This window comes from Equus asinus, chromosome 5 (assembly GCF_041296235.1).
Source record: "Equus asinus isolate D_3611 breed Donkey chromosome 5, EquAss-T2T_v2, whole genome shotgun sequence".
Classification (NCBI taxonomy): Eukaryota; Metazoa; Chordata; class Mammalia; order Perissodactyla; family Equidae; genus Equus; species Equus asinus.
Window position 1 is genome coordinate 6,878,989 of NC_091794.1, and position 144,179 is coordinate 7,023,167.

The window sequence follows — 144,179 nt, forward strand, 5'->3', positions numbered from 1 at the left end:
TAGATTGGCCTGGTCTGAAATACAGTGCTGAGGTTAGAGTCACAGTGTCACGGGCCAGGTGACTTAGCTAATCTGTCACTTTTGACTCTTTACTCAGAGACTTTAGTGAGCCCTGTCTTATTTCAGGACAGGAAACCGTGGGGAAACATGAACTTTGCTCTTATTCCCTGGAACCCTCTGGGCAAATGAAGACTCTCTCCTGCTTCTAGAGATGAGTCTGACAAGGAGAGCGTGGGAATCCTGCTGCCACATTCCTTTGGAGGCAAAGGGCAGCCTCCGTTCTTTGGCTGCAAAGTGCAGCTTCTGCCCAATGCTAGGGCTGTGGGGTCGGAGATGCAGAGTGCTATAGGATAACAAGCACAGGCTTTGGACCAGTCGTGGGTGATTCAGATCATGTCATGCCTCCCTACCCAAATGGCAGTCACTGAAATGGAAGATGTGGACAGAGTGGTTCAAGGAGACCGTCTCTACATCAGACTGCCTGGACTTAAATCTCTGCATACAGTGATCCACCATCCACATTTTTTTGGGATGGAGCAATTTCCTGAAATACAGAACTTTCAATGCTAAAAATGGGACAGTATTTAGCGAACCATTGTAGTTAGTAACCCTCATCCACCAGCTGTGTGACCTTGGCAGGTTACTGAGTCTTTTATGCCTCGGTTTCCCCTTCTATAAAATGTGATGTAATATCACTCACTTCTTAAGTTTGTTGCACAATGCTTTTTAATAGAGCCCAGCATATAGTTAAGCTAGGTGTATGTGTTAGTTTTCTACAGGCGCTCTAACAAATTACCACAAACTCGGTGGCTTAAAACAATCGAAATGTATTCACTCACAGTTCTGGAGGCCAGCAGTCCAAAATCAGTTTTATTTGCCTGAACTCAAGGTGTTGGCATTGATGCACTCCCTCTGGACGCTTCAAGGGAGAATGTGTTCCTTGCCTCTTCCAGCTTCTAGTGGCTGCTGGCATTCCTTGACTTGTGGCCACATCACTCCCGTCTCTGCCTCCACCTACATATCACCTTCTCCTCTCCTGCCTGTGTTGTAACCTCCCTCCACCTCTTTCTCATAGGGACACTAGTGATGCATTTAGGGCCCACCGAGATAATCCAAGATCTTCTCCCCATCTCAAGATTCTTAATTCCACGTGCAAAGGAACTTTTTCCAGATAAGGTAACATTTACAGATTCCTGGGATCAGGGCCTGATACTTTTCTGGGCCAATATTCAGCATACAACAGTATATTATTAACTTTCTGAACTTTGTCCTTTCCTCATTTGTGAAATAGGCACAAATATCTGCCTCTAGTCTTGTTGCAGCATCGAATGAAAACACGAGCTGGGAACATGGTAGGTGCTCACTGTAGACCGAGCTTTTCCCCTTATTCCTTTCTCTTTCTCCAACACGGGGACACACATGCTCATATGCTGTGTGTTGAGAGGGAGCAGAGCTGGGGCTTGTATGCAATAGCTCCTCCAAGTTAAGGTTTCTCCATGATATGGGTTGTTTGCACTGCTTGCTGAGACCATCGGGATATGTGCAATGGTTTCCAAAACAAATTCTTTCAAGGCCCCGTGGTCGTTTACCTCTGTGCTGAGGCGTTATTCCTCACTCCACGTCATAAACCTGCATATTTCTTCCTTTACAATCTTGTCTTTTATTTTCTTGAATGTCTCTTAGAGAAGGAGGGACTCCATATGATTTACTGAGTTTTCAACGACCCTGAGCTCAAGAGGCGTTACACAGGAGTGGCGAGTGCAGTACGCAACTAGTTGTGAGACTCCACACAGTTCGCAGTGTCTACTGGGTGATTTAACTTCCAGGAGCCCTCATTTACTTTTTGGAAGATGCTCAGGGAAACTTTTTGTTGCTCCCTGGCACCCGGCTCCTCTCTACCGTCTGCGGCAGTGGCGTGTTAGATTCCTAGGGCTGCAGTAACAAGGTACCCCAGCTGGAGGGCCTGAAACAACAGGGCTGGATGGTCTCACAGCTCTGGAGCCTAGAAGTCTGAAATGAGAGTGTCTGCAGGGCCATGCTTCCTTTGAAACCTGTGGGGAGAATCCTCTTTTGCGTCTTCCAGCTTCTGGTGTTTGCTGGCAATCCTCGGTGTTGCCTGGCTTGCAGATGCGTCACTACAGTCTCCGCCTGTGTCTTCAGATGGCCGTCTTCTCTCTGCGTCTGTGTCCAGATTTCCCTCTTGTTACGAAAACATGAATCTTCTTGCCTTAGGGTCCACCCTGATGACCTCATTTTAACTTGATTGCATCTATAAAGAGCCCATTTCCATTTAAGGTCACATTCACAGGGACCAGGGTTTAGAGCTTCAAAATATCTTTTTTTGGGTGAAACAGTTCGACCCTTAACAAACGGCTTGATTTTTTTTCTTTTTTGAAGGGGAGAATCCTCATACTCTCAATTCTCAGGCATAAGTTTTGAATAGGATTGAACTGACCAACTCTCAGTTCCAAGGAAGGGTTATGACTGGTGTAGTCGGAGAATCCTGCCCCATCTCCCTGGCCCCTCTGCTTGGTTCTGGGTGTGTATGTATTTCAGTCAAAACTGTTGAGACACGGGAGACATTTGCTAGCATTCTTGGAAAAAAAGAGGCTTTTTATTTATTTATTTTACTTGGAGACCAAGTATGGTATAAGGATTTGAAGTTTGGGTCTGCTGAAGCCATCTCACTACCATCAGGGGCATCAGAAAATGGACAAAGCCAACACACAGAAGAAAGTATACCAAGAGGCAAGGAGAGCTGTACCCTGATGACATTGTGTCCTGGCCAGTCAGTACCTGAGACCATCCCATTACTAGATTTTTCTATTACCTGAGACAAAAAGAAAAAATCTTTCTGTTTGTGTTCATTCAAGCCAGTGTGTTGGAGTTTCTATTCCTGCAATATAAGTATCCTAACTCTATTCTGCTGGTGTTGGAGACAGAGCCCTCACATCTACCCCAGGCGTCTGAGAAATAATAGATAAAATTTACTGAATGATTACTATATGCCCAGCATGGTACTTTGTATGGATTAGGTAATTTAATATCTACAACAACCCTAGGAACTATTATTATCTCTATTTTATAAATGAGATAGCTGAGGCACAAAGATGTTAATTTCCCTATTTGAGTTCAGACTGTAATTAAGTGGCAGAATAGTAATTCAAACTTTACAGCTTGACTCCAGGGCCCCTTCTCTTAGCCACTGTGCAATACTGCTTCATCCTTTGCTATCAGGGCCTGTGCAAAGGCAGTTTTGAAAAACACCAAATATTTTATATACATAAAACAGGATAGTCATTAATACTGTTCAAGATCCCCACCGTACCTCCTCCCCCACACCCTGTATTAGTTTGCTATTACTGTGTGGCAAGTTAACACAAACTTAGCAACTTAAAACAATATCCATTTATTATGTCTTGTGAATCAGGAGTCCTGACTGAGTTCTCTGCTCAGGGTCTCACAAGGTTAAAACCAAGGTGTTGGCTGGGGTTGAGATTCTCTTTCTGGAGCTTGAGATTCTCTTCCAAATTCATGTGGTTTTTGTCAGAATTTATGTCCTTGCAATTGTAGGACTGAGGCCCTCAACTCCTAGAGACAGTGCCCAGTTCCCTGCCATGTAGGCCTCTCTACAACATCAGCTTGTTTCTTCAAGGCTAGCAGGAGTGACTATCCCATCGCCTTTGCCAAGTAACACAGCTTATTCAAGGGAGAAGCTATGCCATCGTATTCACAGATCTCACTCATATTCTAGCAGAAAGAATTGCACAGGGCATGTGCACATTGGGGTGGGAATCTTGGGAGCCATCTTAGAATTCAGGCTTTCACATCCCGTCCCCCCATCTATAATGGGCATGGGTTTCCATGGAGGAAGCATGTCATGGAAGGCACCGCATATGCTTCCTGCTTAGACTTCTCAATGACTTCCCAAAGAGAACAAAACACAGATCTGCTCTTCTTCATTGAGATGTTGTGGGAAAACATGACCACCCACATAGAGCATTATGAGATTGAAAGACCTGTAAGATTATTGACAGTTTCTAAAAAGAAAAAAGACTTCAAAGTCACCCCTTCCTAAAAATATTACCTCCACGGATGTGGTTAAATTGGGCAGAAACCACCTTGCAAAATGGTTATTACAGTTAGTTACAGTTCATTAGACTGTTTTGTGAGTAACTCTATTAGTGTTTCTGAATCTCCATTGCTTGTGGGGTCAGTCCCACTACATCTGGCCTGCTGCAACAAATCTTTTCTAAAAATCTATTCGGAGTACAAGTACTTAGAATCAACCTAATTTGTTAGCCTGAATTCAAAGAGGACTCAATTTTAAATCTGTTTAAAATGAGTATTAGTTAAAATAGGTTTATTTTTCATTGAAAGAGCATTTCCATGAAAGGCTAACCTTAAATTACCTTTTGTATTTAGCTAAAATCTGCCTAGGAGAATGGGAGGTAAATAAGCACACTGTGTTATTGAGCGGTTTTTATCTTTTGTTTACATTAACTAGGCACAGAAAGGTTATCATTATTGCGAAGAAAATTGCATTATTCTATTGCTGACTTTCAAGCATTGAAATAGAAACTAATGTAAGCTTTTAAGCTATGATATTCAAACATACATTTCCAAAGAAAATTGATTGGTCATTTAGGGGTTTTTCAATCATGAACCGTGGTCATTTTTTTCTGTTTTAATTTTATTTTATACTGTTCCGTGTGGAAAGGAGCCTCTGAGAGTTGTACGAGGTTGATCTTATGAAGAAGCCTTAAAGTTACTATTGATCATTTTCAGTGGACTTAATCCATTTAAATGTAATTTCAGATATCCAGTTATCTTATATGCATATTATGCTGACATTCATTCTTGATGCTGATTACATTGCCATAGATTGAAAGCTCTGTGCCTACCTCCCTCATCCTGCCATCCTCATTTCCGGTTTACCGCTCCCAAGGTTCTGGCTCTCTCTGCCATTTGAGCGGACTGCATAGTTTGCACTGAGGACCCTGTTTGTAGCTTCTCCACACCTCCCTGGCTGCTCCTAGAAGGCAGTCATCAGCATACTAGTGATTTGTGCGCCAGGAATCATTGAGAGGAGAAGGGTTGTGATGAAGGAAATAGCCTTTTGATTTTCTTCCCCATCCACCCTCGTGAACACACTGTTAGGAGAGTCACCAAAGCCCATGACTTTTTGTGGCAGACACCTAGAATTCTCACTTGTTGCTGACCTATTTTTGCCCCAACACATCCCTAACAATATTCTTGCTTCTGCAATTCAAACCTGAAACCTGTTTCTGGCCTTTTTTGACTCAGTAATTGCTTTTGCTCAGCTCTCCTTAAAGACTGAGTTTGCTTCACTCCTTAGAGTCGTAAGAAGCTGGCTGCTTCCTGTAGGAACCTAAGCATTAGTTTGATTCCATGGACCCCACCCATTGCAACAGGCAAGAGCAGCTACAGTCCCTGAAAGAAGGGAGAACAGAGATCAGAAACAGGAGAGATGGTTTGGGACATCATACTAGTTCAACACAAGTTTCCACCCACCTAGTCCCTGAAGGAACTTAACACAATTATCTTAGAGACTCTAGTCATTTTTAGGGGGCACCCAGTAAAAAGAGCTCTGACGCTGGATGGGAGAAAGTGTCTCTTCTGTCCTCAGTGGTAGCTGCACTAATGGCTATAGCAATTCTTTTCATGAGACTTTATAGGAGGATTTGATTTTTATAGTCGTGGTCTAATTTTTTGCTGAGTTTTGGGATTTAGCTATATTCTACTAGCTCAGGTCTAGGCTGACCCCAGTCACGGCATGACTTAGACTGGATTCCCTGGAAACAGTCTTGGTGACTGAGAATTTCATGCAGAAGATTTACTGGGGGTTGCTCTCAAGAGATACACCTGTAAGATTGGGCAGAGGGAGAAACTGACTCATAACGACATAGCTAATGAAGTATTAGGCATCCATGGCAAGCTCTGGGGTTGGGATGGCCCTCAGATTTATCCCAAATCGAGGCAAAGGGCAAAGACTTTTTCTCTCTGCTTACTCTAGTCATTTACATCTTTGTGTAGGGTTCCACGGTATCCACCACAGTACATTGTTACTTAAAGAAACAGTGCACAGATGACTGTAATAGCAATATTTGACCTATAATAAAGCAACATGCTAAAACATGTTAAACATCACCTATCATTGACTATTGCTAAGTGCTTATGCCATTAGGACTTATGGCCAGTGTCTTGGAAAAAAGACAAAATTCTCCTCAGATGGTTCAAATGATGAGGTTTCTATTAAAGTAGCACTTCAAAGATATAGATAGCTCACGGGATAAATATAGGGATAATGAGGCACCAGAGACTAGCAACAGAAGGATTCAATTAACTCCCCTGGGGTAGAAAGGACAAGAAATGTAAAGAGAAATACGGAGGCCCAATGAGAGATGGAGTCATGGAGGAAGATCGCCATGAGGAGAAGCTGCAGTCCTGGAGATGCACAGCTACTGACAGAGAGGTGGTGCCATAGCCCTTGATTACATGCTGGTGCCATTGGCCAACCCAACTGGAAGCTCACTAACAAGTGAGTCTGGGAGATGCAATGCACATGGGCTAGTCTCCTGGGGCAAAGAGTAGGATGAGAAGAGAAAGAATGGATAAGAACTGGCGAATGTAGAATAATCAGCACGGTTCCAAAACAAAACTCTTCTATCCAAAAAGCAAGCCATTTTCTCTAACATATCTGACAAATAATCCCTAACTAAAACACTTGGCAAAATGACTCCCGCAACTGAGATCCCTAGATCTCAAGACAGGAGAACTTCATCTACTCGTTTTATTTTTTCCTCTTTAGAATAAGCCCTCAGTAATGAAATGTTGAAAGAAAAAAAAAATCTCTAATTGCTAATTCTATGTTGTAACCATCAGTCCATTTTACTTGCTGGGCAGGTGCCATACAAAGAATGCTGTTTTTGAGAACATGGCAATTACAGATACTAGAGAAGCCACCAGGAGAATAACTAAAAGAAATAATTATTACTGAATGTTCAATGTGGTGTGTGTGGTTTCTGCAATACAAGACCCATTAAGTGATAGTCACATGATTAAACCTTATACACATTTTTCCAAATTTACCCCCTAAGGGGCAAATTACTAGCAGAGTTCTGAATAACGTTATTGTAGCTGTTAGTCTTTGTGTGTATAATTCCCCATCCATGATGTTTACAATTTTCTCCTTAGTGTTTCTTTGAAAAGCAGCACAATTACAATATTTTCATTATACTATGGCTTACATAGATAATTAAGCAAATAAATATTCTCTTACACAATTCATTTTAAATGTTCCCAATCTTTATAAAACTCCCTCATTTTGGAAGTATAGAGACATTCAGGATACCTGCAATTGTTATTTCTTTTTTACAAAGGCATCACCTAGAAGATTAATAGAACTCATCAACTTAAGGCATAACCTTAATAATCTTTTGCCAATCAGAGCTTAAACTAGTGTGACATACTAACAACCTTACAGCTTTTACATGGGCATGGTAAGAACAGTACATTTTCATTTTGGAGAGATTAAAAATGTATTTCTCACAACTCATTGAACACTATATCATTGAGGTAGTAGCTGAGTTAATTTTAAGTGTTTGGTACATTTACTAACATGATTAAAAATCTCAAAATCTAGGGGTTTTAACATATACCACTTTTTGAAGGTGCTGAATCTAGCAAAGACTGGTACTTAGCTACTTTAAGCAAACTTCCAAAAAAAGCTAGATTTTACTTTCAAAGTAACAGAATTTTGGAGTAATCTTGAAAAATAGGTTTATTTTGCCAATAAAGAAGCCAAGTGTCAGAATTATCACATGACTTTCCGAGGTCTCACAGCTGGTTACAGCCAGAGGTGGAACTACCACGTGGTCTCCTCAGTACCGCCACTGTGTCCTTTCTCCTACTCAGTGTGCCTCTATGTGAGGTGCTGGGGACAGGCAGATGAGCAAGGCGTGTTCTCAGCTCTTACAGAGGCTCATGCTTTAGTTAGGGAGACAGTTAAGTAGATGAGTAATTGTCATTTATGAGGCACTGCAATATACGTTTTGAGAACACAGAGGAGGGTATGCTTAGCTCTCTGTTAACCGAGCTTGGCTTTGGGGTTTGATTTCTTGTCTTCAACTAATACCATCACTGAGGGCTTCCAACACACCAGTCCCTCTCCTTAGCAGGCCTGGTCCTGGGTTCTTTTACACGATTCCTGTTGGCCTGTGTTTCTGCTGCCTCCACCATTCCTTCTTTCTGCTCTGTTGCCTCATGCAGTAGATGCTAGTATTTCTGAGTTTAAAACCATCTGCAGCTCCAGAAGTGGGAGCTGCTCTTTTGTAGAAGAGAGTACTCTTCTCACGACAGTTACTGCTTCTTTATTATGCTCCTCAAAGGATTGCCTTGTTCTCATGTTCCCTCCCGTCCCCCAACACTAACCCTCCCTACCCCCCAAAACTGGAGGATGGACTTGCAATGACCCATCTGAGACTACACCCTAACTAACTCAATGTACTGACTGGTGACTTTCATAAGCATGACATAGCCCTGTGGGTGAACTAAGGATTATGTACCCCAAACACATAAGGCAAAGCTTCTTTTTTTTACACTTTCATAGCAAAACCCATAGGAAGAAAAGGAATGAGAGTGTTACAAAAGTAAGAAAGACCTCATAACCTGTTTACATAAGGTTATGGAGTCAACTGTGAATAAAACCACTGCTCTAAAGCCTGCTTCCTCGACAGTAATCAGCTAGTATCCAGGATCATGTCCAGGGCACCTGAATGCTGTCCTCCTCAATGAGGTTTCTTCTACCATCTCAGGAATATCCGCCCACTTACATCCAACAAGAGATTCCAAAGTGACTTCATTTCTGTTCTCTGTCTTTGGTAAGTTTCTTATCCAAGGGCTGATCTGGAGAGGTCATATCATCTTCCTAGCTTTGCCAGGAAATCCCCCACATCCTCATTCGCTTGGGATTGCAAGGTAAACACAGAGAGTAAGCTAGTCATGGTATCCTGGCATAAAGAGCTCCTTTGCAACCTCTGCACTATGTGGCCAGAGCATTAGACTAGATCCTACCCTCCCTTCTTCCGCAGCAGGCAGATGCTATCCTTGAACAAGAATCCATCAACTCCATAGCCCCAGACTAGTTGGGATGTAGTCCAAATAAAGCTCGAATTGCCTACTTTTACCAACCAACTACTTTCTGGTCAAATCCTAGTATGTGATTAGCATTTGTCCCCTAAGTTAACACTGATGCCTCCGGAAAACTTTAAACTTTACTTCTTTCCATTAGTTATGGTTATGTACACTTTTCTGTAGTGGAATTTGCTGACAGCCATTGAAAAAGCTATCATGTAATTTTGTGTCTTATTCACTAGATGTATGTTGAACAGGTGTGTGCATCTTTCTGCAGAAAGGTGGAATTCTTGTTTGTGTTCTATGTAATTGAAAAAGGTTGTGGAATACATACTTTAGAAGATTTAGTATAAATAATTTCAACTCTAATTTTAAGCCTAAGAGACAATGCTGTACCTTTGAAATGGCAGGCACTAGGGCTTACCTGAGGAAGTCCCTGTCTCCTACTGCTGTAGGGACATGTGACAGAAATTCTAAAATCTGGCGTGCAAGTTCAATGTTCTCTTCATTGAGGAGTGGATGTAAATCTGTGCTAAATAGGGGCTCCATGGCTTCTCATGTCTCAAAACCCTTTTCCAATGAGGATGAGTATCTTCGAAGGAGTCCTGTCTGTGTCCTGACTTCATTAATACCATCTACAATCTCTACCAGCGAGCTGCTCCTCCCACAGTCCTGTTGGCTTGCTTAAGGAGAAAGTGGTGGCTCTTCTGGACATGCATGTACACCCTGTGAAGACAATAGGATTCACATGTGTATACAGAAGGATGAAACAACGTTTTATTTAACTGTTACATTGTGTTTTTTTTCCCTGAAATAAAATTCTATGATCATTTCCCTCCAGTTCTGTGGTTTTGCTATGTTGGCTGAATTTAACGATCTTTGCTTTTTGACTGAGGTCCCTTATGATGCTTAAATGCAAAATCAATGTTTGATGACAGATACTTTGTGTTGGTTTAATATGTGAATTATATTCCTCTTTGCCTGTTTAATAGATGAGCTGTTTGCCATCCGGAGTATCTTCATTTCTAGTTTCACCCACTAGTATTCTCATTTCTTCCTTCGTTGGCCTCTTGCTTTCCTGACAGTAGAAATACTTTGCAAAGTTGCATTTAGCATTACTTTGTATTTTTAATATCTTCCTCTGCCATTAGTTAGTATTTTAGTTGTTCTTCTGAATATATCTATTTACTTAAAAGTTTTTTAAAATTTAACAAAGTTTCAAATTTGTTTTCTTTTCAATTTCATGTTTCTCCTTTGTTTTTCTTCCATTATCAGCTTCTACTATACATATTAGAAAATTTAAATGTAAGTGCAATTCTATAATTATTCCCTTTGGCATCTGAACCTATTCAATTTTAAATTTTTGTTTTAAGGCAGAGTGGGAAAGCAGATATGCTTGACTTTTTAAAAAATGACCAATTCTCAAGTTATACTTAAGTGGCCTCATGCAGGAGGAAGACACTGGGGGTCCAGAGACCTGCACTCGAATCCTGGTTTTGCTGCTAACAAGCCTGTGTCTTGGGCAGGTTGCTTATGCTCTCTGAGTCTATCTTCTTTTTGGAGTGAATTGGATTTTGGTTCTTTTCCACTTTATAGTTCTATATGAGAAAAGACTCCTTTGGTTTTACTCTAATGTGTCAGTAGAGGATAAGACAGAGGAGAGAAAAAGGAAAGGATTTTTTTGGATAGAACACTAAATTGCAAGTCATGCGAATGTTTTGATCAAGATGCCACCTCCCTGAGTGTTGTGTTTGGAGTGAAGACGGAGAAGAAACCTCCATGAGCTCTACCTCTTTTCTCTTTCATGTCATTCTTTGTTTCCAATATGAATAAAAAATCCATTATATCATTAGAGAAGTTCAGGGGGGAAAACAATTAGCAAAAGTCCTTTGCTGCATATTAGGAATCAGGGGAAACTAAATAATGGTGTATTTCTCCCATTAAAATTGCCCCCATAACCTTCACCAGAAATAGCATTTGAGACTAGAAGAGAATTAATGTTCAGTAATTTTTGGATCCTTATTTAAATGTGACTTTCAAATATCTTTCCCAAGAGGAGCACTTAAAAAGATCCATCAAAGCAATCGTGCTAATAATCTGCCCTGGGACCTGGGCAGTAGGTTAAGAGACGCACCTCCCATCAATTAGGTGAAGGACTCACAAAACGTTAGGAGTGCACCAGAGCCCAGTATTCATTTTCAGGAGAGTGATCTATCCATGAGAGAAATGATATTGGAATTATCAGGCATCTAGTCAAAGGGAGAAGGGAGCAAAAAAAAAAAAAATATCTATCTATCTATCTATCTATCTGAAAGTCATACATTTGAAGATAGTGAAATTGTTCTCTGTTTAAATAGTTAAAAAGGGTATTTACAATGGAATCATTTTGGCATTCACTAGAGAGCATACAATGTCTGTGTGTGTATATGTCTCAGAAGTGGAAATCCAAGTGGATATTAGGGATCAATGTCTGAGGGAACACTTGGTCCCAGTAGCAGGTCTGGATTCATGTTTCTGAGCCCCAGCTACCACTTCACCTTTTGTCCACAACACCAGTGAGTCACCAATAAAGTCTCCCATAATCCCCTTGCCTGGGTGGTCCTGCAAGTACTTCAGGGAGGTGCCGGGGGCATTTTAGCCTATGGCACCTGTTGATTCATCCAGTCACTTGGGGTGTGGGTTTGAAGAGACAGAGGGGGAGATGCAGCGAGGAGAGCAGCTGACAACAGCAGCACTCCTGTTCTCGCACTGAGGAAGTCAGGCCCTATCTTTTCAGGATCAAAAGTATTTGCCAGAAACATGATCATCTTTAGCGGTGAGCTGGAACAAAACGATTTACCTATCATCACAAAACCTAAGAACTTCTTTTTCTTTGTTTTTGGCTATTCCATTACCACCAGATGTATGGAAAAGTAAATTCTGATTTTGCAGAAATTATCATTCATAGACTCTGAAAAACACATAGGATAAAGCTCAGGGCTCAGTTCAACAACACTATTTTGAAAGATATTTGTAAACGTCTTCTATAAAACTTTGATCATTAAAGATAAGATGTGTCATGAAGGCTGAGTGAAATAAGAAATCAAGCGACCTCATTTGCATCTCTTCTCCACCCTAAGAACTGCGCTGCTTTGTCTGAGCCTCCGCTCTCCTTCCTGAATCCCCCAGTTGCTTTGTCATCTCCAGTGACATGAGACTCTTGAAGTCCACAAAAGGCCTTTATTTTAGCAGGAAGGCGGGAAGGAATCTGTAAGGTCAATTGGGTACGTTTAATGTTCCTTCTGTCCGTGGAGAGATCAGATCAGTGTGAAACTAGAGCATAAGAGTAACACAAGTGACACAGTAACCACAACAAATAACCTCAATTATCTACCGAGGCAGTGTGGCCACGGTGATTGCGGTGTCTCTGGGTGAGAAGTCAGAGGGTCTGCAGAGGTGGTTTCCTGTGTCTATTTAACCTGGCTTGTATTCATGCAAAATCAATTCACACTTCTCCAGAGGAACCAACCTTTGTGGTGGTCTGTGATCTTAATTAGCAATCACAGGGCCCTGTCTACTCTTTGTCAAATACGTTTAAAATAAGATTGTACTAACTTTAAAGATTTTAAAGTTATTAAGACAGCTTGGGGAACACTTCATTTCTTTTATATTCCTACAACCAGACTTTTGCCTGTTAACATTTCTAGACCAAGGCAGAAATGAGTTGAGAATATACAAGAGGTTCATAATCTTGCTTGTAGAAGATAAGAAATCTCACCCTTGCAAACCCTGCAAGTCTCTTCTGTGTCAGGCCCTCACTAGAGACTGGGAATCCAAGGTGAGCAAGTCTTGTATCCATAAAATGTCTTTACATAGACGACCACAATGTTGAATTTTCCCTGAGCCCTGTGCTTCTGGTAAACAGTGAAATTGAAAGGAACCCCCTCACCCTTATCTGTTCTGGAAAAACCTCTTACTGTAAAGAACTACCCTTCCCTGGGTGACTTAGATGAGCTTAGATAAGGCTCTGGAATGCCTCCTTTCTTCACCCGTGACAAGGCCAGACGCAGACCCTCCAACTTCCCTCTCTTTGCCTCATAAATAACAAGCTGAACTGCTTGTCCCCACTAATTGATTGGAACAAAGTACTTGTCAACCCAATTTTGGTTAGGATTCTCTTCTTCTCCCACGTGCCTAACTCTGGCTGCCCTCAGCCTGACCAGTAGGCCCTCCCATAAGGGCCCCTCCTGGGAAATAGGCAAACAGGCTGGCTTCAGGGTGAAACTTTCTCTTATCTGCTACCTGATCCCACCACTCTTTCACCCCCTCCCCGGCATCCTGTGCTCTGTCTAGCCTTGTTAACTCCTCTCGACGAAAGAAAAGTCCTTTTTGCCGAACTCTTGAGACTGTTAAAGATTTATGGTCACAGCGTTCTTCCTGTTGCAACAATTCCCTCTTCTTATTCCAGTAGCTACGCTCCCCCTCAAATTATCCTTTTGAATAAGGTTGCTCCTTAATTAGTCCAGAAATGTTTTTATTTGGCAAGTTTGCTCCAAAAATAGTTTTTTAAAACTTTTATTTGTGGTTTGTAAGGAAGACTACTTTTCTTCACATTCCATGTGCAGTTTAAATCCCTATTTTCTATACCAACGAACTCTGTTGGTGTTGAGAGAAGAGACTCCCGTGTTGGTCTCTCTGGGGTTTACCTGTTTCCTGTAATAGGAACTGCCTCTGAAGGAAACTGGACACATACTATTAAATGCCTCTCTAAAAGATTTCAGAGCTTTGGAAAACCAGACAAAAGCCTAGCGAGAGGTGGCTGGACTGCTCCATATATTTTAAACCTTTTGAATATCCAGAATTTACCTAGCTTGGGAGATGATCCATGATTATATTCCTGGATATGGGATACTATTCACTCTTAAAGAAAGAGGAAGAAAACGACATTACTTATTTGAGTCATTCAGAACCATGGATTCCGATGAGAGAAAATGACACTCAAACGTACTTCCTGAGACAGATGCTAAGTTCTGGTAATTTTACAACAGCAAGGAGGCTTCATTTACAACTGTTTTCATTAAACAGCAAGAGCCTTTGAGTCATGGCTTGGGGTAATTCTAAGATAGACTTAAGAGAACATGCTATGTAAATGCCAAGTGGGTTGGCTCATTGACTCAATCACTATATAAACCAAGTAGCTTTTGTGTTGTTTAGCACAATTCCCGACTAGAAAAACCAGCACTCCCGCCAAGCTGCTGTCTTTGAGTTTTTAGTCAACATGTTAAATCCTAACACTTGGCTGTTTTTGCTATTGGCCTCCCTACTGAGTCCCCAGAGAAGCGTGGGTTCTACCCAGCTATGCCTGGGGCAAGACGTTGATTACCACACAGTCAGAAGCAAAATCAACTATCAGCAGATCCGTCAAAGAACAGAAAGATTGGCTTTGGAACAATGGAGAAAAATTGCAATTAGGATTTTTCTCCCCCCTTTTCAAAGCTCGACTTGCCCTGCATTATTTATTTTGTATCTTCGTCTACTGGTCTTTTGGCCTATCACAATGCTTTCTACATTTTGACAGAGTGGTAAGACAAGGGCAGACTTACTTATTACTTTTGTCTCTTGATTGAATGTCAGTCATTTTCCATTCTAAAAGAAATGGCTTTCTTTGTAATTGAGAACTTCACTGAACTATTCCTATTCTGCTCTGATATTTTAGTACATACATTTCCTTTTATTTTACTATTTATAAAGTCAGTATAAATCAAACCAATTGTAGCATAACAGGAAATGGTTGACATTTTCTGTCTCAAAGACTCGTTCATAATTTCCTAGTTACATGTAGTTTAAAGACATTGCCTCCAATCTGCAGTCTTTGAAACGGTGCCAACTTCCATCTGCTTTCCTGCACGTCGCTGCTGTCATTGCTGAGCATGACGTGAGAGAGGGCTTCTGAGAACTCTGACTTGAACACAAACCTCTCTCAATAGAACCTTACTGACAATCTGGCCATTTCTGTTCAATAACCTTCTCTTACCTAAATGCACAGTTTTATTGATTTCCATATCCGGCTGCTGAATGACCTCCACTAGCCGCTTATCAGCATTTCTTTTCCCTTCACCCCAGAAGGAGCTGATAGCTCTTCCAACACTGCCTCAGATTCATAAAAGGTAGATTCTGATGGAATGCGAACAAAATTGCCATATGTAAAGGCTGGCAGAACACTTGATCTTTCTGATGCAATTCTTAGGTTCCATATCAAAATTCTACTCAGAAGTTTCAATAATTTGAGGAACACTTTGAGAGGGTAAATTCAAAATTTTTCTACCTACAGTTTCGCCAGCAAACTATCTTTATGATTTCAGCTTTTCTTTAAGGTTCCTTGTTTTCTCTTCTGCTGATATCATGGATTTGCCAGAGTACTTGTTGTGTAAGACATAATGTATGCTTGAAACTTTAAAAATAGGCACCTTGAGTTGACTTTGAGTTGACACAATTGAACATTCCTTTGGAAAATTATAAATACCCTAGTGCTAAAATCTGCTATCCCACAGACCCACCAGGCAGCTAAAACAAATGGAAAAAAATCTTGTCCTTTATGCATTAGGCTAAAGTCATAATAGATTTTTATTGCATAATCTCCAACACTCCAATTCTATGTTGGATTCACAGCAAAAGCTCTGTCATTCCTTGAAAAATAGACATGTGGTTGCCTGCAGAAGTACCCAGGTATTTTCTTATTCGCTTAAAAAATTTTATTTCATAGCTGATTCTTATTAAAATGCTAAGGGAGATGTTAAATATTGATAGCCCATACTTCCTATGTGATTACTCCCGTTTTTTAGATGAACTCTCAAATGTTGGCCCCTTCAGCTGGATTTCTGCTATCCTTCTCCTTGGATCAATATCGTCGTGTTTTCTCAAGTTGTTTGGACTTGCCAGAACAATTTCTGTCTCTCATTTCTCTAGCAATATCAAGCTCCCCCACGTCCCTCCACTGCAGTGCTTTCTGTTGCCGATGGAGACTGTCTGTCCATCTGCGTCAGGAACAATTTTTAAATATGATGTGAAAATCTCATGGAGTCTTCTATACTGGTGAGAGGAGTTGCACGGTAACAGTTTTTTATTTCTTAGCTAGTTGGGTATAGATTTAAACTAGGTATAGACCTCAGGTCAGAAACTTAGATTTGCAAGAAATACTGTATTTTCCTATTGTCCATGACAACATTATTTTGATTCTAAGCCTTTGTCCTGCAGGCTGCTAAGATATTCAAGCTTTGTTGCACTTTGGGCTTCCCTCCACCTGCAGAGATGGCAGGGTTTGAGGCATGCCACTGATTCTTGATGGAGTGGGAGGGGGCACCCTCTAGCAATGGTTGTGTGACCACACAAATAACTACCAGTGTGTCCTCTGTGCTCATCTGCACAGCCCACTCAGATCCGGCTCTTCTCCCAGCAGAATTATTTCATGAGGCTGGGTACTCTGATGTCCATGTTCCCTCTTTTTAGAAATACCACATGGATTCTTCTCTTGCTGTCTTCCTAGAATTCTGCCAAAAAGCAGGGCCAGCTCCCTGCTGATCTAGGGTCCACAGCACTCTTCTTTGCCATCTTGAAACACTAACCTCCACCAGGTGGGGAAGATTTGGCAATCTTAAGTCTGGAAGTTCTGTTGGCTACTTCTGCTTGCCACCGGCCAGAACCTCCCCTGCTGGCACAGAGAGAGAGTAGAGGAGGTGGGAGAGGATCTGTGTCCCAAAAACACATCCAAGCCCACATTAAATCATATCCACTGCTTGTCCTTCTAGAGTGAATGCTGCGCTGTAAGTCAGATCTGCCTACAGCGCTGAAAGACGTCTCCCACATGCTGGGATTGCTCCCTCCACATAGTCCTCAACCATCTAGTCTTTGTAGGAATTTGCCTTGGCTGAAGAGACCCGTATCGCCCAAAGTCACACCCCTTCCCAGGGGCAGTCTCAAATCCAGCCCCCTTGCTCTGACTCAGGGCAACATTGAAGGGCTAGGCCCCTTTAGAGCTCCTGTGGGGGTGGTTGAGCCCTTTCTGTGACCGCATAGGGCCCTCCATCTTCCTCTGCTCAGTCCTCCTTCCTTCCACTTCACATGGATATTGATCTTAAAAACATCCTGCAGGCCGATCTCCTATCAGTCTGCTTTCTAGGGAACCTGCTCTGAAACAACGTGACCATTTGCTGGGTCAGTAGGTCTGCCTGCCATTTAAAGGTATAGGATATCAAAACACAACACACTTGAGAGAGTGATTGCAGGGAATCCAAACATTTATTCCTCACTTAGACATAGGCAAGATAAGGGAAGATCCTGACCAACGGGGTCCACAGCAAAAGGGTTCTCTGAAATCTGGGCAGTGAGAGACACAGAGATAGACGGGGAGAGAGGAGGAAGGTGGTAGAGGGAAGGAGGGAGAAAGAGAAGGAGAAAGAAAGAGAGCAGGAGAACACAGGCCTTGTCTTGGGGATAGATATATAGTATAGATATATCCATATAGGTATAGAGGACGTAGCTATACACACAGACATCTATCAACCTATGTATATCAATCTATATAAAATAGAGGAAGCTATTGGCAGAATCTTAAAAAAAATTACAATGGGCAAACAAATTTTGAGTGGCTAGTCCTGGTGATGGGAATCCAAGGGCAGGACAGATCGTCTTGCATGCAGGGGTTTACGGGGCATAGCAGAAGTGAGCAGAGCAGGCCACTGATGGTTTCTGTCACGGCAGGGGTTAAAACGGTTCAACTAAATACATTTGGTGGGAGTGACTTGCAGCCGACTTCATTTCTCAGTACAACTTCTCATTCTTTCTCATTGCAGATTTCTCATGATCTTATTATTTGGGCCCTTCTGCTAAGAAATGTCTAAGCTTGGGCTGCCATAACAAAACACCATAAACAAGGTAGTTTATCAACAATAGAAATTTATTTCTCACAGTTCTGGGGGCTGTAAGTCCCAGGTCACAGTGCCAGCATGGTGGGGTTCTGATGAGGCCCCTCTTCCAGTTTGCAGACGGCTCCTCGTATTGAGCTAGCTCTCTGGTCTCTGCCTATAAAGGCCTCCACCTGTTCACGAGGCTCCACCTTCATGACCTGATTACCTCCCAAAGGCCCTGCCTCCAAATACCATGACATTGGGGATTGGATTTCAGTATATGAATTTGGGGGAGAAACAAAGATTCAGTCCAAAACATACAAATGTCTCTATTCCTGAATCCATTTAGAAGTCTCTCTAATTATTTCTGAAAACCAGAACTCTCTTTTGCTTCTCCTCCATGCATTTTACTTATTCTCGAGTCACCATGCCTTACATGCTTATTTAATGGTTATCTATCCCCAAGTAGCCTTCTCCTGCTCCTGGGCTCTCCTGTGGAGCACTTTTCCAGGGGTCCACATGTCTGGCCAGCCATGGAGCAGATGGAAAGGAGGGACTCAGTCTTGTGGGGTTAGGCTTGCTGTTGAATTGGATGATAGACATACACCTAGGAAGACAAGGTGTGCGCCAGAATCCCAGGCACCTGGAAATGGGCTTCCTAAGACAAAAAAAATATGAAACAAAACAGAAACCACGTCAGGAAATTTAGGTGGAAAAGAAAAGGACGAAGTCAGATTCTCAAAGCCTCTGGGCATCACTGAAACCCACTGACCAGGTGCCTGATTAGAAGTCACAGGGCCACATCAGAGTCCTTTTGAGGGTAAGGAAGTCTTGGAGTAGAAGCACACACTATATTTAAAGTTGTGCTGACTGGGTAGTTTGAGAGTGTCTACCCAAGCCGGCCTGGGAGTTGGGACATGACTAGTTTTCAGGAAGGAGGTTATAGATCACATTCTCATGGTTACCTCCTGGTAGAGTAAACACTCCAAACCTTCTCTGTAAAGAAGAATGTGGTTCATATAAAGTCTGCCACCAAATTCTTGGATTTCTTCCCATCTTCTGTTTGCGTCAAGGAATAGATTAGAGCTGACTCCTTTATGATGATTACCATATTGGGAGGCCAGTTGCCTAGAACAAAACATAATGTTACAAAATCACAGACTTGCCGTAAATTCCTCTCAAATTCAAATCCTCCAGCCCCGCTTACTTCCCTTCAGTCAAGAAGTTTTCCACTAACACATTCCCATTCCTCCTTCGCTTTAGATCTTTGCATGTGTGCCAACATCTTGAGCGGCACTGCGATGCCCTTTGCTAGCTGTTTTAATTGGGATGATATTAGTTCTTCTTTCTGGGCGAAGTTTCCTTCTAGCTCTTTAATATCAGTTCTACTTCTTTCTGAACGCTGACATCCTCCTCCAGTGGATTCATAGGATTCTTCTTCTAAATCAATTCCAACTGTTTAAGACAGTTAGCAATTTTATACCAAAGGTAAAATTTCTGTAAGACCTGGACTTTTCCATTCTGGGAAAAGAATTTGAATATTCTTTTGGGTGGGGTGGGGTTTCTTTTGATAGAAGCAGAAGGTCCAGGGACTTTGTAATAGCCTTTGCAGGCTATTAACTTATAGGAGACAAAAAATACTAGAAAGACAAAGTGAGCATCGTGAAAACGGAAAGTAGGGGATTTAGCAAAGAGAAGGAGATTTAGAGCACCAGAAGGAAGTAGGACTTGAGGGGGTTCTGCTTAAAATATTCCTAAGGAATAATGACAGAGTCCGAGGAATGGATCTCGATTAGTCAAATTTCAAGGTATTTTGGGGAGGAAACATGTAGATGTGGGGCTTTCTAACATCATCTAAATCAAATTCTACTCCACGTGTGCCTGGGGCTGACTCTGACAAGCTGTTAGAACTACTGTAGCTGAAAAACATGTCTTCCTATCCGATCCAGTGCCTCCTGTTCCTCTTTAATATTGGTAAGGTGCTTACCTCAATACCTGACTTGGCACACAGTGTGAACACACTAACTGATAGCTATCACGTCACCTTTCCATTCTCCTGGATGAATTTTAAAATAAATTGATCAAGTTTGAAAAAAGCTCGTTGCTGATACATTTAAAGTAACTGCTGATTCAGCACATAAAGCAAGGTAAGTCTTGCCAGCAAGCATGATAGAGAAAGGAGAGAAGCAACTATGAAATAACTAGATTGAAAACAATGTAGAAAATAGAGATAAACAATATACTAAATGTAGAAAACATTGTTTTTTGAGGAAATCAATATTGTATCATGTAGTTCTCCTCACACTAGAAAGTCTCAAAGAGGCATGTACAGATTCTGCATGACCACGTTTTGAATGCTGTCCATCTCACCTGTTTGTTCCTTCAACCTTTAGTTCTGTGGGCTTATGGCAGGATTGTGGGGTGTTGCTGAGATGTAGGGGAGAGATTTTGAGAAGCACGGTATACTGTTAACTTTTCTTTTCAGAATGCCTTTGATGAATTTACTTTCACAGATCAGTTGACTCACAGGGACAAAGCGCACTGGCTTTCTGATTCAAACGGAACAGAGGTGAATGCCTCAGGCTGGGAGGGGGCATGCAGACATTGTATAACTGTCCATGGGTGCCAGCTCCTCTGTTTTTCTCCTTTACTTCTGATCCAACATAATCCATTAGACGGTCACAATTCACACATACCTGTTATTTACTTAGTGAGCTCTGTTGAGTCCTTGAAGACTCGTGGGCAAAGCTCCTTGACTTGAAAGACTGTGTTGCTAAGGACAGAGGTGCTAATATAGATTTTGGCCCCTCCATCAAGAAAGCATTTAAAAAGAGGCAGCTACTAAATGATTCAACTAGGGTAACCTCTCACCTGCCCTTTTCAAGAAAAGAGGCTCCTCTGCCGCAGTGGTAGCCCAAGACAATCCCCTTTGTCTACACTCTGCACAAAGTGGAGCTGTTTTTCCAAGTTGAAAGCTTTTGTAGAACAGACCTAAAGATATAAGAAAGAAGAAAGCATTGCTAATGATCTGAGGCCAAGGCTCCATGCAATTACTTGAACCATTGTACCATCCGATGCTGCACAACAAGGTTATAAACTGTTAAAAACAACAAATACAACAAAACTAGCACGGCGTATCAGTGATCTGACAGCTTTCATGATATGAACTGGGTTGAATAACAAATTGTGGATTCCTAGCCCTTTACACTGCACAGTAATTTCCAGGCAGTTTAAAACCACTTCTGGCCTCCCTGTCTCCTTGAATCTACTGCTGCGTCTAAAAGCCTTCTTGATTTCCCCGTGTTTACTACAGATTCTTTTTCCATTTGAAGGATCAATACTAAATGCAGGCATAGACAGATGCATGTTATACTTGGTATTTGGAACAATGGGAGGTTGTCATTTATCAGTACTCGTTCAGGAGCCAGAAAATTATAAGACAAAAAAAATTTGTAGATTAAACAATTTTTTCAGTTATGGAGATTATGGCACATCAGCTTCTAACTAGACATACACACTTAGGTAGACACAGAGAGCCTTGATAAAAGTGTAAAGACTCTTCAAAATGAACGAGCACTTTAGTACTGTAAAACTTAGCAAAATATTTTGTCTGCTTACTTCAAAACTTTTAAGGAAATGTAGAAGCAAGAGATGCTTGAAAAATAACACTATAGGATGACATCTCTGAAATTTCTTGTTGAAAAGAAGAGTGGGCATAGTGATTTAGCTTCTTTTAAACTTTTATATTTGGGGCACACTTTGAGAAGTTCACTAGTTCATACTGAATGTGAGACACCGATAAGCTAATAAAATGTTTCCATTTTTATACGCTCAATTCAAACAATATTTATCTATGCTTTCCATAACCTGTCACTCTGCAAGGCCCTGGGGACAAAAATGGTCTCATTAAAATACTCCTTTCAAAATGTTTTCCCTGAATAAACATTGGGAGAGGTTTCCAGATAAACTGAATAAAGGATAAAGGGACAGAGTAATAAAACATTGAACTTAAATGACTTCTTGTAGTTTTAATTTTGGATTTAATGTATCCATCAGATGTCACTCAAATCTGCTTTCTGTGTGTTTCCTAATCGTGTCTACATATTAATTATATCCTAAATGAGAAGTTTTGCTTTACAAAATAATCATCCAGCTCCTGTTCTTGCACCCATATAGAGATAAATTTGAGACTGGAAAGAATCTGAAACTGTATGTCTTGCTCTGTTACATGCTGCTGTGTTGTTTCCTCTGAAACAGGTTCCAAAAACAGTTACAGGTTTAAGAAAGGGGAGAGGGCAGCTAGCATTTTGTAAACTCATCTGTGAAGTCTTTTCGCTATTTTGTGTCTCTTAAATCTTCTTACACCCATGGTGGGAAGAAGAGGTTGTGCCCTCATTTGGTGCACGAGGACCCGGGCGAGGGCTCAGAGTCCTTGGGGAACCGGCTCCGGGTCCCACGCCCAGGAGACGGAGCCGACAGGCAAAGCCAGAACTTTGGTACTCAATACTTTGGATCCAAAATGCATTTTCGAGAAACAACTTGTGATATGTCCATTATGTGATGGCCAGCCAGGAGGATAAAGCATCCTTTGTTCAGAAGGTACACTTTTATTTATATTACAAGTTATTTCATAACAGAACTTAGAAAAAAATAGTGCTCACCTAATAAGTGCCCTGATGTTGCTAGAGGATCACCCTGACCCATTCTCTCAACGTGATCACTCGTCTGTTTCCTTTACCTTTGACCTTTTAAGGCTCTCTAGACAACTTGGATGACACTTTGCAAGGATTTACCTTCTTTTGTTTGTTTCCCAAATTGCTCTTGTGGGTTAAAAAGAAAAGTATTCTCACTGAGGACGACAGACAACATCTTAGCAGACGACATCTTAGCAGAAGATTTACCTCACAGGAGTCCCAAATGCTGCCCAGCGTGCCCAGTCAGCTCCGGAATTGCTGACCTGAGCTAAACTCCACAAACTTCTATTCCTAAAAGCCCAGGAAACTGATATTCTCTCCCACACCATGTGAATAATTTCTCTCAGCTTAAGCTTATATCTCATAACTAAATAAGGTGGAAACCGTTTTACTTTAGCCATATACTGGGCATTAAAAGATCAGAATGCCTAATGTTATAAACCAATGTTCCCTCACAAAAAATCTCAATGTGGAGAGAAGCAGTACTTTTACTATTACTCTTTCTAGTACTGCTACTAATAATGGCTAATCCACCATCACTACCACTGACTACTACTATCAGTCTGAGCACACAACAGACAGTGTTCAAAGGAGTCTACCTGCCTTGTCTCCTGCGTCCTCACACTTCTGCGGAGGATGCTGTGAGGACCCTCGTTGCACAGGGCATAAATGGCTCGAAGCCTCAGAGGGCTTGGAAAGCGTGCCCCAAGTGAAAGAGGCACAGCTGCCTACCTGTCTACACGAGCCCTCCCTGGAGAACGTGAGCTGGGAGCCTTGCTCATGACAGCTGCTCTCAGCTCTGCGCGGACCCTCTGGGGCTGGAGCTCTCCCGCCACTGTGGCCTCTCTGTGGCCCGTTTAAATGTCAGACATAATTCCCACTGCCAGGCCTCTCTTGGCTGTACTAATTTTACACAAAATCTGAGCAAAACCTGTACTTAGATTTCAATTACCCTTGAGGAGTGACCTTGACAGTAATTTTTGTGGCAGTTATACTAAAATATTATTTTTATTTAAATAAGAGAAATGTAATATAACCACATTTTTATTATCTCAGAAAGTAGAAAAATGAGAAAGTTATCTATAATTTATGCATTTCCACCCTATGTTTCTCTCTGTTTTAGTTGCGTCATAATGAATCTTTAATTTTGCCTTTGGCTCTTTCACTTAATATTATGTCAAAAAGTCCAATTCCTTAGCAAGTACTCCCTGCTTCCTCTCCTGAACATCTCCTGTCTTGGTCATTTCTCTCCATCTTTCCCCCACCACTCTCATCCCAGCTACCAGTTTCTCTTTCCTGAGCTTCTGCAGTATCTTCCAACAGTTCCACATTTTGGTCCACCTCCATTCTGCAGTTAGAATATTCTTCTGAAAAATGTGAATCTAATCATATTTTCATTCTTAAAACCTTTCAAGATTTTGTTTGGTCTTGATATGAAAGCAAATCTTCTTCAGAGGGGCTGTTACCTGCTTCGTCTTGGCCCGAATTCTACACTCCACTCTCGACTTCAGTCATGCTGGTTGTATTAATCTGCTTGGGCTGCCACCATGCAATGCCTCAGACTGCGTGGCTTCAATACGAGAAATCTACTTTCTCATAGCTCTGGAGGCTGGGAAGAGTGAGATGAAGGTTTGGTAGGGTACACTGGTTTCTGGTGAGAGCTCTCACAACCGCACAAGTGAGCATACTCTGGTATCTTTTCTTATAAGGACACAAATAAATCTTATTGAATTAGATGCCCACCCTATGACCTCATAAAATCTTAATTACTATCTAAAGGCCCTACCTCCAAATGCAATCACACTGGGGATTGGGGTTTCAACATGTGAATTTTGAGGGGGATACAGTTCAGGCTGTAGCACTGGCTTTCTTTGAACCTTTCACACTTGTCATACTTGTTCCAGCCATAGGACCTTTGCACAAGCTTTTTCTCTGCTGAAATATTCTACCTTCCCATTTTCACCAAGTTAGCACGTTATCCTTCATAACTTAGGTCGATCTTTATTTTCTCAGGTAAGTCTTCCTTTGTTTTTCTTTTCCGTCAAATTCCTTTCATAAGCTTTCATAGCACACGCACTTCTCCTCTAATGCATACTCCAGACTCGCAGCATTTACATTTATTCATGGGATTGTTTGGTTAATGGTCTTCTCCACTAGATGATGAGCTCCATGAGGGCAAGAATGGTGTCACTTTTATTCGTCATTGTATTCCCCATGCCTAGTACACTTCCTGATACATATTATGTGGTCCAAACATCTATTGAAGGAATAATTGATAAATTTATATTTTGCATTATTTATATAGCTATCTTTGTTAATGACTACATAATTTTCCAGACGGTTTGATCATAACTTTTTCCTATTTTAGTATAAAGTGTTTCATTCCCCTCCCTCCCTCCATCTGCCCCTTCCTTCCTTCCCGGCTGTTATAAATTATATGTAGTAAACATTTTAATGTATGCACACACTTTTTCATACTGTATATTATTTCCTTAGAAAAGAGTCTCAAAAATTAACTAAATTAATTTTTCCTCGTTTTGCTAATTGTGATATTTTTATTTTTTGAACTCTTGGAATCTCAGGGTTGAACTCAATAATACGTATATACTCTCTTTGTAGAATAAATACTTTGACCCTGCGTAGATATTTTTTCAGGTACTTAGTCTGTTTAGGGAGGGACATTTTTAAAACCTAAATAAATTTTACATTTGTATGTAGTCTAATCAATTGATCTTTTAATTTGTGACTACTTTTACTGCTTCTAAACTTAAGACATTATCTTCACTTTCAAAGAGTTTTACTAAATATTCAATGTTGTCTTTTTAAGTTTTTATTTTGAAAATTTATTAAACTTTAGAAGGAGTAGAGAGAATAGTACAATAAAATCCCATTTACCCATTTATTGAATCAGCCAGATTCAATAATTGTCAAGATTTTTTCGACTGCTTAAATTATATTTTTTAATTTTTTCCTTTACAAAATATTTTAAAGAAAATCCTAAATATCTTGTCAACTTACTCAATATAACTTTTTTCCTGCAATTCTAAAACACTTGGACATTTTATTATATAACTACCATGCCATTACCAACATAACTCAGTGGCTTAAAATAACAGAAATTTATACTTTCCCAGTTCTGAAGGCCGGAAGTACAAAATTTTGGTATTTGCAGGACCGTGCTCCCTCTGAAGGTTCGAGGGGACAATCTTTCCGTGACTCTTACGGCTCCTGGAGACTCTTGACATTTCTTGGTTTGTGGCATCATAACGCCCGTCTCTGCCTCTGTTTCCACAGGCCTTCTTCTCTGTATGGCTCTGCGTTCTCTCCTCTTATAAGGACAGTATCATTGGATTTAGGTCCCATCCCAAATCCAGGATAATTGATTTCATCTGAACATCCTTAACTAATTGTATCTGCAAAGATGCTATCTCCAAGTCTTCCATTTTGAGGTTCCAGGTGGATGTGACTTTTTTGGTGATTCTGTTCAATTCACTTTGAATATATCACCACCTTATCCTACATCAAATCTCTGTGTATCATGATAATGCATAAGGCTTCCTTGAAAAATATTTTAATATCCAATAGAATTAGCCTCCTCATGTTATCTTTTTTTTCCCCCCCTGGGGCTTTCTCACCATTTCACTTGGGTTATTTTTCCATATTAACTTTAAAATGATTTGTCTATCTCTAGAAAATAATACTGTTGGTATTTTTGTGGAAATAATTTTAGATGTATAAATTTGCTTAGGGGCAATTAGACATCCTTATGCTTTTGCTATGAATTTATCCATTTATCGATATTTAAATATATTTACATATTTTATACAAAATAATCTCTTGCTTTTAAATTTTCCTCTGCTTTAATTGCTATTTCTTTGTTGCGGTTTTCTGTTGTGTATATATGTACTTTCTCCTCATCTTTTCTTCTCAATTTTTTTTAATCATGGTTTATTTTTATTTTATTTTTATTTTTTTAAAGATTGACACCTGAGCTAACATCTGTTGCCAATCTTCCTTTTTTTTGGTTTTCTTCTTTCTGAAGCCCCCAGTACACAGCTGTATATTCTAGTTGTGGGTCCTTCTGGTTGTGCTATGTAGGACGCTGCCTCAGCATGGCCTGAAGAGCTGTGCCATGTCCGCACCCAGGATCTCAACTGGCAAAACTCCGGGCCACTGAAGCAGGATGTGCAAACTTAACTGCTCAGCCATGAGGCTGGCCCCATCTCCCTATCATTATTTTACTGTTTTTTGTATATTTGTGCTTCCACTCCAAACTTTATTTTTACTAGGTTGGCTATTGGTTTGCCTTTTTTTTCTGAGATAGATGAGCCCTGGGCTAACATCTGTGCCAGTCTTTCTCCACTTTATGTGTGGGTCACCACAGCATGGCTGATGAGTGGTGTAGGTCTGTGCCTGGGATCTGACCCTGTGAACCCAGGGCACTGAAGAGGAGCACAATGAACTTAATCACTACTCCACGAGCTGGTCCCTGGTTTGTCTTTTTGAAAGAATCACTTATTTATTTATTAGCTTTTTAATTCATTATTTTATTATTAGTTCTTTTGTTTTGCTTTTATTTTATGAACTTTATTGATCCTTTGCTAAATTCAGAAATTCAGTGTTTATTTTATTGATTTTTAAAATCATTTTATTGATATAAGTATACAATTTTACTGTTATAAGTGGTAAAAGATAATTTTCTTTTAAAGTCACAACTGTCATAGAGGTATAATAAATAAACATATGTTAAAGATTTTATTCTACTCATTAATCAATGAGGGAACCAGACTGATGTTATAATGGTTCAAAGGAAAAGTAAAACCTGTGCACATTTATATGGAGTAATGAAATATTGAGATAAATTACAAACGGAGTCAAAACTTTTTTCATAGTGGGGAAGGAATTTAATCAAAGCTCTGCCTTACAAGATAGAATTAGCATATTCATTAATTACCTGCAATTTACAAAGATGTGCAAAGCATCTCAAAATACCTCAAGGACAGTTAGCTAGAATCAGACTGACCCAGATGGTGTGCTTTTGACAACGCATAGATTTTCACTGATGTGCAGAATTCTTTTACATAAAAATATCAATAACTTTTAGACTTGGATTTTTAGTTGATTTACTTTCTCTATTTATTTTTATTGCTATAAATACATAATTTTACCAATATAAGTAAATCATTAGATTTAAAAATCATATTATTAATTTATTTTTCATTTTTATTGGTAGTATTTTATTGATAATATGTAATGCTATAAATTTTTCTCTGCACACTGCTTTAGCTATATCCCATAGATTCTCATATATCATGTTTTCTTACTGTATTTACTTAGGTCTTCTATATCCTTGATAATGTTTTTGTCCTTTAGGTCTGTCTAGATCTGAGAGGTGTGTTAAAAACTCCTATTAGTGAATAGTGTACATCTCTGTTACTTCTTTAATTTCCTGTAGTTTTTACTTTATGAAAGTTGTTGCTGTAAATTTGGTACAGAGATATTAACAGCATTATGAAGTGTCTTTCTTTCTTTTATTTAATGATTTTGGTCCTGAATTTTACCTTGTTTGACATTAAGACTGAATTTTGTTAGGATAGTTGTTTGCATTTGCAAGGTATATTTTGACCAATTCTTTTAATATTTGCCTTGTGAGTAAATTTGGTTTAAATGTGCCTCTTATAAACAGCTTAGAGTTGCATTTTGCTTTCTGAACCAATATGAACAATCTTTATTTTGTCAGTAGGGTAATCCCTTTTCCACTTTTTAACATAAATTATACATTTGGTTTCAGTTGTTTCATGTTTTTCTATGTTATATTTACTGAATTTTTTACCACGTGAACTGTTTTATTACTGTTTTTCTTTGTTTTGTTTTCAGAATTTAGGCAGGTTTGTATTTCTTTGTAGTGGTGTAATTCTTTTACCATCTCCTCTTTCTTTAGAATCTTTGGTTTCACCTTGAGCAATAAAAGAATCTGTTTCTTTACCCCATCATTTCCCCACCTTACAATTTTACATTATTGTTATTATTTCTTGTTTAATGTGTGTGATGTTAAGTGTACTTAAGCTTATTCCACTTGTTTGTTAGCTTCAAGTGATCAACTTTTACTCTAAGATAATACCTATAAATCAGTCAGCATACTTTATTGCCTACAGATTTTATTTCTCTTTCCTCCTCCCATTTTTTCTTATATTATTTCTGCAAGATTAGATCATGTATTTCTTAATATTATGTCACACTTATTGACATTTTCTCATATTGGTTTAATACCTGAACACGTTTAATGCTAACCTGCAAATCTTAGGTTGATACTTCTGGAATTATTCTGTAGCTGTCTACAGCTTATTTTCTATTATATTTCTCAGGTAAGGCTCCTGGAATCAGCATTCTTAAGATCTTACATGTTAAAAACTGTTTATGGTCTTTATTCTTGAAGGACAGTTTGACTGGATATAAAATCTTATTTTTCTTTGAGGAAGATTAGCCCTGAGCTAACATCTGCCACCAATCCTCCTGTTTTTGCTGAGGAAGACTGACTCTGAGCTAACATCTGTACCCATCTTCCTCTACATTATACGTGGGACGCCTGCTACAGCATGGCTTAACAAGCAGTGCATAGGTCCACACCTGGGATCCAAACCGCCAAACCTAGGGCCACTGAAGTGGAAAGTGTGAAATTAACCACTGCACCACTGGGCCAGCCCCTGGTTATAAAATTTTTGACTCATATTTTCTTTCCCTAAGAATAGTTTCATTGAGCCAGCCCTGATGGCCTAGCAGTTAAAGTTCAGCATGCTCTGCTTTGGCGGCCTGGGTTCGGTTCCCGGGCATGGAACCACACCACTCATCCACCTGTCTGTCAGCAGCTATGTTGTGGTGATGGCTCACATATAAGAACTAGAAGAACTTACAACTAGAATATTCAACTATGTGCTGGGACTTTGGGGAGGAAAAAAGAGAGGATGATTGGCAATGGATGTTGGCTCAGGGCCAATCTTTCCCAGCCCCCCTCACCCCCCAAAAAAAACGTAGTTTTGTTGAGAACTCTAATAGAAATTCAATTTTCTTTTTGTTATTAGTAACTTAATTTTTTTTCTGTGTGTTTAAAGAACTTCTTTCCTTACTTTAAAGTCTGACAATTTTACTAACTTTGGTCTTAAAGTTGCTCATTTGGGTCTATTTTCACACACACACACGGTGTGCCCCTTTCTGCATATAGTCTTCTTTTATTTCAAGATTTATTGCTTCAGCAACTCTTTTCAAAACTGAACACGCACTTGCGTGATTACCTGATGACATAAGATACATGGAAAAAACACAAATGGCATACCATTTAAAAAAAAAATATCAGCTCATTTTCTATTCATTCCACAAAGCTAGTTATAGTAACATTAAGATGAGCCCATTAGACAGTATCACGTAGTATCGAAGTGCACAGATACTGGAGTTAAACTGCCTGAATTTCAATACTAGCCCTGCTGCTTTATTGGCTGTGCAATCTTGGGCAAGTGTCTTAGCCCCTCCCTGCTTCAATTTTATCATCTATACAATGAAGATAGTAGTACATACCTCCTAACATTTTTGTGAAGTTAAATGAGAGAATCCACACACAGCGCTTAAACACTGATAAGCCTGATACCAAAGCGCTTAAAGGGACACAAGTGTTCGTTTTCAGGCCAGCATTTAATGAACTCTGTAGACTACAGTCATCGGATAATCTCAGTCTTCCAATTTTTGTGTAATCACAAAATCCCTTTGTATAACAGATTTAGCGTCAACTGGTGGGAAATAGATGGGTCGCAATGGAGCAAACCTGACTTGCAGTCCTGGAGTGACTGAGTGTTGGAATCCATCTCTCGACAATTTTAAGATGAGCGCAGTGTTTGCACAGAGCTCTCTTATGCTTCACCCTTCCCAGAAGCCTGTCTTATTCTCTTTGCCTGTCTCCCTTGTTCTTGATTCTTACCTCCTTCACTGGGTGAGACCCTCCGAGTGTGCACTGGGGGCTCCCAGAAAACCTGCACTAACATCTAATTTGATTCTCATTATATTCTCTGACGATTTTCTGGTTACGTGGCTGTTTCCTTTAGGAGCAACTTAAGGGTAGGGAATATGTTTTTAAACTAAGTTTCTATGATGCCTGATGTTTTGTGGTTGAACAATATATTTTTGTTAAACTTACGCTCTCTGAAGAATGATTATGAGTGTAAAATGGAAAAAATATAAGCAAAGTTTTCCTGGAAACGTATTAAGTGTAAAATGTTTAACAACTGTAAACAATGCAACCCAGCTTTAGAGATTTGAATTGAAGGAATTGTGACATTCGAAACCTACATAGAGGCACCACTGTGAACAGCGGACTCAAGGACATCCACTTCATTTTAATATGCCTTTCCAAGCCAAACCACATTACCGGTGTACTAAATAGCTTTCAAAGGCCTGAGTTACCTTCTTCAGAGGCAGGCACATTGCTAAGTGTTGGTTTATTGTGTTTTCACTTGTTTGAAGAGCAAACAATGCACTGTGCATTTTTCCCTCCTCTGTGATATGCATACCACCCCAGAGAGCCTATAGCTTATCTCCGAGCTCCTCAGGGCTGTGCAATTGTAAATGCAGTTGTAAATGTCTCTGCTCTGTTAACAAAAATGCGGCACCACATTTTCTCCTCTTAATGTAGAGAATAAACTTTCCATTAGTAATCTTATGCTTAAGGTAAAAAGAGAAAAACATGAAAGCATTGTTGTGGATAAAGGTTAAAAGCTATACAGATGGAAAGCATTTGGAAAATATTAGTGTCAATAATATGAAAGTAGTCATTAGCCTCTTCCACATCTCATTTGAGTATCTTGCCCGTCTCCAACATATCTATAATCATCATTATAGCAATGTTCTAGCAGATTAGATAGATGAGTCTTAGAGAATAATTAGGAGATTGTAATAGTATAAATTGCATTAGCTTCCACAATGGCTCCCTATTCCTTAATAAAGACAGTCTAGCTTCTTTAACAATGCAAAGATTATTTGCTACTTTGAAAATTTTTCTACTATACTATCTCTGCAAGATTGTGCTCTCAGACTCTAATACCTCTTAAATGTTTACCCATTCTTTGAGACAAAGCTCCATGATTCTTCCCCTTCACTTCTGACTTATAATTTTCTATTTCATAGTTATTTCTGCATTGTCTCCTGTGTGACAATTGTTATTCATTAATTCGTTTATGAAACCCATATTTATTAGGGCTCCTACATGATGCACAGTGCTTGGCACTGAGGCCTCAACTGGCAAGTAGAGACTCATGGTCCCTGACAATCATAGTGTTCTCGGGAAACAAGGTACACTCAGTAGAAGTGAGGTTTTCCTCCATTTCTGGCATTATACCAGACATGCAAACAGCTTTACTCTTCTCTCCTCCCTGTCTCCGTACTACCTACTTAAAGAATCTGCGTTTGTCCTCTTTTCAGAAAATCTACATCCAGAACAACTGCTAAGAAGGCAGTGGAGCAGGTAACCTCATAATGCAGCCACTGGACCAGAGATATAATCATGTTCCAAGTTCAAACAATACATTTCCCTTTCTGAGATCTTGATATTTTAACTCTGAATTGAATTAGTCTTTGTTGGCTTTTAAATTATAAGATGATAAAAAACAGGAAAGCTAGGAAGCTGGTCTCTGCGTGTTAATTGAAGAATCAGAAGAAAAGTCATTGTTGCAAAAGAGGGAAGGCTGACAGAGGCTTGCAGAGAGAAATAGAGAATTGAAGAAAGTAATTTTGCTTCCCAGCTGATTCCACTCTTTGGGAGGCTTGACTGCATTTCTGGTATTCTTCTGCTCCATTCTCCAATTTGCTGAAGTTAAGTGAGTTTGTGTGCCTTGCTACCAAATGGGAACTTGACAGAAATTTATCCAACAGGGGGAAAGAATGTGGAACAATAAGGACAGTGAAAATTCCTTCATTTGAAGCAGCGGAATGGTGTTACTTCTGGATAGTGAAACACTTAATAAACTGTTTCCTGTGTTTTCTTGGCCCACACTAAGACTGAGTCTTACAGGAAAGGCAGCTTGTCAACCCGAAGAAGAAGGGGATAGCCTTGTAAATATGAAAATCTCTTATGAAAATCGTTATCTGCCTGTAAACTGTCTTAAATTCTGAAATTGCTGAAATCCAGAACAAGAAATCAGTTAAATGCTATGTTGAATTGCAGCTGTTGAATTCTCAGCCCTGTTGCCCATCTGTAGGCAAACTACGCAGTTAAGCAAAAAAGCAGGATTCTGATTTTTAGAATGATATGAAGGAGAAGCTGCAGGTGATGGAAAACCTCAATTTTAACAGGTTATTCCATGTTTTTCTTGTGGGCATCTCATATTGAATAAGCTTGATTTGGTTTCCCAATGTAAAGTGTCTTCAATAAATGGGCTATAACTCAGTACGAGCTTTGGGTGAACTGGCATTCCTCACCAGCTATGGGAACAAACTGTAGAAAAGCTCATTGTTTTCCTGCTTCTGTTCACTATATCATCCATTCATTTATTCATTGATCTCCTCATTCATCAATATCTGTTAGAGCTTTTTTGTGGCTTCTTGGCACTCTTCTGAGCAAAGAGGATGCAACAGTGAATAAAACAAACTTTCTCTTCATAGAGCTTACATTCTAATGGGGGAGAGAGTTCAGACACTATGAAGAAAATAAAGTAATGGAATGGAAAGTGATTGTGGGGGTGGAGGAGATATAGCATTATCTAGGGTGGCCAGGGAAATTGTCTCTTACAATGGGATAACTGAGCTGAGACCCAAATAATATGAAAAGACCAACTATGCAAAGATTTGGGCAAAGAGTATTCTAAGGAGAAGAAACAGCAAGTGTGAAGATGGTGAGAAAGGAACATACTTGTGCGTTCTAGGGACAGAAAGAAGATTCAGAGTAGCTGGAGCCCAGCAAAAGATGATGAACACCGTGAAAGAGCAGATCAGAGATTTTACCAAAGTCAGATAATATACAGACTTACAGGCCATAGTAAGGCAGTTGGATTTTATTTCAATTGTGATCGCAAAGATATTAAAGAGTTGTAAGTGAGGAGCAATATGAACTTTAAAAAGGACACTCTATATACTTTGAGCAAGAGAAGCTGAAGTGGGGCAAAGGAGGAAGTAGGCTTTGCAATATTCTGGAAGACATGAGAGTGGCTTGGGCTACAGTGGAGATGCTGAAAAGTGACGAGGAGAACACATTGCATGTGGGGGTGAAGTAGAAGGAAGGGACTAATGACCTTTAGGTCTGTAGCCTGAGCATCTGGGTAGATATGATGCCATAATTAAGATTGGAAAGGATGAAAGAGGAGGGATAGATGTTAAGAATTGGGTTTTAGTTGTGCAAGGTTTGGAATGCCTATTAGCAATCTAAGTATAAAGGTTGAGGAGGCAACTGGATTTGTGGGTTTGGAGTTATGGACACATTTTGAGTCCAGGAATAAATTTTGGAGTCATCTGTATTTAGATAACATTTAAAGCCGAGAGCATGAATGGATGAGTGAGTGAGTGAAGATAGATCAGGGTGTCTAGGATTGCGCACTTGATCACTGAAGTGTTTTTAGTCAGAAGAAAGGGAGGAGTCAGCAAAGGACACTGGGGAGTATTACACGGTCAGAGGAGATTAGGGGAAAACATATTTCAAGGACTGAGTGCTGGACCATGTCACGTATTGCTAAGAAGCTGAATAAGAAGATAAAATTGAATCAACTGTATGATTCATCCAGATAGATGCCATAAGTGACCTGAATAAAGAGACCTAAGCCTTACTTTAGTGGTCTTTAGGAGAGAATAAGAGGAGAGGAATGGAGACAATAATGATAGACAAAGAAATATTTTGAGGAATTCTGTGTTGAAGAGTTACAGAGGAATGTGGAGAAAAATCAAAGGAGTTTCTTATTTTAAAAACAAAAATAAAAAAGTAAATTTGTCTGCTGATGAGAATGACCTAGGAGTGAGAGGGAAACTGATGTTGCTGGAAATAGGGGGCAATAATGGCAGAGGTGGAACCCTTGGGTAGGCAAGAAGGGATAGGATGCAGAGCAGCACTGTCCAATAGATATATGATAAGAGCCACATGTGTAATTTAAAATTTTCTAGTGGCCACATTAAAGGCATAAAAAGAAATGGATAAAATTAATTTTAACAGTATATTATATTTAACCCAATATATCAAAATATTGTTATTTCAACATGTATTAATATAAAATTATTGAGATATTTTTCATTCTTTGTATCATATTGTCTGAAATTTGATGCGCATTTTATACTTACAGCACACATCAATTTGCATTAGTCACATATTAAGCGCTCAGTAGCCACGTAAAACTAGTGGCCACTGAACTAGACAGTGCAGATACAGAGCATAGCTAGAGGGATTGGCCGCAGATAAATGTATGGAAATTTCATCAAGTGTAAAATGAAGAAAGGTAGAAATATATACAAGCAAATAGCTACGTTCAGTGGTGGGAATTTGAGGCAGTTCCTGTCGGACTGTTTATGTTTTTAAATAATGTGGGAAGAAGTATTAGACATTCGAAGAGAAGAGGACGAGGAGGGATTGTGAAATGGCTGTCTTGGAGAGTGGAAAGTTGAGTCTATTAGGCTCCTTAGCTCTTGAACACTGGAAACAAGTAAAGTCCTAGTTCCCGTTTTTGCTTAGCCACGGAAACCTAGTAGTGGCCAGATTTGACTGTCTGCTTTACAGGGGTGGCATGTCATGGAGCAGTAGAACCTGATAAGATTTCTAGCATTTGCTTGTCACCAGAGGAGACCTCTGAGCAAAATTTACTGTCACAGAAAAACAAAATCCAACTGTGATGAATAGCGGCCAGTGCTTGAACTCAAGTCACCAAGCCTCTCTATTTACCCCCTGGGTCTAGCATGAGGCATAATAGAACCAACTGGAAGAGGGTGGCAATTTTCCACTATGTGCACAGAAAAGTGGAAGAATCTTCTTTGCAGAAAAAGTGAATGAAGCATGTATAGAAAGAGTCAGAGATGAGAGATTTGGGAGAATAACCTTGGTTCCAGTCACTGGTTCCAATCCCTTTTCAAGTCTATTGATTTTCTTGGTTTTGGGTTCCAAGACACAGCTCCTATCCTGCTACTAAATAAATCACTCCCCTTTTTTTATCCTAGGTCGGTGACTTCTATGATTCACAGTCCTGCCTCCTCCATATGTAGGGATGATGCGGTCCTGAGTTTAATGTGGATGTAGCGGGTTGGTCGTAAAGAATTGCATCCCAAAGGGCTGACTGGGGAGAAAGGCCTGATGTGTGGTCATGGGACAGATAGAACTCATGATGCCTACCATTTCATCTTATTTTAAAACATATTTATTTATTGACCCCATTTATATATCACCATTTTAGAAAAAAGAGGCAAAATAAGAAAAAAAAAACCTACCTATAACTCTAATAAACAGAACTGACTCCTGTTTTTGGTGTATCATTCACTGAATTGGATGCAAATATATCTCTGGTCTTCATGTAGCTTCTTATTTGCAAATATCAGAGAAGAAAGTGTTTCGAGTATCATAGAAGCGCATGCCTGTTAAGAACTCTCCCCATTCTCCTTGCCTCCCTATTTCATTCTGACCTCTTTCTTTATTTCATTTCCATAGAGAATTGCTATTTAGTTTTCATCCCCTGAACTTTTGCGGCTCTTCACAATACGTTGGAAATGCAAGTGTGCCCCTGGAATGTCAGTGAGAAATTCCACTCGGGATCTTGTTGGATTCTGCACAGAGGTAGGGCTGCTGCTGTCCAGGAGACTCTAGACGAGCAGCATTCTTAATTTCTTTAGTGTTGCGCTTCCTTGGGAGCTCCTCTAATGTCTCAGCTTAGACAGCCTCTGGAACTGGAGGGAGCTCAACAGAGTTGTCACTGTAATAGTAACAACCTAAACAGAATCTTGGAAAGGAAGGAAGAAAGAAAGCTTTCCAGCATTTACATAGGGTTTAGTCTGGGGCATTACCTGTCGACAAACAGCATCCCAAGGAGCTGGAGTTAAATATCAGAGACTTCTGAAAACAGAAGGAAGACGATGCTCAATCTCAAGACCTCTGCTCCTGGCAGCTCCTGAAGCTGTGTGGCGAGAGAAGTGTTCCCTAGACTTAGCACCACGAGAAGCCTGGACTGGGAGCTCCTTTTTGGAGTCAGTCAATTTTCTACTACTACAATGAGCTAAATAATGCAACCTATTCACCAGCCCAGAGAGGCATTCAATTTTGTTTTTATTATACTGAAAACTCTCTCGATACTCACAGTGCGTCTGCAGGGGAGCAGTAACACAACATGTATCTGCTTCTTCAATTTAGGAAATCTTGTTGAATGTGTAATGCGGTAGCTGGGATGGGTTTTACGGAAGCCACATACATACGTATAAATCCAGGCAAGTTTCTCTCATCTACCTTCTTCACCAGTTAACTTTTTTACTCTGACAAACTTATCTATACATATGTCAAAATAATACAGGTTGAGCCAAATCATCCACGTTTGTCTTCCATTGTCTTTAGTAAAGACCCACGTACATGCAGGTGATGGTTTATGGTGCATAAGGGGATTTTCTTTCTTATTACCCTGAGTGCACTTCTTATTCCTCTAACAAATGAAATACCAGCTGCAATTTACTGATTGTCTACTAGGAAATTTACTCTTCATTATATCATCTACCAGAATGTTTCACGAGGTCAGGGATGATCTCTGCTTGTTCACTCCTGAACCACCAATACTTGTGACAGTAATTGGCCCATACTGTCACATCAACAATACAAAAGTGTCTGTTGAATGAACAAATTATTTGTATTCACATGTTAAAACACCCTTATGTACATAGATATTGCTGTCTTCATTTTGTAACAAAGAAACAAAGACTTAGATAAGTAGCCACTCAAAAGTCACACAACAACTGCCTAAGGAAAGAGCTGGATTCACCTGGGTTGTTCTGTCTATCACCTTCCACCCTACCCCACCATGCTTCCTCAAATACGGCTTCGATGGGCAATTCAACCCTTTTTCTGACAGGCTCAATGTTACTTCCATCTTTATTGCCTTTAGGGGAGCCAAGCACAAGGTTTCTCTGCAGTTCAAAATTTAGAGAGAGTGAGATATTTGCTGAGTTTTCTTGGTTTACTCCAACATGCAAAGGCAGTTTTACGTTAATGTGTTAACTCTGTTGTTTAGGTTCCAGTTTGCTTTGAAGCTGAGTCACATAGCCCTTTCCCCATGCTTCTCCCATGGGCCTGCCCTGCTGCTGTACCCACACACCCTGCTCTGTAGACCCACTTTCTAGGTGGCTGTCAGGATGGGAAACCTCCAGTGTTTCCATAATGGTAGCGGGATTTAGTCCACTGTCTCTTAGAGAAGATAATCTGAAAACTCCCATCTTTTAATAAGCAAAAGTTGGCATGATTAAAGTTCTTTATTCACTTTAGTTTCATGAAATCCTTGCCATGAAAAGTCACAGTAAAATATACCAAGACATCTAGATATCAGAGCCCTCACTTCCATCTAGTTACTACATTCATTTTTCTCTGTCGAATTCCTACATTGCTTGAACTTTTTATTCTGTTTCACTCCAGGCTATTTGAATTTCTCCAATACCACTTATTTGTGTCCTCCTTTCTTGGTCCCACTCAATTCCACATTAGTTAGTTTGTGATTTGTCCCTTTTTGCTACCCCCCCCCCCCCTTGCTCCTATGAAAGGCACATTCGATTCTCTTTTCTTCTATATATATTTAATTTGCTGCTTGGAGAATATCTTTAGCAGGAAGGAAAGGCTGCTGGCTATTTCTCCACTAACACCAAAAAATAACACCACCAACTACTCTAGCAAAACACACACATACACACACAGGAGTTTCACAAGGAAAAGATATGCAGACATATATGTACGGTTGATTTCTTAGGTGCTTTGTTTTTCTTCTCTTCATATTCCCATTTTTGGCTACTACCTCACTTATGATCATATCATTCTTTTATAATACTTTCATCTCTCTCATTCATTCCTCCCATGACACCTTAGACTGTCCAAAGTGAATAGATCATGTTAAAAGCATTAGGAGTCTGCTGCATTTTACTTCCCCAGGAGCCAGGAAGAAAACTGCTTGCTGTTCTGGTATTTTCATTAAGGTGAACACACCAAACTGGGAGACAAATATTAATATTGGTAGTCTGGTTTCTGTGTACACGATGACATGTTCTGATCTTTATCTCACTTCTCCGCATATCGCCTTTTTTGGCAGAGAGGATATGAGGGCGCTGAGATTCTGAGGACTGGGAAAATGACAATTAATTTGCTCATTTCACGAGTGGCATGAATATCAGTGCTTCTCACATTTGGCACTGTGAATATTTTTGAATACCAATCCAAACACGTTCAGCTGTTGGGTATTAGCTATGTCTGCTCAGGAATATTGCCAGCTGCAGGTTGGAGCAAAAACCTTGAACTTGGAGTGCATCATGTTATTCTGATGGAAAACTCACTAGACAGGGATTGAAATAGTCATTAACAGGGATCCAAAGCGCTACTGAGAAGAAATTTAAGACGTCTGGTGATTCCCAGGTCTTTTCTTCAACTTGCCCTGTGTCCCAGTACAAAGAAACAGTTCCATCAATTGAGTTCAGGTAGACTTTACTCTTTTTACCTCTCACTAGGCACTTGTCATATATCGCTTTATATTCTTTACACATATATGCATTGTGGGACGTAAATGTCTTGTCTTTGAAATAAAACAAGTTCCTGGAGAAATAAAATGTAGCAGAATCCTAATGCTTTTAACATGATCTATCCACTTTGGACAGTCTAAGGTGTCATGGGAGAAATGAATGAGAGAGATGAAAGTATTATTTAAAAAAATGACATAACGATAAATGATGCAGTAGCCAGTACAATTCTTTAATTATCTCTATCCAGGGTCTTACACATAATTCATCCTCAATTGTAATTTTTAGTGATGATGGCCACTCAATTCTCTCTTATTTTAAATTTGAGCTTCAGCTGTGTTTTGTCTTCTTACCTCTAGCTTGTAAACTTTTTCCTAATTTTTCATCACTGTTTTTCTTTGTTTAAATTTTTGGAAAGTGTGAGTTTTAAATTTGGTTTTCAGGAGTTCCAGGGAAATAGATTGCAACCTGAAGATAGTAGCTAACTGCAGGGCAATCTAGGGAATAATTTGGGAAAGAAATGACAAAGAACGTGAAGCTGAGGGGTGGAGCATGATGGGTAATAAAAGTTAGATGGCTACGAGGAGACAACTGACGAAGGCAGGAAACTAGAAATTGTTCCTGCTTCTTCATAACATTATTCCCATCACTTTTGATGACCGGTCAAGTTTACTTCTAAACATCTCTTGAATCTGTCTGGATGATCTTTATGTCCACCACCTCTACTCTTATCAAGGCCCCCGCATTTCCTTTGCAGAATCCTATAATAGTATCCTAAATGTTCCTCACTCCTTTATTCATTCACTTATCATTTCATTCAAAAATTGTTGCATACCTGCATTAGGAAGACAGTAATGCATGAGAAAGATGTTTTGTCTGCTTTAATGAAGTCTGTAGTTTAGTGGAAGGAATAACCTTTAAACAAACAAGCTGAGACATAGAAAACACCTGGGCTGGCCTTTTTTAGCTAGCAGTTCTCTTTATCACATCCAGGGCATTCTCTTAAAATGCAAATACACGTTATTCCTGTGATGAAAAAGGCTCAACACTGCCCTTCAGACGAACGCAGAGCTCTTTAACATCGCCTCAGCGCCCTCCGGCTTCTGGCCTCTGCTATCCTCTTCTCATCTCTCCACACTTCTCTCTCAGGTTTCCTCTCTTACTACACCATTTCTCACCTCAGCGCCTTTTCAAATGCTCTCCTCTCTTCCTGCAAATCTCCCCTCCATCCTCTTTACCCCTTCCCTTCTTAGGTCTCAGTTTCGATTTTATCTCCTGTGGAAAACATTCCCTAATCTCCTGTCTAGGTTTGGAGACCCTGTGCTCTGCTGCCATAGCAACACATATTACCCCATCGGAGCACTGACGTCCGACTGTAAAGGCTTGCTTAATGTTCTGTCTCACCTGTTAGGCCATGAGGTCTGTCTGTTCAAATTAGTTGTATCCCTAGGGACTGGTAAAGTGCCTAGGTAAATTGCAGAAGAAATAAATAACTCCATTTCATTTAATGTCATCGTTATGTGTCTGTTTTTCCTCCTGAGTCTTTCAAATTAATCCCTTCTTTCACCCTCTTCCACCTCTTTAGTTCAGGCTTCCACCACAACAAGACCCCCCAAACCACTCATGTTACCTTTAACTCATGTCACTCAGTATGTTTCAGACAGGGTGATTTCACCAATGGGAATAAGGTCATACTACTCCATTGCTTTAAGAAAGCATTTGGCGCTTCTTGCTGCCTAGGACATAAACTCCAAATTACTGAATGGCATAATAGGCCCTTTAATTTTCCCTTGGGGTTCTCTGAACTTTCTGTCCCATGCCTCCCTCTTTTGTTCCTGTCACTCTACTCAATTGTCTGTTTGAGAAACTTTTGCTCATCTCAAAGAACTTTCTCAACTATATATCCTTGCATTCTGAGACCCTCCCCCAGTGCTAAGGAAAGTTGGTCTTTCCTTCCTTTGTGCCACTAGTGTGCATTGCACAGAGCTCTGTTAAAGAGCTTCGTACATGCTCTCTAAATATTCCTACAGCTTTTTCTTCTCTACCAGTAGACCATTCTTTTATTCTTAGTGTTAAAAATAAGCCAATAGGCACAAAATGGAGTTGCTTCTACTAAACCCCATGCCAACAAACCGAGACTTAATCACAGTTTCGGCTCTCCCAGAAGTAGAATCTCGACCCAGTCCCTCAGGAATCTCCTGATCAGCACTAGTTAGGTAATCCGCCTGATAGACCCCTCGCTGTCTCCTAAAGGAAAGTGACTTTGCAGTAACCAACCCGCCATTTTGTCTAGTATAACTTCCTTGTTCCTGTTCCCTTCTGCCTATAAAAATCTTTCATTTCGTACAGCTCCTCAGAGCTCCTTTCTATCTGCTAGATTGAATGCTGCCGATTTAGGAATCATTGAATAAAGCCAATGAGATCTTTAAAATTTACTTAGTTGAATTTTGCTTTTTAACATTAGTATCCGGTGCTTTTATTGAATGGAAAAAAAAAAGGGAAATACAGAGCAAATTGCTGTAACAGCTCTGATAGAATTAGAAATAAAGAATGTTATAGCTGCATTGTCTACCACACATGGCAAAAGGCAATTCTTCCAGTTAAAGTTACTGGTACAGGAGAAATCTGTAGGCTGGCACATTGTCAGTCTGTCATCTATGACTAGATGATGTTCTTGACACAATTTTCACTGCCCACTTATGAGGTGGACGTAAGCCAGTAGGCTCACAACTCTGGTAAGTTCCCTCTTTGTGTATCTTTACAGATACACTTCTGGCAATGCAGTGGGTCTGGGGGCAACTTCTATAGCTTCTCCCTCGCTAGAGGGCACGACAATAACAACTCTTATCAGTAAGATTTTACCTAGATACTTTGGTAACCATAATTTTGGGGCAATATGGCTCAAAATTAATGCTAACTATACATGATTCTTGATACTAAAAACAAACAAAATAAGCAACACAATCAAAAAAGCATGTGAAAAGCACGTACCTTGTCTGCAGTCAGTGTCAGGATGGGCATAAGTTTTAATTCTCTTAATCATATGATCAACGTACCATCTGCAGGTGTTCACTAACATCCTGCCGTGAGGAAGGACCAAACAAAAGACAATCTATCACTTTTATCCTCAGTAATACTTGCATAGGATTAATCACATTTCAATGGGACTCCTATCCTCTGATTTATGAATTTTCATAGATCCTATAATCCCCAAGGACTGGAGGAAAATTTATAGCAAAAGAGGCACTAAAAAACCTATCAACAGGTAGAAAATACACAGCAGAAGGTGGATTGCTAGCGTAATCTCTGAGAAACTTTAATGGACGTAGCTTTCTTTTCATTCCTAGGAAAGGGCAGTCTAAGTAATTTATGAAGCACTAGCCAGAAATTAACTATGCAACAGCTTCCACTGTCAGAGGCTCTGCCTAAAATGAAACACAGCGTGAAATATGTTTCCCAAATTGAAGTCAAGGTCAAAACATATTTTTGAGATGTATATGGCTTACAAAGAGCTTATAAAGGAAGCTTTGATTGCAAAGAAATATGCTTTGTTGAAAAGAGGGTTCTGATAGGGTTAGGGTTAAAATAATTCTGCCAAACATGCCAGCAGCCAGGCAGATTTTGAAATTGTTAGCCTGAGTCATTTTCTTTCTATCACCTTTAAAAGTTCAAAAGGTCTGACTTAGTTCAAAAACTACTGAGGAAATGTCAAATTGCCCCTTGGTGTAGCTCAACAATCACTAAACCTTCTAGTCTTAGAAAGAAATTTCCATTTCAAAAACACTTCTCTGATTTCTCTTGAAAAGAAACATAGAGATCATATATTTAAAAATCTCATTTTCAGATGAGCTTGGAGAGATGCAGAGAATTTTAAAACTGGTTAGGTACATGGCCACAACTAAAAATATATATGGAACAAGATTCTCTGAATGGAGCTGTTTCTTCTGTTCCTTAGACATGTTCCCATCAGAAAAACAGATCATTAGTTAAGGTTAAGGGATTTTAAATAACTTAGAGAGAGACTGAACTGTTCTTCAACTTGTTTGGCAGATCCTTTCTTTATAGATAGAGAAGTCCGTAGTTTTTATTTACTAATTTTGGCTGAATATTCCAAATCCTTAAAGAAAAAAATCTTGACATGAATTCTAGAACTCGCCAGTAATTGTTTTCCATATAGACGAATTATTTTATTTCATTTTTTCTCTAATAAAAAATGTTAGTGTTATAGCTTGCAGTTATTATACTCTAAGAATAAAATTAACGTTATTAGACTATTAATAAATTCTTACCTCATGATTCTTTTTTCCTAATTGGAAATATTTCATTGTATTCTACATTCATAAAAATCTCTTGTACCCAAGGATTTCCAAGTACTTTATAAGCTTTGGTCTCACTACGGTTTAGTTAAAAAAAACAGCATGGTGTACTCAAATTTAGTACTTCCTTAGTGCTCAAATTTGTGCTTCCTCCTCCCAGTGCCATCCTCTATGAACATGAACTTCTCACTCCCTATCAAATTTTAGCCTATAAAATTGCATTTGGGGAACATGTTTATGTAGAGCCTCACATACAGTTTCTCAGGAGGACACAAGATTTTATAACAGAGTCCCTTCCCCATGGAGCTAACAATCTTTAAAGAAGATAAATTGTGAATTAAAATTTAAAAATCTATGAGGCCAGCCTGGTGGCATAGCAGTTAAGTTCATGCGCTCCACTTTGGTGGCTCAGGGTTTGCCGGTTTGAATCCTGGGCGAGGACCTACACACTGCTTATCAAGCCATGCTGTGGCAGGCATCCCTCATATGAAGTAGAGGAACATGGGCACGGATGTCAGCTCAGGGCCAGTCTTCCTCAGCAAAAAGAGGAGGATTGGCAGCAGATGTTAGCTCAGGGCTAATCCTCCTCAAAAAAAAGCCCAAAAAACAAACAACCAAAAAGGAATTTAGAGGAGTATCTATTCACCTATTCTTTTTTGCAAATATTTATCTCATGCCTACTACATGCCACTTTCTGGTTGTAAAGTAGTGTGTTTCACTCACAGGGTTTCCTGAGAGAATGATTTTCATCTTTTTCTCCTAAATTCAGCTATTTTCCTCCTGACTGTGGAAACTAGGGATCAGGTGCTATTGTCCTAGTCAATAAGCTAGCAATATGGTAATAACAATGCTAAAGTTGTTGAGTACTTACTGTGTGCCAAGCAATAGACTAAGCACTTTGCAGATATCCACTTATTGTATGTCAGGGTCTAGTCAGGAAACAATAGCCACAATAGGTATTCTAGTAGGTGCAATTTCACAAAGGGAATCCCTTATACAGGTGTGGGAGCTGAAGAAGGAAACACTCAGAGATGACAACCATATGAAGCAGCTGCATGTACTCTACTCCCAAATAGCCAGGAGAACAACAGAGGTTGGCTTTATTAGAATCTGGCAGATCACAGGAGGATGCTCAGACTTTTGATGAGAGGGTGTCTTGCCTGCAGTTGACATCTCCTGAGCTTGAGAAATAGCCCCATGGAGCCCATGCTTCATTCTCTGAAACAAAGGCATGGAAAAGTTATTGCTAATATCTCTAAGAGGGCAGCTGTATTAAAATAAGCTGGAGGCTTGAACAAACTGCCATGAATGATGCTGACAAAAATAGCAAGAAACAGGAGGTGGTCCTTTCTTCATCCTCCTACCTTCCAGTCTACATCTTGTGCCTCCTATTGGTAGAAGCCAACAAGATGTCCACTGGCAAAGGGATCTGAGAAATGTAGTTTGCAGAGTTCCTTCTTTTTGTTTTTTAAATCTTTATTATTTTTTTTGTTGGGATAGATTCGCCCTGAGCTAACATCTGTTGCCAATCACTCTCTCTCTTTTTTTCCTCCCCAAAGCCCCAGGACACAGTTGTATATTCTAGTTGTAGGTTCCTCTAGTTCTTGTATGTGAGGCATCACCACAGCATGGCTACTGACAGACGAGTGGTGTGACTCCACATCCAGGAACCGAACCTCAGCTGCAAAGTGGAGCACACCCAACTTTAACCACTAGATCATCAGGGATGGCTCTGCAGAGTTCCTTCTTAGCATCAGAGATCAGAGGATAGAAGCATAGATTTTAGCCAAGAGACAGTACACAAATAGTAAGCACAATCATTTAACCTCATACAATCCTATGAGGTAGGTGCTGTTATTATCCCTATTTTCAAATGAATAAACCAAGGGCCAAAGATGTTAACTTTTAAGTGACAGAAGTGGCTATGAACCAGGGAAGTCTGACTCTGGAGTGCCCCCCCACCCCCCACCCTCTTGCCCTCTATGCTGTACTGTCCCTTTGTTAAACTGGGTAGGAGGTCAGCTGAAGAGATTAGCTGGTAAACATCATGTATTTACACAGACATCACCTTTTCTCTAGTTTTATGATTCTTGTCAAAAGTTTTAATTTTGAAGTTAAAATATTTTTAAATTATTCTAGAACATTTAAAGGATTCTGCCATTATTCTCTCTATAAAAAAGAGAAGAAAATAGGAAGAGAAGCTGTATATTTTTGATGTACGTAAAGCTTTATATTTCTGATGAAGCTTTACCTTTCTGTTTAACATATCTTAACATGTTTAATTAATTGCACATGTATGAGGCTGGAGTGGTATTGGGTGACGGGACATGGTGTTAGTAGGGTTTATTCATTCATTTATTTAACATATATTTATTGATCCATTCATTTATGTCACATATTATAGACGATGTTGACATAGCAATGAAAAAGACAGACAGTCCCAGATTTTATGGAGCTTACATTTTATTTGTTCAACATAGTAGACCAGTGAGTTAGTGAAAGCCAATATGGCGAATATCAATGTATTAGTGGCCTTATTATTCATTTATTTATTTAAGTGAGTAATTGGACCAAGCACAAAGGCTGCTTTAAGATGTAGACTTAATTCTTTCTATCTTTGCGTTCCAACCAAGAGCAAGGAAGTAGGGTAATGTTCAGACTGGAAGTAATACTTTCTTTAGGACTTCAGAAGATAAGAACACATAGAGGTAGAGAAAGGACTAGCAAATGGCCTCATGGGAATGTGCTCCAAAAATAATTAGAAAAATTCAACTGGAAATAAAGCTAAAGGCTATTTAGTAATTCTTTTCTTGCCCAATGAAAACAAATAACTCTCAGCAATATAATTTTAAGATCAAAAAGTGAAGAGTTGAGAAATTTATGTTCCATCACTAACTTTAGAAATTTTCAACTGGAGCCTAGAAATATTGGCACCTGTCTTAATTTATGGTAATCAAACATATTTAATCACCAAGACAGAAAATGGATTTGGTTAAATAGACTCTTGATTCTTGCCTACAGTGGATTTTTGCCATGTTTCTAGTTATGATGGGGAAATCTGAGGTTGTATGTATGAAATATTGGTATTTCTGGAACAATATTTTTATGGGCAATTAAGAGAATTTTTGCCATGAAAAATACATTGTAAGTCCAGTATGATATCACTGTCCTTCTTATAATGCTAATTATATCACAACTAGCTTGACTCTTAACTCCAAAAACTTTTGTAGGTATGTTGAGGCAGAAGGTTGGAATAGAGACAAAAACATACAAGAATACACATTAATAAAGCTGAGATCTAGGCTGAGCTAATAAATTGAAGACATTTCCGCCAGTCCCCCTACCATAAGATAAGAAAGTGAAAGAAAGGACTTAAATTCAGGAATCTGTAAAACAAAGAGCTGGAGTAGATTGGAAGTGCTGCCGGTGCTGCCTACTGTAGATTGGTTTGAGCAGACATGAGGACCTGTGAAGCCCATTACCAGGATAAGTCACCATTCTCACTTCCATCTCAACGTTCAAAGCGTTTTCATCTGCAAAACCCTCTTTTTATTATCCACTTGTTTCTTTCAGACATTTTTAAATTGTTCCCATTGTCTGGTTCACCCTTTGCCCGCCTCTACTCTTCAACTTTAAGGAATGCTTGATGATTTTCCTGGAAATTGACCTTTAACTCTATTTCCTGATTTTGGTTTTATATCTTTCCATTAGCATGGTGCCTCTAAGAATTAGTTCTTGGTGAGAGTTATTTGGCTCAGCTCTTCGGCTTCCCATGCATATGCGTTGCCCTTATAGCCAGCCCAATAGGTGCCTTGGACTCTTATTGAGATAGTTGCCTAGGTCTGCTGGCCTGCACTTGCCCACATGCAAAGAATGCCTGGTGTTGGTGGCCAGTAGAATAAGATTTGTCTATAACAGACATGTATCCTTTTAAGCTCTCAAACTTTCTTTAACATTTTAAACTAGTTTTGATTTTAAAAAAAATCCAAAAACGTTCCCCAAACTTTCTTGCTTTTATCAGCAGAGTATGATGAGCAAAATTTAAGTATTTCTTGATGACTCATTTTAATTTTGAAAATTAACTACTATACCACAAAATAAAAGAGAGGGAAGGCACTCCACTAAATGGTCCCAGACAGCTATACATTTTGCATCCTTATGTCATAATTATTTTCTGTTTCTTTTCCAGTTGTTAAGCTATCAAATAAGCTCTTCTCCAAGATCTCTGACTGTTTCATTATATGTTATTTGGAATTGGAAAACTAGATAGTCAAACTGATTAAAATGATGTCTCTCATAAAGTAGGCGGTCTCAGAGTGATGGCTGATGGACTTCCTTCTAGGAAAATGCAAGTTATCGAATTCCCGAACATTGACAGTTACTGGGGCTGTTTAGAGGCCTTTTAAATTTACCTTTTGGTTCTCATTTGGATGCTGGAAACCTTAAGTCCCCAAACCCTCAGAAAGTGGTGAAACTTACGAATGTTTTTATGTTATAAATCACCAAGGAGTCAGCTTATTGTAATGAGGCCAGGTAGACATGGGTTTGAATCTCGTTTTAGTCATCTGCAGAGCAGTCATAATGATGGTGGTCATGACGTGTCAAGGGTCTTGTGAGGTATAAACCAGATGCTCTATGTGAAATGCTCGCTGCATAGTAGGGGCTCAAAACTTGTTAGTTACTTGAATGACTATAGGGAGACTGGCTGCTCTTTCTTATATGAGGCCAAAACCCAGCTCTGCGACATATCTCAAAGAAAAAGACTGCAAGAGCACCAGCAAGGAATGGAGGGGTTCAGAGAGTCTATCTTTGCAAAATCAAACCGCATTGCTTACCATATGCAAAGCTATATATGGAAGTCGCCTTTTTTCAGTTTCAGCTATCTTTATTATTAGAATTCTTATAATGGAAATCTCTGTCCACTTTTTAGACCATTACGCTAGTGATGACCAGATGATCAGGAGCCCAGAATCGACCTCTTGTTTCCATGTCCTCCTCCCTGCCAGGTGACTACCCTTTCAAGAAGACACGCTCAGTGAGGCAAAGCCTGTCAAAGGCCAATGAGAATAATTTAATCAAATCCAGTAGGCTGGACAGGCAGCCCAGAGTTAAGACTGCGAACCTGAGTGGTACTGGTTTACAAGGCAACATTAAGTCCTTGGCTGACGGAGCAATCACTTAGGTGGTACCTTGGAATATGTTTCTAGGACTGCCAAAGCAGCCAAAGCCTGTGGATATCCCTTTGGGGCAGCTCTTAGAGACTAAGAGCCTTGTTCTCTCAACTGGATTCACAATTACACCCCTAGCCTGCCCCAGGGCTCTCTTCCCCAGCCTCGGAAAGTTATTTATTCTCTTTTACTTAAGAACAGAGGTCAGTAAACACAGCCCGTGGGCCACATCTGGGTTTGTATGTCCTGCAAGGTAACGATGGCTGTTGCATTTTTAACCAGTTGAAAAAAAATCAAGAGAAGAAGAATATTTTATAACGTGTCAAAAGTGTTTAAAATTCAAATGTTTGTGCCCATAAATAAGTTTATTGGAACACTGCCACACTCGTTCATTTACGTATTACCTGTGACTGCTTTCTCACTGCAGAGTCCAGTAGTTGGGAGAGAGACTACTCTCAGGTAAAGCCTAACATGTTTATTATCTGTCTTTTACAAAAAGTCTTGCTGACCCCTGCCCAGGAGGACTGCCCGAACCTGTCCCTTTACCCCAGCAACATCCGCCTGCTTCCCCTCTTATTGTACATAAGACCTTTTGTAGCAACCACAGCAACTACGTAACATTTATATGCTTTAAAATGGTACATTTAATGAAGGGTATTTAACCATTTTGCAGATATGACTGTAATGTCCAGCGTGATTTTCATCGCAGAGTGTTGAATGCCCTCATTTTGAATGACAGCCCTGAGTTTAATCACGAATCAGAATTAGTTCTCACGGACATTGCCCCTGACTCTATCACAACTCTGAAAGCCACATAGTGGATTTATTTAGTCTCCACTCCTTTGGGAATGCTTAGTAATATACCTGGGCTAATATTTGATATGGCTCAAGTCATTTTCTCTTTTTTATCCTGGGGAGAGGGAATGGCAATGAGAAGGCACACTCTGCTCCCACACTGTGAGACTGCCGGGAAAGGAGAAAAACTATAATCATTCACTTGTCTTATATGAGGCAGGAGTGAAGAAATAGCGGAGAAACAAATTTATCAAGGGCCCCTCTGTGCAGAGTGCCCCATGCTTAATTTCACTAACTTTGCATATACATAAAAGACACGTCCATTATTCTGTAGAAGCCTAAATCTAAAAGGAGAATATGAAGGTCAGACTGGGGTGTATTTCTGACCACAGAATGAAGCCCTCAGGCCTATTGCTCTGTGTGGTCCTGTCGGCTCAGTCCCTCCCTCTACCCTGTCTCTGCTTCCATGTTGTGCTGGTGCTGGAGCACTAGACGGGGCTCTCATGGCGTCATTCTTGTCTCTGGACCTTTGCGCCCTGTGGACGTTTCTGGGAATACCATATCTGTTCCATCCCTCTTAAATTCTAAGAAGACTCAAGAACTCAGAAAAATTTCTGCTTAAAAAAAAAGTCTGCTTAGAGTTTTCCAAAGATTCTTTTTCTAATTTCTTATTAGCATTTCAACCACTGAGTATAGTCTCCTTATATATTCAGCTTATATTTTCTTTAAGTATGTTATTGTGCTAGTCCTCATTCTTCAATTAAATGTAAACTCTGGAGGTCAGCTAAAGGTTGCATCTTCATTTCTAACTGAAAAGTTTTAGCATTTACACACACACATGGAGCTTATTCTAATCATTTGGAGATTTTGTATTTGCAAATTCACTCACTTGCTAAAATGTATTTGTAACTCCAAAGTCAATACTTATGATGCTTTCATGGCCATCTGTGGACATGCACAGAGTCCCCCAAAAATGTGAGCTGCCCTATGTGTATGATTTTCTCTCATGCTATTAACAAGTCTCCTTTTCGTGGTCTAATTGGTGCCATGGTTTTGGCTTTTTTGGTGATTTCATTTTTTAAAATATCCCCACGTGTCTTACAGAAGTACTATCTAATGTTCCTAAGGGCAAGAAGGCTGTGGTGTGCATTATGGAGAAAACACATGTGAGATAAGCTAGGTTCAGGCATGACCTACAGTCCTGTTGGGCATGAGCTCAACATTAGTGAATCACAACAGATAGTAAATAAGATGTCTTTAAACAGAAACACATGCATAAAATAAGGTTATTTATTGATCAGTTGACGAAAATGTCACCAGAGGCTCACAGGAACCTAACCCTGTATTTCCCCTGGGAGCACTGCTTCAGTATTTGCTAATTCAGTGTTTACAGTGACTTGATAGAACATAACTACTGCAAATAATGAGGATCTTTAAATATATGTGTGTGTATATCTACATATATTTTTTCCTTCCTAAGAAAGCCAGGTTTAGTGGGGGCTTCTCAGGCATTTGTCTGTACACCCTGTGGACCCATGAGCTTGCAATGCCCGAGTCTTCAGTGGCTCAGTTTCCCATCTCATGCTTCCTGTCCCCCTCAGCACCAGAGACATGCTGCTGACATTGGGTTAATCGGTAGACAAACAACAGAGATCAAAAGTAGCATGCTGTGTCGGATGTTGTGAAATGGCTTGATGCTACCTGTCTGCTGTCAAACCCTAGTTTTCTCACTGTTTCAGCATGAATCGACATGCTGTTTTTACCTCAATATCAGCTGCTACACTAAAAGGAAAAATAGGCTTTAATTCAGAGATGACAAATATATGGTCCACTTGCCACTTGTCCCTTCTCCTTGTTCATGGCCCATGTTTAATAGCTCGTGGTGTTCCTGCTGCACCCTGTGGTGATTATAAAACCATTCTCAGCACAGTGCTCTAGGAGGCCACCAATAACAGATTGGGGTGAGGATGCTGATTGAACTGTTCCCCCAACAGTAAGCATAATATGTTCTCATCTGCTTTGATAGACTAAATTGTATGCACAGTGTGGATTTTGTGATGCTCAATAAAAAGCTTCTAGGAAACAGTCCTGAATGGGCTGTATATTACCAAGTCATCATGCGTAATACAGGATTGTAGTATAAACTTGCATTGGCTCCTGCTGTGGTTTGACAACCTTCACAGTGTGTACAGGGAGGGTGCTCACAATAACCAACACCACCAGTCAACACTTCCAGGAACGGAAGTTCACCCCGCTGTGTTTCATTGCAAAGAAGAGTGAAGCTGGATGAGAGCAAAAACTTAATTACCATGCCCTATTTGTTCCCTTCCATTTCTCTCTCCCAAAGCTGATTTCCATAATTGCTATATGGTATCTCATTTATAAGAAAGCTCAAAATGCAAACAGTCATGCATTTCTTTTAATATATTGTAAACTCTATAATTTGCTATAAAATCTGGTGGACAGAGCTGGAAGTTGTAGGGATATGCTGAATAAATGCATAAGGGATGTTTTGAATAAATGCGATGCATAGAGCAGTCTTTGATCGGACATGTTTATTTTGCCAGTTTTTAAAAATGGCTTTGATTTAAGCAATGCACTCAGAAAAGAGTTTTCTTTTCTTTACTGCTGGCTTTAACAAATTATGTTGAATCTCCATTCCCCATATGTTGAGGATATCTTGGCCAATGACGTAACGTTCCTGGTACTAGGACACCATGCTTTTAATACAGTAGTAGTCCAGTTCTGTCTAAAAAGATAAATAAACAAATTCTGTCCCCTATGCAGTTGAGAGTACTGCCTCTGCCTGGTCAGGCCTGACCAGAGACTCTGCAGACCAGTGCAGGGCGAGGGCAGCTTGGATTCTTTCATTTCTTTCTTTGCTTCAACTCCTCCCCTATTTGCTCTTCTGCTTCAGGCTCCTCTGGGTACAAGCAGAGCGATGTTAGAGGAAGAGGTAAAAATATCACATGCTTGGCTCTATTTGTAATTCTCAACTCTTCATTTCATGGTCTCTGTCATGCAGCACCCTCTCACAGACGACTTCTGTGGGTTCTTATGAAACACTCTCCACTCTCAGTCTCTTGCATCGTGAGGGAGACCTGCATCCTGGAACTTAGAGCTCTCCCTCAATTCTACCCAGGGATTTCCTCTGGGGTCCTCTCAGTCAAGCAGGAAGCTCTTGAAAGCAGGGTCCTCTCATGAAAGGTCTAGCCTAGTTCTCTTCTGTGGTGTCTACTTGGCTTATAAGGAAACTCAGACATCTTTGTTCTTCCAAACTCTGGGAACGTGTGCCATTCACACAGCTCTCCAGTCTCCTTGCTTTCAGGCAAGAGTCACACACTGGTCTTCACGCTTCCCAAATTCCAAGGGGCATATGCCAAATTTTCCAAAGACCTCTTTCACTGCATACAGGCATGGCCCTATGGTGCTGTCTTAGTCCCTTCAGTCTGCCATGACAAAATACTGTAGACTGGATGGCATATAAGCAACAGATATTTATTCCTCACAGTTCTGGAGACAGGGAATTCCAAGGTCAAGGTGCTGGCACATTGGGTATCTGGCGAGGGCCCACTTCTTAGTTCATAGGCAGCTGTCTTCTTGCTGTGTCCGCATGTGGTGGAAATGGCAAGGGACCTCTCTGGGGTCTCTTTTCTAAGGGCGCCACTCTCATTTATGAGGGCACCACTCTTATGGCCTAATAGCTCCCAAAGGCCCCATCTCCTAATACCATCATATGGAGGGTTAGGATTTCAAATAGGAATTTTGGAGGGACACAGACATTCAGTCTACAGCAGGTGGCATCCAACCCACAGTCCCAAAGACTTAAAAATATTAGGCCTGGAGGTCAATCTCCCTTCCTTATGATTGATCCTGTTTCTTTTCCAGAGGGTGGCTTGCTGTCCATCTCACTTAGAATTAGAGAGAAGACATATCCTCCTCCCTTCCATTGTAGGAAGGGAAGAAAAATGCCACAGTACTCTTTATTTCTATTGATCCCCTTCCATATCTTTTCCTTCCTGATCAATCTCTCTTGAATTTCTTACCCTTCCTTACATAGGGCAGAGGTGGAGCACAGGCTAAGGGCTGCAGGGACAATTTTGTCCACCTCTTAGAATATCCTGTGGGGAAACTGTTTGCATGTGTGATCATTGTCCTCAGCTTTGGGGCCTCACCAGAAAACCAGAAACCTAACATAACATACACAATTGTTATGGACTGAACGTGTTCCCCCCCAATTCATATGTTGAAAACCTACCCCACAATGTGATGGTATTATGGTATTAGGAAGCGGGACCTTTGGGAGATAATTAGGATTAGATGAGGTCACGAGGGTGGAACACTATGAATGGGATTGGTGTCCTCATAAGCGTCATGAGAGAGCCTGCTTCCTCTCTGTCCTGTTCACCATGTGGATACAAAGAAAAGTTGACAGTCTGCAACTGGGAAGCGGGTTCTCACCAGAACCAGACCGTGGCTGCACCCTGATCTTGGACTCCCAGCTCCCAGAACTGTGAGAAATGAATTTGAGTTGTTTATAAGCCACTCAGTCTATGGTGTTCCTGCAGCAGCCTGAACTGACTAAGGCAGCAGTGTACTTGTCAAGCAAACTAAGCCCACCACTATTCCGGCTGGCTTTACATTGCTTTTTATAGACTCCCAGGAGAGAGAAGATCATAGATGTCCGTTAATCCACCCTCACGATGGTTAAACTTCCGCTGCAACATCTGTGTCAGTAATTCACTCAGTCTCAACACCTCCAGACATGGAGACAATTCATTGCATTTAACAACAGCTCTACTTATGAGTCTGGCTACATCTCAAGCGAAAGTCTGCTTCACCTTAATTTCTCCCCAACGTTCCTCCTTATTTTTTTCTTTGAAGGGAAACAGAGCAAGCCATTCTCCCTTTTTAACGTGAGAATCTTTAAATATCTAAGGAGAACACAGATGTTTTTCTTCTTTTCTTCCTTGAAGACTCAGCATTCCCATTGATTTCAATTGTCCCATAAAGAGAGGGTTTCAAATCCAGTCACTACAGAGGTTTCCTCTGGACACAACTCATTTTTCCAGGTAGAGTCTGACTTATGCCACATAGAATGGAGGGCTCGTCACCCTTATTTTTGGGTACTTTACTTCTAAAATCCACTCCTCCCACCCCTGAGCCTCGTTTTTTCTAGTAGAATCCTATTCATTCTGTAGAGTTTAGACAACTCCCTTATGTCTCTCTTCTCCTCCTACCTCTGTTCTTACATATCACTTTATACATATATAGAGAGAGACCTTTATTTTGGCATATATCACATTGAACGGAGATTTAATTAATTCATTAGTTATTTTACATCTGTTTTTCCCAGTAAACGCTGAGCTTCTTGAGACAAGGACAATATGGCATTCATCACTGGATTCCCCTTAAGACTGACAACAAGCCAGAGACTTGAAAAACGATGCTGAGTGAACGGATAAGTGACTGCTGCCTAAGACTCCCTCAGCCTTTTTAGCATCTCACATATGTCTGTGTCCTGTGGTTGAACCATGGTGACCCCCTTACCAACTTACATTTCTCAGACTTTTTCACTTTGCTCAGCTAAACCAGGTTTTCTGCCTTACACTTACACCCTACATATGTATATGTGTTTTAGGTATTTTAAACCTATGTATATATATTTTAACCCTACTTATGTATTGAAAAGTTAAGATCTGAAAAGCATATTTTCATTAAAAATGCTTCAAAACTGTTTTAAGCTATTTAATAATCCAGAGTAGATCTTATAGTAACTCATGGTACAACAGGTCCTTGAAAACAATGAAATTTTATTTCTTTTCACACCTTCAGATACCCTCCTCCAGGGAGATTTTATTAGCTGTTTGTATAAAACTTTCTGAAATGCTGGCCATCAAGAACCCAAGGATCCAAAAAGATGACAAAATAGAGCAGGCTTTTTGGCTTCACTTTTGTCCTGCTTGGACAGCAGCGTGCAGAGGACTATGGAGGAGAAGGAGCCTGTTGCTCCTCTTCCCCAGCCCCGGATTGGGACAATGTGATGCTTTGCTGCTTCATGGCTGCAGCACATCAAATAGGTTCCTTTCCTGAACGCCTGTGTCTTTTCTTCCCTGAGGCTCAGACCAACTTGTTCGTTTCTGAAAGCAATCATTTGGCACAAAGGGCTACAAAATGATGTCTGAGCTACCAAAGTATGTTCTCAAGTCATAGACTACTGGACAGACACAGGAGGAGCTCACTTCCCCATCTGGCATTTTCTGTTCCTTTGAACTGCTCTTTATTCCCCCTTAACTCTTCAGGTGATTGTGTAAAAAAAAAAGCAAATAAAAGTAATCCTGACTAATTCCATTCATAATTTCTGTTGTACATTGACTAGGTGTATAGATTTATTATGGCATGTCATATTTTAAAGTGTGTGGTATGGAAGCTGTGGTCGAAAAAACAACTTACGATTCTATTTTAACTATTTATCATAAAATTTTTAATTTTCCATGAACATGGGATTATTTACTATATGCTCAAGTGTGCTTGTTTCTCTTCTGGATCCCCTCATGCCCAGAAAGGTTTCTAGTTATAGAATGGAGCTCCATCAAAACCTCAGGTCAGGTTATAGTAAACTTACTGGACTATTTAAAATTTGTCATCGTGAATGCCCGAGAACACAAGGCAGAATGAGAAATGAGCGTGAAGAATCAAGTATGGATTAGTGGAATGTCTTGGAATGAGTCTGAAACAGCTTTGTCTGTGGTCTAAACTATCGCTTTCACATTTTTAGAGCATTTGTTTAAGGGTCCTTTTCACAACCAAAGGCAATTTTTCAGACCCTTTGATGATTATGTTCACTAGAATCAGAAGTGTGTTCCAGTAATAGTCTGATTTCTATTTATATCTCTTTAACATTTTATGTCGTTTTCCTCTATTTCTTAGTCCCTGTAAACTCCCTAAATTCAAATTCTGCATTCTAACATTTAGCACATCGTTGGTGCTCAATAAATGTTTAACAATTGGGATACTTATGTGTGACAGCTGCAACAGTGAATCCAAGGACAGCTGCGTTTTCATGGGGTGTGAAGTGATTTATATGTGAGCTGCTAAACTCATCAGCAAGGCACTTAGCACTTTAGGCTCCTCTGGGACGAAAGGTGATAGATTAAGGTAAAACGGTATTATCATTTAATTCCGAAAGAGGTAAATTACACTGGTAAAATGCTGTTTGATGTTGCTGGCAAACCGCTGTGGTCTAATGCCTCGCTGCCATCAGGAAACATGGCCCAGCGGTTGGAGCTGTGGTGTAGGAGGCAGGAGTCCTGGGTACTATTTCTGGTTAGTTCACTGACTTGCTGGGTGACCTTGAGCAACTCACTTAACCTCCGCACGCCTCAGTCTCCCTCCCGAAGAGTTGAGAAGGGCAAAGCTTTTCAAGATTCTGCTCTGAAGGGACATTTTAAGAGTAAAACTTTGAAATGCTTCATATGTCAATAGCATTTTTGCAGTGATGGGTGATTTGTTTTTCTCCGGCTGCATTGTTGGCTGTAGGAAGGCACTGTGTATTAATACCTCCTCAGCCGGGATGCACAGGGTGAGTGCTCAGAGTGGCCATGAATTCAAGATTGCATATTTCAGAACAGACTGCCCCATATCACTGCCTCCAGGCCTTTTGATCCCACATCTGTCTACGCACAACTCTTACCACTTTGTCTTCACCATTTTTTATAGATTTTGAAGAAAAGAAATAAATACTTTCCTGGATTCATGGTGGTGAAAGTAGCCCGGGTTGTGAATCAACTTTGGTAGTATCCAGAGAAGAACCTGTTCATGTATTTCGGGAAAATAACAAACAAAACCCCACACTTAAAGCTTCTGCTGATTCCCGAGTTGAAGAAGAAAGTAGAGGACAACAGAGGGTCTTTATGTCTGTGTGAGCCTGGTGAGTCTGTTGAATGAGGATGTCTTGTAGTTGGAACAGATAGCATTTCAGATTTTGTAGGACCGTATCTTGAATTCTGACCACTGTTCTTCACGCTAAATTCCCGGAATGGCTATTTAGGCTGCTGTATTCCTGACAACACCTAGGCAGACACGTAGCTGTTCATCCACCTCCCTGTCAGATCTAAGTTCTTTAGCAAACGAGTAGGTATGAGGTGTGTGGTATAAGGAGGAAAAAAGAGAGGATAAGAGAAGATCAGTATATAAAATATATTCAATTTTCTTGATTAATAGACTAAAATGTTCCAATGAAATTCTTTCCTGTTGACTTTGTATCACTTATGAAAACGGATTGGCTTTTCTTGGGGCTATAGAGAATGTCACTTACTCAGATCCTCATTTTAACGATCTTTAGAAAGACAATAACTGGCACATATTTAAATAGTGCCATGGCTCCTGTTCAGGAAAACTGCAGTGACCTTGAAGGATGTTGGGAAATAACAGTGATCTTAAAGGGAAAAAAAAGATTATATAGACAACTTAAATACACTCAGCTACTTTTTTTAGTTTATGAGTTATGGCTACTTGGTCATTATCATATTTTTTTCTTTGCTGATGGTGGTTATAAACTATACTATGATTTATTGCTATTTTGTGATTTTTTTTAAAAAGCATCTTATTTCAAATTTGTGCTTTGTATATTATGAGAATGTGTGCTAAAGTTTATAAGACTCTCACATGGGCAGATTGAAAAGCAAACAAAGAATTGATTAGTCACTTATTTCCAGCTTTAATCAAGAAATTTATGATGCAATGAAAATAACTTCTAACCATGAAAACTACTTTAAATATTAAAATTCTCACAGAAAGATAAGTTTGATATAGCGAGCCTAAAACACTGATTACAGCACAATGGTGCCTAAAATCCTATTTTACCCCATTATAAGCATTACTTTTATAAGGATTTTGGTTAATTTGAGGTTGCTTAGGAATGTAACTTTCAGATTTTGGCAGAAGAGTCAATATGCACTAAATGCCAAAAAATCCTCATCTGAAAAATTATGCACACATCTAATACTTATACTTAATATAGGTAGTAAGAAACATAAAGATTTTATGACAAATTAAATAAAAAGCTAGGCAGGGACAGAATGGCTAATGATTGTTAAGAAATTTCATTGTTGATTTCACTGTGTTGATTATAGATGTAATTTGAGGAGACATCAATACATAAGTTAACGTTGGTGAAGGTGGGTGTTAACTCATGAAAGAGATATTAAAGAGAGCAACAGTAAGAAAATAAATAAAAGCATTGAATTTCATAAAATTAAGCCAGACAGAGCTGAATTATTTAATTTGCTTGACTTATGAGGGTGAACACAATACAATTATTGACTACCAGGTTTTATCAACAAACCTGTGAGGTATGTGTTACTAACCACAAAGAAAAGTGGAGTAGTTTGTCTGAGATCACATAGCCAGTAAGTGGCAGAATTGGGACAGCACAGCCCGACTCCAGCCTGCACTCCCAACCTTCACACTATCTTCCCTCTCCAGGAGTTTTATGAATGCTTCAGAAACGGTGGATCTGGAGTATCAAGGTACTAGGTGGACTTAGGCATGCAACAATGTTAGCAAAATTACCTTTGAGGGATACTGACTCAGATATTTTCCCTTACCCACAATACACGTAGACCCAGAACCACACACAGACATGCATTCAGTTATTAAGGTTATTCTCCAATGTAATAATACTATCTCAGAATTGTAAAGACCTACAAACAATAAAAAAAGTTCACAAGAACCCTGAGGGGGTCTGAGATATTACCCTACTTATGAGCTAAAGAGTTATCCTGCCATAGGTTCATGAATGCCAGAGAAAGACATGAGATTCCTGGGTCAGAGACAAAGGGCTGATTATGAGTGGCAAAATGGGCAGCATAAGCTTCATGTTTGCACTGGTTCTCTTCCCCACCTCCAGCTCCCAAGGATGTCACTTGGAGACAGACCCAGGTGATTGCTGTGCATGCAGTGTGTTTGTGTCATAGCTGAGAAATTCCAATCTTCAAAGGGGTTGCAAGCAAACCTGCCCTACCTTTGCTCAGAGGGAGATCTCACTATGTTTTATTATCTTTATTATATTGGTCAACAAACAAGTCTGCCCTCTACCCAGGAGAGTGACTCCATTTCTATCTTCCAAGGCTGTTTGCCACTCTTGAAAAGAATGACTTGAAAAGACATTTTTGAAAAGATAGTCTGGAATAAAAGGTATCCGTAACTCTGCTCACAGACATTCATATACACATGAGGTCTATAAACAACTGTCTCCCAACGATGTTATTTCCTATAGTCCATGCTATCTCATTTGATAGAAGTTCTGTAAGATTTATAGGGCAAATCTTGTGTTTTCCATTTTACAGATTTTTCTACTTATAAAATAATTCCATTGGCTAGATAAGACTAATGTAGCTTCCATAACCTGAAAATAATTTAGTTCATTAAATATATAGGTATTTGAAAAAATCTCAAATACACAAATAAATGTTTAAAGGGAATAATTCTTACAAAAGAAAGGATTAATATAAGAAGGAATTTTCTCTAATACTAACCTATATTCTTTGCTTATTTTTTACTAGCTACTTGACCAGGGGTAAAGAGCTAAGTATAAGGGTATGTGTTGACAAATGATCATTGGCAATTGAAGAAGGAGTAGAAATAAAGGTAATAGACTTCCCAATTTGTATTATAAATCAGTAGAAAAAGATGACCTGAACTGATATTGTATGGAGGACAATGTCTATTACGTGAAGCAATGTAAACCTGTATTAGAATGCCATTTTATGCATAACGTATTATGTTGCTAGTTTCTAAGGTGTGTACCTTCTAAGTGGGCTAAATTCGAGGCCAAGGCATCCTTTTAATAATTGGAAGAATTTAAATCCTAGTGATTGTGGTCTACTCCAGGAATTTCAAAGCAATTTGCTTGCTATTTCTACACTCTTTTATGTAGATAAGGAAAGTTGGATTTCAGCCCAATTTGATGAACAAAATTAAGCCACATAAGTTGGTTATTTGTCTAGTGTTCATGAGCAAAGAAGACATATTAATATGGTGTCGTGTAGGGAGTGTGTGAGGACTAGGGGTAGGATGGCTCACATTTTCCCTCAGCTCCTACGAGAAGTGATAAAAAGTAGCAAGGGAACCAGTGGAAGTCCCTGGCAGCTTGGAGTGAATTAGAGCCAGAAGCCAAAGGGCAGCGAATAGTGTTGATCATTTACTCAGAAGCACTCTTCGGGTCTGTGGCTATTTCAACACCAGATGAGATTATTGTTTCTCATTTTAGGGAGCCCTTCCATTATTATTGAGGACCGACACAAGCTGAAAAATGGCCACAACTGTACAACATCCAAAATATGTTTGCAGTAAATTCTGGAAGATTTGGCCTCATCCATCACTTGAATAGGTTGTCCTAAATACACAAGATCTTTCAACCTACAGAATCTTTGTAGCAGTTGACAAGGTATCCTTGTTCAGAGGGACATTTAAACATTGTCCTTCAGCAAAGGGAAATGAGAGGAATGTTCTCATCAAAAGTCAAAATCTAAACGGCAAAATTTGATCTGTCAAATGGTCAAGTGTGTTAAAAGTGAAAAATAAAGCTGCTAAGACACTGAGGTCTTTTTTTAGACTCTTGTTTTCCTGGCAAGTGGAGAGTCTTTCTGAGGCAGGACTCTTTTTTACTTAGGTTTCATAATTCTTTGCTTGCATACACAGAAGCTCTGAGCTAAGAAAATTAAGGTCATGTTAACAAACTTATACAGGTTTCTAATCACTGTGTGGTTATTAGTTTGGGGTATATTTTAATGGCTAGATCTTCAAACCTTGTCTGCATCCCACCAGCTTCTAGCTCAGAGTTGTGAGTCATAGAATAAATGGGAATTGAGTATGAAAGATCAATATGGACCTAATTTAATTCAGTGTCTAAGATACCTTTACTATTAATTATTCTTTTTCTAGTGTTTATCATTCCAATACCTGTAATATTAGTCATGGTAGCAAAAAGAAAAAAAAAAGTAATATATGTTTCTTATAGACAGCCACATTTCAGGTCAGTCCTAGTAGAAACTGGTTATTTAAAATTTTAGCTAAATATTGCCTTTATTTGGAGGTGAGGTAGAGTTGGCAGATAAAATACAAGATAGCTAGTTAATTTTGAATTTCAGGTAAACAATGACTTTTTTTTTTAGTGTATATATGTCCTAAATATTGCGTGGGCATACTTATGCTAAAATAATTAGCTGTTTATCTGAAATTCAGATTTAACGAAGAGAATCTTTTTTTCCCCCCTAAATCTGACAACCCTAGGGTGAGAGGAAGCCAATATTTGAAGGGAGGAAGATATCTACTGAAATCGCAAATGGAAAACCTGACACACTTGTTAGAGCAGCAAGACGGCTCTGGTGAGGTTTTCGCTATCCTTCCCCAGCTTACCAAACACGGTGGAAGCCATTTACTAAAGCAAAAGCTGTTTGTCCTCATCTCAGTCCTGGCTCATTTGTGACAGAATTCTGTTCTTCCCCTAGTGCTGAGAAATACGTTCCTCCTCTTGGGGATGGCGGCCGTATTTTTCCCTGAGTACCATGCAGCCACTAGATGGCAGTATCAGCCCATCATCCCCCACCCCCTCCCTGGCGTCCTGGAGCCAATTTCTGTACCTTGTCCTGTTTCTCTTCGCAGGTTTCAGCTCGTCACTTTTCTTCTCCCTCTTTGTTTTCTATTTTTACTTTTATTCAAATGCCAGGAAAACCAGCTGGTTGAAGGAGCCCTGCAGTGCTCCACACGTTTGTCACGGGGGCTGCTGGGACTGAAAAGCTTAACTGATTTTCTGGGCTGCCGGGCTGAACACCAGGCAGGAGGGCAAAGGGACGCTTGCCCGGGAAGCTGGGCTGGGCTGAGAAGGACACAGAGTGTGACGACGCTTTGCGAAGCCCTGAACACAAGGCCGGTCCTGCGTGTGGGCCTCCCTTCCCGCTGCTGGGAAGACAGGCAGGTGCAGGAGGTGGCGACAGGCGCTCGCGTGAGCCTTCCCAAAGACTGGAGTTGGATTTTTGGTGGCTGTGATGTGTTCTTTTTCAGGACATGAAGTTTATTTTTACAAAAATAAAACCATTGAATTGCAAAACAGTACATACGTAGGTGTCAGGAATCGATCTTGAGTTTGCAGAGGGGGTCCTTCTTAGAGATTCTTAAATCACACGAAAGGAGAACTTTTCCATTTTGTTAAAGACAGAAACCCCTAAAATTCTTGCTCTAAAAAAGAGAGAGGGTTGGAGAATACCATGAAGACAATAGGTTTCATGAATTCGAGTTGCGTTCTGATCCTTCCTCAGAGGACGACGTCCCCGAGGCGAGGGCACTCCTCACAAGGAAACCCGCCCCTCCCATCTCCAAGTCCCTGCTGCGGGGCTGCACCCCAGCCACTGCCGTCCCCAGCAAGATCTGGGTGTCTGTCTGTGCAGAAGGTCTTACTGTGATATTGCCCCCTCTCTGAGAATGCATATTTCAATTCTTTCCGGGCAGATAGCTCCTTTCTTTAGAATATTTCAAAGCAGATTATAAGCTTAGTTTGGGTCCTACTTGCACTACCTCATTGTTCTTCACATTCTCCAACCCAAACTCGGTATGATGTTATTATTTTTAGCTGGATACTTCTGTTCATTCTTCTTCTCCCCTTTAGTGGAGAAAATCAAGTACAATATCTCTCTCACATGTTAGACATATGTCTCCTGAATTCCTTTATGAGCCTGGCCACCATAACTCCTGCCAACAGTCTTCCCTAAGCACCATGGATTTTGCCACCACTGGCAACCAGCTGCTTAGCAATGAAAGGACCTGAGTAGAGGGGAGCTCCTGGTACACGGGTACACACTTCTGTGACTCACTGAGGTCAGCTGGCCTCCAGTGCCCTTTAGACCTGTTGTCAGTTCTTCCTGGAGAAGGATGGAGAGTTCAAGGCTGTCTTGCTATCAGGAGCATCTTCAACCTACCAGATAGCTCCTGGATCCAGGAATATCAGTTGTCTGGTTCTTCTTGCCATGGAACTTTTAAAAAAAGGAATTCTGTATGTAAAATTCGGCTTTGTAATTATCCATAAATTATTTTATTCAGCACGGGGAATTATAAGGAAATACTTTTCCTTAAGGGAGCCTTTAGTATCTGGCATCAGGAGATTGCCAAGTAAACAAAGTACTTTTCAGTAAGATTTTCCATTGATGGATGTGTTATTTGGGATATTCTTTCGTTCGTTCATTATTCATATTTTATTCACTTATTTGGCAAATGTTTATTGAATATCTTCTATGTTCCAGGCACTGTGCTGAGTTGGGAAAACAAAACAAGATGAAAAGATCAAAATGGAAATTGCCCTAGGTTTTATGAAACTTAAAGGACGTGAGGTGGTTTATTTTAATGGGAGTTGCATATGCACCTAGTGGTTTTAATAGCAGAGGCAGAGTGATGTGGTGGAAAGAGGGAAACTGACAGTTAATGCGTGCCTCCTACCACAGGCACGTGCCGTCCTCTTTCTCAGCTTTCCCTCTAGGGTGTCATCTCTTGTCAGGAGTGACGAGAGACAAACATGCTTACCAGTTGTCAACAACTATTTATAAAGTTTATCTGGTAGGAAATTGTCAGTGTGTCTCCTAATTATGAACGCTATCCGTATACTTGCTTAATCACGAGCAGTTATTGAGAGACTATTTGGGGCCAGATGGGGTCGAGGTATAGTGGGTAGAGTGGTGAATAAGAGGGCACTATTCCTGCTCCCATGGAGAGTATATTTGAGTGGTTGTAACAGTTATAAACTAGAACCATGAATTTTACTATTTCAGTATTAATGAGAATTAATTAATCTTCTTAGCGAAGAAGAGAGATCATTTTCTCTGTGGTTGCAGGGGTCTTAGACCTGTATTCCGCGGATCATGGGGCCTGTGCTGCAGCCCTGGGAGAGCTAGTGTGCAGGGTAAATGGAGACAGCGACCTCGGCCTTCGCACAGTTCTCCAGGAGGCATGCAGACTGCGGGGCTTATGCCCAAGATGAAATTTGTCTTCCCTGCTCTTCCACCCCATTCCATAATAAATGTAATGTCAAACAGAAGACAGGATTCATGCAGATAAAAAGATATTTTCCCACTCCCTTCTCTGAGTGTTGAAAAATGAGTTTTGTGAAAATGTTTTGGTTAGAGAATAATTATTATTATTTTGACATTCAAAGTAATATTTGCTGGACTCTCAGATATCTACTCATTTGCTTCTAGGAGGTTCTCTGTCTCTCCCTCTCTCACTATAGTCTATAAATTCTGGAAGTTGATCACCAAGAATAGTCTATAAGCTTCTCCTGAGCAGCAAGCAAGCATCGTACAGTGTACCCGGCTTCACAGAGGTGGTGAAGGAAGGTTCTCACAAGGATGTCGGCATAGGCCTTCCTGTCAACCTTGAGCTAAAATGCTGATGGACAGTTTTCTTTACAAGCAAAGCACGATGGGACTGCAGTGTTTATGGCTTTCTGAAATCATTTGGATTTTACTTGTCTCTCAGGCCAGGACTTCAGAAAACTTTATCCCTATTTCAGCCCAAAACTTAAGTCTGCAAGCTCAGTACAGCTAAGTAGAAATGTAAATGTAGATGGAACTTTTACCCCTCAACGAAAAATGCTTTTCATTCGATTCCCCTTCACTGCTGTCAAGATGAGGGGGAGAATCATCGCAGCTCGTGGTTTCTGGATTTTGTCGCAAATGTTGGAGCAAGGGGTTGATTGATTGGTATAAAAACATGTAGCAATGGCAGCAGCTGCTTAAAAAAAGCAGAAAAGGGAATGAAATGACTTAAAATAAACAGTAGTTACATTTATGACATACATACTGCTTGGATATTTTTAATTTTCCTTGCCTTGGCTAAAAATGAAACACATACAGAGAACAGTAAAATAACTACATTCCAAATTCAAGCATTCATGCCTTAGAAGTATGAGTCCTCTTCCAGTCCTTTTTAAAAATTTTATTTCAGGGTCTTTCTTTATTGCATTAGATCTAATTTTCTAGTAAATCTTACCACATTTATTTGAATTTTGAAAATGCGGCAAGTTTAAGCCCTTCCTCAATCTTGACTTTGATAAAGTAGAAAATATCAATGAAAAAATTATCACTAAGTATTTACTTTGTTATTATCATTGTTTACCTCTTATTTTCTTCAGTCGGTGATGTCGTGAGTCATATAACAGCTGACGTCTGAAATGGCATTTTGGTTTATCGAAAATTCTCAAACTTTTAAAGATGGATCTTTGAGTGATTTCCCTGTAAATATGAAAATCTTCTTCCCAGGGATAATTGGGTTTAAACAGCCTGATATGTCACGGGGATTTTACTTTCCCTAACTTTGGGATTGGTAAAAGCAACAATTTTTCTTAACATCTTTTTTAAAAGAGTGTTTTCTGGTCACGTTGTTCACAAAATAAGAGCTGGTGAAAACCAGAATGGATGTTAGAGACCGTGTGGTCCAAACCTCGGCTAGTCTCTTAGTATTATGCACTGGAGAAGTTGAGGGACTTGCCCAACCCATAAGAACCCAAAGAAAGTGAGAGATTGAGCCAGAACGAGACCCCAAATCCCAAGGTTTAGTAACCAGTGATCTTTATACATTTTTTTCAACTGTCTTCTAAGGGTATGATACCAACCAAAAGATGTACTTTCTTATTCCTAAGATTTTATTCACACATACATGTTTGTGGCCTTTAGCACCCAGAAAAAGTAGAACCAGGGCTTGGATTTGAGGTCTTACTCAGCCCATTCATTTCTCATCTTCTTTCTGGGAGACAAGTTGGTTTATGGTTTCTGTCTGACTGACAAGGAAATTGAGGTACAAAGAAAAGAAGTAAGAAGCACAATAAGACACTTAACTTCTGACTGAGGAAAAGATTTTTGTTCAAAGGGCCTTTTGTCAATCTGTTTGTAACTCAGAATTCATTCCCTCTTAAAAAGTCAAGTTATGCATAAAGGTTGAATTCCTCCAGGAAAACATCCAGAACACCTATTGGATATACCTTCTATCCAGAATGTAGCTTTGAATGAAGACCAATGTGAAATAGACATGTCATCTTTAATGGCACTTCTATGCAGAAAATGTATTCAGAATTTTATCATGGATATTGAGATGCACAGAATATTGTTTACAGGGCTAAAAGGAGATGCAACATAGTCATTCATATAATCCTTGCACATGTAACAGTATGTCTGTCCCTTACTCTCATCCCATTCCTTCTTACATTTTTTCCCTGAACTTTTGTCAGGGAAAAATTTTGGCTTTTATCAGGTATCTTGGTTTGGCCCTGCCTCCAACACCTTGGGAGCCAGGGCGAACAGGATGAGGGAAGAAAGAGGTGTTTCAGGTGAGGTAGAGAGAGAGGCTACCACCTGTGTTTTCAAGGCTCCGGCAGAGGTTTCTCAGATTTGGAAAGCATTGAAAATTATACATTTTGGTGGACTCTCTTTTTTTAAAAAAAATTGAATTTATGAATATAAAAACTGGTTAAAAATCAAATATTTATTTAAGACGAGAACAGAAATAAACCATGTTAATCATTTTTAAAAGCTGAAAAATACCACAAGCATTACAAAATCCAAAAACCTACCATTTTTATTGATTAACTCCCTGGCACAACTTTATAATACTGCTTTTGTTACCCAACCAGGTTTGTTTTTGCCCATCGACCAGAAAGTCAAACACCGAGATGACGAGATTGCGGCAGAGAGAGAGTTTACTCACAAGGCAGCCATGTGAGGAAGCGAGAGCATGAGCCTCAAATTCACTTCCCTGAAAATAGGGACTCAGGGATATTTATGGGATGGGGGCAAGGTGGTCTGAAATGTGGAGAGAGGTGATTGGAGGTGAGGAGAGGTGAGGTCATTGATGATCTGCGAAAGCATAGTCAGACTTCATGCCTCTTCATAGGACCCATGTTCACAAAATGGTGGCAGTAGCATGATCTGAGGGTGGAGTTTTTAGCCTCTTGATGTCAAAACGTTGCCTATCGGACGTCTGTATGGGCCCAGTTGATGTGTTAGTGGTCTCATCCGGCCTGAAGTGGACAACGAGTTATAATTCCTGAAAAACAGCTCATACACCCATTACCATGGTGACTCAGGCTCCAGGGAGATGTTATCTATAGGAACCTAGTGGGAGTCAGAGAGCATATTGCCTAAGCAGCACAGTTAACAATGGGTGGGTAAACAGCTAAAAGCTATAATCAGTCATTGCAAAAAGGAAAAAAACCTTTAGTTCCTAGCTACTTGATCATCAATGGCTATTGGCTGGTTTCACTTTCTTATATTTTGGCTGCATTCTCTTTGGCATTTTATTGATAACAATTTTATAATATCGCTGTATGTCAGGAATACAAGGACAATTTGATCTTTCTGTATCATGACTGATTAAAACATTTTCTTGATATTGGAGGTGCATAAACATATGATTTGCCATACAGATGTGCTTGTAGTTTATAATGTTGTTACAGGTTTGTGACCCCACACACTGGGATTCCATGCATTCTATTTCATGCGATTCCCATAAAAATGTGTTATACATTTATGCTTGTACATGATGCGTTACTAAATACATTCCTGAAAAGGTGGAACTTCCATTTTGACTAGGTATTAATGAGAACTGAGTCCTCTGCTTAGAATTTTACATCTCTGATGATTGGCAGAATTTTCCATAGCTTAGTTTCTCATCTGATACCTTTCAAATCTTCTTTCTTCCCTACTCGTCACTTACTCCTGGTGTAGGGCACTGGGGGAAGTATCCATATAAGCAGTATGTCAAGGTGGAAGGGAATCAATGCGGGAGATAATAGGAATATTTCTAGAAACCACTCCTGCACTGGGACAGCTAGCAACAACTTATCAAAATAGAAATGGCTATAAAACCACAAAAATACATTACACTAAGTACACTAAATAAACATCCAACCAAACTTCCCTTTCGCTGGATTTCCAAAATGGCCATGGCTACTCCAGACCATCCCAATAGGAGGGAACATATGATGAGGGAGTGCAAAGTGGAGAGAAATAGCTGTTGTACCTCGCTTTGTAAGGTTTTCAAGAACATCTGACCGTGTGATCACATTGTTAGTGGCCTGTATAAGTAAGGGGTCTTGGGCTGAAGCTTTAGTAGCTTTATGGTAAATCCACCTCAGAACTCAAAGTATTTTCTATTCTCTTTTGTCACTGCTCTCCAGACCCCAAGCCTATGGCCTCTAGAAGGTGACCTGTCTGCTGTTTATAAGTAGAGGATTCAGTTCTCATTAATACCTAATCAAAAAGGAGATTCCATCCAGTCAGGAATGTATTCAATAATGCCATTATCCATACTACAAATGAAAACTATATATATATAGTTTATTGTAGATTTAACATGGACTGATAAAAAAATATCCAGTGGAGTGTTCTGTTGTTGTTGCTATTTCTTTTTAAAGACAACTTTTTTAGAGCAGTTTTAGGTTCACAAAAAATTAAAAGGAAAGTATAGAGTTTTCCCATATGTCTGTGTCTCCACACACATTCAACTTCCACCTTCTCTCTAGGAATTAGAAAACTCTTAGCCTTTCTTTTTCCTTCCTTCCTTCCTTCATTCCTTCCTTTCTTCCTTCCCCCCTTCCTTCCTTCTTTGTCTCTTTCCTTCCTTCTCTTTTATTTATTTTTTTAATAATTAAGGACCTCAGAAATATAGAATTGGTTTAATCGTAACTTTTAGCTCATTATGCACCATTATCATGCTTGCACACAGTCTTCTTTTTATATTAATTTTTCTTGAGTTTTAAGTAATATAATGAACATTCAACTGAATATCTAAAACAAATCAATAATTCACACAAACTCTGTGTTCCTCCACTATCCCTCAACTTCTGCATAGAGATCACCACTACCCTAAATTTTGCAGCGTTCACTATTCTCTTGAGAATCTTTATATGCCTAAAGAAAATATTGTTAAGGGCCAGCCCCATGGCCGATTGGTTAAGTTCATGCGTTCTGCTTTGGTGGCCCAGGTTTTCACTGGTTCAGATCCTGGGCACAGACCTAGCACCACTCATCAAGCCATGCTGAGGGCACGTCCCACATAGCACAACCAGAAGGAACTACAACTAGAATATACAACTACATACTGGGGGGCTTTAGGGAGAAGAGGAAGAAGAAAAGAAAAAAATGAAGATTGGAAACAGATATTAGCTCAGGTGCCAATCTGTACAAAAAAAAGGAGAGTATATTGTTAGTTTTACTTGTTTTTGAATGTTATAAAAAGCATGTTATACTGTTGTAGTTTTCTGAGATTTTTTTATCCAACTTTATACTATCAACACTACTCCTTGTATTCCATGCTACAACATTCAGTTGTGTTAAAATTGCTATAATATTATCATTAATCTTCCTCTTGATGGGAATTTATATTGTTTCCAGTTTTAGTAATTATAGTTAGTGCTAAAGTGAATATTCTTGTTATTGTCCCCGGATGTGCAGATGTAAGGTACTCTTGAGTATTTTGACAGGAGTGAAATTATGGAGCTACAGTTTGTTATTGTTTAGTTTGTAAAGACAATCTCAACTTGTTATCAAGACAACTGGTAACCATCACACTCATATCTGCAATGTATAAAGAGACGCTTTTAATCTATTTCTGCTTCAATATTCAGTATTCTTAAACTTATCAATTTTAGCCAATGGAATAGGGTAAAATGGTATCTCATTGTGGTCTGCATTTACTCTTTCCTAATGACAAGTGAGATTGTCTCTTCAATTGGCCAAAAGGACTTCATTTGTTTTTCCCGTGCTTTGAAGTTGTCTTTTTTAAAGAGATTTGTAGGAGTTCTTTTTATGTTGTTGATACTAATCCTTTGTCAGTTGTATGTATCATAAATATCTTCTTTGAGGATAACTTGAGGGTTTTTTTCTTTAAAAGTATATCTTTTAATTAAAGGAATTTATTAATTAATATACCTTTAGTTTCAACATTTTTTTCTGGCTAGTGTCTTTTGTGCCTTGTAAATAAAAGTCCTTATGCCAAAGTCAGTAAAACCTATTCACTTAAAATATTTTTAAAGTTTTGCCTTTTATATTTTAAAGTCTTAATCTCCTTGGCATTCATTTCTGTTGTTGGTGAGAGATGGGCTGTTAATTTCATTTCGCTGCTGCGTGGGAGGCTGTATTCCCCAGTTCTGCTTATTGAGTGATTTCTTCCCCTTGCCCTGTCTAGTCACTTGCATGACCTCACACTTCATATGTGAAACTTCCATAAATTTGGGGCTGGTTTATAGGCTCTCTTTAGTCTCTCTAAGTTTTCTTCTATTGGTTAATTAGACTATTCCTGTGACAAACTATACTGCCTTTATTGTTATAGATCATAACAATTTATAACCAAATAATGCAATTATAATATAATGTACAATTGATATCTGATAAGGTAAGCTCCTTTGGCATTCTCTTTCTGCTCTGTGTGTATGTGTGTGTGTGTGTGTGTGTGTGTTTTCCCTCACAGCTGCGCTAACATGGATACCTTTTTACCTTCAGGGTCATTAATGCTTGTGTAGTTCCACTAAGTTCTGATTTTAATAGAATCCTCATGAACTATATGGGTAGATCAATTGAGGTCTTCTGTATAGTTTTTTAAAAAAATGCCTGGTTCTACTTATCACCTTAGATGATAGGTTCTCAAGCTTCAGTGCTGGCTTGTTAATTAAAGATTGATGGGCCCCACCCACAGACTTTTGGATTCAGCAACCTGGAGTGAGGCCCAAGGATTTGCATTTCTGTCGAGTTCTCTGGTGAGGTTGAGGCCACTGATCTAGGCACCCCACACTGAGAACCACTACCTTAGACCAGCTCTGCTTGTATGGTCCTCATGCATTTCTGTTTGTTTTCCTGTCCTTTCTGACAGTTGCTTCAGTGTCTTGCTTTTGGACCATGCAGAGGCAGGGAGGTGATAAATTCCGCTTCTCTGGGAAGATGGAGAGTCAGCTGAAAATTATCTCCCTAGGGAGATAATTTAAATAACACTTACAATAACAGGCAATCTATTGATGGTGCAGGGTAATAGTACAGAGAACTGCTTGCTGCCTGCAACAGCTTGCGTTTTTACCCTTTAACCATTCTTCGTGCACTGTTTTATAAGGCATAGAGCACACTTGAGTTCTACAGGGGAGAGTAAGGGAAGGCAAGAGAGAATCCACAGCTTGTGTTCCCAGAAGGGAAAGGGAAACTTCTATTCTGGAATAACTGTTCATAGTTGACTACTCATTTATAAAGCAGTCACTTAAGCTGGTTAAGAGTAATTTGGAGATTTAGAGTATATTCCCAGGATTTGGGTATTTGCAGCTTCCTGACCTTAATAGCTATGCCTATAATTTATTTGCTTTGGTTTCAGCAGAGGCTTGCTCTAACCAACGTCATGATTCATAAAATCTTCTTCAAACTCTGTCTGTTAGCTTTGCAATTGTATTTGCCGTTGAATGAGGGAAACAGAATTTTGTCACCACAAGTGGAATTTCAGACTCATGAATGCCTGGTGAGATCTACTTTTTGAACCATGGTTTGCTTGTGCATTGTGGAGAACTTATTTTTCTTGTAAATGTAGTTGCTCTGTTACAATGGCACATAACAAAGACAACCATGTTAACAAAGGCAACTCCATTATTCATTTGTACGGTAAAAATTAATTGAATGCCACCCCATGACAGGTCTTCTGTTTGGCAGTGGCAATAAAATGATGAGCAAGATTGATATATTCCCTCCTCCCTTGATCGCATGTTCTTGCAGGGAAGACAGAGAAGTGATAAGCACTCCCAATGAAACACTGTATCATAAGTAAAATGATAAACATGCTCCAGGTGGGGCTGATGGCTCAAATGGTGTCCCGCAGTGTAGGGATCTTGGAATGCTTTGGCGTGATGGGCAATGGGATACCACGCACCTATGAAGAAGATGAGAGGCTTCTCTACTCACCTCAGATTTAAAAGTTGGTAGCCTTTCTCATATGATTCTTCTTTTGCTCTAAACTGCCAAAGCTTTCTACTCAATAAACACTCCTGAGTAAGTAGAGTAAGCATTTTATTTGGAATCCGGTCTCAAAGGGCAGACAAGAGAGACCTACATCCCTCAGGAATAGTTAGCATTCCCATCAACAAGACCTGAAATGGGCTCTCAATTTAGACACCAGGGGCCAGGCAATCACCAATTGGCCTATAATAGAAATGGAAATTCAGAAAGACTTAATGGCCTTCTAAAGCAGAGCATTTGGGAAATTCTGTCCAAAAGCAGGTGTGTATGAGGGCTCCCGGGCACCTTTATTCCCCTCCCCCCCCAAGAATTCATTTTGTCTACAGCCTGAACTTCACAGCAGTGATCAACTATTGTCAACCAGAGTAATAGCACCTTTGAAAGTATAGCTTGCAAAAATAACAGGGGAGTAGCAGGAGACCAGCTGAGAGCACCCCAGGGAGCTGAAATGCAAAGCTTCCTGCACTTGTAAGATAATGGGATGAAATTCCCCTTGGCTACCTGTTGTGCAAAATAAGGTCCCTTCAGGGATGAAATCCCACAAGAACCTCGCTCTTCTTTACCAGCCTTGACATTCCTCTACTCCACCTTGCCTTTTGGCTTCATTATTATTTTTTTTTCCAAAAATAAAATGCAAATACCTTAAATAGTCTTGCAATAATTAATGTTCTATTTTTATATGAACATCTGCAATTGCAGGAAGTATTCAGGAAGCTTCAGTCTTTTTCTGATCCAGCATCTCCTCTGGTACTGTCATCCTCCTTCAAGTCCCTTGTCAAAGAGGTGTCTGAATGACTGACACTGATAAAGTGAAAGAACATTTTAGGAGAGAAGAAAGAAGAAGAAATGTAAATCTCTCCCGCAACATCAACACACTTCACCACGCTTGCAGATTTCATAAGTCAGATTCAGTAACGAGGGCTGAAGGCACAAGCAATGTGAGAACAAAGTGTGGTGAAGTTCATGTCTGAGAACTGAAGGGTTCTGATCATAAACTGAAAATTCCCAATTTAGTCAGAAACTAATTTTAAGTCCAGGTAGGGATGGGGGTGCGAGGCTCATATCCATCTCTTTGTATTTGCATATTTTCAATGCCTTAAAAGTGTTGAATGTTACTATTTATAAAATTATTCTGAAAAGTAATAGAATTTCAGAGATAAATATGAACTATCATTTGGCCCTTGGGCTGTCATTCTAGCAAATCACTAGCAAATAATAAAAATACCTTATACATAAGGACACATCTTCACATATTAAAGTTGAGTAAACCTTTGCGTTTGTGCCTAGGTAGAAACATGATTTTGTGGGAAAAATCTGGGGAAAAATGAACACTGTTTCCTTAAAGGTTATTTTACTGTACATTACATATGTAGGGGAGGAAGACATTTCCTCTACCCACTCTGGGTCCTTCTGGCTGGACAACAAATTAAATTCACATGAGACAGAATAACAAGAGAAAATTAAACAAAGCTTGATAACATGTATACATGGGAGAGGCTCAGGCAGACTGAGCAACTCAGCCAACTGGCCATGGCTGCCTGTTTAAGTATCTTCAGCTACAGACAAGGAGGACGTTAAGGGTAGTGGTTCGGGTCTTCAAAGGGGAGGAAGGCAACCCACATGGAAATGGAAAAGCAAATGTTTGGTAAATAGAACTTTGATAAGAGTGGGCTTAGCAAGGATCCTCCCAGTCTACCGGAACCCAAAGTTATCTATGGTGGTGGCACGTCCTGGGGACAGGCCTTTATTTTAAATTTCTTTTAGGCAGTTAGTGGGGAAAGGTCAAATGTTCTTGCTGAGTCTGAGCCTTTATTATCTTCAGCTCAAAATAGTCTGCATACCAGAGTGGCGCATCTTGGGGAGGCCTGCCCTGAACCCCATCACATAATTGCCCCCCTTATCTGTCTTTCCACCATCTGGAAACTAAGTGTATAATGTTTTTCTGTGAGTGTTCTGGGCTAGGTTTAGTTGCAAATGCATTTCATAATCTCGCACTGGAGGAGCTCCTTTGTCCTGAAGCTGAGGAAATTGAACAAGGGAGTTGCTAAGAACTTACCAAGGTTTAGTAAATTAATGCTTTGGGTCTCTGCCCCTGGGGAGTACATTTGGATCTTGATTGTTTAGTGATCAGGTGAGCAGGAAATTTCGCCAGGCTTAGTTTAGTATATACTGGTTGGTTTAGCACTAGGCAATTAGAGATATTGACAAACTTTTCTTGGCCGAGTGCAAGGATAGCAATAAAAACGAAGTGCCACAGGTTGCGATGGTTGAAATCTACCAGTAAAGATAGGGGACAGACAGAGTGAGTTTTTATACTGTGCATGTATTTTGTATTTATAGAGCATTTTTCATTCCAACATCTCAAAACAACTTTAAACATCCTTATCAGTTGGAAGGAGGTTACTTCCTTGCTAAAAGCATCAGGATGCTGACTCATTAGGTTCATAACTAACCCAAGGTCATTTCCTACATTGGTGTAAAGGTCTAGGGCATAGAATTACAATTTTTTTGACTCTCCGAGTTGAATTGGCTGAAATTCTCTCATTCCAATCTCTCCACACCCTGAACCAAGTACTTTCTCAGGGAGAGCACCAGGGGAATCTCTCCTGAATAGGCAGAGAGTCATTGACAGCCAGAGTGAAAGGGAGTACCTGGAGTCAATTCCCTTGTTTTTTTAAACCATGTAATCACTAATAAAATCTATTATGATCAAAATATTTGATATATACTCTGAATTTAACTGTATGATCAAACCTCTTGAAGTTGGAGTGCTCTTTCTGCCTATTAGCCCTACTAGAGAGCTTAGCTCAATATTCAATTTAAGATTGAAGTTTTATACCTGTGCACAGTGCTAAGCACATAAGTGATGCAATATAAATTTGTTTAAGAAAATGATGTATAAAATTGAATAAATTATTAATGCAAACTTCTCTGTAACATACCAACCTATTCTGTGCAAAAACACTTCACAATACATAAATATAAAAAACAAAAAAAACTATCAAATGCCTTTGATTTGATCTCATTGCAACTGCTTTCTTTTTCTAATGTATGGAGTAATTCTGAGTTACATCAGCCTAAGTGTTTCTTTTCTGATTAATGTGTATTTTTGAAGGTGTGTTGAACTTCTAAGATAATAAGCTAGAAGCAATATGTCTTGTTTTCATGATGTCTGGAATAACTTGCAAATCATAGTAACGCAGACTGCCTTTTTATTTTTTTAGCTCTGAAACTTGCAAAGGTGCCCAGAGGCTAATAAATTATGGGTGAATCTCATAAATTTAATAAATACATAATAACTAAATAAATAATAGATATGTAGCTTTGCTATTGACTTTCATGAGATATACATGTGTATAGAAAGAGAGATACAGGTTGACAGTTTTTAAAGTGCTTTATAAAAGGATCCATTTAAATATAATATATTGCTATTATTCTAGAGGCAAATACTTCCCCATAAGTAAAGGGCCTGTCAGCATTTCCGTTGGGAGCTTTCATTTTCAGGGTGTGTAATTCACCCCTAAACCGTGCTGTCGGCTGAAATACGGTATATAAAGTTTCAGCATCATTGCCATTTTTTTCAACATTTGAAATCACAAAACCTCACTTTTTTTTCACATGTGGACATTAATCTAAAGCAGAAGTCAGTAATTGCCGATGCTATCAGATTTTATTCCATCCGAATAAGATGATATTTTCTAACAAATCAAGGCTGCCAACACTGAGGAGGCTACGTAAATAGATTTGTGTGATTCTGCTTTATGTCAGTGTTTTGGTCAAATATAATGTGTAGGTGGATGCTGTAACACTGGCTTCCAAGTCATTTGGAGGAAAATAATTATGCCTGGGGCACTGGAAAAATTTCAATTTTGAGCTAGAGATGTGAAAGTATTAACTATCACGCCTACTGAGATGAATTATCTACCGGTGACATTTAAAACTAGCCTATTCATTTCTATTCTTTATGGGCTAGATGTCTATTTCAGGAATTTATGGCAAACATCTGATCCAAAAGTAGTTATGTTCTTGACAACAAAAAGTGATAAAGAAGCTGTAGAGAGCAATGAAAATTGATGGGGATAGCGAGTGATAAACAGCAAAAGAGACCCATTAAGGTCCAAATGATTGGTAAAGGCTGAACAGAAGGGGTGGAGGGGTAAATGGAAGTGCAGGCTGATCATTTCACAGGTGCAATCAGCCAGCCCTTACCCACTATTTCTGGTTTGTTCTGGATTGAAATCTGAAGGCAACTTATTAGAGTTTGGGTCTGATGTCATTCTGCAGTTGTGAGAGGAAACGTAGGGCCATGGTTCCTATTTTTCGAGAACTTAATATAATAAAATCAGCAAGTTTCAAGTTAGGTTCACAGAGGACTCTTTTTTTTTTTTTTTTAACCAGGATTGAGCAAAATAAGAATAAATAAAAGTGTGAAATGTAAGTTTCCTGGAGTGTGTGGTTTCTAATGAATTTTAACATTTAAAAGCATAGAATAATCTATTCAGTTTTAGGGAACTCATGCTTGTTCAGTTTTCTCTTTCAACAAAAGACTTAGAATACTTCAGTGTTTCAGAAGCAACGTTGAAGAATGCGCTTCCCTTTCCTCTCAGCAAACAAAAATACAGACATAGTCATATTTGCTTGTTGTTCTCATCACGATGCAGATATAAACTCAGAGAAGAAAGTCTGGTGCTGGTGGTGTTCAGTCCTCAGGGGCAGGTAGACGGAGGACCTCCTGTCATTCTGGGTATCTGGGGTATGTTAATTCATTTAATAGTTCATCCAACATCTACCTGAAGAAGGAATTATTTCCCACTTACGTAGACGAGGAAGCTTAAGCTCAAAAAGATCAAAGTTGCCTGCTAAATTCACATAGCTAGTAAATTACCAGAGAGAGGTCTTTCTGGCTTCAAAGTGCATTGTCTTTTCTGTGAAAGCAATTATATACCAACTTACGTACAAAGTATCAGCCTGGTATGTTATTTTTAGGATTAGCATTTTCCTGAAAAATTAAAATATGTTTGTTTTTATTTCAGTAGTTATTTGTTCGTATTTACTAACAAATGTATAGTGCTTAAGTATTTTCAAAGTGGCTTTTAAAATGTTATCTGAGACTCATGACATTTTTGTTGCTTCCTAGATGGGAGAGTTAAATGCTCCAGGGCACAAACATTGTCTTCTACTTTATCTATCTAACATTCCTCTCCTCAGCTCCTGGCACACTGCTGGACTTGAAATGGGTTCTCAGAGAAAAGTTTCTGAGTAGGTTTAAATATCATCTGATAGCCTACATGAAGAAGCAGATGTTTATGTAGCTTCTGTTGTATCTACAATGAAGCATGAGCTCTCTCCGTTTTCTTTTACTGGAGGAGGCTGAAAATGCTGGCCTTCTGTGTTGAGACTTGTCTTTGAATCAGCTTGCCTGGCCCAGCAGAATGCTAATCTTGTCCACTGGCTTCTCTTGCACACTGGTTTCTGGGTTGAGCTTGGGAACAGATATGAAACTCCTGCACTCAGCCAAAGTGTTAGAACAATGAAGGGAGCATCAATGGACACAGCATCCTCTGTCTCAGGTTGAAAGTAGCTTTATGGCAGATGCAGAGGTGCATGTGGTTCCTGGACCTGAAGCACCTGCACTGACTCTCTACAAATCATCTGTTCAGTCAGGAGTCATAGAAACAGCATGGATGTCAGGGTGGAGCCAGAAGAAGATGGACGCTAACGTGGTAATTTAGGTCTGGATTCAGGGATCAAATAATTTGTCGTTTTTCCATCCAGCCCCTGGCTCCCCACTAACCTCTTTTCTGAGCACTTCCTCTCTTAAAGGAGTCTCTCAGAGGTGCTGGAGTTCCTCCTGGTACCCAGCTGGAGGAGTGGGAGTTTAATTATCATTGGTTCCATTGGTATATATTTATTATGAAGACGTACTAGAAATCCAAATGCTTATTTAACCAATGGGATGATTTTCTCAGGTTCAAAGTATGTGAAAAAATATTGTTTACCTAACTTCTAATTTTCTATTACTCAAGGAAGAAAATGCTATTGATATTCAGTAGCTAAATTTCCATTTTATAAGCTCTCTGGTGCTTTCCTTTTCCTTTATCTTCAACATCAAATAGTAAAACAATTTAAAGAAATATCCTGTACAATTGAAATACTTAATCCAAAAATGAAATTGCTTGAATTGGCATAATCTCTCTTTTAATATTCTTTTCTGAAGTAATTTTTAGAATGTTTCTAGTGTTTTATAGTTTACATATTTTAATTCAGGATTGCTCCTGTGTACAGGGGAATGAAACCCCTCCTGTGTGGTCCCCTGATTGCCCAGATCCGTGTAATCAACCAGCAAGATGGAGGGACCAGGACAAAGCCTGGTGAAGGGGACCCTCAGGGCGCTGTGCTAAAACCTGAAACTTTGAATTTAGGCTAGAAATGGAAAAGGAAAGAACAGCGTCTTGGAGAAAATGGGCAAAATGTGGGATGAAATAGCTCTTTGCTTCCCTACTTTATTCTTTGGTGTTGTCATACTGACAGAAGCAACCAAAGAAAGTAGAAGCAATGGTATGAAATTTTATTTTATAATATGTTAAAGAAGACAAGTGCCTTCTGGACTGAAAATGAGTGTAATATATACTAAGTTTCAGCTGGGAGCAATTTTTTCCCTCATAGGCAGTTATAATAAGTCTGTTCTGGAAGCTTATGGGTTTTATAATGGAAATGCTGAACCAAACTTAACAGAGGCATCATGTGAGAGCGTGGAAATAATAACAGCTCCGAAACCTCCAGAACAAGAGGGCGATGAGATCCTCGGTGAGTAGGAGGGAAAGACTGAGATGTACATAAAAAATGCATGCCCAAAAAAGAACAAATATGTGTTTTCAGTATTGCAGCCCAACATTTGGAATTATTTGGGGGGATGATTTGGGTGGCTGTCTTTACAATGGAGTTAAATTGGTTTCTTATTTTAGCCACTGCATTGGTTCAGCTTCACTGTGTTCCATTCTAAAAATGCATCCGCGTATCAGTCAGCTGCAGGGCACTTGACTCGGTGTGCGTGCTGCCATGAGATTAGGGGAAGTGGATCGAAACTTGAGAGCACAGATTTTGAAAGTTTAACTGTGGTAGGTGGTCTGAACAAGCGAGGGCAAACCAGAGCAAGCTCCAATGGGTTGAATCTCTACCTCCCTTCACAACGTTGTCCATATTTTAAGTTGCTCCTTTTGGCCTTGGGTTTGTTTCCCTTTGTTTATCCATAACTATCTCAAACACTTAAATTTTATTGTTGGATTTTCTGGTTATTAAACCATCAAACAAAATAATGGTGCCGTAGCAGAGAAGACAATTAAAAATAGAATATAATGAAACTGAAGAGTATCAGAATCATCTTCCTTCCTATTAACTTGCACAACTGCACATGTATGTCAGCAATCACAGATTAAAGGAGCAATTAGTCTGAACAGAGAAAACGTGAAGCTGATACTTAATACACCAACAGACTGTGAGCTTGAGAGCCTCCATTTTTGGTATGATTGCAAGCAGAATTGCAAAAATCTATTCTATCATAGCCCATCATTCTAATCCAATTTAAAAAGCCAATACTGGTAAATTGCATCCCTATGTCATAAATCCACATTTTTAGATATTTATGGACCCTGGAGTTAACTGACATGATGATTTATATCCTCCGTGATTAAAAGCTGAATGGCTTTATTTGTCTTGGTGTTGTTTCCAAGGAATTAGACTCCTAAAACAACAAAATGTCAAGGAGCAGCGTTCAGTGCTTTTATTCGTAGATGACTTCTACAGTGCTTAGTGACATGTCATGAGCAAGCAGAGCTAAGAGAAAAGGGAAAAGTGGAATGTCAATTGTATTTACTGAAATAAAATTTATGGAATTGTTTCATGCAAGCAAATAGACAAGGAAAATTAAGGCAATTTTCATACCATGTTGTTCTTCCCTCTGTTTCAATCTTTGATTTCCCTTCTGATCCACTGACGCCTCACTTTGCCCCTCACCCACACACACATGCACATGCACGCATATGCATACATACATACGTGCATATACACACATACACACACACACACATTTTTGTGTGTGTGTGTGAGGAAGACTGACCCTGAGCTAATGTCTGTTGCCAATTGTCCTCTTTTTGCTTGAGGAAGATTGCTGCTGAGCTAACATCTATGCCAATCTTCCTTTGTTTTATGTGGGTTGCCACCACAGTGTGGCCTGACAGCGGTGCTAGGTCTGCGCCTGGGATATGAACCTATGAACCCCAGGCCACTGAAGTGGAGTGCATGAGCTAGGCCACCAGGCTGGCCCCTGCACGCATACATTTAACGAAAATCTTTGGACTAGAAGTGAATAGAAACTAGCTTCTCCAGACACTTTCCAAGTCCTCATGTTCATTTGCAATCAATGGTTCCAAAACATTGCAAATTTCTAAAGGCGATTCTGAGCAGATAAAGTGAGCATCAGAATGAGCAGATGCTTGTGGAATTACTGATGAAATCAAGAACACAAGTTTTCCTTAAGTTATAATGGAGGAATTCATTGGTACTTCTAAAGTATCCTTTCTGTTCACTAGTCATCAGACATAGGGCAGAAACTTTTGATTTATTTTTATAAAATCATCACTCCCTCTATTCACCTGAAGTGACTTTCCAAACATATTTGGTGGAATCTTTTCTTCAAATAACATGATATTTTGAAACTGGATAATATTTTTAAAACTTAGATATGGAAAATAAATTGTCTGAAAATAGCTAGACAATTATGATTATGAAAAAGAAAATTAGTGAGGAGAGGTATGATTTATTAGTGATTAAAATCTAAAGACAGCAGTGAAAACAGTATGATGTTGGCATTGGAATAGAAAAAAATGTGGTCAATTAGACTAGGGAACCCAGAAATATAAGATATGATAAAGGTATTTTTTTTTCACTTGGTAAATAATCGTTTTACTTAATCAATAGTTTCAGCACAATTGGCAGTCTTTCAGAAAGAAAATAAATCTGTATTTTACTCCATATAAAAAAATAAGTAACTGATGGAATTCTGGGCAGGTCACCCCAAAATATACCACTTTGGTATATTGATTACTTTGAATTAAAGTTAAGAAACAGCTGGTACAAGAAGAACACTCTGACCCTCCTTTGTCCTCCTAAAAGCAGGAAATAAATCTGCCATGTGAAAGGTACCTTCTCTGTACCAGGAGGTAGAAAGACATCCTTACCACCAGAAAGAGGGAATTCAGGGTCAAGAAGGCTTTGTAAACAAACCTTGTTACTTCTTTACTACCCCAAACCCAAACCCATTTGTCTTGTCAATTATTCACAAATTTATTGTTTCTTTGTCTAAAAGCTACCTGCTTTGGTCACTTCTTTGAGCACCATATTTTTATGAGCTCCTGTACATACATAATTAAATTTGTTTTTCTCCTGTTAATCTGTCTCATGTCAATTTAATTATTAGGCCAGCCCAAAGTCCAAGAGAGGTAGGGGTATTTCCCCTCCTTTACATAATACATGGATTATATAATTAAATTTAAACATTTAAAAATTACATAAATCTATGTATAACCTAGGAGTTTGGAAGGTTCGTGTAGTAAAGACAAAAATCTCTGCTGGACAAAGCCAAAAACAAAAACAAAGAAACTATAGACATATTTAACTGATTTAGAAAAACACTTCTATGGCAAAATATGCTATAAAAAAGTCTATAATAAGTGATTGATGGGAATAGTCATAATACACGTAAGAGATGAACAAGTTTGGAAAAAAGTGAGCTCTTACAAATTGATAAGAAGATGACAACAATCAAGAATAGGAAAATTAACAAAATGCATCACGAATAGTTAGTTCTCAAAAGAGTAAATCCAGAAAGCCAATAGACGTATTAACAAAGGGTTAGCATCACTGGTAGTCAGGAAAAGCTTATTTAAAAAAAATGAAAAATAACATACACCTTATGCTTATAAGGTTGGTAAAAATTATAAGAAGAGATAACACTCTTAGTAGGGTCATAAGATAAAGGACAGGCTCATACTTTGCAAGCAGAAATCTTACTTATTATAGCCTTCTTATAAACAAATCTGGCAGCAGCTATTAACATTGAAAATACCCACACGCTCCAACTCAGCATTGCCTCAGCTGGAAATTCATTCTATTGAAAAAATAAACCACCAGGACATATGAAAACTAAAAACAAAGTAGATGTCCGTCAAAAGGAGAATGGTTGAATAAACTATTGTAAATTCACAACATAGAATGATGCAGCTATGAAAATTTGAGATTTTCCCTGGGATAGTTGATTTGGGAGAGATTTCCAAGATGTAATATTAAATGATAAAAGCAGAAGACACATAAACGTATGAATGATAAGCATAAGATTTATGATCACTTTTAGTAAAACAAATAACAAGAAACTCTTATTATTACATCTTACGATTCTAAGTTGTGGAAGGACATACACCAGGTTGTCAATACTGGTTATGCAGGTGAGGGGGGAAGAGAGGAAGAAATCAATGAGCAAAATAATACGTTTACTATGATTTGATTATGAAAATGTTCACCAATATTTTTCTGGTGGTGACTTCAGAGTGGTGTAATTTCAGGGGAGTTACATCTTGTAGTTATTGTTGAAGACCTAAAGCTGAGAAAGGCTAAGCCACGTAGCAATAGACAGAAAAGTACGAGACCATCCTTACAGTCCTTATCAACAGTAGCTCATTCTCCTCTTTCCAGCTACATAAAAGAGGATTTGAAATTAGAGAAAGGGACTGTTTTTCATTAGATAACTGAGGCATTTCCCTCTCCTTTCTAGTTGGAGGATGGATTTTCCCCCAACTTCTCAAGGAAGTGTTTGTGCTTTAGAAAACCATGAGAAAGCTGGGTATGTGCTCTACAGCCTGGGACACAGGGGCTCATAAAATACGTGAAAGTGAGAATCTCGTTGCAGCGTCTCTGGTGGGAAGGCTGTGCCATGTTGGGAAAGGTCTTTACTCCCAGACATTGGTGAAGAAAAGATGCCTGCATGTTTCAGGTGGGCAAAGAAGCAGATCCCACTCAAGGGACCCAGACTGGGATTATCCTGACTAGAATAAGAGGTTCCTTTGATGATTCACTGACCACCGCCCCCCAAGGGGCGGGCTTGGAATGGTATGGGCTGTGAAAGCTGGTATCCAGGGGAGATTTGTAAGTGGCTGTCCAGAGGAGGCGTCACCCATATCATGGAAGAGTGCCAGCATCAGGGGTCTTTAAAGAACCATCCAAAGTGCTCCATGAGGGAAAGAGCTGGCTTTAACATCTGCCGCATCTAGAGGGCACCCAACCCAAATTACAACTATGCTGGACAAGTAAGACTTCTTCCTCTTATTTCCCTCCTCTTCCCACCAACTCCTCCACATGACTGTCCTCTGCCCTCACCCCCTGCAACTACGTCCAAGAACAACATAGAGGAACGGGGCAGAGTGGAGAAGTGGACCCCACTCTCCTTCCCACGGCAGGCTTCCCAGCCTGAGCCTGGGAAGGCAGAAATTTTGTATTAAATGAGATGCAGAAATTTTGTTCATAGATAGCACTATAGACTTTTTAATTCTCTGAATATTGAGATCACTTGTTATTTCATGAAAATGGCTAGGAGAGTAATAGGCCCTGCCTGAAATTTCATTCAGACACGCGGGAAAACAAGTCAAGAGAGGAGATTTAAAGAAGTAGCTGGAAAAAGTAACAATACTTCCTGTTTGTGCTCCACTGAATCTCTCTCTCTCTCAATGAATTAACCATCAGTATGCTTTTGTGCATGCTTAAGCAGTTTAAAAATGATCATGTATTTTTATACAGTCGGATACAAAATCTAAAGCTGTTTCCTTTGTGAAAAAAGAATTATATTCAGAATTTCAAAATACAAGACAAAATCTATAAAATTGGAGTTGCTCTGATCGAAAGTCTCACCCACAGATCCTCTGCTTCAGCATCTGTCCTCACTCCCACCGCTTAGTTCCCCAAAACCATCCCCCATTCAAACAAGAAGTCACCTCCGCAGGATCCGAGGGATCTGTGGTCTACTGTTTGAACATCACTGATTTACAGTGCATATAGTGGGTGAATTCTAGGAGATTGTAGCAAAAGGCAAAAGTTTCTTGAGTGCCTACCATGCGTCTCCCACATTATGCAGGTTCTCTTTAATCTTCTCACTAATGCTCTGATGAATTCCAATATAATCTTTGACAAGCTGGAACTTGAAAAGGGTAAGCAATTGACTCATGATCACACAGTAACAGAATTGAGGAGGGAACGCAGGTTTGTCTGATCTTTGAAGTGTCTGTCCTTTGTGTTGTGACTCCATGTAGCCTTCAGGGATAAAACCGAGTTAGTGAAGTCCATAAGAAAACAGCCAGAAACCCACTGCCTTTGGGCCCTGAGGGGGAACATCAAGATTCCTGAAGAGGGCAGAATCACATGTCAACAACTTCCTCCACACTATCATATATCTCTTTCACCTAAGAGCTTACCCAACACAAAAAGTCACCCCCCTAGTGGTCTGAGGAGGCACTGAAATGCTCTGAGGAAGTCTGGGAGATGAAGAGAATTTGGTTCATTGACTTGTTGTATATCTCGGAGTGATTCCTTATATAAGGATATGAATGGGGTTCTTTTTCCCAGAGCTGTTAAGGGAATGGGTAAAAGAGGAAACAACCCAGTTCTGAACAACGCGAATGAACTCTCAAACTGGAAGATTGTTGGTATGAGTCAGTCATTCATCCATTTTCCCTGACAGTCAACAAATACTTAGAAAGGATCCACTGTGTTCCAGGCACACTCCCAGAACAGAAAATAAAGTGAAAAAATCAACAAAGTTTGTGCCCTCATAGATCTTATGATACAGTAGAAATGAAAGAAATAAACAAATAAGATAATATATTTATAATATAAGGTCAGATAGCATTTTTTTAAATAAATATAAAGCAGAGGAAGTATCTCGAACATGTTGGGCAGGTACTATTTTTAACTCGTGTCACCTGAGATGACATTCAAAACCCAAATAAAACAAGCGAGTAAATCTTGTAGCTCCAAAGGGTAAAGTGTGTTCCAAGAAGAAGGAAGAGCAGATACAAAACCCTTAGGTTGAAGCATGCTTGGTATTCTACAGGAGCAGCAAGGGGGCCAGAGAACGGAGAAGTGGGTGGGTTAGTGTAGGAGTCGGGGGCAATAAAGTCAAGGGGTGGACTAGATAGATCTTGTATTACGATGCTACGATGTTTTGGTTCATCTTAACACTCTCTAAAGTATCATTTACACCCACTCAGGATAGAGAGTGACTTCCTGTGGCACCTCTACCCAAGATTATCCCTATTTATCCTCTCACGCTTATGTCCTTGATTAAAGAACTTTGATGATAAATATCTATAAGAATAGGCTCTGCAAAGGCGAAGACTTGAGAGGGCAAGAAAGCCTTTGTCCCGACTGTGATAGGAAAGAACTCTCTGGTTACAACAGGAAAGTAAGTTGGAAAAGAAAGAAATAATGGCAATTTACTGCAAAATTAGGTCCTTTCTGTTCCCCTGTGGACTGCAGAATTGACAAAGCTTATTGACAGGGAATCACAATTTGGTTAAAACTAAGTAAGTAAAGTAGGATGATTTCATATGGCCAGATCGTTGGAAGGCAGCAATTAAAGGTATTTTTTTCAAAGTCCCAAGAGACTCATCGGTAGTGGTTGAAAAATACCTGTTCAATAGGGAACGATTATGCCTCTGGAATGAAAATTCTGGGTGTGCCTGTAGTTCTGTCGGCAGGAAGGGAGTAAAGGTGCCCAAAGCAGAGCTTTCCATCTCATTCCAGGATAGCACAGGCAACTAGAGATCTGAATGGCAGACAATACATCCCCCAACCCTCACACAGAAGTGTGATGAGTGGGTCCACTTAGTCAAAGTCATCCTAGGATTCTTAGTTCATGACTCTATGGAAACTGTGCACTTAAGGCTTTAGATCAGTGTGATATAGCAGTAATTTCCCATAGCTGGCCCTTGAAATTTTTCTATCCTGTGATTGGGCAGGGGATATTTGTCTCACTCTGATACGCTTGAACTCCTATTTGGGAGAAGAAACTGCAAATGGCTTGTATATAAATAAATAAAAAATCATGTAAATCCAAGCTGCTTGTGTAAGGGTCAGGGTGGGGCTGTTTTTTTACTCCACCATTTTAGTAGCTTACTTTTCTCTTGCAAAAGGGCAATTCCTACTGTTTTATTGATTAGATATTAGATGTACACATATATATGTGTACATATATGCCCACATATATATTTGAAAAAATAAAGATTTAGCAACCATTTGTTAATGGCTCAACTTTTTATTATATTTTTATTAAGATTTTATTTTTAGAGCAGTTTTATGTTCACAAGAAAATTGATGAAAAGATACAGAGATTTCTTATATACCCCATGCCCCCACACATGCATAGTCTCCCCCATTACCAACATCCCCACCAGAGTGGTACATTTGTTACAATTGATGAACCTACATTGACATGCCATTATCACCCTAAGTCCATAGTTTACCCCAGGGTTCACTCTTGGCGTTTCACAGTCTGTGGGTTTGGACAACTGTATAACATGTGCCCATCATTATGGTATCATACAGAGTATTTCCACTGCCCTAAAAATCCCCTGTTCTCTGCCTGTTCACCTCTCCCACTTACCCATCCCCCAATCCCTGGCAACTGCTGATGTTCTTGTCTCCATAGTTTTGCCTTTTCCAGAATGTCCTATGCTTGGAATCATACAGTACGTAGCCTTTTCAGATTGGCTTCTTTCACTTAGTAAGATGCATTTAAGATTTCTCCACGTCTTTTCATGATTTGATAGCTCATTTCTTCTTAGCGTTAAATAATATTCCCATTGTCTGGACGTACCACAGTTTACTTATCCTTTCACGTACTGAAGGACATCTCGGTTGATTCCAAGTTTTGGCCAACGATGAAGAAAGCTTCTGTAAATATCCATGTGCAGGTTTTTTGTGGACATAGTTTTCAGCTCTTTTGGGTAAATACCAAGGAGCATCACTGGCGGGTTGTATGTTAAGAATATGTTTAGTTTTGTAAGAAACTGCTAAACTCTCTCCCAATATGGCTAGACTATTTTTCATTCCCGCCAACAGTGATGAGAGTCCCTGTTGCTCCACATCCTTGCCAGCATTTGCTGTTGTCACTGTTTCAGAGTTTGGCCATTCTAATTATTAATTAATTATCTCAATATTTTTAAAAAACTTAGTGGCCTATGTGTTCCCAAAGGTTAGGAACTCCTAATTTAAAATTTTTCTTTCGTGAATTTAAATTCCTCGTACCATGAGTACTTGTCTTATATTTTAGATATTCTCAGGAGTCATATTCATCCCAACACCAAATATTATTCTATGAATCTGTTTACCTGGGTGGAAATAAGAATATTGGGATGGAAGGAGATGTGAAAAAAATGGATTTAAAACATTTACACTACTATTTACATAAAAATCTTGAAGAGATTAACATTTTTAGGTTAAGACCACAATTTGTTTAGGAGTTGAGATGTCTGATTCTTATACCCAACTAGTCCCTGGGCAGCTGTGCAACTCTTCACACTTGATCTGCCTCTCTGAGCCTCTTTGTCTCATCTCCAGAATGAGAGGGGGTAATCTAGTGATTTCTAAGGACCACTTTATTGCCAATATTCTATAATTTCTGGGCAATACAGTCAATATGGTCAGTTTCTCTTTATCCATAGCCCTTAATGTGGGCATTAATGTGTTAAAATGATAACTAATTTGATGTTTTCCATATTGGACTTTAGAATGTGTGACGTGTATCTTCAGGATAGAATATTTATATTTGTGTATTTTGGGGGTCAATACTAAAATGCCTGAGCATTTCCTAAAACAGCTAAGCCATATTCACAGCAGAAGAGATGTCTGTCTAGCACTGGAAAGTCTGAATTAAATTCAGAGTAGATTGAATGATGCTGTTATATTTGCCTGTTTCTCTGTTTCTATAGGGCTCATATTCTTTGAAAATGGTGATGCCTCCAAGTTCAGAGCACCATATTCTAACAGGAATTGAGTATTTACCACGTGCTGGTACTTGGTAACAAATCTGTGAAGTAGGTATCATCATCCCTCTTCTATAGACATGCAGTCGAGGCAGAGACTAATAAGTAACTTGCAAAGTTCTCGCCAATTATATATAATGAAAGCAGACAATATACGAACGTAGACTGGAATACATTCCTTAAAAAGCATATTAAACTCAGTTGCCCAGTCGCAGTTTGCACTCAGAATAGTGCCCTTCACATAGTAAGCACTCAATAATGTTGACTATTATTATCTGCTGGGAGGGAGATAAATGGTGATCATTGGCAAGTTCCTTAATTTTTCTAAGCTTTGTTTTCATTTATCAGTCAGGTTCCTGGCAGTAAACAGATGGCACGTGCAAGCAGAGTGATTAAAGAGAATTTAACAGAGATATTCATTAGAAAGTTGTGGAAAAATTAAGGGAAACCAAAAAAGGACGATGCTTCACCTCTGGGCTAACAAGGGCTGCATTATCACTGCCAGGTCTGCGGGAGGCAGATGGGGTAGCTGCCGGGAGCAGAGGAGCTGTGGCTATAGCTGCTGCTGCCTGACGTTGCTGGACCGTCCATTGAGCAACGCAGCCCTGGCTAAGCCCCTGAGCTGAAGTGATGGAGCCAGGAAAACAACTCAGATCTCTCTCTCCTCCCACCCTGCGATCCTACTGTCCTCTCCAGACCCAATGAGGGGCCAGAGAGCAAAGGGACTAGATGAAACAATTCATAGAGGTTGGCCTCCTGGGGGCCCAGAGCAGAGTATAAAATGGAAGAAAGATCTGGCAGGGCAGAGAATAGCTAGTGCATTCAGATTCTATAAAACAAATTTAGTGGGGCCAGCCCAGTGGCCTAGTTGGTTAAGTATGTTACACTCCGCTTTGGCAGCCCGGGTTTGGTTCCTGGGTATGGACCTACACCACTTGTCAGTGGCCATGCTATGGCACTGATACACATACAAATTGGGGAAGATTGGCAATGAATGTTAACTCAGGGCAAATCTTCCTCAGCAAAAAAAAAAAAAAAAAAAAGAATGTTTTATTAACCACTGTTTTCATATGCCTACCAAACACTGTGTTAAGTGCTATGGACTATTTCAAACATAAACAACAATGTCTGTGCCCTCAGGGAACTTAATTTTTAGAAGAGTTTGATGTGACACCAATGTAGCATTAAAATATTAAACTCTAAATGTTAAAATGTTAAAGTGCGGGCTCTGGAGTTACGGTATAAATTTGGATGAGTAACTTAAAAAGTTTAAGAATCAACTTTCCCATCTTGAAAAAGGAGAACAGAAATGGTACCTTCCCCACTGGCCTGTGTTGAGGATTAAATGTGCTGATCCACGAATTTAGAACAGTGCTTGACATATTGTAAAACTTAATAATGTTGGCTATTGTTATTAGGTATCAAGTGTGAAATAGAAGGTGTGAGCAAAACCTTAGAACTATTCCCAGAGGAGAGGGCATGACCCTGGAGGGGTGAATTAGACATCTCTAAGGTCTGTTGTAAGTCCTGAAATTTCACAGCGGCTCCTCAAGGTCACAGGACAGGTAGAGGTAGCGTGAGAAAGATTGTCAATTTCCGATGTGCGTTTAAGCACCTGACCAGGCTTCTTCCCTTCTCCGAGCCTCCACACTGCATAAAGCAACCCTTCTCAGGATGGTCATAAATGAAATACTGCACCAGCTATTTAAATGTTCTAAAAAGCCTATATTAAGGATGATGGTATCCATGATCTGAAATGCTTACTGGCACTCGAACCCACGGTAGTAAGGCATTTTATAAATCAGCCAACATCCCTTGCGTCCTGGATCTAAATTTTGAGTTCTCTAGCTATCTATCAAAATGTCTTTTTGTAGTCAACGCTTTCCTCCTTGGAAAGCACTTTACTATTTTTATCAATATTAATGTTACTGCCCTTATTTGTTTTTTAGGTGAAGGGCATGTGTCTCTCCCTAGCTGGTGTGGACAGATTTCTTTGGGATCAATGGGAAGCACGCTGCTGGCTTTTTTTTTCTCTGCAAAATGTTCAAATGTGTTTTGCAAAGTTTTTATTTATTTATTTTTTTAATCAAGTGTCACTAAGTAGTTTAAGTTTTACTTTGATGCTCTACTTTGATGAAGAGTCATCTCTAAGCAATAAAACAACAGGAATTGTCCTTCTGCAAGAGAGACAGAACTTCTCACTAAAATGGCAGAGTAAGGACCGCAGTCTCCCGCCCCTCTTACAGAAGCTGGCATTTTCAGAAGGCTTGGTTTTCTCCTGCCATCTTGCCATGCACAGCTGCAGTAAGAAAGCATAGGCAGTGTCTCTTTCCCATGGCGTGGTTTGCTTTCTTAAGTAACAGTGATATTTTATTAAAATATTAAAGGCTGGAAGGAAGCTCAGAAAACACCGAAGGAAAATCCTGCCTTACATAAGTAAGAATATGTGAAAATTCAACTTGGTAGCTTAGATGGGCTGGCTTTTTAAAATTTTCTCTGTTGCTAAGGGAGCTTAATGGAAGTTATAGAAATGAGCTTAAAGCAAGTTCTTAGAACAAGCTTTTGCCTAACAGCAGTCACAGAGTTTATAAGTGGCAACCCTGTCCGTATGGAAGGGAGAAAAGCTACAAGTGAAAATTCCATTATCCCCTCCATCTCAGACAAGTTAATTAGTTGGTCCATAACCAAGACTCTGCTCCAAGTGAAAAGAACAGCTTTTCTCCTTTCGAACGGAAAGGCACAGGAGGTTCAATACCTGTGTAATTCATTAAGAGTGAGAATGTTTTGAAGTAAGAAATTCTGAATTTAGGTTATTCTGCATGTCAACTTGTGACAGCTAAAGTTGTGGTGGGACTTTTGCAGTTTCCCAAAACAAATTTAAAATGTGAGAATTTCCCTTTGTGCCGATGAGAAGCAAGCTCAAGTGTTTGGAAGCTTTTGCGAGGTTTTGGTTTTTTTTTTTTTTTAAGCTATCAGGGCACTGCTTAGTGTACTGAATAAGCTATGGAGCCTTGTAATTGATGAACTAGTTAAAAATTTCAGGTCCAAAGTAGTTCCTAAAATAACTTGAAAAATAGGAAGTTTCGGATCTAAGTTCCTGGATGTAATGGGACACCCATCTATCTAGAACAATTTAAGGACTTCATGTATGTATATACTAGTATCTAAGGCTCTGGAAGTTTCCATGACCAGAAAAAGGGGGCCTTGAAGGTCGTGCATGCTTACCCTCTGGTAGCTGGCAGGTGATTCTGGCTGATTAGAGAGTCAAGAGGCTGGATGGTTGAAACACACAAAAAGGAGGAGCCAGTGCTTTGCTGTTTGGACATAAGCCTGATCAACCATTTTTCTAAGTTTCGATGAGACTGACTGAATTTTCCTTTCCTCTCTCCCATTCCCAAATAAAAGAGGCAGGAAAATCAGGAAGGCGTCATTTGGTTCCTGAGAAGAGAATGAACTAGCACGGTCTGCTGCTTCCTCCTCCAGTTCCACCTTGAGAAAGTATAGAAGCAGAGAGAAGCTGGATCTGGAAATGATGTAAAAACCACAGAAACCCCCGAGGGTGCGGGCAGCAGCCAGGGATGGCAGGCGGCCCGACTGTGCTGCAGCTGTGGGAGGAGAGTTCAAGAGAGAGGTTTTCAGTTCTCAAGTCTTGCTTCTCTGTCCTTCACTTTGGGACTGTTTTTGCCTCATCGGCTACACAGAAATCCTCAGCAACAGCTTGCACCTCACAAGGCCCAGGGCGTGATATCAGAGTCTGCAAAATCTCCACTGGGGTGAGATGTATTGGAACAGATGTCAGCTACCAGAGACCTTACCTTTCCGCTCTAGTTCCTTAAATGTTAGGGCTGGTGGATTTTGTTGTAAGGTGACTGTGCCATCTTGAAAAACGATTCAGAAGGTTTGTCTGGTGGAGCGGCAGCAGACAGAAGTGACCATGAGAGGTTCTTTGAGGTCCCCACTTAGTCTTACCATTTCCCTTTTGTTTAAATTCATCAGGGGGAATATAACTTAGGCCCAACCCTAATTCTTATTATCAGACAGTGTCATGAGTTCATAGGGGGAAAAAAATCCCGATATTGGGGAGAACAACCTCTAAAAGAAAGGAGACACACTAATCTCACTGGAAACAGAATTCTTGGAATAGATGGACTAAGAATTTAAAATAAATTTAATTGAAATACTCAGAGATAAGGTGTTAATTCAATAAGAGAAGTCATAAAAAAGAACGAAGTAGAAATAGTAAGTATGAAAAATTTAATAGTTGAGGTAAAGAACAGGAGAAATAAAATGAATAATCCAAAGGATTCAGCTGAAGAAAGAATTCGTTTGATGGAAGATCAGGCTGAACACTTTCAGAAGGTAACAGAGACAAATGAAAAGAGAAAATATCACAATAAACTACATGATTTGGAGAAAAGAAATAAAACTGCTAATATCCGATTAATAATATTTTCAGAAGCAAGGTAGCGGTTGTCGTGGTGGGGGACAAAGGAAAGACATGTTTGAAGAAATAAAGAATATTAATATCCTAGAGTTAAAAAAAGGATGACAGACCTCTTATTTGAAATAGTGGTAAGGCATACTTTCTGTACCTGTTTACCTACTAACAAAACGAGGATAGTAAAATGTTTATCTTACTCTCTTAAAATATGTGAAGGGTAAATGAGTTAATATAGGTAAAGCCCTTAGAATAGTACTTTGGACATAATCACTCTTTTAGTATTAGTGATTATTATTACTAACCAGATGTATTACAATTAAATTCTAGAACATCAAAGACAAATGGAAAATGCTTCCAAAAGAGGATGAACATATCATCTACTAAGAAAAAATATTTGCATTGATATCAGCCTTCTTAATGCCATAATGCCACGGCAGAAGCAAGGGCATTACATCCGATCAGGCCTCAGAAGACTCACCATGTGAGACCCGCTTTGAAAAACTCATGGAGAATGTACTGAAATAAGAAGACATGGAAAAGCACAAGGGTGCTGCCAGAGATACGTGAAGTAATGGTGGCCAAAAACCTAGAGGATTTTTATGATTATTTAAAAAAAGCATGAATCAAGGAAAATAAATTCTAAATAACATCAACATTGTGTTAAAGGTGGGAGACAGGGAGAGAACACCAAAATGTTGTGAAACCTGTAAGATACGAACATTCCTATGTTTAAGGAACTAATAAAAGAAAAGTAAAGGGAAAACCCATAAGTACAGAACTTAAGTTAGCGGCAACCACCCTAAGAATAAAAATAAGCAATAAGAATTTTCATGCATTTCTGGTAAGAATGATGCTGCTATTCTGGGAAGCATCTTAATAGCTATTACTCAAATTACATATGCATATAAGCTATGGCCCAGCAATTTCATTCCTGGGTCTGCATCACCGAGAAGTTACTATGAAAGTCCCTATGGGGACAAGAACGAGGATGCAGTGGGATCTCCTAGACGTGTCCAACACTGAGTAAATGGATGAGTTAAACTAAGCAGACAGCAAAAGCCCCTCCAGCAGCAGTGCTGGCAGCCCTAAAACCAGCACACAGTAGGGGCAGTGACTGTATTGAACTGCCATAGTGTATGTGCAACCTGGGCCAGGGCTCTTTGTGGATGCCCTACTAGGTAAAAGTTGAACCTTGAGAAGTGGCGGCAGAGATGGAGAGAGGCGGTCACCCTGAGCTGTGAGTGGGATACTGACAAGCCTTGAAGGTCAGCCTTTGCTTAAGCTGGAGACGTACGGTTGCAGTGGGCCAACGTGTTTTTGTGGACTTGGGGCATCGCATGCGTCTCAGTCTTGCATTGCTAATTGTAGATCCACAAAAGAATAAGAAAAGGGAAACTGAGGGAAAAAAACCTGACTTCCTCACTAGGTGGATGTAGGTAACATGTTCAAACTTGAACTACGGGAGGGGCTCTTAAAAACGTACTGGAGTTTTCAAAAAGATCTAGGGTGAAACAACCCCATTGGTTCAAACTCCTCTATTATTTTCTGTACATTTTCAAACTGAGTTACACATGGTAAAATAGCAATTCCAAACTCCTGCACCACTGTGGAATCAATCATTTTTTTATTGGTACAAAAGCTTAGCTATCCCCTAGTATTAGACGCATAGTGTGTGTCAAGGGCCTGGCTCTGAGAACAGACTATGGGCGTTCAAAGCCCAGCTCTATGATGTACTATTTTAATGAAATAATATATATGAAGGGCTTGGTACATAGTAATTAACGAATGTTTTTCTTATTTTCTTCTATTTAATTATTAATCTGATTGAAGAGGTAAATCTTCATTTATATGATTCATAAATCACATTTTGAGACTGTGTCCAAATCGGGCAAAATTAAAGCGTTGGCTTCATCTGATTCTCATCGCTCAGTTTGAGCTCAGTTTGAGACCCTTATGCATGAGTCTCTCGAGGAGAATTAGGCTGGCTAAATAGAATTTGGGATTCTATGTTGGATCAATTTGCATAGAACAGATTTGGCATATTATCCCATGGTGGGCTCTGAAGTTCTTGGTTAATGAAAAGCGATGCAAGTTACAAATGGCTGTTTATGACATGACATAAATTTACACTGTTATCTTTATATATTAATTTATGATGCTAGAGATGTAATTATGAAAATGATTATTGTCATTCACATCTTTTAAATATGTATTTTTAGGCAAAATAAAGTGCCTGTTTTACTCTATAATTTTCAATCACTCCAAGTTTCATGTTTAACTATGTTCTTTTTGACTTTTGGACCCGGAATATCATAGTGTACGATATGTACAGTGATGTTTATGACATGTTTGTGCTTTCTTCTGGCTTGAAAAGATGTAATTGATATTGCCAATTTAGCTTGATAAACAACTTAGAAATCTAGAATGACGAAAACGCTAGAAATAATAATTACATTTGTCAAAGCATGTGTAAACATTAATTAATACATTTATAATGATTTAGGTACTTATATTCATTTTTAGATCATTTCAACAGTAAATAGGAGACCAAACTGCTTTGAAAGTGGATGTGTCATATATACGAAGACATGGAGGGTGGGAAGTCTACCCTCAGCTTTTTTCACTTAGATTTTGTGTGTGTGTGTGTGTGAAAGAGAGCAAGATAAATTTAGGAAGGGAAAGAAAGATAAGAGGGAGGGTCTAAGTTACTTTTAGTTATTTTAATTACTCTAAGTGATTATTTAAATGTTTGAAAAAAACATAACTATGACTCATAATTTTCTCAAAGATAGGAAAAAAGGGAGGGAAAGCCAACCAGAGCTTTGATTATGTTGTAATGATGAGGTGCGATTAAAATTCCACTTCCTCTGGGAAGTTTTCCCTGGTCCTCAGCTGGAAGTAATTTCTTCCTCTTCTGCCTTCCCAAGGCCTCTTCTAAAGCACTTAGACCTTGTGTGGCAGTGACTTATGGACTCTCCAGGGTCTCTTGATATTGCAAGATTATAAACTCATTGAGTAGAGGATTTATATCTGATTCTACTTCACTGTGGAAGGCAGTGGCTTATAACAGAAGAACCTGGTGTTAGGAGTCAGAAGAACCCAGTTTCAAGCCAAGCTCTGCCGTTGTCTGAACTACACATCAGTTTTTCTGTACTTCTATTTCCTTGTATATAAAATGATGATAATAATACTTAGCTTATAACACTTGGGAAAGATTTATTGAATCACTCCTGCACTGCTCCTGTTCTCTGCATCTTTTCAATAAGTGTTAGCTCTCTTATCCCACGTCTCCGATAAGCATTCCTTTCCTCCATGTAGAGGGTGTTCCTATGAACAGAGAACGAGCCAGTCACTCTCTCCTATCGTAAAGACAACGTTCCCATTATGTTGGACAAGCATAGTTTGTGAGATGGAATAGTGAAGCACTTTTATTTCATGCCCCACACACTGTTCTCTTAATTTATTCATTGGCGCTAGGATTTCCCCTTCTCCTGGATGAAATTTAAGGGAAGCCCCATGACTTTTCTGATCTCTGTCAGACAATCAAAATTTTCAGGTAAGCAATTTTTAGGTCTCATTTCCTGTGATAATTAAAACTTCAAAACTTTATTTGAGTTCCAGTTACTTCCTTTTTCTCAGCTCATTTCTACTGCATATTAGCCTTTGCCTGATGGGTTGAGTGGGGGAGCCAACTGGTCTCTTCTCTGTTCCATCGACTTATGCTTTCAACCCTAAAGAAGCAGGAAGTTATAACTTGACTAATACTGTCATGAATTGGTGCCAGACTCTCAGATTATCACTCTTGTTATTTTGTTTTATATATTTATTTATTTGTAAGATGGAATTTTCTCTCTCAGGATGGTTTGAATGGATTCCTCAGGGATCATTTTGCCCTAGGCTGTCCCATTGCTGGGAAGTTTCTAACCACATTCCCTTTGATGTGAATGAGATACCTTCTCTGGCTGAGGATGAGCTTCCCATTGGCCTCAGATTATTGATGGACCTCTCATTCATTCATCCAAATAATATTTATTGAGTCCCTACTGTGTGTCAGAAACTCTTCTAAGTGGATTAGTCAACAAAGATTTCTACTTTAGGAGCATGTATTTTCAAGGAGGAGACAGAAAAATAGGCAATAGACATAATAAGTAAATGACAGTGTGTTAGCATGTGACATGTGGAAATAAGAAAAAGTAAAGCAGGTTAAGGAGGGACCATGAGTGCTGGGTGGGGCGAAGCTGCATTTTAAATAGAGAGATCAGTGAAGTTCTTAGTGAGAAAGTAGTTTGCAACTCTTCCCATTCCCGGATGTTCACCACTTTGCAACGTGACCTCGCTGCTCAAGAAGTAGACTCTCTCTTCACCTCTTGAATGTAGGCTTGGCCATGCGATTTGCTTTGGCTAACAGGCATTAAAAATGGTGAACAAAGCAAAGGCTTGGAAATGCTCGTGCAGTGGGCTTTGTCCTCCCTTGCTGCCAGGGAACCCTCCGCCACCTGCTGAAGAGCCTCGTTTGCCTGCTGGAGAATGAGAGCCCAAGTGGAGGTAGAGCTGTCAGCTTTCCAAACTATTTTAGCTAAGGCCCCAGCTGAGGCTGAAGACTGTCCAACTGAGGTCATTCTAGACCATCCAGCTCCAGCTGAGCTGGCACAGGCCAGAAGATTAGACCAGACACCACACAGAATCATGATCAATAACAACTGTGGTTGCTTTAAACTACTGAAATGTGTGGTTGGCCATAGCTGACCGGTACACTGAGATTTTCACAGAGGCTTGGAGGAAGTCAGGGAGTGTGTCCTGTGACTGGCTGGGAGAATAGCCTGTGAAAGTGCCCAAAAGCAGAAGAGGGGAGAAGAAGCCACTGTGAGGTGGAGGGGAGTGAGCAAAAGGAGAGGTGTAGGAGGACTGGTGGTGGAGGTAAAGGGGGGCTTTGGGATGGACACCCCAGATTAAGTAGCCTTTTGTAAATAATTTGGCTTTTACTCTGAGTGAAGTGGGAAACTTCACCCTTGAATTCCAGTGACCCCTCCAGGCAGCCTCATGCCAATTTGTCGCTTGTGTGGCCCCTCCTTTGCCCTAATAAACCTTGGGTGTACAGACTCGTTCCAGGTACTGCAGCCAGCTCTTCTTCACTGCTCCCTCAGACAGGCAGCTAGCCACGCTGCACCTCACTCTTCAGACGTCTAAAGTATGGCCTAGTCGTCAGTCTTCAATGTCCTCCAAAGTGCAAGTAAAGCGTAATAAGGTTTACTAACCATCCCTTGCAATTGTTCTCTCTAGAATGTAGGCAAAGCGATGAAGTGCCCCGCCCCCAACCCCACCTTTACTTTTAGAAAAGAACGGGATTCATAAGGCACCAACAACTTTTAAAAAAATCTTTCTGAAATTTCAAGTTCTTTTTTTTTGGCTCTCCCATCTCTGTTTGGGTTACAGGTAACTGGTCATCTAAGATCACAAAAATTTTTTTGCAATCTCCTTTTGTGCAGCCTGAATATTAGTTTTGCACCTTAATTTAGAATTTGGTTTCCGTTATTTTATCAGTTGTCTTATCAATTGCACCTGAAACTACAGCTAAAATAGGTATCTTTTAACATCCTGCTGGAGCAACTACCTGACATGGAAATCTAATTTTCTGTGGTAGAAGAGGACTTACTTTCTAAACCTCTACCTCCAAAATTATTTACCTGAGATACCGTGTCTTACAATATGACTCTGCTTCTATCATAGAGTAGCTTATAATGATTCTTATTTATTTAATATTTAGTGGTGATTTAAGTGATTTAGCTTTTCATTTATTAAGTATTTACTGAACTCTTACCATGTTCCAGGTCAAAATTAGGTTCTGGGATATGGAGAGGACAAAGACATAGCTCCTGACCTCGAAGAGCTTGTGGTTAATTGGTCAATGATTTTTAAAATACTTTAAAAGTAATTTTAAAGAAGTATGCAAAAGATATTTGATGAGTATATTTACTCAGGTGCTTTTAGATGGAAATAAAAGAAAAACAAACTTAAAACTGGCTTAAGCAATAAAAAATATATATTGACACTTATAACAGGAGGTCCAGAAGTTGGGCAGCTTCAGGGTTGACATAATCCACACTCTAATTCCATTTCTCCAGTCTCTCTTATCCTCTCTGTTGACTTAGCTCTATTTTAGGCCTGGTAATGAGATGGTTGCATTAGCTCTCAATTCACTTCCACACCTAACAATGTCTAGCGGAATAGGGAAAACGTTGGTTCCAGAAGCACTCACAGAAGAAGTGCCAGAAACCTCTCCTAACATCTGAATTGAGTCACATGCCATTGCAGAACCAATGCAAATACCCCTAGAAAAATCAAGTGCATCCCTCCAGCTGGAACTGGCTCAGCTTTCTCTGAGTACTAGAATTGTGGGTAGGGTTGGTTACTTGAATAATTTTCGTGTTCTGCAAGGAAGAAGAAAGGTGTGAATTAATGTTTGGTTGGTAAGAATGTCCACTGCTGTAGGTCCCAAACGGTCACAGGAGAGGAGAATTGTACTCAGTCTGTGAGTTGGGGAAGGGATCAGGAAATGAATTGATGTGGGAGTAACACCTTAGATGTAGCTTGGAATTCTAAGGAGGACTTAGCCAAAAAGATTGAGAGGAAGAGTGACGGATTCTTATAAGGCAAGTGGACAGGCTGGGCAAGGCACAGTCATCTGTGTATCACAGGACTTTGGGAGAAATGCGAGTAAGTTGGCTTGTCTGAAGTAGAATTGTGCCCAGATATTTACGGCATCATCTGAAGGAATTCATCAGTTATGTCCCTGGTACAAAGGGGTTGAGAAATATCCAGGAACAAGAATATTGAACTTCAGCTACCATAAAGCATCCTAAGAGATTTGCTGAGGAATTAGATACCCGGGGCAGGTCTGGGCAAAGGCAGTTGTGTGCATTAGCTTACAAGGAACAGCTGATACTGTATGGTTGTGTAGGACTAGAAGAATGTCCTTTGAACTACTTCTTTAAGAAAAAATGTAATTTTGAAGAACATAAGAACTCTGGAGCCAGACTAAAAGAATTTGAATTCTAATCCTGCCACTCGTTATCTGCTTGAGTTTGGACACTTTATGTAACCTCTCTGTTCCCCAATTTCCTTTTCAGTGAACAGGGCATAACAGACCTCCTTCCTGTGCCCTGTTGTCATCCCTTGTCCTTATTTCTAGGTCTAAGTATAATATTTCATGACCTGCTAGAGCCTTGCTGCTTGACATGGATGAATAAACTCCTCTTTACCTTTCTTAGATGTAGGGTGTCAGGATTCACGAGGCTGCATGTCTGTTCTTGTTCTGCATAACTACATGCAAAGATTCCTTCCTTGTAACCATAGGATTACATTTTTTTTAATTGAATAGATAGCTATTGCTCTGAAAGCCATTTCCCTCATCTGTTCCGGGTTCAGAGAATCCAGATGTGCATTTAACCTCTTGTAGTGGGTTGAATTGTGTCCCCTGAAAAGATATGCACAAGTGCTAAACCCTAGTAGCTGAGCATGTGCCCTTACTTAGAAATAGGGTCTTTGCAGATGTAACCAAGTTAAAAAGAGGCCATCCAGGATTCGGGCAGGCCCTAAATCCAATGACTAGTGTCCTTATAAGAGAGGGCGATTTGGAGACATTCAGACACACAGAAGGGAGAAGCCATGTGATGACAGAGGAGAGACTGGAGTGATGCCGCTGTAAGTCAAGGAATGCCAAAGACTGTGGACAACCACCAGCAGCCAGGAAGAGGTAAGCAAGATGCTTCCCAGAGCCTGCCAAGGGAGCAAAGCCTTGTTGAACCTTGATTTTGGCCTTCTAGCCTCCAGAACTAAATTTCTGATGTTTCAAGTCTGAGTCTGCGGTAGCTTGTAATGTGAGTTCTTGATATAGAATACACCTATGGAGAAATACACAAAAACTCTAGAATATAGGGTAAAGAATAGCATGTATTGAAACAACTGGGTATAAAAGTCAGATTTCCATATCACTCTGCCGTGGCTGTTACAAAAGCTGACATCAATATTTTCATCAGGAAGAGATGGATCCATGCAAGAAATTCAGTATTTCCAATAGAGAAATGAAGACTGTTGTCAAGGGAGAACTTTTTTCCTCCCTTTCGATCTTATAGATGAATCATATCCTGCCTGCTGCCAGGGTTGATATTTGTCATGATCTCTTTCTTAAATTTAAAAACACGTCTATTAGTATTCCTTTCACTGTAGCGGGTTTATTCTTTTGGATGAGAATGACAGGGAAGCCAGGGCTTCCTAGGATGCCTTATCAACTTTGGTTTTATTTTGTTTTCAGCAGACTTAATGAAGCAAATAAAGCTTTACCTCAGACACTTTTTTATTCCTTAGCAAAGGATTTGAATGTAACGGTTGCTGATGAAGAATGACAGAGCATTTTGGTTAGTGCACATAAAATTGTTGTTTGTTCAGCTTATAACAAGGACATTTTAAATTTAATTTCAAGTTTCCTCTTTCTTCTCTCCACGAATCTTGCTTGGAAATGCTTCTCCCAGACAAAATGATTTCCCAAATTGGATAGACACGCCATTGCTTCTGAGACCAAATTAGCCCGCAGGATGGGCCGCCTGGCGCTCACATGCCAGCACCCCAAAGGCCCGCAGGCCAGTTGCCAGTCTGCAGCAGTGTGCAGGGAGATGTCAGCTTCCTAACTGTTTCCTCCCTCTCTCCAAACTAATTATTTGGAGACCTTCAAGCTTTCCAGAAATATCTGCAATTAGTCAGATGGTGTCTAGGGCTTTGTTTAAAATTACAATAGAAAATTTATCAAGACCATTTGGTCTAATCTGTCTCGTCATCTTCCCAGTGGATTTTTCCTGCTCTCTCTGGAGAGTTAGAAATGAAGTATCATGATTATTACATAATTACAGAGAATAATAACAAAAATAATGCCTGAAATTATTATTACACCATTAAGAAGAATGAAATGCATAAAGATAGCTCTTTGTCAGATTTATAAAGATTTTCTTCCAGAAGCTCAAACAATGAATAATTATTAGCTTTACCACCTCCTTCGCTGATAGTGGTTAGAGCCCTGCTTTAATACACTATCATGAGTTCACAGCTCACTAGAGTCGCAACTCGTGTACAGTATCGAAACCCAACGGCTGGTGCAAAACAGTTGTTCAATAAATATGCTGCATGAGTTATTAGATATATTAATAATAGGGAAAAATTTCGAGGCAAAGATAAATTACATTTCAATATAAATAATCTCTTCAATATAAATAAGCTGCTTTTTGTAGCTTATGTATATGCAGCAAATATCTGGCCAAAGTTTAAAAAGAGAAAACACTAGACTTAGAATGCAAACTATACCTTGAGTTCTATTTCTCATTCTGCTGTTCTCTTACTGTCCTTGAGCAAGCCACGACCTCTCGGAGTCAGTCTTCACTGGTATACTGGAGTGCACAAATACACGCACACATTTCCTTAAAGGTTTTCGCTAATGCAACTTTAAATATAAACCTGAAAGTCTCTTAGTCTCCCATCCAGTCTTATTTTCATTCCCATCTCCCCAGAATCAGCTGCTTCATAAATTTCATATGAATTCTTCCAGTTACATACAAGAGTGTATACACATCAATAAAAAATAAAATATCACGCACCTACAACTTTTTAAAACTTACGCAGATGCTATCAAAGTGTATATACTATCTTGAAACTTGCTTTTTCCCGCCTCATTATTTTTCAAGATCTGTTCTTGATAACATATACTATCCTATGCTGTATTATTTAATTCTCCAGTGCATGAGAAGCAGCACAGCATGGTGCTTAAGAGAACGCGTAGACTCTGGAGCCGCACCATCTGGCTTTGTAACTCGGATATACCATTTATTGCTCTGGGACCTTGGGGAAGTTCCTTAACCTCTCTGTGTCTCAGTCTCCTTAGCTACAAAATGGGGATTATAGTACCTACATCATGAAGTTGCTATGAGAATCAAGTAAGTTAGCAACTCCTTAGAATAGAGCCAGCACATAGGAGGGACCATCTATGTTTTTCAAATGAAAGAAAACAACAGATGAATGTTTTATTTTCCATTTTTTGCTATCATTAACAATGTGGCCCTACATGAACACCTTATACAGCTCTCCTTGTTCATTTGTGGGAGTGTTCCTCAATAGCACATCAGACAAGGAGGTGCTGGCTCATAGGGTTTATGTGTTTCCAATCTTATCAGATGAGCCTGCATTGTTCTCCATAGTGATTGTGTTAATTTATGTTCCTACCAGAGCTTAAGAATTTCCATTCTCTCTACATCCTTGACCAATTGAGTATTATCAAATTTCTCAAATTTTGCGGCTCTGATTTATGTGAACTGGATCTCCTTTGTGTTGTTATTTATGTCCTTGATTATAGGTGAGGATAAACATCTTTTCTAACATCCTTTGGACATTATGATTTCTTATTTTGTGAATTCGGCTTTGCTTGAATTTGCTCAGGGCGCTAAGCTTATTGCTTTCCTATAAGAAATAATCATTATTCCAAAATAATTTCTTGAATCAACCCCACTAATGTGTAAGATGTGTAATGCTACCTTGATTATATAACAAATTTCCATTAACGCACAGATCTTTGTTCTGGCTCACCATCTGTTCCTTTTACTTATTGTCATCGATCTCACCCCCTCTCTCTCACTAAATTACAATAGCTTAATAATAATCTTAATAACTGGTGGGACATTTTGCCTCTCTGTATTCATTTCCAGATCTGCCTTGGCAACATAGTATCTGTGACTCTTCCACATGGATTTGAAGATTATTTTGTGCAAGTACATAGAAACCCTGTTGGAAAGTTGTCTGAAGTAGCATTTAATATTTGGACTAATTTGAGTAAAATATACATTTTTATGACATTTGTGGTTCCCACTGAATTGCTCTTCATTTATTTCTCAAAGAACATTTTGTGAGTTTCTCCTGAGGAATAAATCAGAAGTGTATGTGAACACACATTGTAAAATGAAAAGAGCCATGTATCTTTCAGCATGGTGTTTGTTTATAAAGGAACTGCGTATAATTGCAATATACACGAAAATCCCCCACATCTGATTTTATCCAATTACATTTCCCTTGGTCTTCAGTGAACCTTTGATCAACTTTTGGCCTAAATAGTAAAATTGTTTAATCTTAACTTCACGTTATTTTTTCTAGCCCATATCATAATGGAAAACTTATGAACAGTGAATGATACAGAAGTGAGCATTCAGAAAGGAAAAAGCAGGAGATGCAGGCACCTTGAGAAGTCACATTCCTCCAAACTGGGACTAAATTGAAGGTTTTTGAGAGGGTCGGTCTAAATAAAACGGTTGAACAAATGCCCACTGTGCTTATGTTTCCTTTCTTTCCTTTCTCATACTCCACTTGTGTCTTCATCTGTCTTTCCTTCTTTCTGATATTTGCGGATTTTACTCACTTGTGAACAATTATATTTGAGAATTTTGGAGGACAGGAAAGAATTTAAATGCACTGTCCTTGCCTTAATCGGAAGCTGTTATATATTAGTTAAATGGCATAAGGACAATGAAAAAGAGCATATCTGTTAACGACAAATATTATAGATTACGGCAGATCTTGTGGTTTTTTTCCTGGTTCTTATCTAATCAGATTGTTCATCTAGTTCAATGTGTAAATTTCTCCGCGCGAGGGTGCAGAGCCACCTTTGAAGCCATTTTCTTACACAGAAGTGCTATCTATTAAACATTTGCTTTGTGAATCTGCGTAATTTCCTGCTCGTAACCCCTGCTAAATTCGAACGAGTTCAGTTACTGGCTGAGGCACCATCATAAAGTGATTAATTGTGCTCTGGGGCCCGAGCCTCCCATCAGAGGCTCAGTTCTGCCACTCCACTTGAGTGACCTTGGCAAGCGGCTTAGCCTCTGTGTTTCGGTTTCTTGATTTATTAAAGGTGGATGTAATAAAATGTGGATTTATTAAATGTGGATATTAAATGTAAATATAGGATGTGGATCATAAAATTACATTGAAGACTAAATGACATTACTTATATAAAACTATTAGAACAGTGCCTTATCGTATATTTGAAAGTTGCTAAGAGAGTAGATCTTAATAGTTCTCAATAACGAGAAAAAAAATTGTAACTATATGTGGTAATGGATGTTAAATAGACTTATTGTGGAGATCATTTCACGATATATACATGTATTGAATATTTAGTTGTACACATGAAACTATGACAATTATATCTCAATAATCAAAAAAAATCTGGCACATATTAAATACTCTTCAAATATTAACTATTATTATTTATTTCTTCTAATAATGTTAGAGTTAAAAGATTAAACCTATTTAGAAGGTTTAATTAAATTAAGGCTTATCTTTGTATAAGGATATGAGGAGAAGTTATCATCCTGGCAGATAATATTTGAGAAGATATTTGATAATCCCTCTCTAAGTTTGTAAGTGAGCATCCTGTGTTCTGGCCTGCTACATTTCAGGATGAAGAGCAAGGCATTTTGTGCAGAGAAAGAGAAAGAGGAGAGAGGAGTAAGGTGAGCGAGGCTTTGCTTCACGGCAGCTCAGGAAAAAGGGGAGACACAGTGATTGGTACTCAACACAAGTGTCCTGGGAGAAGATTCTCACTTAATGGATTTTTTTTTTTTCTGGGGAAATACTATGATCCATGAAATGTGGTGCTTCTCCTTTACCACAAATGTTTTCAGTAAAATGACAAAAATCATAATTTATTAGGTGAAACTGGATTTCTTTATGGAAGAAGGGGAAGGGGCTGAGCCTAAAGCAAAACATATGCTATTTGGGCGACATATAAATTTTGTGAAGCCCTGTGAGTTAGAAAAAGCATTTTGCAAATCTCTTTTTGAATAGAACTGGCGGGAGCAGCTAGAGTTAGTGATGCTTTCGGTGGAAGACCATATTCTTCAATAAATACTGAAATTTGTCGAAACTATTCCATTTGAGGAACTAGGAGCAATTTCTTACAAAAATATGGACCACAATGAATATGTTATGTAAAATTATGATTGTCAAGCTTACTATTCAAGGAAAACATGTTCACTGCCATGTATTAATTATAATTTTCCCATTGATATTTCTTTGCCCTGATTTACTTATTTCATTGACTGACAGAGCTTTCTAACACATCTTGTTGTAGGAATAGCGAGTGCTAATCTCCATCACAGAATTGGTCACTCTATCCCATATGTGTCTGTTTAAGTCTCTGTTCCCCAGCTAAGAGTGACTTCTTGGAGAGCAGGACGATATTTTCTTGTTTTCTATTCTCATGGTAGGAGAATGTCTTGCATAAAGTTAGTGCTCCACAAATGTCAGTAGAATGACTTTTAACAGTGGAAACCTTGATCCTGCTTGCAGGATCAGTGTTCCAGAAGAAAAACAATTGTAGTTGTTGAGTTAAACCTTGAATTAAGAGACTCATGAAGGCGGTTTCTATGGTTACAGCAACATACTGATGCATCCTTTGCTAGACTTTTCCAGCAGGAAGTTTCTAATAGATCTGCCAGGCTGGAATACACTGTTTTGATTTATGATGTTTACTTTGGTTCTAGACTTTCAGAACCATACAAACTACAAAGCAAACATTTCCAGAGAATAACCTGGACCTCACAGGGTGTATACAAAGAGTCCTGTAAATTCAACAAAAGATACCTAGAAAAAAGCATTATAAAACTCTATCCAAAATATCCATTCTGCTAAACTTTGGAACTTGCAGCATTTTTCATTGTATGTCTTTACTTCATGTCAAAAAAGAGAACACAAACTTGTGAAAGGGGCCAGCCTGATGTAGGGACTGAGAAGGATATATGTACAAGAATATATAGTTCATCTTTGTTTTTTGGCCCATGTCTAGCTTGATGACTTGTGTTTCCCATTTTACATAGTTAATTTAATTATCATTTTAGGTTCCAATGCATTTTGGACATTTACCATTTCTTTTCTCCCTGGGATGTTAAGATGAGATTGTGGATGGGGGTCCTATTCACATGTGAAGAACTCTGTGATATGGAACCAGGGAGGCAGGAAAACAGCCGGCCTTACAACAGATGCTCAAACATTCTCTTTACCTTTCACTTCATATCCTTGCAAATTCTATTTCCTCCTTCCAGGATTGACCCGTTCTGTTATGGAATAAATATTTGTGTCCTTCCAAAATTCATATGTTGAAGCTCTAAAACACAATGTGATAGTATTAGGAATTAGGGCCTTTGGGAAGTAATTAGGTTTAGATGAAGTCACAAGGGTGGGGTCTTCATGACGGAATTAGTGCTCTTTAAGAACACACAAGATCTCTCCCACTCCCACTGCCTCCCCCATCATGGGAGGGCACAGCAAGAAGGCAAAAAAGCAGGAAAAGGACCCTCACTAGAACCCCATCATGCTGGCATTCTGGCCTCGGACTTCCAAGCCTCTAGAATTATGAGAAATAAATGTCTATTGCTTAAGCCACCTAGTCTATGGTATTTTGTTATTGTAGGCTGAGTATAGCAGCAGAGTGGCTTTACAGTAGAGTAATGAGGCTCAAACTTCAGGAACACTTCCTTGCACAGGTTCCTTCCAAAATTCCGAGAGTGCCACTGGCAATGTGTTCACATGATCATAGTTTTATATATTTGCAATTTTGAGGGGTTCTTGTTTTCTTTAGGTGCTTTCCAAATCGTATAAACTTCAAGGCCTCACAAAGCCTGGATATGCCCCTGCTTATCTTATATTTATTTAAGGACTTGACTGTTTTCCCCATTAGAAGAGAGAATGCTTTCTTCATTTTTTTTCCCCTGTAACAAAATGTGCAGATCATCATCTTGCTTATAGTGGGTGGGTGATACATTTAGGATTGAATGAGCCTCAGTAGTCCCGAGGATTGCTTACAAGAGTCACACAGAGCTTTAATCAGGAACAGGGAATGTAGGTGAATCGTGGGTTGGATGTTTTGTTTTCCCTTCCATGTAATGTGTATTGGAAAATAAATCCTAATATACTAGTTTAGTTTTCTGCTTACATATTAATCAAAACATTCTACCTGGTATATTTTGCATTCATACATTAAGCAAGCAACAAAACACCTCTGACCTCTCACACTTCAAGAAGGCCAGGTTAGATTTCTAGCTCCTCAGTCTATGAGACTTCCACTACAATAGTGCTGTCCAATAGCACTTTAAGAGGCGATGGAAATGTTCAATAATATCTGTGCTGTCAATAGGATAGCCACCACCCACCTGTGGTGATTGAGCTCCTGAAATGTGGGTAGCGTGACTGAGAAACTAAATTTTAAATTTTATTTAATTGTAATTATTTTAAATTTAAATGCAAATGGCCACACGTGGCTAGCGGCTACCACATTGGATAGTGCAGCCCTCGAGGGTTATGAACAATGTCACTCACTTGGAAGGGTTTAATTAAAGAAGTCCATACCTCAGTTATAATAAATGATGAAGGATCAAGTTTGGGCAATATTGCAGTCCACTCTGCTAGCAGAAAATTTGTAGACCATGTTTAGCTGCTTGCAAGCTTGAGAAAGGAAATCAACATCCTGCAATGTAATGAATTGAAAAGGCATTTTCAAAGGAGATGCAATAGAATTCAGTTTTTTAAAAAGCTACACTAAAATGAAGACAGAAGGAAAAAAAAAATCTTTTCAAAGGTGAAAGGAGCCAAGAAGCCTCAATAAAACATCTCCCTTTCTCTCATTCAGTTCGTGAACAGAAGCAGAACAAATGAGAGAGATTGAGGAGGCCGATGGGTGCGCCAGCAATCTCATTGTTTCAACATGTGCAAGTGTTTCTGTGGGAAGGGAGAAATAGGGTAGTGACTACACAAACACTTATTTGAAAAGGTCTGAGCCAACAGAGACCTCTGGTCCAGAACATTAGTACCACTGTAATCCCCCAAACCTCTGGAATTTGCAAATTGGACCATTTACTTTGCTAACGTGAAAGGGGAAACATTCCGAATGATTTGCTTCCTATGGTCAGCACTCCAAAGTTATTGTTCTCTGCTTCCCGGTGAAAAAGAACAGAAACACAAACAACAGCATCCCAGACCTCTCTTTACTGTAATTGTGCATGGCAGGTTGTGAATGTAAATTCTTTGACAAGAAGATGAAAACATACCCCCGGGAAGCAAATTAAATTATTCGTCCCTGGAACCCTCATTTTGTGTTATTTTAGAAAGTGCCTGCATCTGTCATTGCTATTTAACACATATTTGTCATGTTATTTCAGTGGTGATGGTGGGCTTTTTGTCTAGAAGATGAATTTCTTCCACATGCAGTTTTTACAACTTATTTTCACGTGCATCGAGATTATTTGGTGACTTTTTTGCTATTTAAATGATGTCCTTAAAAAGATGAATATTTCAGCATGCGTTTCTGGCTGCAAAGGAGAAAAAGGTAGATTTTCAGTTATATTTTATTACATATTGCTGACACTTTTTGTTATTTGTATCATTAAGCATTAGAAAAATCTCATTATTTGGCTACTTATTTATAAAAATTGCACACAGCATATCCTAAAAAGCACATAAAATTGGTCTGGATGGGTTAAAGAATAATTCAACGTGTGCCTTGCTTCCTAGGGGATAAAGAGCATGGCGATATCCCTGACGTGTGTTCTAAATTCCTCTTAGCTTAGCTTGTGGAATAAAATGTGACACACGCTGAGCAGCAGGAGCCATGGAGAAGGTGCGCCAAAGTCATCCAGCAGAGAGCAAGTTAGTCTCGAGAGAACATTCGAGATTCCGTTCATTTTGCTTGTGTTTTAAAACCAATCTTTTCTTTTCTATGCAATCTATGAGTATCAAAGAAAACTATAGTACTAGAACATAACTCTTGCTAATATTTTGGTGAATTTCTTTTACCTGTTTTTTTGTGTCTTTAGGTTTATTTTCCATTTCTGTGACGATTACATTTTCAGTACTTATTGTTTCGCTTAGCGTTAAACAACTAGCATGTTTCCAATTGCTTTATAATCTTTAGAAACATTATTTTTACTGACTATATCCTTGTCAATAAAATCCATTATGACTGAATGACTAACTCAAAGATTCAAGAAATTATTATTTAGTTCGTAAATTACTCAAAACTTTTAATACTTGAAATTCCTCAGCTTGTTACAATCTTCAATTAATTGTTTAATAAGACAAAGAAGATGAACTCCAATCAGTAAAGTTTCCTTCTCATGTATAATCTGGTTGATTCAGCTCTTTTAGAAGGAAGGCAAAACTAATTTAGACGCTACCCTTAAATGCTCAGGCTCACTCACGTAGTCTCCCTAGTTCTGAAGTCTTAACGTCCGTGGGGAACACTTTAGAAGATTAGATGGCAGAAGAGAGAAGGCAGTGGGCCTTGAGAGCAGCAGCTAAGGAGCCTCTCTTGCTCTCTTGAAGAGAGAAGCGTCACCTGGAAAGAGAAACAGGGAGCTGGCAGTCTCAGCGTTTTCCAGAGGATACCGACTTTTGAGGCAATGGCCCAGAGTGGCCACTTGTGTCTTGAATAATCGAAATAACCTTTGCCTTTCACCAGGAGCCTCTTAAAGATCAGAGAAACCAAGGAAGTAATTTCAAGATGTAAGAGGAAGTCAACAGGATCACATATACTAAAAGATGTCAAGGAAATAAAGAGAGAAAAACTTCCATTGGATTTGGTAGGAAAACTCTTTTAAGGGCCTCCATGGGAACAGTTTTAGTAAAATTGTGAGAATAACAAGTTTACATTATTAAGAAGGTAGGGCGTAGATAAAGAATTAATGGAGGCAGTGGATATAGATTACAAATTTGAGGCTCTGAAATGTAGAAAGAATTAGAGAAATAAGAAAGTAGCTGTAAGAGGTTGTAGTATTCACAAATATCCTCTTAAGATGGATGAAATCTACATTGGTTTTCTGTTGCTGCAGTAACACATTATCACAAATTTAGTGACTTACTACTTAGAGTTCTGTAGGTCAGAAGTCTAACATGGATCTCTAACATGGATAGGGCTAACATCAAGGTGTCAGCAGGGCTGCATTCCTTTCTGTAGGCTCAGGAAAGGATCAATTTCCTTGCTTTTTCTAGCTTGCAGAGGCCACTGGCTTTCCTTGGCTTGTGACCCCTTCCACTATCTTCAAAGCTAGGAAAGGGAAGTCAGGTTCTCCTCATGTCACATCACTCTGACCTTGCTTCTGTTGTCACATCTTCTCTGACTTTGCCTTCTGCCTCCCTCTTTTACTTTTAAGGACCTTGTGATTAAATTGGGATCATTTGGACAATCCAGGATACATTTCCTATCTCGTGGTCCTTAACTTGATCACTTATACAAAGCCTCTTTCGTCACATAAGGTAACATTCACAGGTACTAGGATTAGGATGTGGACATCTTTGAGAGGCCATTATACTACCTCCACCATAACTGCAGCGATGTGAAAGCTAAGGTAGAAGAATTCAGTGAAGAGGATCAGACTGAACTGCTGGAAAGAGAAAATATAGGTATAACAGAAAGTTGCCTCATCAGTCAAGAAGGACAAGTTAACTTGAGTCAGGAGGGGTAGGTCATCTTATCTACCAATGGAAAGAAGGAAGAGAGAGCTCATGCAGAAAAAGATACAGATACAGATCTCTATAGAGATACATAGAAGGAGAGAAAGAGTCACTGAAATGGAGAGAAAAGGTCAAACCTGGAGCACAGAATATACGATCAGTGAAGAAGCTCATATGAGGTGGAGGGGTGGACAATGAGAGGTTTCAAGTGCAAGTTAGTCTTAAACAGTGTTTTGGGGCCTTGGAGAATTTTTAAAAGGATGCATAAAAGGATAGCAAGTAATATTCAGGATCCTAATAATGCTTAATGGGATAACTGTGTAGTGGGTCAAATCTGCATAGTTCTAAATATTCCTCCTACGATGCTCAGCCCAAGCAGAGAAAGGGAAAACAAAACTCAGAAGAGGCAGGGAGGTGAGACCCGCTCATAGGGCTTTGATGAGTGGCCTAAGCAGCTTGGAATATACTGATAATCCAAGTCCTGAGGTTTCACATGTTGTACTTGTCACATCTCACACATTAGGAGGTAAGAAAATTTAGGAGTCTAATTAAGGAATCTAAGCTTTAATATTTCAATTCTATTTTGTATATAGATACTATTATCTTCAGAGTTTTAAAAATATATATCTGAATTCCTAAAGGACTCCCTTGAGAATATAAGAGCATTGGCTTCTAATTCAGAAGCATCTGTACAGGAATTCTGGCTATCACTAATTAGCTAGTCATGTAACTGAATGAATTGCAGCCTTAGTTTCCTTATGTGGAAAACAGAGATCATGCTTAACTTGCTGAGTTTTTTTTTTTTATTGGGATTATAATGGCTTATAACCTTGTGTAATTTCAGGTGTACATTATTGTTTATCAATTCCTGAATGCACTTCATTGTGCTCACCCTCAGTAGTCTAATTGTTACCCATCACCATACACATGTGCCCTTTGTCCCTTTGGCCACTCCCAACCCCTTTCCCCTCTGGTAACCACTAATCTTTAACTTGCTGAGTTTTTAGAATTAAAAGGAGTATAACATTATTAATAATACATGGCATATAGGAGATATTTAACCAGCTATTTTATGCTATTTCTGCAGCAATATAAATGGAAAAAGTCTGAAAATCTTTAATATTCTTTTGATAAATTTACCTGACCAAAATGTTGTTAACTAGTTCCAAGAACTGCTTCTTTTTTCACTTTTACATTCAATAAATGATACATTTGAGAGATTTCCTTTGGGTTTCACAGTAAATTGGCAAAGTAATGATTTTACAGTTGGTTCTTTTCTTAATGTGTAATGGAAGTAAAATAAGTTCTAGATTATTTCAGATGCACTGAAAACATAAATAGCAATAGTTTGCCAGCTGCAAAATTGATGCTGAAGGTACGTAAGTGGCACACAGAATGTTGAATGCTCATAATCACAAGTTGATTCGCTGCAGCCACTTGGCTGAAAACATGAGTTAATGTTTTACAGTCAGTAGAACTGAAGTAGTGTCTCTCCTTCAAAGTATTCTGTTCGCTTGCAGTGCGGGAGCCTTGAACAAACACGTGTGCTATACGACACACCAGTTCTGGAGCTCCTTCTTGTGTTCTTCCCAATAACTCCGCCCTGTGTGAATATGAAGCATCATATACCTATAAGGTGCGTGACCAGCCTCTAGATGGCATTTTTGCTTTCTAGATAATTCTATTAGTGGGGTTGTTTTCCCCATGAATAGACTCGTAGGTGACCCAACACCATACATCCCATTTTCTCAAGTGAATTAACACTTTATAGGCAAAATTCACGTATTTCAGATATATGCTAGACCTTAGAACATCATTTAAGATTTTTCCCTGGCAGGGGAAATCCTCTCTGCCTCTTCTATAGGTCATCTTTCAAATGAAATTGATAGTGCCTCTTTCCCCTCATGATCCTACAATGCTCTGATCCCGTGAGAAATGCTGGGCAGAAACCCATTACACAGACCAGCCTGTGATCAGCTTCTTCTCTCAGCCACCTTTTCCTTTTATTGCTCTTCCTCAAATACAAATATAATTTAAAGTGGAGGAAATTAGGATTGAAGCTGTTTAGAAGATCTTTATGCAAATTTGCTTGCTTAAGAAACTGTCTTCTGTATGAAAACCTCTGCTCTTGCCCTTCTGTCTTTACTCTGGGGCTCATCGCTTCTCACTGCCTCAGGGACAAGGCAAGACATCGTGTTCTTTTCTCTATCATTTATCTTTAGCTTCTGACCTTTTACTTGCTCTTGGTTTGTAAAATTCTCCAATCTTTCTCATCCTAAACTACAGCAAAGAAATCTTTTCCTAACCCCAAATTTCTCTTTCATTATGGTTTTATCGCTTTTCTTTCTAAGAAAGCTATGGTTCTTGGAAAATAAGATACATTTGCTGTCTCAAGTCCTTCACTTTCCTTTAATTTTCAACTTGTGAAGAAGGCAGGTAACAGAACAACAGAAAGCTGTTTCAAACACACATTTCCTCTGCAGGAGTGCATCTGGACATTTCCTTTGGGGAAGAGGTACTTCAATTTTGAAAAACGCTCCCTAGCTGATTTTTGTGTGAGAGTAGCTGTCTTAATGCATTGCTTCACAGTTCATGCCATTCCCCAGTCTTCTCACTCAGATGCCTCCCAAACGACAAACTCTGCTGCCACTTTCCAGCCTTCTCTTAGCTGAGCTCCTTGAAGCCTTTAAACTTGTTGGCCTTACCTTCTTTTTTTTTTTTTTGAGGAAGATTAGCCCTGAGCTAACTACTGCCAATCCTCCTCTTTTTGCTGAGGAAGACTGGCCCTGAGCTAACACCCGTTCCCATCTTCCTCCACTTTGTACATGGAACGCCTACCACGGCATGGCTTTTGCTAAGCAGTGCCATGTCCGCACCCAGGATCTGAACCAGCGAACCCCGGGCCGCTGAGAAGCAGACCGTGCACACTTAACCGCTGCACCACCGGGCAGGCCCCATGGCCTTGCCTTCTTTGCAACCTTTCTTGCCTAGGCTTCCCTTGCCCCACTGCCTTCTATTCCACCTCCTGCTCCTACTGCTGTTCCTCCTCCACTCTCGTCTCTCTTTGAAGGGGCTTGTGTGCATATACATTTTCAGCTCACTTGTACACTGTCAAGTCTCAAATATGTCTCTCCAGGCCACATCTCTTTCCTAGGTCCTAGATAAGTGCATGTTTCTGCTTCGTGCATCTGGCCACTTGGAAAAGCAGCCAAGTCCTTCTCAAATTTCAAATTCTTTAGCTTAATATTGTAATTATTTACCTGTCTGTCCTTCCTACTAGTCTGTGAAGTCATTAAAAGCAGAAACTAGGTTATAATTATCCTAATATTCCCAGTACCTTACACCGTGCTGAGTGAAGGATCAAATATTAGAAACTAATGTCTGTGAATACAGGGTGTGTAAACTCTGTACAGAATGGCCAAATTAACACAAAAGCTTTCTACAGAATTCTTAATTAACAGAGAAGTAACATAAGAATGTTCCATGTGGTAAATGATGAAGGTACAGTTTAATTGAATTTCTCTGGACATATTCATGAATTCTGTTGAAAATATTTTTCTGTTCGCCTAAAATATGAGAAATTACTTATTCCGTGATAACAATAGATAGTATAAGCCTGTCCATTTAAGAACCTGTAAGCTGCTCATGGAGGAAGGAAAACAGGTTGAATAGAAATGATCGTAGGCCAATACAGGGGCCAGTGAACTACAGCTCATACTGGTAGGACAAATGTGACTGTGGCTTGTCTTTGCATGGCTAGCACACTAAGCACGGTTTTTAAATTTTTAAAGGATTGTTAGAAAGAAGAAGTAGAGGAAGACAGAGGAAGAGGAGGGAGAGGAAGGGGGAGGGGGGAGTGAAACAGATTCTTTGGGTTGGCCAATTGCAGCACTGTCCAGAGTTGCAATACATTTATTTCAATCACGGCCCAAGCCAAAATGATGGCGAATAACTCAAGATGAATACGTATCTGCTTATCAGCTGCATCAAATAATGAAATGTATAACCTTTGCTATTAGATATCAGATATATCCAGAAAATCCAGTCTTTCTTCTAGCAGACAAAAGTTACAAAGACATTATATTTAAGTAGGTAATAGCAGTTGTGTAAACACTGAAGGCCTTGTTGTTTTTTGTTTTTGTTTTTATTTTGGTGAGGAAGGTTAGCCCTGAGCTAACATCTGTGCCAATCTTCCTCTATTTTGTATGTGGGACACTGCCACGGCATAGCTTGATGAGCAGTGTGTATGTCCACGCGTAGGATCTGAACCTGCGAACCCCAGGCTGCCAAAGAAGAGTGTGTGAACTTAACCACTATGCCACTGGGCTGGCCCAAAGGCCTTCTGTTTTTAAGAGCGTCTGTAAGTATGCAACTTGCTGGATATAATCAAAAACATTGGAAAGTACTGGCCAAGCAAACTGACAAACAAAAATATTACCATAGAATTTGTTTCAGAATTTTACCAGCCATTCAATAATTAAATTGATTTTTCTTAATTTTGACATTCACAGAGTACATTTGATACAAATTTAAAAAATTAATTATTTTAACAAGTGAGAGATTGGGATTAAGTGAGCCAAGATTCTTTTGATGTCCTAAGGAACGTAGAAAGACACATAATGCACCCGATGCCGTGGTATGCAACGAGTGCAGACTTCACCTGCCGCTGGGTAACTGGCTGAGTTTAGGGGAGTGATTGTGGGGATGATTTACCTGTAGCAGCCTCCTCTGTTGACTGATCGTCCGGCGCTCAGGGAACTGCTCGGTTACCACCACATCTGTATTATTGCTGTGCATCAAGTGCAGATCCACCTTTCTCTTCTGTCTACTGAAATGCTGCTGGTTGAAATGCAGTTGAAGGCTGTGGCAGGAGAAGAGGTCAAGGAAGCATGTTACAGCAGATTCAGTATCTTTGGCTCCTCCCCTTCCTATTCTAAGATCCCCCAGTTTCTCCCTATCACTATCATGGCTAGATGGTCCCAAGACTAGCATTCTAGGCTGAAGAGCTGCATTTGATGACAATGTACATGGTTTGCAGAGGGAGGAGAAAGGGATACACCATTCCTCCTTGTCTCCTTTTGCCTGGAAACCATGTAGATCTATGGGCGACATACATGCTTTATGATTTACTTGGATTAAAATTTACAAGTGATTATGTAAAACGACAGACAAGTTGCATGAGCCTAGCTGTAAACATAGTACTGAACACTAGCACCCAGTTTTAGAATTACAACAAGGGCAACAAAAATTGGAGTTTAGAACTAACTTAAAAATTAATATGGAATTCATGCCGGGAATATCCAGGGTGGGTGTGTTATGTCCAGAACAACTGTCAATGCAGCTCACCAAACTGAAATCCTGACAAAGTTGAACCTGCTTGCTTGCTGAGGGTTTTGTTACATAGGAAGTACACCAAAGATTTGTTGTGGTTTTATGAAAAGGAAAGCAAGAAATATCAACTGAGTGCATGATAATTTCATTAGGAGTAAGAGAAGAAGATAGAAGAATCTGAGTTGCAATATGACACGTGTCAGCTGTATAAAATTTCAGATGCAAAAGAAGATACTCATCAAAAGCTTCTAGATTACAGGTAGAAATGTGTGGAATAGAGTTATTGCCCTAGATCAGGAATAAGTATTTAATCAGAGTAAAGGATTACATAGGATATTTGAAATAATACAACTTCCCACCACAAACTACATTGCCATTGGTCACCCAAGAACTCTCTGGAAAAGATGGTTTACTCTTAACAGTCGATCACATACAAAATAATAGTTGAATTTCTAAAATCAAATGTAGCCTGAATATCTGTAAGTTTGCTCTTCCTGCTTGGTAAAAATTATTAGCACGCTTAGTGTGAAATAACATAATTTACAAGACTTTAGCAGACAGGATCCCTTTCCAAGGTTGATGGGAAGGTTACAAAAATCCTAAAAGGGCTTTGAAAATCACTGACTCAAATAGAAAACTCATGAAAGCTGAGACCAAACCAAATTAAATAGGCCCAACTCAACTGAGTATTATAAAAGATTTTCCAAAATACTTCTTGAATGAAATGCACAGGCAGCAATTTTATTTGTATACAAAATCACTCAGGTGCCTCTGGAAATCAGTTACTGTGAAGTGCTAAGCTAAATCTCCCAATTCATATATATATTACTTGAAAATTATGGATAGAATGGCCAAGTAGGGCAGAATAATAAAAAAAATCCAGAGTTACAGAAAATGAGTGAGGTTTTTCAATAATTTTAGTCACTGATGAGTACTAATTCATATGTATCCCTAAATATTGACAGTCACAGGAAGTCATTAATTTTCCTTATTGGAAAATATTTATACTCATATAATAAATTCACTTGCTCACAATAATTGAATTTCTTTATCTTTTCTACACTGAAGCTGCTTTTGAAAAAAATACGTAAGAATTGGCAGGGATGGTGAGGAATGGTGGTGATGAGTAAAAATACAGGAAAAGCAATAAAAGAAATATTTATGACAAGGACCTCATTACATAATCACCAAATCAGAGAAAATTAGTGCTGACAAAGTTTTGAGAAATGTCAGCAAGTCTATCTTCTCTGTCGCTGGGCAAACTTAGTTGAAAAAAACCATCCAATACTCCTTTTAAAGGCTGACAGATAAAATGATTTTCCAAGCTTATTTTCAGGGCTTAACAGACCCTTCTGTCAGCAGATCCCTTCGGATATCTAACTTAAATCCCATAAGCTTTAATCTGAATCTATTTGTTCCAGTTAGAACACATAAAAATAACTTGCTGTAATGACCTATAATAAGAAATTTTAGTACAGTTCCAAGAAAGAAAGAACAATAAGGAATAGTCACAAACTGGAAGTATCAATCCTTTATCTTAATCTGTATAAAATTTTTTTGTTCAATTTCTAACATTTTTGGTAAAAGCACTATTAAATTATGAAATTCCATCATATTTTTTAAAAGACATACTTTTAAAGACAGCAATAAAGATTTTTGAATATGGTAGCATCATTATAAAGAGAACAAATACACACCTTTCAGTGTAGCATACAAATCAAAATGATTTTGAGGGAATTATAAGTTAAGCCGTGTAGGAGTCATTGTGCTGGACTCTTAGCTGTTGGAGTCTTCCTTCCTTTCTCCCTCCCTCCATTTCTTTCTTTCTGGGACACTATTGTTTAGCGCCGGATCCTAACTGTTTTCTAAAACATTGTCTTTAAGAGAAAAAATCAGCACTGACTAGCATGTTTACCATGCTATTTATGATTGCATGGGACAGATAATTTCGATTCTCCTGGCATCGCTTGAATTTTATGGAGAAGTAGCTTAGATTCAGCCCTAAAGGTTGTAATTCTTTGAAGAAATTTAGCAGTTATAGTTCTTTCTTTTCTATTTATTTACACATTTATTTTTATGACATTTTGAGCACCTTAATTTTATCTTTTGCATTTGGAAACTTAAGATCATTGAAACATCACAGATTTTGAAACTAGAACTAAGAGTTATTTGTCTCCTTATCTTTTGAGATGGATTAAGTTGATTTATTGTGTTTTGCCTTACAGGATTATGCTAAAACTTGCCTGGAGTAGGTTAGAATTTGGGCCGTTTTCCCATGAAATTATATTTTAGGGCAGAGTGGACACAGAATTGCACTATGAGGATTATAATATTCATTTACCTACCTGGCAATTTTCACTTGCCTTTGTTAGGATTCTTCTGTTGTTTTTTAAAGAGAAAAATAGTAATTGAAACATTACAGCAGTTTAAAGAAAGAAATTTTCTACCATGTCTTATGATCTTCACACTTAGAAAAATATTATTCTGTTTTATTCTCAAGATTATGTTCCAGTAGTTTGCAATTTTGAAAAGAGCTATAAATAAATTTTAAAAAGTAAAAATAACTCAGTTCCTATTTTGAAGAAACATGGCACGCAGGGCATTTTAGCATACGTTTTCACGTATTTGGAAGCATGCTGGATGAGTACTGATAAGCAGCTTCACTGAATTCTTGATAAGGAAGGGCAAATGCTCATTGACCCCTCTGAAGTTATATAAGGCATTCTCTTTAAAGACTTATTGCTATAACAATAGGAAATACTGACATTTGACTCCATGGAAATTTATGCTACTCCAGAAATTTTTTTAAAAATATTTTTATTGTAGAAGAAAATCATGCTCATTATGGAACAATTACTAACCTGTTTGTGGAGCCATCGTTCACTTACAATCCTCAGGCCTGTCTATTGAGACTGTCTCAAAATGCCACGTGCCTTCTTCCCCTTTGTTGTCCCTCATCACAATTTGGGCCCCTCCCACTGTACCTAATTTACGTTAAGTCCTTTTAAGACCATTGTATTCACGTACAATTGCGGGTATAGTTTGGAGGCTACTCCACTTTCGTGTAAATCAAGGCTGTAATTAGGTACTTTGAGGAGAAAGAGGTGGATTTACCTAATTCCACAGTCCCAAAGTCCTACCTAGTCATAGCCTCCAGCTTTATGCCAATATCCAGTTTGGATCTATTTCCGTGCATGTGGGAAGATAGTCATCACATGTGATTTGATCTGGCTAACAGTATACAAATGGAAAATATTGTGTATCACTTCCAGGGTGATAAGAAGTGGCAGGTGGAGCTCCAAGTTTCTTCCCTCCTGCATTGACTTAGCTGTGGAACCAGATGGTTTTAGAACTTTCAAGAAACATTAATAGGAAGATATGTAGATATTGTGTGGCTAAATGCCTGGCACCATTTTTATTCTAGAATTCATCCAACCTAATTACCAGGATGGCTCCATTTTTTTTCCTGGTAGTGTCAGAGCATCCATTTGAGGTTTGGATTTCCTCTAAATATTAATTTTAGGATTTTTATTTTTCCACACTTATAGCTCTAGGTTTTTACCGCTTACTGTCAGTGGTAGTAAGTATTTCAACGGGTACATTCATCACAACCCTTAGGGAGACTACTATGGGCTCTCTGGCTTACATGGGAGGAAATGTTTGGTTCCATTTCCTGACAAACTGGATGAGATTTCTCTTATGATGAGCATTCACATTGCCAATGAACATGCCATATGTTTAGACACATGGTTTTATTTTTATGATCTTTAAAACTTAATTTATTTTATGTAGCCCATGGCTGAGGTAATCATTTATAGGTTTCTGAGTACCAAGATTGGTGTTAGGTTTGAAAGTGCTCTGCTTTGGGCAGGAATAAAGTATTGCTTCACTGCAAGGCATGCATTCAGAGAAACATATATATTATTATTAATAGAAAACTTCTCAGCAAGTTCACTTTTTATTAGTACTTGGCAGTGCTCTACAATATTATATAGGATAGATGTAAAGGAAATGTTACCCACATATTGATTTAAAGAGACAGCCTTATAGATTATACTATAGTTAGTCATCCTACCCATTATTGCTCCATGTCACTTTTAAAATGCATGCTGTAGATTAAGTTAAAAAATTATTTTCCCCTTGTTTTAAGCCTAATTATTTCTGCATCAGCATATTCTCAGGACAATTGAATGAACTAGAGAAGCTAGGGAAAAATGATTAAAATGAATTAGTATTCAATCTCTATTCACGACTGCTTTTTGGCAAGTATCATGTAAAACTCCACTTGGATGTCTTCATGATGAAATTTCTGTAGTCTCTGACTATCAGATGAGTTAAAACAATTCTTAATTCCAAAAAGTCGAAACAAGTGTAAGCTCCACTATGCTAGCTCACGGTCCCAGAACAACAGATATATGGAGACCCTACTATTGCGAGCCAATGTTCTGGAGATGAAACAATCAATAAGATACAGTCTTCTCTTCAAGACTCCAGTGGCGATTTGGTTTGATGAGGACCACCAGAAGGCCAAAATATTTTAGTGAGGTTAGTGAAGTGTCATGCAAAAAATTAAATTTTAAAATATGAGACCTTATACCATTTTATGCTTATCGTATATATCTGAGTGCTTCAAAAAATTTTAGCTAGTATAAACTTTTATTGGATAATATGATTAAAGCTTTTAAATCTGGTATTAGGGGAGAACAGGGGTTGAGAGTGTGGAATCCTATGTTTCCAATTACATCATTGAGACTCATTCTTCCTAGTTCTACAAAACAAGATAAAGGGGTCCTAAATTTTGTGAATTCTAGGTTATTTTCCAATGGATCCCATTGACAGTCCTTCTCATTTTGATCTTAAAATGTTTGTCTGATAAAGCCTCCAGAGACGATTCCCTCCCTTCCTCCTCCTTCCATCCAAGGCTGCTAAGGAATCTGTAGAATAGCATTAATTATTTCGTATGGATTGACCAACAGTCGTGGTCTGTTGCCCTTATAAGAGTATGGCTGATTCACTTCAAAAAGGAAAACTCTCTGTTCCAAGTAAAGTACAGAGCAATTAGTTGGTTGGATATCCCAAATGCCTTGTGCTTTTTGCTTGGCACTAGTCTAATCTTGAATATTCAGGATGATACTTACCCAAGGAGCAGGCAGGCTTTAGGGACAGCTTTTATTCTTGCTGAATTCTCTATTACCTCATGGAAACACCCACCAGGAAAAGAAAACTGTTTTCTAAGCTTCCACCTCTGTGGCCATCAGTTCATGACAGGTGGGCTGTCGTTGTGGCTACAGACCCTTTTGCTGCTCATGGAAAGCTGCACCTCGGTGGTAATGCAATAATGAGAACTGGTAGGAACAGTCTTCCGATTTAGAATTAAGTTTTCAAAGGGTTAAAAAGGTATGTTTTATTCTCTTTCTTTAAAATGTTTTTCCTAATGATCTGACACCACTTTTGAATAGTAGACATACAAGTGTCTATTATAACTTTATTGGCTTGAATTTGATTTGTTCTGAAACAATCTACTCTGCTTCCTAATCTTTTCCCAAGAAAAACACACTACTGGTTCTAAAACAGAGCCAATTACCTTTGATAGACATTCCCCTGCTTTTAACAGGTTTATAAAAGACAAAGCCATAAAATAAATTACCTCATTTGGTTACTTTGGTGTTCTTTCACAAGCAGTCTATCTAGAAGTTATTTTGCTCAAAAGTAGGCATTCTGTGGATACGCTACTGAGAGTTTATCTTCCTGAGGCAGTTCTTTGTTTATAATTACCACTTATTTTTTCAAAATAAAATAATTTACTTTATGTCTTATGGAGCAAAATCTTGGACACTTGACCTCGAATTTGCCTGTGCACTGGGCTGTATTTAACCTACCTGTCTGTAGAAAATACCTGACAACATCACTACAGAGCAAAGAGAGGATGGCTTCATATGTCACTAACTGTCTCCATTAGACCCCTCAGTTTCTACAAAATGATTTACCTCCCAATTTTGTGTGGTAAGGAAAATATTTTTATACTCCAATTGCAACATGGACGAGTTGCCCTGCAGGCATCTTCTGCCTAGAATACAATCTCAAGTGCTGTCACTCATTTTTCAAAACATTATTTGATGGAGAGAATATTCAAGGAGCATTGCTTTAAATGCCAAGCAGTCCATCTCCTTTTACAGATAATATGGATAATATTCCTAGAAGAAGCTAAAATAGCAGAAAGCAGGTCAGCCAGCTCCTGAGCATCTGTTGGAAGAGGTCATTGAGAGGACGTGGTTGACCTGTGAGCTTGTCCTGTCAATCGGAGGCTCCTCAGCTCCCTCTCTGTCCTTGGAATGTGCATTCCACTCACCATTCCCTCACTAGGAGCTGTTTCAAGGATGCACCTTTGATCAAGAGAGCAATATGTTATTGAGGCCATCTGAATGGTATATGTGACTGAGCCCAGGTAAGGCCTCTAGACAAACTTTAAGATTCTGGAGAGCGGGTCCAGAGATCTACTCATTTTGTGGCAACTAGGGCAAGCCTCCTAAGTCAAGTTCCTTTTTTAATTAAACCTGCCATCTACCAATCTGGAGTGGCTGCCTCTTTCTTCAGTCTCTCCTCGCCCTCCATGTAAAGGGGCCAGTTTCAGATTACACCTGGGAAGCACCCAAATTTGTGAACCAGTGCAAAATTGCTTCTCCCGAATTGCCAAGCTGAATTGGGCTCTGGTATGAAGCCATCAGCCTATATTGAGAATTGAAGTTGTCATTATGTTTATTATATGGCTATTGTGAAGAATACTGTTCATTTCATCATACAACGGCCTTTTTATCAGGAACCCCAGAAGAAATTACTGTCTGATCTTACCACCAAAATGAATTCTTCTTCTTCTGAGTAATTCGTTTATTTCATCTCTTTTAAACTGTGACTTATATAACTGATAATTACATCTTCCCAAAAACGATTGAATTGTTTTCTTGCAAAATATTTTTTTGTTACTGTGAGCAAAGTGCAATGATGAGTCCTGGAGATTTTCAGTGGGCATAGCCTTGATAATAATAGCTAGTATTTATTAATTCCTTTCTATGTTGCAGCAATGTTCTAATCAGGCTAAAGTATTAACTCTTTACTTTTATTATCACTAATTTACAAATGCGGAAAATGAAATGCTAAGAGACTCGAAGAGATTTAAGAAATTTGTCCAAAGACACAAAGCTGGTAAGTATAAGAGCTATGTTGCCCTCAATTCAAATGGTGATATTTGTTTGACATCCTATCTTATCTTACCTGTAAAATTCAGAACTATGCACTTAGGCATCAATCATTAAATATCATTTCATAGTTTGGAGCCCATAGTAGGCACTTGGTGAATAATAATTTACTTACCTGGAGAATGTTCAGACACAATTCAGAAGGTATGTGGACCCCATATCCAAGAGTTTGTAAAATCTTCGGTATGTTACTATAACCTCTGTACATCTCAAAGTAATAATGTTATAACCGTAGGGCAAATTGAGGCAGAAGATAGGTTAGACTCTATTGACTCATTTAGGAAATAGGAAATAAATAGAAAACAACAGTTATCAAAAGAAGTCTACAAAAGGCTGTCCCTTGATTGATATTATATGTTACTGTGAAAGGATTTCTTCTATATTTGAGAAAGAGAAAACGAATAGTACTCTACCTATAGTAAATGTTCAAAGTGTTTTAAGGAAAAGAGGACAAGAAGTGTAGGAACGAGTTTTCTTGGGAAACAAATATACTTACTACAGTGAAATGCATCTCCTGTATCGTGACCCTTCGTGCTTTCAGATAGTCTAGTCTCGAATGTACTCATTCCATTTCTCAGGAAAGTTTGCACTATGGACCAAAGGACTTTGATTGTTTGGCAATTGCATACACATACACTGTGCAGCTCTAATACCTCTCACAAATGTTGCAATGAATTTAATTTTTCAGGAACAAATACTGAAAGATTGTTGATTTATTTCCCCCACTCTTAGAGTTTAAAAGGATTGAGTTTGAGACTGTTAAAATATCTGCAGAAATTTGAAATATAAACGTCTACAAATTTTAAGCTTGAACTCACGTGAAAACCAAAAGCTAACTAGTAACAGGAGGCTAGCAGCTGATCATTGCTCTACCAAATGCATGAGAAGTTGAATACTCCCACATGGGTGCTTTTTTGAGTAGGCACTTTAATTTAAATATACTCAAAGTTGAGCGCTGGCCGAGATCTTATGCAATCCAGATTTTTATTCAGTGTGTTGCTGTGTGGAGCCTTTCCCAGACAATATGGAACAATCAGAGTGGGAAGGAGTTTTGCTACCTGGGTTATTTTTCCAAAAGGTAATTGCAGGAAGACAAATAAAACTCCATTATTCCTCCATGGAGTTAAATCCTATGAATCTCTGAACTTAGAAAATTAATGGTAGGCTTTCATTTATTTCAATGCCCTCATCAAGTAAAAAGAAAAAGCATTACCTTTTGAGAATGTATTAGTATATCATTAATTTCATTCAGGCAATACTTTATGAGTACTCTATCTGTACCGGGCACTACTCTAATATGAAATCTTCTTGCTAAGATCTTGAGATACAGCAGTGAACAGAACAAATAAACATCCTGCTGTCATGGTGCTCACCACATAAACTAGGCTAATTAACACTGAGATAATGTGGCTACAAACTGGACTGAAGAGTATCATGAAAAACATTTTTTCTAGGCAAATTAATTATATAAAGAAAATGCACAAAATTATTTCTAACTTTGTAAGAATAAAACAACATGAACTAAGTGATATTTGAGTTCCTTTTTCCTATTAATAGTGAGGTATGATAATTCAATTTCCAAATATGCCTTCTGAATTCTGTTTCCACACTGTAAATTCAAGTTTACAGAACTATTTGTAATTCTCTGTATGTGATATTCTCTCTGGCTCTGTCCCTTTGCCCTCTTCCTGGCACTCAATTAATGTATCTCTCCCACTTCCAATCTCGCCTCTCCTTTACCTGGTTGATGGTTATCATTTCTCAGTACTCATCTCAGACATCAGTTCCTCCAGGAAACTTTCTCAGTCTTCAGTATTCCTCAACATGCCATAGTTGCTTGTCATTTTCCTAATAGCTATGAGGAACCAAATTTAAATTTGTATCATTGGTGCCAAACACACCACCTGGTGCATGGTATATACTCAGTAGATACGGCTTGAAGATTGACTTTGATTGGCTGCTAGCATCACTGACATCTGATACTCAGATCCCTCCATAATTCAAATTCTGCCCTTGTTTTCCATCTTACCTCTTCAGTAGCTCCATGCATACCTACACACAGTTCCCCAAACATGGCTTTTATCCCTCTGTCCATGCCGTTCCTAAACCATATCCAACAAGATTCTACCCATGTGTCAAATCTCAAAGCCAATTCCACTTATTCCATGAAGGCTTCTGTGACACTTTGAATTTATGCAGTAATGGCATTACTTGTAGACAATTAAAATAAATGGCAAATAAAAATGAGACTACTTAGTATTAATGTGCATCCTCATGGGCAGACCAGCAGGCTCTCTGTAAAAGCCTTTACTTGAAAACATTTTCATAGCGTTATTTACCTTACACCGTAAACATGATACAAAAGAATATTTTTAATCCTTGATGGTTGTGGAGCTTATAAGCTATAGTTATTATTGAAAACAGAAAAGAGAGCTCAGAGATACATTCTCATTTTTTGTCTCACTCATGATATACTTTACTGTGAAAAGCAGTAGAGTCAACATAGTTTTAGATGATGCCTGAGATACAATCAGTGAGAAAGTATATTTTAAAATAAAATGGTAAAAATATTTGAAAGGTTGTGGGCTTATTTGTATAATATGAGTGAGCCTGTCTCATAATTTAAATTGACCATAAAGAAAATCTCACTGTACAACAATTTTAGGAATGAGTGATAGTTGATAATGGATTTTTAATCTTATTGAGGGAGAAGATTCGTAGTTGAGGGTAGACATAACTTGAATGATTTTGTAATATGAGTTTAAGTATTTAAATATTACCCTAAGACTAATACCAATGATTTGAATTGGGCTAATTTTGATACTTGAAAGAAAACAGTACCAAGTATTAGCTCTATTGAACATTGAGAACAACTGCCTTGACATTATATAGGTATCATTGCTGGAGTAATACAGATGCCCATCCCATATATTTGCATAAATCAAGTGGGCTCAGGCATGGGATTTGCAAAGAATTTAGTAATGCAACTAAAATTAACTTAGATGAAAATAAAAATTATTTAATTCACTAAATTGAGAAAAGAGATAAGCAACCAAGCCTCGGGAAGGTAGGCCCTACACATCTCCAAAGACATCAGGGACTAAGACCAGTATCCTCTCTTCTCTTTCCCTTTCTTTCCTTGGTGGCTTCAATATCTCTAGCCACTAAGCAATACAAAATAGAACTGAGTTGGCTGGCAGTTCCTGAACTCAGTCCTAATTGCTTTATAACCTGAGTGATCCCTAAGAGATTGTTTTCAACTACAAAACACATACAAATGAAAAACACAAATATCAAGGAGCTGGCCTCATGGGGTGGTGGTTAGGTTTGACATGCTCCACTATGGCAGCCCAGATTCGCAGGTTAGGATCCTGGGCATGGACCTATGCCACTTGTCAGCCATGCTGTGGTGGTGACCCACATGCAAAAAAGAGGAAGCTTGACAACAGATGTTAGCTCAGGGAAAATCTTCCTCAGCAAAACAAAAACAAAGTCACAAATATCAAAACAAAATGAACCCTTAGAGACTCTGGAGCAGCTTAGGAAAGTGTTCACTTATTGAACTAATGCTGTAAGCTTGAGGACAGTGTAATTATGATTGAGTCTGCATGGGTCATACAGGACTTCCATGGCTGGATTACAGATAAATGTAATAATTGGAAGCCACTACTGGAATCACATAGTTGGCCTAGAGTAGAAGGAGTCATTTATCAAAGGAAGGAGTTTATTTCTCCATCAATAGGAGAAAGTACTGGAAAGAAAAAAGAATTTATGTGTTATTACAAGTGAAGGGGCTATGGCCTTTTAATTCTTGGTGACCTCTTTCCATAGGTCCTCAGCCAGTGTTTGGTGACTAGGGGAGGAGAGAAAAGGATAGATCACCTGGGAGAAAAATCTGACAAGAGCTAGGGTCAGGCACCAGCAAAATGGATCAGAGTCTGTCTTCTGTTCCCAGTAGGGATGGGAAAATGAGTCAGAAGCCTGGTTATACACACTGATAAGACAAGGGTATTTATATTAAAGTTGTAGGTTATGAATTGTTGGTAGAAGACTGCTATGACTCAGGAGCTTCCAGTTTCATCCCTGACATATTTCATATTTGGGTGATTGACATCTGGATCCCACCACTTGTGGACAGACAGTAGTGATAACCATTTTTCCTCATTAGGATCAGCTCTGGTGGATCCTCTTAGTCACTCCATTCATAGGAAGCTGCGTAAATGTAAGGGTGAACATGTACGCTCTAATCCTTCTCCCTGACATCTAATCTAGTGTCCTAAACTTAAGAGAGATTCAGTTGAACAATGAAGAAATTGGTGGCTATTAAAATAATAGTGGTCCTTGACTGCTTGCACGTGGCAAAAATTTGGGAGAGCGACCTACATTTGATACGGAACAAAGGACAAAAAACGCAATGACTGGATGAAGGAGAAAGAACAGGGACTAGAGGATAATAGTCATTAGTGGAAGATGTATTCTAAGAAACCCTCCACTTTTTTTGTGGCGAGAGGAGCAGGAGTGGTGACAGAGTAGCAGAAAGATTTACTCTTTGAAGAATGTCTTTAATCTAAAATCATCTCATCATCTACAAATATTCTAGAAAAAGCATCACAGTGATATTTAAGCCCAACTTTTGTTTTCCTATTGAGACTCTGAACTTTGATATTCATAGATTCTCAGATCATTGGGGGGTGTCCAGGGAAGAGCAAGAAAACTACTCAGGTAGCTTTTGGGCCACATTTTTGTAGTTTTGATTTAAGGGTTATTTTTAGTAGTTCCTAAAGAGCCAATGAAAAAGGATTTCAAAATTGAAAAAATATTAGCTGTTTTCTAGCTCAGGCTTATGTATCCCTCATGTATATACTTACAGAGTTAATGAAATACATCTTTGCAAGACATCACATTAATAAGAGAGGGTGATTGGAAAAGGTGCCACCTGTATTTTGTTAATTTGCTGCAGGCTGTCTCTCGCTGCAGCTGGCACATATTTTTCATATTTTATTTGGCAGGACAGAAGTATCTGTGACGGGGAAACCAGCAGCGGTTCTTGCTTTTCATAAAGGAAGGGGTGCTGAAAATCCGAGTAATCACAGCCCTATTTCAATTTAACTCACAGCAGTTAAATTATTTAAATGTCTGTTCTGCAGTCAAAATGAATATTTTTTAGTTTACAAATATTTTATTACCATTAGAGCAATTTTGTTTCCATTATCTTAGCTCCCCAATTCTGTGTTACTAAAAATGAGAAATAGCCCTCACTAAGTGGTTCCAAATTAGAGTTCCGGGGTCAAATTAGATTTATTGATTTTCTTAGGTTCTTTGACTAGGGGCACTACAATATATATCAATAGCTAAGTTACATTCTCTCATATATGTTTTGAATGTTAGTCAAGCAAGAAGCATTATATTTCAGGCCCAAAATAAAGTCTGTTGAGTGCATTATAGAGTTTCTGCATCAGGAGATTTAATACTACCCAGTATTACATTAGAATTTAGGGTGTGACAATTTAATTAATTGTATTATGAGCTTGATGTCTTGGGGCTGCTGATATTGGAAAGAAACAATTAAGAAGCTTTCTCATTTTTATCCCATTATCTTTTGTGAATTCAGCTACATTTAAAAAATATTTCTTTTTCTTTTTTTGAGGAAGATCAGCCCTGAGCTAACATCTGCTGCCAATCCTCCTCTTTTTGCTGAAGAAGACCGGCCCTGAGCTAACATCCGTGCCCATCTTCCTCTACTTTATATGTGGGACGCCTACCATAGCATGGCGTGCCAAGTGGTGCCGTGTCTTCACCCAGGATCCGAACCAGCGAACCGGGGCCTGCTGAAGCGGAACGTGTGCACTTAACCACTGCGCCACCGGCCCGGCCCCTAAAATAAATTTCAGTTTTGGAAAATCGGATTTTAATAATTTTAACTTGAGAGCATTTACACAGAAGGTATGAGAGTAAAACTTTCATAGGTTTTGGTTAAGTTTACAAGTTTTTTGTTCTCATTCTCTTGGTCATAAGATATCTCATCTGTCTCTGTGGTTTAGGGGAGGAAGCCTTCTTTTAACACTACTGTCTACACAGAACATCAGAATGAGATGATGAGGTAACTAGAAACTTTACTGATGTGCACGTTGTATAATTTAATTACTTCGTAAACCTAAGCTCAAAAGGATCAACTATACAAAGGGAGTTTCAGTTTTTCATTATTTGGCATTTCACATTATTAATATTTCTTGTTTGGTAGGATACTTGCAATTTTGCATATTGACTAACAAAGTAATTATAGTATAATTATATCATTAGCAACATTTTGTCCTGTTGTTCCTAAGGCTGAATCCTACAGCAGTTAAATATTGAAGTGCTTAGTGATTAAAAAGCAGGTTCTGTGGTTACCTCTTTGGGGTAACAATGCTTCTGTTTCTTCTAATAAGGAAAAGCAAGTGGGAAAAATACCTAAAATTGTCCATTTCAGAAACAAGACTTCTGAAATGGCAAAGTAAGGAACTCCAAAAATCTACTCCATAAAAGCAATGAGGATACTGGAGACAGTGGTCAATCAGAATAAACTTTTCCAAAACCCCAGAACATAACAAAAGGCTTTACAGTATATGAATTATATCTTAATAAACCAGTTGTGAAAAGGGGCCTGTCTCATCCAATCTAGGTTCACCAAAATAGCTTGCCCATTTCTGTCTCTGTGGATGGACATTTAGCTCTCTCCCACTTATAGACGATATTGTGTGGGACAGAAATTTTGGAGAAAAGTGAAAAAGCAGAAATAGCCTGAAAAGTAGGCAGCCAGACAGCAAGCAACCATGTTCAGGGGCAGAGTGGATGAGTTGTCAGTGCTTGGAAAATCCCAATATTTAACAAAAATCGAAAGAGGTCTTGTCAAGCCACACAATGAAAACCCAGCCTCAGACCCCAACAGATCACAGAACGAAAGGCCTGGAGTGAGGCAGCAGAGAATTAAGAAGGGAATCAGCGGCATTTGGGTCCCAGTTCATGTCACAGTTCAGCCACTTACAAGTTATATGACAAATTCTCCACTTTCAGCCTAAATTCCTCATTTGTATACCTCAAAGCTCTGCTGTGTACACTAAATGTGATAATTGTGAGTAAAACAGCTACTACAAGGCCAGGAACCTAATATTCATTTCCTACTCGCCACCTCTAAGCCAAAAATAAAGAAAATGGGCCACTTGGCCAGTTTCTTATTCTCATTCTACTGAGTGGCAACATTAGTTAGAGTCAAATTTGTATAACGGGAGTCAATTTCAATCTTTGCATTCAGAGGTGTGGGAAATACAGCCTTATTTGGTTTAATTTGATTTGATTCTGGCTCGACATGCAATCTCAGTTATTATTCAGATGCCCTTTCTTTCTCAACTTTGCAACTGATTATAGAAGATTTGTGTGGTCTCTATGATCTACTTTATGAATTACAGGGCCAATTGCAGCTCACTCTAAGGTCATAGGGTCCCTTACAGGTCAATGGCTTTCTACTTCTCTGCCATTCGTAGACCCAGAGTAGCTAAATCTGGCTTTTAGGCTCCAAACTCCCTAGGCACACCGTGTACCTAGTTCTTTCTGAGATTTGCCCACTGTCTGAGGGAGTTGCCCCATAGAGTTCTCCACTATGCTGGGAACTTCTCTCCTCCATCTCCATTCTAGGCAGCCTCATACTACCCTGTTACTCTTAAAGGCAATTTCCACTTTCTCTCTTCCTCTCCTCAAAACCCAGCAAACTCTCTTTAATAAGAAAAGGCTTAAATAAAATATATAAAGCAAATCTATCATTAGACAGCTTCTGCTTTCAGCCCTTCCAAACTTCATGAAGCAAGGAAATATAAACCTGATGACATGTGGGAATTTGAGAGTGTGTAGAATGCAGATGGAGCATAGACACACCCATACACGCTACTATGTCAGCAAGCTGCCTTCCAAAATTTGGGAAGAAATATGATACTGTAGATAAATTCTTCTGACTTAGTGAACATTTCAGTGAAAATTCTGGACCAATACCATGAGAAAGCTGATCCAGACAGATTGGCTTTCTAGTGGTAATTACATCTGTATTCCCAATTTAGCTTCCCATTTATCTACAGAGTCATGTCTGTCGGAGTTTCACAGGATCTTCAGAATCTTTTGGGGTGGCCATTAAATAGTTGATGTAATCCAATGCTTTCTATGTGGTAGATGCTGAATATATTAAATTGTTTTTGGATGATGATTTGATGATGAAATGAAAAGGCAATTTTTAAACCACTTAATTGTCACATACAGGACAAGATACGAAAAGCAAGTTTACGTAATCAATGTGTAACAGTCAACTGATCAGTTGACATTCAGTGTATTGTAGACAAAAAAGAGAATACTAAACTAATAGTCAAGATTTCTGGCTTCTAGTTAAGCCTCTGTCACCAAATGGTTGACCTTTAGAAAATTATTAAACTATCTTTGTCTGTTTTCAAAACAGTTAAGTAGTGATAATCTCATATTTTCTTACTTACCATATATGGTTGCTACGAAGACCAAATGAGACAATGTGAATGTTGGGCTTAAAGTGCTAAGTTACAGAATAACGTTATGAAATATTTGCCTACTAAATCGTGTAATAAAGAGGCAAGGGGATTTTTTTATTATGTTAACACACTAGTATCTTACAGATAATTTAGAAGGGCAAAGAAGATGATTTAGATTCTTTCTAAATCCTGTTAAACAGTGTGGTTAGGAGATTATTGAGAGACTAAAGAATAGACTGTTGTATTGACTAATTTAAAAAGTGTCCTTTGCCAGGAATGCTACTTGTCCCAGGGCCCTATACTGATGGAATTTACACAGTTCTGGAGTAAGGAGATAAGGCCAATTTGAAATCTGAACTGATGTTAACATGGTAGAGTGGTTACATTATGTACCATGGATTGTTGTCCCAGGGTACACAAAGAATGCCACTATTGGGAAATTATCAGTCACATCTGCAGTTTAGCCTATCATCTGAGATAACACTGAGATAGATAACATCTGAGATAATACATCTATCATTACATATCTTAATGCCTGTGTGATGATTAATTTTATGTGTCAAATTGGAGGGTGATACACTGGTTTACTTTTACCGTTTAAACTGGTAAACTTTGAATAAGCAGATTGCCCTCCCCAATGTAGGCGGGCCTCATCCAGTCAGTTGAAAGCCTGAATAGAACAAAAACAGCATTCTCCCAGAGCAAGAGGGCATCCTCCAGCAGACACTTTCAGACTTCCTCCTCATCTGTGGTTCCCCCAGGCCTCCAGCTTGCCAGCCCACACTGCAGGTGTTGGACTCACCAGTGTCTATACTCATGGGAGTCAATTTCTTATACTAAATCTCCTTCTGTATGTATACACACATACTGTTGGTTTTGTTTCTCTGCAGAACTCTGACTAATAAATCCAGCATGTATAAACTTTTAGAGATGTACTGAAGAGAGAAATTCTGTTTATCAATACTACGAAGAAAAATATCCTACTTTACTCATTTTTCATGTCGCTGCTTCTGGATCAGAAGGACTTCAAGATGTACCAAACTGAAGCAAGAAAGATACATATCATATTTAACATCTATAGAAAAAGTACAAGGGATTTTAGATAGAACAGACACAAGAAAATCCAAGTGGATTTAAATGCAAAGGTGCACACAGGACTTCACGTCCATTTTCTTCTCAGAATGTCAGCACTGATATAACATGCTGCCGTCTGAATTAACCTATTTTAGTGTAAAAATTTTCAGAGATCTTTGTGTCAAATTCTAAATAATTCAATAATACATCCAGAGATTTTAAACCACCTAGTTATAATTTGAATGTCCTTTGGAGAGCTAGAGAGAGAACATAGCTTTATGTTTGTTCAATATGGCATCATTATCATTTTACCAAAGCAAGAAATGGAAGCAGACAACCTCTAAAGCCTCTCACTTCAGGACACTTTTATTACAGTCAGGCAAGCTTTGCACTTAGAGCCTACGAGATATTAAAACTTAGAATATTAAATAATAAGATCACATACAACAGCGTTTCAATACCATTAGCTTCCAATAAATCAATTTGGCAGGAATTAAAGTATCTGGTTATTACGTTTCAGTGAGAGGAAATATGAAAATTCATGAGAATTCTAAAGGACACCACATGGGAAGCAGAGCAGATTACAGTTCCGCCAATAGAGGTCTGGAAACTTCCAATAGTTCTTTACCATGAAATTATCAGAAATCAACAGGAAAACAAATATCTTCATTGAAAAAAATGTGTAGGATTAGCTTGAATGACGGTTATAGAAGATAAAAAACATTAGAGAGGTAATTTAAAAATAGCTGATAGCCTTTACAGGTACTAGGAAAGAGAAAACCCCAGCAAAGAGGTTAAAGAGAACATGAAAGGCATTTTAAAATAGTTTAAGGAGGAAATTGGCTTTAGAAGACTTAGAAGTTGATAAATAATACTTAGATTTAGAAGCAGCAATAATTTATAGCAGAGAGAATATTGAAATTTTAGAAACTGTTGTCAAAAGTCTTTATAAATTACAAAATTGAGAAATATGAATGCAGAAAAATTAAATCTAAACGAAAAAACTTTAAAAAGTGATAGAGATATTATTTAAATGCTCTCCATCCTCAATAAAGATATCTCATTGTGAATGATTTCCTTTTATAATAGTGACCACAAAATATTTGAATATTCAAATAGGAATATTGATTACATTAAAGGACATTAGAGGTCTTATCATAAGCTTTTTTCACTATTAATATCATAGAAACATGATAAACTATTGTGCCCATGATAGATCAATCAATTGAATTGCCAAATTAATTTGTCTTTTGACGCAGACTTTCTTGCCCATACTCCCTACCCAGGCGGTGTGGCTAGTGCTTGGATGCGTGGTGGGAGATGTTCATACAGGAATGTCCTGAGGTGGTTTAATTTCTTGGGTTCTTTTCCTTTGTCATATAGGAACAGTAATAATTAACAAATAGGTTTCAGCTTTTTCTCTTACGTTATAATTCCCTTTAATTAGCCCAATACTTTGTTAAGAGTGAACCTCCTTACGGTCTGTGGCGCCTGCTTTTTATTTAACCTCTGCAATTGCCCACTGAGAGGGAGGACTCACCCAGGAGTTTGGGATGGTGACTAATTAGCACAGAGGGAGTGGGCACGTGCCTTGAGGACACAGAGTGCTTCAGAACCCTTCTGAGTCAACCAGCTGGGAGGCATCTGAGACGATGTTTTTTCCTTTGTAACGGATGTTAGGGAAAGGTAATCCTTGAAAGGGAGGATATATTGAAGTGTCTATTGCACGTATTTGCAATACTTGTTTTAATCATTCTCTTATTTTTAGACATATAGGTTGCTTTAATTTTTCAGTATTAAAAAATGCAAGAACATGGACTTGGCCATTAGATTTTAATTCATTTACAAGCTCTGTCAATCTCTTTGAGTTTCCTTATAGCCAAAAGAGAAAAATAATACCGAGGTCAAATGGTTGATTTAAGCATTACATTCCATGTGTTAGTTTATGTGAGTGTCTAGCTCAATTGCTGGCATATAGCAGATAACAAGCAAAATTTAATTCTTTCCTTATTCTACCTCACTCTGACAGAATGACTGAGGAACTTGGAACTGAACTTACTTTGAGTAGAGTGTAGTGATTACAGAAGCCATCAGGGCTGTCACCTTCCTGAAAGTGACACTGTCCTTAAATTAGTACAACCTAAGACTGAGTTAGATTTTTTCCCCTCAGATTGTTTCCTCATACTGTTGACTTATATTGAATTTGTATGTCTCTAAAACCCCCTAGGTCTAACTCTTGTGAATGACTCAAGCCAAGCCTTCCCAATAAATTGTTCAATATATTCCTTTTAACAGAATATCTTCTCCCACTTCCCTTACTAGTAATTTCTTTTCACAATCCTCCTGCCTCCTGCTCTCCTCCAAGAGTCTGTGTACTTTGTGAAGCTCTCCTAGGGTCTCACTCAGGCTGCAGAGAAGAGAAAATGTCTGATTATCTAATGGCATTAAAACATCAATCAATAAGCAAAATGGATTGAGTAAGAACAAATAAAGGGGAGCAACCAAAGCTTTGTTGTGTGTCGGTAAACTAGCAGCGTTCTGAAAAGAAAGTATTTCTTTTATACGAGCTATTAGCAGACAAAAAAAAAAGACTAGTACAAGGCCGAATTACATTTATTGATAGATGTTTTAACTCATAAGACTAAATAAGTAATTGAGGCAAGGATTATTTATCACAGATTTAAAAGAGAATAATAAGTACAATTATGGGTAACAATTTTGGAGAAGCGGCTGGCTGTCTTTGAGCACAGCAAAGAAGAGACATAAGCATTATTGGAGGTTAAAAAATTATAACTATAAACAGAGAGGAGACGACCCACGAGCATTCTGACTAAAGAAAAGAAGACAAAAAACAAATCCATTATAAAAGATATTGAGGGGAAAATATCAGATTCTCTTTTATGACTCCAAAATGAAATGCAAATATATACAGTATAAAATTTGCTTCAGAAAAATTGTGAAGTTAAGCATTGGGATTAATCTGAGCATTCAGTCCAGCAGGAATGCAAGATTTCTGGCAAGAGTTATAGAAATGCCCCGTCTTTGAGAGTGAAATCATCATTTAACAAGATTGCCGTGAGGCCGGCAGTGTGCTGACGAGCTCCCTGTCCGGTGTACTCACGGCTCTTTATTCTCTTGACCTCTGGCTTCCTAAAGATGCAGTCATTGGAACTGACTTCTATAAAAAATTTAAGACCTCCAGGTCCTAGTAATGTCAATCTGTTTAATAAGGAGGTTATATTTACTAAATGAATTATCAAAGTTTTGCCTTGCAAACTCTGGTATAGGTCAATTACGGTTTAATTTGGGTTCTTCTCTCCAGGTTGGATCGCTACCTTTAGGAACGTTATCCAGATCAAATGATCCCTAGAAAGTTGCCGCGAAGGGAAGGCAATCCTACATGATTCTGTGGAAGCATACCTGGGAAGGGATAGCAGAATCAGAAAAGCAAGAAAGCCAAAAGTAAACTCCTGCCTTGAGTGAGAGGGCATCTTGAGGATGGATGCCAGATCTAGCAGCAGGGCAGGGAAATGGGTGGCATGGAGAGTTGAAATCTGGGTTCTCCAAAGGAAGGCTTAGGAGAGGCAGTTCTGCATTTGTCAGCCAAGAGTAAAATCTGACCATTCCTTCTAGGAATCCTCACTCCTGTTGTGGAAACGGCGTGTCCGCACAAAGCTGCACATCCTTGGACAGCTTCTAACGTCTTTCACTGTGTAACCATGTGCTCCTGTTTCACCAGCCTGGTACTATCAAATAAGATTAGGTTCCATTTTCCCCCAAAATGGCTAGGGGGTGATTCATCCCTGATCTCTTTCTGGGAAAGTAGCACCCCTTTAAAGACCTCTATGTTATTCCTGGAAGTTTCCTCGAGCAGTAATCTTACTGTGCTCTGGAAGAGGCCCTCCGTCACCTCTGATCTGGTCTTATCACTTTTACTCTGGTCACCACCTAGCTGTATCGGCTGCTGGCTACCCAGGTGAGCCAGCTCTTGGCTGAGCAAACCTCCTCCGCTGCCAGCCCTTCTGCTGCACTGCTTTCAACAATACGTGGCCCATAATTTGCATCCATCCTCCCCTGTTCCTTTCAATTTGAAATACGGTGTTTCCGTCTGGGTCGTTTGACTCCTCCAGTCGTGCCTCCTCAGCCCAGACACCACTTGGCCTTGAAGAAGGCAACTTCACTCCCTTTCCTCCCCCAAAGCACAAGTTAGACCAGAACAGGACTTTTAACAAGACTGCTGAAACCTTACAGTACTGGACAACACATGGAATAGCTTCAAATCTGTCCTAGACATAATTGTAATTACTAATTTGTTCAAAGACTTTTTTCAGGATATCTGCCCAGCTCCTACAAGGTTTCCCTGTGTGTCTGTGGGGTAAACTCAGTCCCCACAATGGGAATCTCCTGATACTGGTGTATCTCAGTTTTTACATATACTTTCCTTTCGTGCCTCTGAGAAACACACGTTCTTTCCTCCTCCAGCCTATTTCCTATCCTGTCACAGGAACCTGACATCTTCTCGAGAAATTTCCACAACATTCTCATGCCCATTATTGCCTTCACCACAAACGTGTAGAGTGAATTTTATTTAGCAGGTAGGTCAATCATGCTATCCTATAGTATATTTTTCAAAACTGAGTTTTGAATCCTAAATTATGTCATTCATCATGTCCTAGTCTGGTCTGGAGCTGCGCCAAGTCCATGGCTGTTCCTTTGCATAGTTTTTCTGTTACATGAGGTGAAAGCAAGGCAGGGACTCTATTTTTCTCAGGGCACAGTCTGATACAGGGCTTTAATATGCATACACACTCTTCCTCAGAAAGATACACACGGAGCGAGTCGAGGTGACTTACAAAATCCAGATTTCGTTGAGAGGGAAACACAAAATACGTTGATGATTAGATAAAGGGTTTCTCCACCTCTCTCTGGGTACTGCTCTGCTAAGGAAACCTAGTAAAGTTAATAGGCCAAAGAGCAAACCCACTGTCTCAAGTTTTCCTCAAGAACAATAGAAAGGCCTGTTCCTTGCATGTGTGTAAATTGAAGGATTCAGTTAAGTGGCACCCAAGCAGATCAGAGTGGTCTTCCCTAAAAACATGCTATTTCTATCTGAGAATATGAAGTGAGATTTATGACTCTCAAAATGGCAAGTCTTCCAAGTTCAAAATTGAGAGAGACATCCTCTCTCACGCGTGCTGTTGTTAAGATATCGAAAGACTATGCACTGAGTATTGACAAGTCTGGGTCTCATTCTTTCTTAAGAGGAAATATTGACTTGATAAGAACCTCCTTTGGGTTTAGTTCTCTTCCTGAGTGTGAAAATTGTGTAGCTACCCTGCTTATTTATGGTCCTCACATGGAATGTGGTCTCAGTGGTAAAGTTTTAATTATTTTAGAAAATGTAGAACTCTTACATATTTATGACGTTTTCCTATTGGGACACAGAAAGAGACTTAGTTATATAGAGAAAATCAGTAATTTTTCCTCCCAGAAGAAGCTGTGCTATAAACACTTACATATATATATATATATATAACTATGTTATATACATTTACAAAATAGGATTATTATTTATTTTTATAGTTACATTTTTGAAGTCCATTAGGTCTACTCTGGGAAGTAGATAGATTTTCTTGGTGTGGACTATAATCATGACATCATTAGAAGTTACTCTCTCCTTTGAGATACACATAAAATTGATTTGCATCCCCTCTTTTATGTCCAACAAGAAATCCAATGCTTTTCCCAGCATTTCTGTGAATTCCCAGGAGTGAGCATTCTCACAGTCACTTCTCATTCCAATTTCTGGTTCATTCTGAATTTGATCTATTTGTCACTTCTGCTAGCTGCTTTCTCTATAAGCTACTCAAATAAGGAATATTGCCCATGTCTTTAAGCTCTCCCATCTACCAGGCACAGAGAACATTTATAGATACAGCAGATTATAGTGAAGATTTAGTCAAGGGGATAGGCAAGGGAGCATTGCAGTAACATATACAGCAATTCACCTAAAAAGTGAGGATTAGATACCCCTGTTCTTTGAAGTTCTTTCCTTTCCTTTTTATTTTTTTAATGTTTTTGCTCTAGCCTCTGGCTGTTAACTCAGAACACCACAGAAATTCTCTGTCACATTTTAATTTTTTAAAATTAGAAAACATTATTAACAGAGAAAACTACAGAGAACAATATCATTCATCATTCAGAATGAACAAATGCCAACATTTTAACATATTTGAGGGGCTGGCCCCGTGGCCGAGTGGTTAAGTTTGCGCGCTCTGCTTCGGCGGCCCAGGGTTTCACCTCTTAGAATCCTGGGCGCGGACATGGCACTGCTCGTCAGGCCATGCTGAGGTGGCATCCCACATGTCACAACTAGAAGGACCCACAACTAAAAATATACAACTATGTACTGGGGGGCTTTGGGGAGAAAAAGGGAAAATAAAATCTTAAAATATTTGCCTTAAATTTACTTTTTATGTATGTATTTATTTAATTGGTCACATTGGTTTATAACATTATATAAACTTCAGGTGTACATAATCACATTTTAACTTCTGTATAGACTGCATTGTGTTCACCACCAAAAGTCTAGTTTCCATCTGTCACCATACACATGTGTCTCTTTACCCCTTTTGCCCTCCCCTCACCTCCTTTTACTCTGGTGACCACTAATTTGTTCTCCTTATCTACGTGTTTCTTTATCTTGCAATTATGAGTGAAGTCATACAGCAACTGCTTTTTCCATCTGACTCATTTCATTTAGCATAATACCCTCAAGGTCCATCAATGTTGTAACAAGTGGCAAGATTTTGTCTTTTTTATGGCTGAGTAGTATACCAGTGTACATATGAATATTGCATCTTCTTTATCCATTCATCCATTTATGGGCACTTAGGTTGCTCCCAATATTGGCTATTGTGAAAAAATGCTGCAATGAGCATGGGGGTGCATGTATCTTTTCTAATTAGTGTTTTCATGTTCTTTGGGTAAATACCTGGGAGTGTAATAACTGGATCATGTGGTATGTTTATTTTTAATTTTTTGAGAAATCTCCATACTGTTTTCCGTAGAATCAACATCAGTTTACATTCCCACTAGCTGTGTATGAGGGTTCCTTTTTCTCCACATCTTCTCCAACACTTGTTATTTCTTGTCTTTTTAGTAATAGCCATTCTGACAGGTGTGAGGTGATAGCTCATTTTAGTTTTGATTTGCATTTCCCTAATAATTATTCATGTTGAACATCTTTTCATGTACTGCTGTCCATCTGTATATCTTCTTTGAAAAAAATGTCTGTTCATAACCTCTGCCCATTTTTTGATCGGGTTGTTTGTTTTTTCTTGTTGAATTGTATGAGTTCTTTATATATTTTAAATATTAACCCCTATTGGATATGTGATTTGCAAATATTTTCTCCCAGTTTGTGGGTTGTCTTTTTGTTTTGTTGATGGTTTCCTTTGCTGTGCAGAAACTTTTGAGTTTGATGTAGTTCCATTTGTTTATTTTTTCTTTTGTTTCCCTTGCCTGAGGAGATATATTCAAAAAAGATGCCACTAAGACTGATCTCAAAGAGCGTGCTGCCTATATTTTCTTCTAGGAGTTTCATGGCTTCAGGTCTTGAATTAAAGATATTCAAGTCTTTAATCCATTTTGAGTTAATTTTTGTGTATGATGTAAGATAACGGTCTACTTTCATTCTTCTCCACGTGGTTGTCCAGTTTTCCCAGCTCCATTTATTGAAGAGCCTTTCCCTTTTCTGGTGTGTGTTCTTGGCCTCTTTGTCAAAAATTAGCTGTACATGAAGTTGTCTTCTTATCACCTCATCCTTCGCACCAACAGACAGAAGTTTCTAACCGGCAAAATTTCTCCAAGAGCTCCATTAGGTAGAGGATATTTGGCCCCGCTGTTCCTGAGGAACTTTTGAATAAACACATTTTATAAGAATTAATTCAGTATGAATATCCATTCATAAAATGTAATCCACGTGTAAAAAGTATACATTTTATGCAGTAAAATAGAGAAAATAATTAATCAAATGTAATTGCAAATGATTAATTTTTTTATACAACAAAGTTAAATCTTTTCAATTTTTATTCTTATTTTCTTGAATTTTAAAAAATTTGGCAGTTTCTTTATGGGCTAACTTTTGATAGAAAGGTTTATCTTGGAGATCAGTATCTTTATCCATATGAAATTGTATCAATTATAGCTCTTTGTTTTTCTTTTGGGGTTTAATAATAATTTGAATTTCCCCATGCTAAATTTTCCAAATCTAAATTTTGTCCAAAAGTTCATTTTTCGGACAATTTTTAATGAATAACATATTTTGATATGTGTATTGTTGGTCATTTTTAACTTTTTATGTTGATTATTTCTACCAGACATATTCATTTTAAGTTGAATACAGGCAGCTTGAACTTAATGAATAAAATTATCAATTTTAATAATGAACAACTATCATTTAATAAATATAAGTAATATAAGCCTTTGCTTGGGAAGTTCTGTTTATTGTGCTTTCAAATGAAATAGGTAGGAGAAGGGGTAGGCACTGAGGACTCAGACCAGAGGTGGAGGAACAGAGAGGCAGGTACAGAAACAAGATCATTGCATGATGCAGAGTTACTACTTCTTTCTGGCTAAATGGCTCTTATGCTGTGCACGGCAGTGTCAGAATTCCTCTAGGGCCAACTTTCAATGCCAAAAGGATGAGATGAAAAGATTTCGTGGTCCTTTCTTAGATCTTGCCAAAAAATGCCTCGTTCTGCTCACCTCTGCTTTCACCCTGCCCTCCAATCTCCACTAGACTTTCTGTACCCCCCAAATTCTCATTTTCTTTTATGGAGAGCAGTTTAGAGAGTTTCACATCTCCAGCTAACACCTCCAGTTTCCCACCTGAAGCAACGTGTTCTTCAGGGTAGAAGACCATCCAGCCTGGAGACCTAGCCCTCCTCCGCAGGGGCAGAAGTGACTCCAGAAGGCTGTGGTACGCCTCAAGCGAGTTAGATTCTGGTGTCTTTCCTCTCGGATACACTCTGTCCTCGTCATTCCAAGGGCACTTTTGTTTTCATCTTCATCCTCCAGCACGCTTTCCAAGAGCTTCTCTTTTTCCTAGTTTCACTTTGACTCTGTTTTCTATAGGATAGAAGATTTCTGCTCAGGAGCCTCCTTTCTCTTCTGCAGCCAATCGCAAAGATCCTTACTGCTAGAGGGAATTTTCCAGGCTGGGACTAGCCAGCAGAGGAGGTTGTTTGGGACAGGAGTCCTCAAGGTGGCCCTGCTCATATTATGCTATATGTACATGGTATTTCACTTATGCTAGCCTTAGAGAGCCAAACTTTTGTGAGAATAAGTAGAATATACTAAAGTTAAAGTTTCTATTTAACATAAAGAATTTATTAGAATGTGCTTTAACAGTGTTTTCTCAAAGCTAAGCATTTAGAATATAATCTTATTTCTTCAGTAAGCCTGATAGCTATTGCATTTTCCTAATATTCACATCAAATTGTACAAATGACAGAATTTTACCTCATATGAAACATCCGTTAAGTTTATGGTTATATTTAACCGTAAAATATCTGTTTTTTTTTTCTTTTAAAGCACATGCACAGATTCGAGTGGGGAGATTTATTTATTTATTTTAACGCTGTGGTGCAAATCCATTCAACCAGACTTTCTTGCTTCAGGCTCTAGCCTACACACAATTTTTCATTAAAATATTATTCGAACCGAGGACATCTGCAGTAGTCTGGAACATATTTTCTCCAGTACTTGATTTTAAGCTCTCTATACATGTTAGAATTCTCTAGAAAAACCTCTGTGACATGTTTGAGTATCTTGAACAAACAGCGGCTATGCCTGTGTCAAGAGCAGAGCCAGTGAGTGGAAGATGCACCAGCTTTATTAAGAACATCTTTAACAGTTTTAATTAAGCTTCCCATTCTGTCAATAATACAGTTCTCTGAATAAAGAACTTCTCTATACATAACTCATTATTTAATATGAAATGTTTTAATCATGGAGAAAAGTATAGTGAAAATCATAATGAATATCTACTATCACCCAGTTTTGTCAAATCTTAATATTTTGTCATGTATGCTTTGGATATTTTAATTAAACCTTACAGATTCATTTGACTCCCACTGTTCAATTATCCTTATTTCCATTTCCTCCTTCTTCTTTTCAGAAATAGCTGATACCATTGTTGTT

General features: G+C 39.0%; 2 long non-coding RNA genes across 2 annotated transcripts; one reads left to right on the forward strand and one right to left on the reverse strand.

Moving 5' to 3' along the window:
• The first annotated feature begins 1,300 nt into the window (after window positions 1-1,300).
• Window positions 1,301-61,303, forward strand: LOC139045396 (uncharacterized). Its single transcript, XR_011503723.1, has 3 exons — window positions 1,301-1,352; window positions 57,426-57,636; window positions 60,979-61,303. It is a non-coding gene; the product is annotated as an uncharacterized lncRNA (long non-coding RNA).
• Window positions 61,304-112,219: 50,916 nt separating this feature from the next.
• On the reverse strand, window positions 112,220-124,946 carry LOC139045397 (uncharacterized). Its single transcript, XR_011503724.1, has 3 exons — window positions 124,874-124,946; window positions 116,507-116,654; window positions 112,220-113,396 (listed from the first exon to the last, which is right to left on the reverse strand). It is a non-coding gene; the product is annotated as an uncharacterized lncRNA (long non-coding RNA).
• Window positions 124,947-144,179: the final 19,233 nt, after the last annotated feature.